Raw genomic sequence first — 120,840 nt, forward strand, 5'->3', positions numbered from 1 at the left:
ATGTCCATGCAATGAAATGAGCAGTCAAACATTTAATCTCGCTATTGCTTTTTTCTGCACTATTTACAGGGTTCACACAAGGTCCTTGAAGTGCTTATAGAGCTTGAATCTAGCTTTTAGAAATGTAAGGATTTTTTTTTTATTATTATTATTTACAGGAATATCCAGTAAATCAGCAAATTTTTAAGAAAAGTGCTTGAAATTAAAGTGTCCATCAAAGTTGAGATCAATGCTGTCCACTTTCACAGAATGTGTGTGTGTGTGTGTGTGTGTGTATATATATATATATATATATATCTCCCCCCCATTCAGGGATATTAACCATTTCATAATATCCATCCAAGTGTTGTTATATTGAATCAACATTATATCCAATTCTGAACCTAATATCATACATCGTAACAAATCTTGAGATAACAATATTGTCCCACCCATAGGAGCAATATATAAATTTACTGTTAACTGTTAATTTCACTTAAACAATTAATTTGACTCCTGTTTTATGTTTTCAAGTTTTGCATCTCTAGTTAAATTAGTTGTCTTCTGCCTTTTGAATAAACATACTTAGAAAAAATGTCTCTTTCAGAAATGTACAATTTGTGGACTCGCCATTTCTGCCAGATCTAATTTATTAAAACATCACTTTTTGAAATTGAAATTGAAAAACAATGTCATCTACATTACATTTTAGATTGCCATTATGGACCAAGACTTCAACAACAAATTCATGAATCTCATGTCCACATCAGAAATCCAAGACAAAATTACTCTGAAAGTGGTATTTTTTGACAACATCTGTGCATTTAAGGGAAAGTGACTAACGTGACACCTCACCCCTGCCACATGTGGACATATCAGGCAGCTGAGGCACTAACTTGGGAACTATAGAACAAAATTAAGAAATATTGGCTGTTCTGTAGTTATAGTAAATTCGCTCGAGCACAAACCAGATGGAATATCTAGTCCTGCATACCATGCAAAAAATCCCTGCATGGCTGAGGTGGACTTCCAATCCACAAGGTGAAACAGCCGAAACTCTCGATGCAGTCAGAGTAACACTTCTGTCTGAAATAAGAAAGAAAGACTATGAAAAAAATGTGAGAGTGCTGATGGACCAGAGTTTTTCAATTAGGAGCCATGAGGTGGTCAAGTAATCACCACTTTTTTGCAGACTTGAAAACCAGATGACCTGCTGTTTTCAGAACTGAAGTGGTATGTGAACATTTTTAAGTGAATAATCAGTTTTCCCCATTAAACTAAGCTATTTGGGCTTCATGATTTGAAAGAATTACAACAGTCCCACTGCTATCAAAAAAAGATGCATTCATGCAAAACATATGAAGATGTTTGTAAAGCAAAAATTCCATGGACAAAACATTTAAAACCTCTTGGTATGATCAACTGCACTCAACAAAACTTTGTATTAAAGCTGAAGTGTGTAATTTCTGCACCACTGCATGGAATTGCAAAAATAAACAGATTTGTTGAAAACAACTTTCCCTATACATCCATCTTCTGTTGATCAAACAAACAGATAGTTCCACACCCAACTCATTACAACATTGGTCAAGTCAATGTTATATTGTCTAATTAGACGGGTCGCCCAAAACAAGGGTCATTTAAATGAACATATGAATGGCTTACTTGTCACTGCATATTAAAGGAACAGTTCACCCCAAAAGTTGAATTCTCTCATTTATTTACCCTTATGCTGTCTTAAACTTGAAAGACTTGAAAGAGGTTTGGTTGGACATAGTTATGTTCCACAAGGTTGGGGGATTATTCTGGTAGCAGAGATGTCTTGTACTTGTTGTGCAAGGTCATGTTTGAGTGGGGAAGGAGGATTCTGTTTCAGTAGCCTTGGACACACAGTACTGGGAAATGCTGAACTCCTGGCACGCAATGAGGGTCATTGTAGTCTGTAACATCAAGCACAAGGAAGGATGGTAAGGTTTCCTCACGAGAGGGTGTACCTTTTCAGGTTGTGTCTGTAGATGTCTCCTACTTTGTGGGGTGGGAACTCCAAGCAAGGTGTGTCTACTGAGAGGTTTTTAATCACTCTCTGATGAGAAAGCATGGTACTGGTGTCTCCATTTGTCCCCAGAAAGAGTTGACTGGTGTGGCCTTATCAGCCTTATCTGATGGCAATAACTATTGCCATCATATAAGGCAATTGCCATCAGATAAGGCAATATTAAGTAAGGCAGGCATACACAGTGCAGTTTTATCCTGTTGTGCGAGCTCCCGACCAATTCTTTCCTGTCGGGAGAGATCGCGTGGAAATCATATTATGAGTGGAGCCGAGTGGCTTATGAACAGCTAACAACCTCCCAATAATTTTTAAACATGTCTAAAAAAACGTTTGCTCTGTCGGTTTGAATTCATGAGGTGTGTGCGGTTGAACGAGCTGATTTGCTGAACTACCTGAAGTTGACCAATCAGAAGAAGGGGTTACAGCTCACATGATCTATGTATGTTCATGAAGCTTTTACACATTTGGGGAAAAAAACAGGCGTGTTTTCCTATATTATTCATGATCACGTCACTGAGAAGGATTCTACAGAAAGGCCATGCTGGTCTCTTCTCTTCAAACCAAGCCATACCTAGAGGTTGTGCTAGAAAAAAAAAAATCTTTATCACTGGATGGACAGAGTTGTAAAATTTCCATCATGGTTTATTTTTATCCATCATACTTATATTCACTTTAGTTCTAGGGCAACATTCAGGGGCATGTAGCATCCATTATAATAGTATATACATGATAGTAGATACATGATACATTTTTTCGACTCCCAAAGCGTGAGTCTGGTGAAACCATTGACTTATAGTGTGAAAGTTGTACCTGTCAATCAACTGCAGTGCGGAAACAAGATTTTTAAACTTAACCGGCTGCGTGCAGCATTAAAGCACATTCACATGGACTAGACTTCACGGATCTTAAGTATGTCTGATTTCAACATGCACAGATGAGAAACAAGCACATCTGAAGCACAATTATACAGTCACTCCACTTAACTCAGAATTCAGCACTTAACATCATGTTTGCGCTGAGAATAAATCCATATTTGGCAGAAACGGTGTGCCGATTTTGCATCTTTTTTTTAATCTTGTACTTTTTGTACACACTGATGTAATGATTGGTGTATGCATTCATGAAATCATACAGCACTAAATCCTAATCTGTCAAATGTGGGACAGCGTTTGGTATAATATCCATATATTTTTTTAAATCAGTAAATGATGAAGAGTTTTAAATTAACACAGCCCCTGGCCATGCCAGTCTTTTTTATTTATAAATCTTAAGCAAGTAATGCAAGGAATTAAACCATTCTCCTGTGGCTTTATGTTTTATAATGATAAATGGCATGAAAATCATTATTGCAAGGCAGCTTTACAGAAAATCAGCTGTAATGTCTGTAACGTCTCTTAAACATGAATAACCAACACTCCTGAAAATCTAGTAAATAATTTGACTAAAAGAATTTGACTTTCTATAGCTCGGTATTATTTAAAATTTCACAACTTAGTCCCACTGTCCCCATATGAGGACATACATTTTTAGGAAAACTATTTGGTCTTCAAAAAAAAAAAAACAAACAAAAAAAAACATTTCTTGCATGTTTATTAAAGCTACTAGTTACAAATCAAAAAGGGAAATAGAAAATGCACGCAGCAGTCGCGCTCGGGTCTCAGGAGTTTAATTCAAAAGTGAATAAATTTCCCTCTAGCGTTACTGATAATGCTTTTTTTTTACTCCCTGACGGTTAGGTTTAGGGTTGGTGTTTGGGTTAGGGGTATAGTAAATGAAATAAGCATTCCTGTTGACTGTATTCCTGAAAAGTTAAACTCACGCATGCCCTTATGTTGAACATCAATTCCAGCTTCGACCACTGATTCGATTTTCAGTAAGCACTGAATGATGTCAATAGCAAAATGTTTGATGTTAGGGTTAGGGTTAGGTAAACCCTTTTTTTAGGTAAAAATCCAACGTCTAACTGAATCCCAACCCCTACCCCCAACCCTCTTCCTAATCCAAACTCTCAATCCCAATCCAGATTTTATAGAGGAGAACCACAAACATTGGCATTGCTAATCTGTTGATTAGGACCCACAGTTCAGTAACTTAACACTAACAATAAAATACCCTTAAAACAGGGGGAAATTAGAGAATATTGCATATGCCCTAAACACTAGCTGTAAGCATATCCTAGCCCTTTCTCCATCTCTAAAATGTGATTGGTTGATAGGAATGTTGATGCAGGTTGATACATAAGTGCTCAAAATAGTGTGTTAAACTGCTACAGATGATGGAGTTCCCTAGATAAAATTAAACTGATTGATAAAAGTCAGCCAGTTCACTCATGTGTTTTGATGTTGTTATTCTGAATCCACCCACCCACCGTCCTACACCACACTCATTCTCTCCTCTGGAAAAAAGGCTTGCTGGCCTCCAAATGGCTGGAAACAGTTGCCATGGCAATACTATGACAACGCCCTAGTCCATCTCATTAGTGATGGGATGACCACAGCAAAACATGATACTCTTCTAGCAGAATAATATCCTACCAAGACAAAATGTATCTGCAGTCTGTACATGCCCAGCCATGCAAATGTCACAATTTTTTATAATGTCTTTGGCAGCTAAGATACAGCATATACAATTTACTTCTCATATGTCTGTGAATTTGCCTTCATTTTATCATCTCAAATTTGTGCCTTGTGATATGACAACATATTTCCCTTGCACTTCAGCACCTACAACAATCCTTTCAAAATGTGTAGTTTGTTTGTTAATGCCTAGGTAATGATGGCCACTTCATAAAGAAAACAATGCAAGTGATAACTGTGAGTAGTGTGGGTAGGATAAGCATTAGCAGCATATATTTATTGTGGTACACATATTAATATGTTACTATACTCTTTAATGCCCAAGTACTGCCACGATGCTGCATAGCAGAAGCATACCTGCAACTATTTCAGCGCTGAGCCTAATTTTTCTGCACGTTGTGTGCTGCACTCAACTGCAGCTGCAGCAGAAAATACAGAAAATGCTTTGTAAACCTACTTTTTACCAAAAAATTTGCAATACAAACTATTATTGAGCAACATTAAATAATCAAGCTAAATACTCGCCCCTTGTTTAAAAAATACATCTGTTGGCTGCTCACGGGTGTAGAAGCCATTTTAAAAGTGAGAGGGACACAGCCGTCAGTAGGCATGGCTCTCACAGATCCAACACTTACAGTACAATATTAATACTTATTTTACTTGTCTGACAAAGTTGAATAAGTCAGCTATTTACATAGTTCTTCCAAACATTTCGTATAATTTTTATTTTGAACTTTTTTTTTTTTTAACTTAAACATACAGTATTAAACATCTTAATCAAACTCAGGGATGCAAACTCATGAAGGGCAAAAAAGGTGAGAAAATCCACTAGCATGTTATTCAAAAAGAAAGAAAAAGAAAAAGCTGAAAACACCCATTTCAAGCGATTTTTATGATTCAAGTATAGAAAATTAACTGCACAATTTTGCAGAATTAGCTGCAAAAATAAAGGGCATCTTGTTGTGGAGCACTTGCTTCTTTTTTACACATGAAAAAAAAGACTGAGGCTTTGCATAAAGAAACAATCAATTACAATAATGACAATAGTGCACAATTTTATTTTATGTTCTGCTTGTGCATACAGTATCTATAGTGGATTCATTGAGTTGCATTTACTGATTTGTTCAGTGACCATATCTGGAGATGCCAGTATGCATCAACAAATGAGCATCTTATGTTCTATGAGTTAGTCACTGAATCATTTTAACTCAACTGATTCATTAAAACACAGTCATTACTTTAAAAGGTGTGCATCACTTTGCGTGTCTAGAAATCTACTAAGAGACTTTAGTAAAGTGTTCAAGCATTATAAGTACAAAGCAGATCTTTTATTTTCCCTTCAGTTTGTGAATTGCTGAGCATGACTTTTATATAAAAAAAAGACAACACAGTTTTGAAAATATATAAATTATGAGTTATAATAACGTCAGTTTGTTTTTCTGTATTAAAATGTGTGTTAACAAATCTATTGACCAATAGAATGTTTAAGTATTATAAGAACAAAGCAGATAGATCTATTATTTTTCCTCATTTGTCGACTGCTGACTGTGACAGTCTGATTTTCCTACACCAACATAGCAGTTATAAAGCAGGAGCTGATATTAAAAACAGATTTTATACATATGGGGCTTTATACATAGGCTTGATGTGAGCTATTATTCAGTAAATCTGATAAACTGAACCCAGACATTTTAAACAGTTTGTCGATACACTATGGGGTTTGAGTTCCGTTCTGTGACTTTGCAGTACAGGGACTAGCGACATTAAACGATAAAGTCGCTGTATGTGTGAATGGGGATTAACTAAATTTGTTCACTTATGCTTCCTTTCTTAAAATGAAGTGTTGGCTAGGAGGCTAGCTAAAATGTGATGCCTGTATTGTATGGATTTAAACAACACACTCTCACGATGACCAAATGTTGCTGGTGGGGGGTCTTTCTGCCAGCACCACTAAAATATTGCCCGTGCTAACTGTTTTGTTTGCTGTGGCTACAACAGATGGTATGGCCCCCACAGAGCCTGGATCTCAACATCACTGAATCAGTCTGGGATTACATGAAGAGACAGAAGCAATTGAGATGGCCTAAGAAAAACTGTGTCCCGGTGTACCTAGGAGAATTGGTGATATTTTGAAGGCAAAGTTTGTCACATTAAATTGATTTAGCTTTTTAAGTTTACTGGACTTTGTGATGTTAATGAAAAAATGAAAACTATTTATGGCATACTTTTTTTTAATTTATTCTTTTATTATTAACATTTTTATTGATTCCTACATTGAACACAGAAAAGCAAAACATAAATACACAGAATCAACATTTAACTCCCACTACCATGCAATCACCTCTCCCAGGGTATCTGCTGCTTTAGGGGGGGTGTATGCTATTCCCAAAAACAATACAGAGCAGGTGGCGCAGCTGTAAATACCAACAGAACTGAGATTTAGGAATCCCAAAATGTTGAAACAAATTTTCAAAAAATCTCAACACTCCACTCTCAAATAGGTCACTGAGTGTAGTAACCCCCCTAACAATCCACTCTGACCATCAGAAAGGGGACTTATTAATACATCATTTAGGGTTCAGCCATATGTTTGAGGCAACATTGAAATAAATGTTCGAATTAAACACTCTGGACACCTTTGTCCATACCGAGTGCAAATGCGAGATAACGGGGTGTAACTTAACTTCTCAGATTAGTTTGATAGAAAGGCTTTGCAATGGCGAAAAATGGGCAAGAAATTCCTGTTCAATACAAAACCAGGGAGGGACTCTCTCAGGTGGAAGCGTCCAATGAGCCAAATGCCTGAGACCGAATGCATAATAATAAAACAAAATCTTGGGTAGACCAAGCCCACCTTTGTCAATTGGCCTATGTAACTTATTAAAATGTAAGCTAGGACATTTACCATTCCAAATGAAGGACTTCGCTATGCTATCAAATTGCTTAAAATAAGAGCGGGGGACATCTACCGGGAGAGATTGTAGCAGGTAGTTAAATTTTGGAATAAAATTCATTTTAATAACATTAACCTTCCCAATCATATATAAATGTAATAACGCCCACCTGCCCACATTGCTCGAAAACCTTTTATTAAGGGATCAAAATTAACTCTAACTAAATCAGACAAATTAGCTGGGAATGAAATGCCCAAGTACTTAATGCCCTGTTTGGGCCACTGGAAGGCGCCTGGCTGGAAAGCCGTTCCTGGGCAGTATGCTGTCAGAGCCAAAGCTTCAATTTAGACCAATTGACTCTGTATCCTGAGAACTTAGAAAAGGAATTAATAATTCTGTGGAGGCAAGGCATAGATCTAATGGGGTCGGAGATGAATAATAAAATATAATCTGTGTAAAGCAAAAGCTTATGCGCCATACCTCTTATCGTGGCTGCTAATGGTTTCAGGGCAAGACAGAACAATAATGGGGAAAGAGGGCAACCCTGCCGGGTGCCCCTATCCAGAGTAAAATAATCTGAAATTAATCCATTTGTTTGTACCAGGTGTCTATAAAGTAACTTAATACATCCAATAAAAGTATTTTATTCATCCAATAAAAGTATTTTATTGGATGGATGCTCGCTGCTTTATAGAAAGCAGCAAGCAGTGAGGGGCAGTGGTGGCTCAGCAGTTAAGGCTCTGAGTTACTGACCATAAGGTTAGGGGTTCAAGCCCCAGCACCACCAAAATGCCACTGTTGGGCCCTTGAGCAAGGCCCTTCGACCCTATCTACTCCAGGGGTGCTGTATCATGGCTGACACTGCACTCTGACCCCAGCTTAGCTGGGATATGTGAAAACAAATAAATTTCACTGTATATATGCAAAAAATGTATGTATAGTGTGTGACCAAAATAAAGGCTTCTGTTCTATTCTGCTTTATATATCTAGCCAGAAGTTTTCCTGCTTTGTCCTCCAACTCAAAATAGTGTTATATCTGTATTTCAATTGGGTCAATTCTCTGAGGCCATCAGATGATATTCGGAGCTTCAGCTCTGCCTCGGCACTTTTAATATTTCCTTCCAAATCTACAAGTTCTCGTGCTTTGAATTTTTTGATGAATGAGGCATACTGCATGATCCGACCCCTAAGAACCGCTTTAAGTGCCTCCCAAGCCATGCCCACAGAGAATACTGAGGACCAGTTGGTCTCCATATTAACATTGATTTCGGCCTTTAACATTTGTTGAAATTCAGGATTTTGCAAAAGGGATACATTAAAGCGCCAACTATATGATTTATTTTTCTCCATATGTGGCAACACCTCTAATCTCACCAGGGCCTGTTGCTCAGGGGCTTCAGCTTGAGCATGTAAGTGTCTTTTAATGTCTCCAGAACCCAAGAATTTTGAATTCTTTGACATATTGTCTTCCTAGAACAGTTGGAACAGGGTGTATTGAATCTCACCGGTTTATGACACAAAAAGCATTAAAAACTAGCAAAGTGCACAGAGCTCGCCGTTCACACGTCCGAACCTCACATGGTGCCACGCAACTCCTATGGCATTATTATTGAATACCTCCTCACTATGCAACATTTTTCGCAAGTGCCTAAAACTTTTTCACAGTACTGTAGATAACCACTGGTCACGGCCATGAAATGACCACGTAGAAGTATACTGTTTAGTACAGCAGTGGAAATCAAAGGCTAACCCTCCTTCACAGTAAGCACTTGGAAGGAGAGAGAGGTGACAGATGTCCTCTAGAGAAACACCATTAGACCATGCCCAAAAAGAGGCCATGCCTCTAGTGGAGTGAGCTTTAACCCCAATAGGGCACTGCATGCCTTGCGATTCATATACAGTGGCATCCACGATTTAATGGGAAAGCCTTTGTTTGGAAACAGCCAAACCCTTTGAGCAACCTGCGACATAGACAAAGAGCTTATTCGTCAGTCTCTCATCAGTCCCATACGATCGACATAAGCATGCAGCGCCCTTATGGAGCCTAGAGTGTGCAGCTTCTTTGCCTCGTCCAAAGCGAATGGAGCAAGAGAGAAAGCTTGAAGGGTAATAACCTGAGCCCTTAAGGGAGTGGTCAAAATCTTGGGCATGTAGCCTTTCTTGGGTTTGAGAACAGCTTTCGACAAATCCAGTCCAAACTCTAAACAAGAGTCATCGACCGCCAATGCTTTAAGGTCCCCTATAAGCTTTACTGATGCCAAAGCGAGGAGCAGCACAGTCTTAAATGAGCGTATGCATAAGCTCACTGTAGCCAATGAGTCGGACGGGGGCCCATGAGCGCTTTTAAAACAAGCAAATCCCAGACCGGGACAATGCCGACAATGCCACTCCCCCTGTATAAAGCCCTGATGCAAAAGCATATCTGTGCCTCAGTTCAGGTGACCAAGGATGTATGTTGCACGAATTGACAGAAGATGTCTCTCACACTAGAGAAGTTCAACATTGGACATTATCGAATTCCCCCTTGCGGTTTATGTATACTACAACTGCTGTGTTGTCTGATCGAACCAGGACGACTAGCCGAAAGGCTCTCATGGCTAGAAATACAGCAAGTAGTTGTAGACAGTATACTGTATTTTCCAGACATCGGCATGATACCACAAGGCATAAATGGCCATGTCACCAAGAGTGATGAGGTAACTTTTATTTGAGCCAGCACTGGAGAGGTCTCATATGTAATAGCCCACTGCAGCGGTGGCAATAAGACCCAGGGACCATTGAAAGAGTTTACACGTAAACGCCTTCCTGAGCTTGATAGTGTTCAAACAACGGAGAATGGACTGAGTGCGCTTCTCTGTCACGCACGCTAGCATAGTCATCGAGTCAAGTTTCATTCCTAAGAATGATACCTGATGACTGGGCATCAGTACACTCTTCAACCAGTTGTCTCAGATGCTCCAAATGCACAAGCAAAAGGACCCTGTGTTTGCAAGCCTAAAAGTGCTAAAAGCAAACCATCGTCAAGGTAATTCAAGACATAAACACTGTTCAGCCTCAGCAGAGCAAGCGCCACATCGACACATTCCGTGAATGTGCGAGAAGATAGGGATAGCTTGAACTTGTAAGCAGTCCACTCAAATGCAAATCTCTAAAATGGCCTGTGGCAAGTGGCTATGTATACATGAAAGTATAGGACTTTCAGGTTGACTGACACAAGCCAGTCCAGAAGACGTATGTTAGACAAAATCTGCTTCTTAGTAACCATCTTGAATGGAACGGAGTGTCCAGTTCTCAATTCCAAAATTGGGCATAACCTGCCGTCCTTTTTGGGGACTAGGAAATAGTGGCTGTAAAATCTGCTATTAAGCATTGTTTGCCAGTATCGCCTCTATTGCATCTTTCGCGAGGAGACTTAATACTTCTGAGTGGAGAAACGGCACATCCTGCACCGTTCTGGGGGAGGAAATAACGGTGTTGAAATGTGGCGGCCGCCTCGCGGACTGTAGCACAAAGCCAATTTCGATTGTTCTCAGCATCCATCTAGAGATGCCCGGATGGACCGCAAGGATTTCTCTCACTAGTGAGCATGCAGTTGGAAATGGAAATCCTGGAGTAGAGCTGAAGCTCAGTGATTATAGAAAAAATGGAAATTGCTGCTGCTCCACTTCGCTCATGTGCTGTTCTAGACTGGCTTTTAGTCTTTATGTTACTTCAGGAGAAGCAAAGCTTGATGCTTTGGTTTCTTTTGGAAGATTTTTAATGGCGGAGAAGAAAAAAAAAGAAGAAATAACTGGCTAATTATTGCCTGTAATGCAAGTTAATCAATGTTATTTATTTGTTCATAGAACTGTTGGATGGCAATATAGCAATAATCCACTCGTAATAAAGTGCAACAATCCAGTTAAAATCCAAGTAAACATCCCATTAATTTTTTCATAAACAAATTGCTTTTTAACAATAATTTATAAAACAAAGGTTGTTAACAGATGATATATGCTTCTGTTGAAGTCATCACCCATACAAAAAAATCTAGAGTTGCCACAAACTTTCTGCAAACTTGCCGCAAATTCGACACCCACTATTCTCACATGCAAATGAGATTTGTGAATTTTTCATTGTTACCAAAGGTTAGCTGCAGGTTCACCACTACCGGTGAAGAGATGCAAATTTCTGGCAAACATCTACGGCGAGCAGCAAGCATATTTGCATGTGAAAATAATGAGTAGCTGATTAGCGGGAAGTTTGCCAGTACCTTAGATTTTTTGTATGGCCAGTCCACGTTATATCAGAATCAGAATGAGCTTTATTGCCAAGTATGCTTACACAAACAAGGAATTTGTCATGGTGACATATGGTTGCATTCTCTTTGCACTGGAAGCTTCTATACATACATACAAACATATACATTTAAACATATATACATATAGTGACACAAAAATAAGATATAACAGATAAATAAAAAGAGAAATATACAATAGAGCAATAATGCTGTTTGAATATTTTATATACAGATATACAGTTATGTGCAGGTGTATGCAATGTATTTCAACTTCATTGTTTCAAAATCGTGTTTAATAGCATTCGTGTATTGCATTACTAAGTAATTAATTACTGTAATTAAATGACTTTTTCATTGAAAAAAGTAAAGTAAGGATAACTTTTAATTTTTCATTAATTGAATACAGTTACTTCTGATGTAATTGTGTTAAATGCTGTATGGACTCTAGAACAATTATATAAAACAATAGTGAATTTAAAATCGGAATTTAACTTCTAATGTTAAAATGTATGTTTTGTAATTTAATGCAGCCCCTTTAAATTCTCTGGCCAGTTCATGAATTATTTATTTGATTTTATATGATTTATTTGAAAGAATTAAAAGAACAGTTTCACGTCTATCCTTGTATTTTTCATCTGGTCGAGGTTGATCAGGGTTTTAGAAAGTAATTAGTAATTAGTTATAAGTAATGTGATTACTTTTCAGAAAGAGTAATTAGTGCAGTAATCTAATTACACTGTAGAACATCTAATTAGTAGTTAGTAATTCATTACTTTTTTAGAGTAACTTACCCAACATTGGTGAACAACTACACTACCAGTGATCATGATGACAAAGATCCACCAATTATAGAACTACGGTCAACAAAGCCCACCAAACGAGTCCGACAGTGACCACCCACTCCCATGATGCCCTTTGAAAGATGCAATCGACTCAGTCTCCCTTCACCCTCAGATTAATATATTTGTATATATCGAAATATTTCACAATAAGCATAAATGATATTGTTTCTATACTTATAATCAACAATGTTGAATCAACAGTTTTATATATTTCCATTGTTTTTAATTTGATTATGTTATTGGCGATGCTTCATGGGATTGTTGTACATTACCTTATGACACATTCCCATATACATATACCAATGTTACCAGAGCCTGCCAGATTCAGCTCTGGTCCTTCTTGATGTCCTACTCCAACCGCTGTGCGTCACTGAGTGATGACTACTAACTGTAGGCTATGCCGGCCATTCATGACTTCAGTGTACTATCATGGACTTCACAGAGGATAAACTGCTGCCAACTGCAACCGTAAAACATGGGATACTTCACTGGCCACTGCGAACCATTCTCGTTCACCTACATACACTAACTAATATTTTTCGTTCGCTGACGTCTCTCCCTTTCGAAGACAATGAGCTCTACTGCTTTTCATGCCCAAAAAGACTGACTTCAGCGTGAGCCAATAGCATGTGAGTGCGGGCTATTAAGGAGAATATCATTGGCTTCACCCACTGAACGAACACGCCCCTTCACTGAACTAGTCAGTCATTTGAGTCTGAATGACATGAGACATCGTTCGTGAACGAACTGAATGGTAAACTCGTTCGCAAATGACTCGTGAACGAAGATCTACTGAACAAGATGTAGGCTTGTCGTTTGCTCAGTTCAGCATGTGAGTCAGTGATGTTCAACAAGGAGAGAAAGGGTTTATAGTTATACACAAAACATGATCCCCAATTTATGAATGTGTAAAAATGACTGAAGACCATACAGTTAAAATAACATGAATTACAGATGAAAATGTTGTGCTTTGATGCATAGTGTACATGTTTAGGCTTTTCTTTAACTTCACAGCAGAAGGGAAGGAGAACAGAGGGAAGCGGGTTTTCCAGGCTCAGGTAAGACTTTTAATCGGCCACTTCAGTGCTTTACAACTTCATAAACACATCAGCTTCACAGGCACGTAGTCACTTAAACACATCAGCTTCACAAACACAACAGATTAAACGCAACAGCTTAAGGAGCACCGTGGCCTTCCTTGTGCCAGACTCTCTCTCTCTCCCCACTGCTGGTGGAGTGACTGCTTATATGCCACTCTCCCCATGCTTACTGGAATCAGAGACAGGTGTTAAACATAATCTAGCTCAGATGCAAGCGCCCTTACCGCTTTCTCTCCGGACGGACGCTTGACCACGCCCCCGCTACCACACTTTTTCTTTGTTTTGGTGAAAATTAAGCACAGCATTAGACAAACTATAGGGAAAATAAGACATGCCATTTGTGGTGAAAACGGTTATGGTGTTTAAACTCAATTAAGTGTCTTCATACATTTGTAAACATGCAAATTTCATTTGTCTTCCTTTGTGTTGCTTTTAAAGACTGACTTTAGCATGAGCCAATAACAATAGCGAGCTGTGAAGGAGTATATCATTGATTGGACCCACTGAACGAATACACCCCTCACTGAACTAGTCGGTCTTTTAGTTTGTGTCGTGAACGAACTGAATGTACTGGTAAACTCATTTGCAACCAACATGAACGAATCACTCATCATGAATGATGATCTGCTGACCGAGAGGAGGATCTGCATGTCATTCGTTCATATCCTCAATCTCGTTCAACAATAAAAGGGGCTGGATAAATTGTGAATAAAAGTGAGTGATGACCACACATTACAATGACATACGGACGTTATTGAAACTCATGATTATTATTAATTTAGTATTGCTGTCCTTTTTTTATTAGCTTGATTAAAAAAGTCATGCTTAGCAGTTCACAGTATGATAGATATGTTTTGTTGTCATTTGTGGGGAAAGACTAATGATGCTTTAACAACCTGCAGTGCTGAAGGATAATTAGACTTGTTGATTGCTTTAGATTCAATGCAATTTCTTAAAAAAAAGCGTAAAAAAAAAAAGCGTAACTTGAAGATCTGGTCAGTGAACGAATCAATGAACGAATCTGAACGAATCATTTGGTGAATGGAATCAAAAGAATCGAGTCACTAAAATGAATCAAAATCACCACCACTATTGTGAAGTAAGGAGTGGAAAGGAAAGTATATTGCAGCTGCAATAGTTTTGTCTTTCTTTCTGTTCCCCTTAAATCATCTCTCCCAGACACCCACTTATTCATGCATGTCTCTCTTGGTCCCCTGCTCAATTATGCTTTTGTCTTGGCCACCAAAAGAATTTTGTTCCTCTCCTCCCTCTCTTTATTTTAGAAGGTCAAAGTTTGCTATTGGGTGAAGTGTGCAAACTCATCATGTGGCCTTGTTAGACATGTGCATGTGGATGTGATGGACAGACACAAGGTTTATTGCATTGCACCCTTGGTTCCATTCCTCATTACCTTTGTTCCTCAAGAAATATTGCCTCTTTGAAACAGTTCTTTCATTTGTTGGAATGTTTACTATACCACGTGATTAGGTGGATGAATAAAATGATCCTGCTGTCTTCTTTGAATTCCACATTCACGTCCATTAAGAAATTGGAACTTTGTAGTTTCAGGGCTTACCATATTCCTACTATAGGGACAGCTACCAAGAGCAACGTGGGGTTCAGTGCCTTCCTCATAGGCACAGTGGTGCCTGTTACCCAGCAACTCTCCAGTTCATTGGTTACCCCTTCTAGGGATTAACCCTAAAAGCTTTGGGTGGTTAGATGCACAGATCTTCAATTTAAACCCTACCATCACCTGTTGCACTATTCCCTCCCCTGACGTTAGTTTATTGTTAAATAACCAATGGTTTAACCATTGCGTGTAGTTCTTGTCTAATTGTCTGACCATAACCTTATCAGGTGTGTCGTAATAAAGCATCCAAAAATTCTAAAATAGTTATCCAACATACTGTAGCCTCATGACAACTCGTAATAATTTGCAAGTGACAGCAATTTGTAAGATATTGTATGACTTGGTTCGTACAAAAAGGTACAACTTTTAGACCAATCAATCAACAAAAAGGATTTCAAATCAGGTCAGTCTCATGAAGAAAACATTGCCGTAGCTCCTTTTTTCTGCATCATCAATATGTCATTGTCATGCTGTTCTTACCTTAGTTCAGATGATTCCGTCACAGGCTCTGCAATCTTAAGATTTATTATGCATGTTTACCACAATATGTTTCATTATACTTATAAATATGAGTTTAGTTACATTATACTATCATTTTGATATTTTAGATCCCCTGACCCAACCCCACCCCTTAAACTAACCACATATCAACATAATAAAACATGAAACAGGCAGGTAAATTTATTCACAATATTTTTTCATCACATTACAGTACGTATATTTTTGAACATTTAACCCTACACCTATGCCTGAACCTAACCAATAATATAACAACAATATAACAAACCAATAATATAAAAGACATAACAAGCAGATACAAGTACAGTCACAATAAAAAAAATGTAAAAAAATAAATAAAAAAATAGCACCATAAAAGTATTCCAAAGGACTCGTACTGCTTTTGAAGTCTTCTGAAAGCATACGACAGCTCCATGTGAGTAACAGCATACAATTGAAGGTTTTAAATGCTCTCCTCAAAGGCAGTTGCATCTCATTTTAAAATATTCATCCAAACATTAGAATGTCGCAGTCAGTCTATTTCTCAAACTAGAGACTCTGATGTACTTATCCTCTTGTTTAGTTGTACATCTGGCCTTCCACATCTCATTCTGTCCTTGTTAGAGCCAGTTGTCCTTCGTCTTTGAAGACTGTATTGTACACATTTGTATGAAATCTTCAAGCATCGTATAGTCTTCATTCCTCAAAACAATGATTGACTGATGAGTTTCTAGAAAAAGCTGTTTCTTTTTTGCCATTTTTGACCTAATATTGACCTTAAGACATGCCAGTCTATTGCATAATGTGGCAACTCAAAAACAAACACAGACAATGTTAAGCTTCATTTAACGAACCAAATAGCTTTCAACTGTGTTTGATATAATGGCAAGTGATTTTCTAGAACCAAATTAGCAATTTAGCATGATTACTCAAGGATAAGGTGTCGGAGTGATGGCTGCTGGAAATGGGGCCTGTCTAGATTTGATCAAAAATTACTTTTTTGAAATAGTGATGGTGCTGTTTTTTACATCATTAATGTCCTGATTATACTTTGTGATCAGTCGAATGCCACTTTGATGAATTAATGTACGAATTTCCTTCCGAAACAGCAAAATATGTACATTATTCCAAACCTTTGGCCACCAGTGTACTTTGTGCAGTATGTCCAGATTGGCTAGCATGGATTGTGATGCGCCTGCTGGTATATGTTGGAGTGCCGGTATTTGTCACGGGCAATATGCGCCCGTGATCCCCGGTGGGCGATCTCAGGACGTCATAGCACTATTGTGGGTGTTGATCTATCTCTCTTGGGCCCCGCTCAGTGGCTGGGCCCCTGAAAGCTGTCCCCTTTTTACCCCCTTATGGGCGGGCCTTTGTCCCGCTGTATATATGTGTGATAACACGCGTGAAAGAAGGTGGAGCATGAAGCACTAGCTGCCAATTAAAATTTTTGTGATTTTAAAAAAGCTCAGAGACAGTTTACTCATAGCGTTTACTCAATCCCATAGCGACATCTACTCACAGCATCTCATTCCCTCCTTTCAGGGAACCAAGGTTACAGTCATAACCTTACCATTTTCTGGGGATCTCTTACTTTAAGTGACTGATAAATTAAGAAAGCAGAAGAACAGTTTTAAATCTTTTTCTCACTGAAGCTGCTGATAAACATGCTTTTTAAAGTAAGCCTTATACAGTCCATTTATTTACATGGTGCCTGTGTTCTCATTCTGACCATCTATGACAGGGTATCGAGGAGAAATGAAAGAGTAAGTGATTTAGTCTGTCACCCTTCCTGCATTCTTTATCCGTGAGTATGACAGACCTCCAACAGAAGAGGGCGACCTGTCAAGAAAAACAGTTGGTATGTGTGACAACTCCTACCAAAATTGAGTTGTTTCATGTTGGCTAGTGGGAGAAACTGTGAACTGCAGTGTGTCTTTGAAACTGAAATTAATATATGATAGATTATATAACTGAGATTAAATCACATTTGCACTAATAAGAAATGAATTAGCAAGGAACAAACAAACTGCAGATACACTGAAAGAAAGACCGTGCAGTTGCATCAGATTAACCAGTGTTCCTGGCAGGCCTTGATTGTGCTCAAGGTAAGAGATGAGGATGGCATTTGTGCAGTGACCTTGCTTTCCCATCTGGCGAAAGTGAGAGTGAATACAGGAACTGAGTGTTAAGTTATGCATGGAGGCATAAAAGTTACTGCTTTCAGCTATTGATCACAGAGTGCATTGAAATTAAGCTGTGTGTTTTAAATAAAAATTCTTCAGTGTCGCTGATACTCTTTGATTAGAGCAAAGCCGCTAGTTTATATCAAGGTAAATACGTTTTCAAATATATAAAGCCACTTGTTACCAAATATACTGTGGTGACCAAAAGTCTGAGACCACATTGAAATTGACATTTATTTTATTATTATTATTATTATTTTTACCTGGAAATAAAGAGAAAGTTTTGGTATTTTGAAAAATGCTAAACAAAGAAAAGTTATCAAGTGAAATTATGAAAAACATAAATTATGCTGTATCTGTAGGCCACTAATCAAATTGAACAAATTTGTGACATCGACCATGTTAACTCCAATGAGGCACACAAGGTGCTCTTTAGAACATTCTCAGATCTTACTGAGATAACATGGATCATCAGGTTTTGTAAAAACACATGGAGTGCGTTGCGTCAATAAAGCTAAAGGTGGACATGATAAGAAACTCTGAAATTAATGTTCAATTTTCAATTCAACTTCTCATTCAAATTGTTATGCTGATCATATAATTTGTAATTAAAAGTGTAGTATTAAATCAGAAAAATGCAAAATAGAAGCATTTTCACTAGTGGTGACCTTGGAACCCACAAATTTATGGAGCCCAGGCTCCCCTTACCCTGGGTACAGAATGTGTACTCTACACCATAGAGGACCTTATATGGCACTATGATCCTGGTTGTCCCCTCTAACGACAACCATGATATTAAGAGAAAAAAGAGGTTCAGATGATGATAATGTTCGGAATTGCATAGAACCATACTACTCTTAAGGCGCCAATAGACTTCTAGGGAAATCTAAGAAAGAATGGGTGTGAGGTAATTTTCAAAAAATCTGGCCAAATAGTAGGTGTTTCTGAGTATGTTGCGGTGGTTCGAAACAGTTTGTCAGTGCAAACTTTTAGGAAACTTCGTACCAGCTGTTCAACACCATCTTACTTCCACTGGTCAATGTAATCAGTGGATGTGACCCAGTGCTCCATCTACTTTGACGGCAAAACATTTTCCAAGTTCCTTTCATCAATCAGTCGAGATCAGTCAACACTGAACACAATGGAGTGCTGAGTTGCCAAGCTGGTGCAAACTTTCAAATGCACGTGATGTGTTGCTGCAAGCTTTAGTGCGATAGCCAAACTCAGTTTAACTCTTATATTTCAAATAATGTACATATTTACACAGCGTGGGTGATGGTAAAGCATTAAAATCACATTTGTAATGTGCTGTCTTCACAAGAGTTTCCCTAGTTGCCACATTCACCAATAATTACAACTGTTTTTCAGACCAGTGTTGCATTTAGGTAACCCTGTTCCCTTCCACTACGTAGGCAAACAGTGAACGCTAAGTGCATGAAGTGTCCAACATTCCACACTTTTCTTGTGTTTTCAGTTGAAGAAGTTCATCATCTGGGTACTCGTAATACTCTTCTTTTCACTGCATTTTGAGTATGAATACACTACTTGAACTACTAACACTTCAAATGGCGTAAAATAGTGCAGAAGTATGCCATATGGGAAGCAGCTTTTGTCTACAGTCTGCAAGCCATTTAAATGTCTGCCACCCTTTTATACACCCATCTTTGCAGTAGTATCAATGTCTTTCTTAAAACAAGTATAGAAGTTATATTTTAAACAAACATAAAAACCTTTTTCATGATCTTATGTATGTGGATTCTTTTCACAAAGTTAATCATAAAAAAGTAGTGATAACCAGTGCATATTATGGCCATGTTAGCAATTGTGCCATGAATGCAGAATGTAAACATGACAAATGACACATTATCTACTGCATATACAGTAGTGGTCGACCAATATGGGTTTTTTAATGGCTGATGACGATATCCACAAAGCAGGGTGGCCGATAGGCCGATACAGTGCCGATATATCACACAATTTAATATAGTAAATAACATAAAGATAAAATTTCTAAAAAAACTTTAATGTGGATTTAATGCACAGAATGAGGTATGTAGTTAGTGATAACACATTTTAATGTCACGCTTATAAATGTATTACATGTAGTCTGTTGACAGGACAGCATGCGTCTCATTTTTAGATGCTCCTTCTAAAGGTCAGCCCCAGCGGCGTGGGCATTGTCTGAATGTTCGCAAACAGTATACTACTGCTCGACTTTTTTTTACTTTTTTTCTAGCAATGAAAAAAAACAAACCAAAAAAAAGAACTAAACAAATAAAAGAACTTTGCCATGAGTTTATCAGAGCCTTTATGATTTCTGTAGTATTTAGTATTTATTGTGGATGTTGTATACAGTTTCAGTATGCACAGAATACTTGATGACCCTGATGAAAGAAGTAACATCAACCGCTATTTTAAACATTTCTCCTTTTCTTAAGTCATTGTTTAATTGGACAACCAAACTTTAGGACATTACACAAAACTGGATGAAATGCAAAATTACTGTTGTCATTTACACATAATGTATTTATACAGATAAATGGACTCCATTTGCAAAATTAAACATTCAACATGGTGAGGTCATGTGACAACAATATAGCATGTTACTATTTGAAACATATATTGTTGCATAGTGCATATTTCAGATACTATTTTCAAAAAGTAGTAGGCAGTAAACAACATATACTGTGCAGTATTCCATTCTGAACATCCAGACAAGGAAGACCTTTTGAAATAAAGTCAGTTTGTAGGTACACTCGAAAAATTTCAAGTCCAATCAGTGTATCTTTTTCTTGGGTACAAGCCAATGAGTGCAATCTAGTTTCTGATGTTGGGCCAGCTCTTAACTGCAGCTGCCATTTCATTTAAAAGTTGCAGGGGCTGGGTGGGGTCCAAGATATGGAGATATTAGCCCAGTGTTTACGTTCATTCCCAGACACACAGAGAGAAACAGTGAGAGAGAGAGAGCGAGAGCAGCTTAAATCTGTTGCATAACCATATCCAGGCTTAAGTCATGTAAAACATATGTTTTCAGTCAGCTGTGAGATTCAATGTCAAGCTGTGCCAGTTCCTTTATGTGGGAACCTATTGATCAGGATCTCATAAAATAATTTTCATTATGCTCTTAAAAATAAAGGTTCCAATTAGAAACAAAAAAGGGTTTGCCTGATACAACAGGAGAACCTTTTAAAGTTTCATAAGGACACTTTTATTCTCTTGTTCTTTTAAAAATGCTATGCAGGCCTACTGGCAGGGTTGCCAACTGTCCCGTATTAGCTGGGACATCCTGTATTTTGGCTGAAATTAGGACGACGTGTTGGGAACACTTCTTGTCATATGTTTCAGTAGCGAAAAGCTTGAGGTGGTGCCACCCCCCAACATCCTCCCACACGTTAGATGGTGAACACTCGAGGGATCCCCCACATCCCGAATTGAAGTGCTTAAAATGCTCAATCATCCCGTATTTGTGTGGCGAAAAGTTGGCAAACCTATTACTGGTGCTTTAAAGCTTGGTTTAAAGTGGTTCACAACTGGTTTTGCTTCGGGACCCAGATTTTACATTAGACACCAAGTGGCAATCCAGCAATTGTTTATCATACACATAGTAAGCAAAAATGTACCAGAACTGCATAGTGCCAAACATATGCAGAATTATTCATATGGCATTGACCGAATAGGAAAATTAACAGTTTTGGTTTCGTAATGTTTCTTGAATTTCGATGCTTTCATGCCTTTAGCAGCCAATAAGTTAAAATTGCAAGAAATATTGATCCTTAGAACCAATGAAGAACCTTTGTTTTTATTTTGAACTTTTCATTTTAGTTAATGAAAAGGGTATTAACGCTCATCCCACTTGATGCTTACTGTACCTATGTTATGACAGCCTCACCCCACACAGCGGAAAGAGTTCGAGAGGGCGTATGAGAGCGAAGGGGCGGGGGAAAGCGAGAGAGAGAGAGAATATACATGCTGATCTATATCTACCTCCCACTGACATCTTTCTATGTTGCAATACTCAAAGCAGAGGACTTGCTGGTCATTTGGCAGTGCCACATCAACCCATCATGCGCGCCGTCTTCTTCTGAAAACGTTCAGCGATCGGGTCAGTCTCTCTTTTCAGCATTTGTACATGTCAAAATGCGTCTGCCAATAGATTGATGCTTTTAACTAGAATCGATCATGTTTGTTTCAGGCGTGAGGGATGGCTTAGTCCCGTGCGGAGCGCCGATGCTGCACGATGAGTGTAGCGCTGCAAGATTTACGAAACAACGTGAGTCGCACTGATGCCTTTTTATAACATGAACCACATTTGCTACCCATTTCAGTGGCTAAACATATTGTGATCTGTGTGGGACTGCCTGTTCTGCTTTAAATGGATTCCTGGCACGTCAAAAAAAAAAAAAAAAAAAACAGGGAAAAGCTTAGTTGTAAGGAAATAATTCTGCAGATTTCAGGATAAACTACACCAATGCTCACTGCGCGCTTGTTTTTCCTGTTTAGCCTACTGGTTGCGCGTCTGTCTCGTGTTTCACGAGGATTGATGCAGCGTTACTCAAGACATTTGTTTACGCAAATATATCACGGCTGTTGTTATTTCTACGGTCTGCGTTTCCGTGAGCACTAAGCAGCTTTTTTAGAGAACTCTACTAGAAAAATAAACAGTCCATCATCAAATTGTGCGCTGAGCTTCACTGTGTCATTACGCTCGAACGAAGCCGAATCATTATCGGTGTCTTTTCCCGAAACAATTTATTGTGCCTTAAACATGCTTAGGTTGACACACGACATACAGAACCCGTTCGGGATAGCTTTCTGTAGAAGCCTTCGCCAGTCCTATTTCCAACGCAAGACAAACTGTTTTTTTTTTTTTTTAATTTTTTAAAAATTTCTTTATTTGACTCTTTGTTCGCGACATGTCGCGCGATTATTTACAGGGAGTGGCTTCGAGAGCATCTTGAGTGGCAAAACGGTTTATGTACTGGCGTACGTTTCCATAGCAACTAGAGCGCTGGTGGGTGCGCGAGGAGAGTACTACTGTAACAGGTACTGCACATCATCCTGCCGCAAGCGCATCTTTAAAACCACATATCGCTGTGAAACGTGCGATGTTTTTTTAACACTATTTGTTTGGGGATTTTCCATTAGAGCATATATATATATACATATATATATATATATATATATATATATATATATATATATATATATATATATATACAGTGCATCCGGAAAGTATTCACAGCGCTTCAATTTTTCCACATTTTGTTATGTTACCGCCTTATTCCAAAATGGATTAAATTCATTATTTTCCTCAAAATTCTACAAACAATACCCCATAATGACAACGTGAAAGAAGTTTGTTTGAAATCTTTGCAAATTTATTAAAAATAAAAAACGAAAAAAAAAAAAGAAAAGAAAAAAAAATACTTTGTTGAAGCACCTTTGGCACCAATTACAGCCTCAAGTCTTTTTGAGTATGATGCTACAAGCTTGGCACACCTATTTTTGGGCAGTTTCTCCCGTTCTTCTTTGCAGGACCTCTCAAGCTCCATCAGGTTGGATGGGGAGCGTTGGTGCACAGCCATTTTCAGATCTCTCCGGAGATGTTCAATCGGATTCAAGTCTGGGCTCTGGCTGGGCCACTCAAGGACATTCACAGAGTTGTCCCGGAGCCACTCCTTTGTTATCTTGGCGGTGTGCTTAGGGTCGTTGTCCTGTTGGAAGATGAACCTTCGCCCCAGTCTGAGGTCCAGAGCGCTCTGGAGCAGGTTTTCATCAAGGATGTCTCTGTACATTGCTGCATTCATCTTTCCCTCGGTCCTGAATAGTCTCCCAGTTCCTGCCTCTGAAAAACATCCCCACAGCATGATGCTGCCACCACCATGCTTCACTGTAGGGATGGTATTGGCCAGGTGATGAGCGGTGCCTGGTTTCCTCCAGACATGACGCTTGCCATTCAGGCCAAAGAGTTCAATCTTTGTTTCATCAGACCAGAGAATTTTGTTTCTCATGGTCTGAGAGTCCTTCAGGTGCCTTTTGGTGAACTCCAGGTGGGCTGTCATGTACCTTTTACTGAGGAGTGGCTTCCGTCTGGCCACTCTACCATACAGGCCTGATTGGTGGAGTGCTGCAGAGATGGTTGTTCTTCTGGAAGTTTCTCCTCTCTCCACAGAGAAATGCTGGCGCTCTGTCAGAGTGACCATCGGATTCTTGGTCACCTCCCTGACTAAGGCCCTTCTCCCCTGATTGCTCAGTTTGGCCAGGCGTCCAGCTCTAGGAAGAGTCCTGGTGGTTCCAAACTTCTTCCATTTACGGATGATGGAGGCCACTGTGCTCATTGGGACCTTCAATGCTGCAGAAATTTTTCTGTACCCTTCCCCAGATCTGTGCCTCGATACAATCCTGTCTCGGAGGTCTACAGACAATTCTTTGGACTTCATGACTTGGTTTGTGCTCTGATATGCACTGTTAACTGTGGGACCTTATATAGACAGGTGTGTGCTTTTCCAAATCATGTCCAATCAACTGAATTTACCACAGGTGGACTCCAATCAAGTTGTAGAAACATCTCAAGGATGATCAGTGGAAACAGGATACACCTAAGCTCAATTTTGAGTGTCATGGCAAAGGCTGTGAATACTTATGTACATGTGATTTTTATTTTTTTCCCCCCGTTTTTTATTTTTAATAAATTTGCAAAGATTTCAAACAAACTTCTTTCACGTTGTCATTATGGGGTATTGTTTGTAGAATTTTGAGGAAAATAATGAATTTAATCCATTTTGGAATAAGGCTGTAACATAACAAAATGTGGAAAAAGTGAAGCGCTGTGAATACTTTCCGGACGCACTGTATATATATATATACACACACACACACACACACCGATCAGCCACAACATTAAAACCACCTGCCTAATATTGTGTAGGTCCCCCTGCTGCCGCCAAAACAGCGCCAATCCACATCTCAGAACAGCATTCTGAGATGATATTCTCCTCATCACAATTGTACAGAGCGGTTATGTGAGATACCGTAGACTTTGTCAGCTTGAACCAGTCTGGCCATTCTCCGTTGACCTCTTATCAACAAGGCATTTCCATCCACAGAACTGGCGCTCACTGGATGTTTTTTTTTTTGGCACCATTCGGAGTAAATTCTAGAGACTGTTGTGCGAGAAAATCCCAAGAGATTAGCAGTTACAGAAATACTCAAACCAGCCCGTCAGCACCAACAATCATCCATGCGATTATCTAATCAGCCAATCGTGTGGCAGCAGTGCAGTGCATAAAATAATGCAGTTACGGGTCAGGAGCTTCAGTTAATGTTCACATCAACCATCAGAATGGGGAAAAAATGTGATCTCAGTGATTTGGACAGTGGCATGATTGTTGGTGCCAGATGGGCTAGTTTGAATATTTCTGTAACTGCTGATCTCCTGGGATTATCACACACAACAGTTTCTAAAATGTATTCCGAATGGTGCCAAAAACAAAAAACATCCAGTGAGCGGCAGTTCTGTGGATGGAAACGCATTGTTGATGAGAGAGGTCAACAGAGAATGGCCACAACAAGTGATGTCTTTCATAAAATCAATGGACTGAGGAAACGTGTTCCAAGTCTATCTTGGTCGCTAGCGGCCTGATGAGAGAGGTCCACAGAGAATGGCCAGACTGGTTCAGAAATTGGTACTGTTATTTACCAAAGTGGCATTCAACTGATCACAATGTATAGTCAGGACATTAATAATGTGAAAAATTACGATTACAATTTGAAAAAAAAAATTCTGAACTTAAACTACTTCAAAGAGTTCTCATCAAAAAATCCTCCACATGCAGCAATGACAGCTTTGCAGATCCAGCTGTCAGCTGTCCAGATACTCAGGTGACATTTCACCCCATGCTTCCTGTAGCACTTGCCATAGATGTGGCAGTCTTGTCGGGAACTTCTCACACACCATACAGTCTAGCTGATCCCACAAAAGCTCAATGGGGTTATGATCCATAACACTCTTTTCCAATTATCTGTTGTCCAATGTCTGTGTTTCTTTGCCCACTCTAACCTTTTCTTTTTGTTTTTCTGTTTCAAAAGTGGCTTTTTCTTTGCAATTCTTCCCATAAGGCCTGCACCCCTGAGTCTTCTCTTTACTGTTGCACATGAAACTGGTGTTGAGTGGGTAGAATTCAATGAAGCTGTCAGCTGAGGATATGTGAGGTGTGTATTTCTCCAGCTAGAGACTCTGATGTACTTATCCTCTTGTTTAGTTGTTCATCTGGCCTTCCACATCTCTTTCTGTCCTTGTTAGATCCAGTTGTCCTTTGTCTTTAAAGATTGAAGTGTACACCTTTGTATGGAATCTTCATTTTTTGGGGCAATTTCAAGCATGTTATAGCCTTCATTCCTCAAAACAATGATTGACTGACGAGTTTCTAGAGAAAGCTCTTTCTTTTTTGCCATTTTTGACCTAATATTGACCTTTAGACATGCCAGTCTATTGCATACTGTGGCAACTCAAAAACAAACACAAAGACAATAATAAGCTTCATTTAATGAGCCAAACAGCTTTCAACTGTGTTTGATATAATGGCAAGTGATTTTCTAGTACCAAATTAGCAATTTAGCATGATTACTCAAGGATAAGGTGTTGGAGTGATGGCTGCTGGAAATTTGATAAAACATGACTTTTTTTCAAATAGTGATGGTGCTGTTTTTTGTATCAGTAATGTCCTGACTATACTTTGTGATCAGTCGAATGCCACTTTGGTGAATTAAAGTACCAATTTCCTTCCGAAACAGCAAAATCTGTACATTATTCCGGACTTTGGCCGCCAGTGTGTGTGTGTGTGTGTGTGTGTGTGTGTGTGTGTGTGTGTATATATATATATATATATATATATATATATATATATATATATATATATATATATATATTTATATTATTATTATTTTTAAAGTGACATTTTCCCGTGCTTCTTTTGATTAATGTGCTAAATAATTTAACGACCTTTTAGTTACATTTGCTAATTAACTTTGAGACATAAAAGGATCGAAATGTTGACATTTTGGAAGAAAAATGTACATTTTATAAAGAAAATGTAAGTGGTGTTTGCCTGTGCAAAAATCGGCAGCACGATGCTGGGGTGTTGGGTGGTTGCCAGGGAGCTGCTTTCTTGTTGCTAAGGTGTTCTTTGTGGTTGCTAGGTAGTTGCTAAGGTGTTTTGTGTCATTGCTAGGTTTCCGCTTATTGGCTCAAATCAAAAGAGCCCACCCCCAAGTCTCTGTGATATTCTGGTCTCTATTGTATTCTCGCCTTGGCAAGCACCGCTCATAAGGAGTAAAGTTTCGTCCCAAATGGAACACTTAGTTTCGCTAGCTGCTACATTCTCCATTATTTACAATTGTTTTGTCAGACCAGCAATACAGCCAGGTAACCTGCCCATTCCACTTTGTATGGCAACTGCGAGCATTGAGTGCATGAAGTTTCCAACATGGGGACACACCTTATTTCTTTTTTGCACACTTAATTTACTCCGAGCAGCTATGAGCACGCTTATGTGAACGTGCACTTTGTTTCATGCATTTACAAGTAGTGCTCAGAGTTCACGATAGAGCTGCTCTAATTAGCCACCGTCCAATGTGCTGTAAATCAATTAGTGCTTGCAGAGCGAGAGCCATTTCCCCAATTTCGCTATCTTCATTAGCAAGATAATTTATATGCGGACTGAAGCATTTCGTACATGGTGTTCCAAGTTGTTGTACTAATGATATATGTATGTTCACCATAAAATGACATCACCACAGTTCTTGTGAAGTGAAGCAACTGCTCCAATACTACTGCCAAATACGCATTTTAGTGAATGTTTTGCCATTTTTGATAAAGCTTACAGATTGAGAAAATAATTTGAAACCGAAATACAGTTTTCCAGTAGCAACTGAGTGCAAACTAGGGCTGTAATCACCATAGACATTAAGTCATTGAGTTAATGACTGATTCTTAAGCTTTTATACTTGGTCCCCTTACCCTGCACCCTTGGTGCAAACAGTTGCTGAACAGGATTGCAACCATTATACTGTAGGTCCTGATATGCCTTCACCCTCCATCGGCCCTGAGATTTCAGAGAGGGTGCTTGCAAACTAGATAAAGCACAGAATGAGCATTGAAAAAGGAGTGATCCCTTTTAACCTTGTGGAAAGTGTCAGGTCAACGAATTTAATTTCTGAAAGCACAACTGAACCCACATTTCTGAAATTCATATTGGTCAATGTATGCAGAGTGCATTGCAGTAAAAACGTTTAGTTGGCCGAGCGTTGCTTTCTCAAAACCTTAAATTGTTCTTCTACGTCCTTGTGACACACTATCGCTATTGAAATCAATGGATTAGCAGTTTTCTCTGATGTAGCATAAACTTTAAGCCCAAAGTATACTTCGGTTTTGATGCGAATGCTTAGCGTCTGCATACAGATGAATGCTAGCCTTTCAAATTATACTTCATTTGACTGTGCGCATATACACAGCGCTACGACTGCAGTGAGATACTGGATTATTTCACTTCAGGAGTTTAGACTCATAATAATGTCTTTATATTCCTTCAGACTAGAGGTCGTCCGATTGTGGATTTTGCCAATACAGATAACTAAGGTGATGGGAAAGCCTGAGAACCAATTAATCGGCCGATTGATTTTAAAAATCAATTCATAGAATGTCAGATTTGTTTTATTTTTCCATACTATGACGGGCACAGACAAAGAGTCCAAAATGAAGAAAACACCAGATGCAGTTTATTTTTCAAACAAAATCCAAATAATAAATACATACAAATGAAGATTTGGTGAATAACTCGGGACTTTTAAGAATAAACAAGCCCGAAATACACCAGGGACTCATATTTTGAAATGACAAAATTATGAAAAAATTATTATCAACTACTTGCATATATTTTTGCAGATAACGATAGTTCCAAAAAGCAACTATCAGAACCGATTAATTGGTAAAACCGATATATCGGTCAAACTCTACTTCAGACTCGAGTTATACAAATGCAGATATCTCCTGACCTCCTCATATACGTGCTCCACCTTCATCTCCTGTTGTTTAGTGGCGATTACATCATCTTCTACCGCTTGGTCATGATGGCTCAACTGTGAGTGTTACCACCTTGTGGTCCGTCTAATTACTGCAAATAATTCCAGGTGCATGTGCATTCTGAGCTTTTATAGTACGCACAGTTAGAAAAATAAAAATCTATCTGCGTGCGCTAAGTGCTCGAGCACTCTGGTGCTGATGACGAAATTTGAGTCACGCGTCCTGTACGAGCATCTGCGTCTGACCGAGGTAAACTTTGTGCTTTAGTGTGTAAGGGCGCTGATAGCTCAGTAAATCTATTCTGTTCTGTGGGGATCATCCAAATTTTGCAGTAGTAGCTAGCAATGCAATTGACCCTTCGCTAAGCTCCGCCTGCTACGGTTGTGCACTCTGACAAGCACTGTGTAACTCCCCATAGGAATGAATGGGAGATTGCCGTGAATGGCACGGTATTTGGCAATATATAATCATAAATGCAATAGATAATATTATTGCGTGGGCTGGAATGAAGAGTGACATTGTAAAGTGTCTTACAACACACTCATTTTGATGCAGTGAACTCTCTATTTACTATCACCTGTACTAAGACCTGAATCAATACTTAAATTAACTAGGTTGTTAGCTTGAATTTACCTTAGAGGAAATGTATGTGTCCTCACTTATGTTATACATGCTCATTTGGGAATGAGGAATGACACTTTAATCCATAGCATGCTCTTCTCAACATTTATTTAAATTATTATTATTAATTTTATTTTTATTTTTTTTAAACACTGCGTATATCCTCTCTAGGTAACTCATGTCACTGTTACAAGTGATCCAGCAACAACGTTATTTTTTTGTTTTGTTGATCATTTCAATAAAATCCCACTTAAAACTACTTAAACACACATTACTCCCATAGGCTCTCGTTGTAAAAAGGCAAAGCTTGTCAGAGTAATTGCAGCGGGGCAACAGTTGCTAAGACAGGATTGGTCAGAAACGCTTTTAAGGCAGGGCTTAGCGAAGGGTACATTTTCCTGGTTTTCCAGGTTTCACACATTTAAAAACAGTGCTGTTTTGTTTAGTCATTTTAGGAGCTTACCATGAACTTTTGGGAGAGCTTTGCTGATGTTTGATGTGGCCGGAGATGTACTGGCTTGTGCTGACAGTTATTGGATTATGTAGCCATGAAGATAAAGATTTTACATAACCAGCATAGTCCTGTTTGCATGTTTATGCTCCAGGCGCAGCATCTCCATTAACACTTATTGAGGGCAATATTAACCCATAAAACATAGAAACCCAAGAAGTGTTTTCTTTAGCCATTCTTGATACCATTTTAGGCTTAGCAGTGCATATTGTGGTGTGGTAGTAGCACTGGGTGATCTAAAAAAAACAAATTCAGCCTTTTGGGGTCATTGTCACAAAACCAAAATCTGTAACCCCAAATAAAAAAAAAAATTATCATATTTTGCATAAAGAAAATTACATTTTACCCCCCAATTCTCTTTACCATAATGCATCTGGACGTTTTACTTTTACTATTCCCATAGTTTGGAATGATGATTCTTATTACCGTAACAGTCATTTTTTATTTGACTGCATTACAATAAATGATGAGAGAATTATCATTTTTGGGTGAACTATTCCTTTAACATTCTCATTCTTGCGAGACAAGGAGCAATCATAAAATCATGAATTATGAATTTTAAATATATTTCCCAGTTCTGTGTGGTAGTAATAATAACAATATTTTGTCAGTAGCAGTTTTCCTTTCTCAAATCCCGATCCAAACCATTACCACTATAGGAGTGATCGCAACTCTGGCTCTTGATCAGAAGGACAGGGAGACTCCAGGGTGTGGTTTGCTGTGGGAAAGGCCAGTTGTTAAGCTCTCTAGAGGTGGAGTGCACTCTCTCCTCATCCCCTGCGTGACCCCTGAAGCACTGCTCAGGGCTTGGGAGCACTGGTATATCCTGCCATTGGGTGTGTGAGAGCAGGGAGATGGCCACAATTTCCCGTCTACGCCAAGACTTCATCTGTATGTGCAGATTTGTCTGTGTGTGCAGGGATCAAGCTAAGGCCAGCAATATAGCAGTCCACCATCTCAGTCAACATCTGATGCTCCTTAAAGAAGATCTTTTGTGAATGACATCTCCTGGGATTAGAGGCTTTTGATGATCGATCATAAAGATCAATCCATCATTCCATCTTTTCCAACCAGCTATGTTGTATCCAAATACTTCTTCCTTCAACAATGCCCTTTTGTTATTTTTACGCTCTGTTTACTCATTCATACATTCTCTAAACTCTCTCTTTTTTATCTCTCCTTTATTTTAATGTGTTTCCATCGTTTGTTTGCTTAACATTGTTCCAGCTCTGCACTGCAGTACCTGAGAGCTGGCATGGAAATGAGAGAGAGAGAGAGAGAGAGATGAGATGAGAGGGAGAGAGATGAGATGAGATTAGCTTTGCACGCTGTCTTGCACCTTTTTTTGTAAGAAGCTTCTCGGCTGTGAAGCTTTCAATTCCTCATTCTTTTAATCACATCCTCCCCCAACAACATGAGGGATTGTTTGATTACTCTTATTCGATTTTAACGATATTGCTTTGATCTGTTGCTTTTTTCTTCTTTTTTTAACATACCCAGCAAAAAATCATTTTCTTATTCAGTATTTTGTATTGTTTTCCACTAAAAATATCCTTAAACGAATAGTTCACCTAAAAAAATGTTTAATTCTATTTTCATTGGAACACAAAAGGAGAACAAATGAATAATTTTTTCTCAAAAGAGAAAAGAAAGAAAGAAAGAGAGAGAGATTACAACGGTCGAATGAGAGAAAGAAGACAAATTTGCTTACACTCTCACAACAGCTGTACTAGAAACCCCATCACAGCTGTGGTAACTATTTTTTGTTTTGTAATTAAAGCCAGGGTAATATAATACAAAGTATAATGTTATTAATTTGCACTAAATAATTCAAAAAATGAAAATGTAATAAAAGTTTGCTAGAAATAAGGTGGAAATGTGTCATCACAGTCTGCGAAAAGGGTCCGTAGGGGTGTTCATGAGGGAAGTAGCAATGTCTGATTTGCAAACAAGTCGTTCTTTAGTGTCAGATCATTTCATGAATCAGTTGATTCAGTTTACAAAACCTGTCTCAATGATTCGTTAACTAATAAGGACCATTTTTATGGTGCTGTTGCATCCTTTTTGAAGCTTGAAAGCTTTAGTCCCCATTCACTGTAATTGCATGGAAAAGAGCGGCCAGCACAATCTTCAGAATTTCTTCTTTTGTGTTTCACATAATAAAGGAAGTCATACAGGTTTAGAACAACATGAGAGTAAGTAAATGCAGACAACATTTTAATTTTGGGTGAACTGTTCCTTTAAAACATGATGCATTTACCTAAGAAGCTAAATTGAATGAGATATTGAGATTTGTTTTCAGAGAATGTATGTTGTTTTGTTGTTGTTTTTTTTCCACCCTATTGGCAATTTTTGTTGTTTTAAGCATAAATCAGTGTTAAAAGTTAGTGAGGTTTATGCTTAAATCAGAAAAAAAGAAATAGTTTGCCAGTGGGTTGAGGAAAAAAACAAACATTAATTGTGTTCCAAACCGCACACTTCTGCACTATTGAACGTCATTTTGAAGTGTAAGTAGTGCTAGTAGTACAGTATATTAACACTGAAAATGAAACAGAAAGAAGTGTACTATGAGTGCCTTTCTTCAACCGTAAAAATGGAGTGTGGAATGTTGGACACTCCATGCAATGAGCGCTCGCGGCTTGCCATAAGTTGCGGAATGTGCGGAATTGCTGGTCTGACAAAACAATTGTAAATAATGGAGAATGTAACGAACAGCAAAACTCAGTGAAGACAGCACTATACAAATGTAAGTTAAATGCTTTACGATCACCCCATGCTGTGTGAATATGGACATTATTTGAGATACAAGTGTTGAACTGAGGATGGCTAAAGTGCTAAAGCTAGCGGCAACACATTGCATGAATTTAAAACGTCACTTTCGTCAGCTGTTATACAGCGAATGCCGTTGTTCCATTTGGGACGACACTACACTTCGAAAATTCATACACTACATGGCTGAGTGCATAGTGTATAGTGCGTCATTTGGGACACGGAAGTTTTTTTATGTGTGAAGCACTTTGAGTTGCATTGGATGTATGAAAGTGCTATACAAATATTTTTTTTTAAATAAAATAGTATTTCTATTATTCTTTGAAAAGACTTATTATTTTGGTAAATTTATCATGTTTAAAGTATGTTTAGATATGTTTTACTTGAAAAGACAAAAAGTACTGATCAAGAAAATTTTGTTATTGCAGTGTAAGCTTTCTGTGTGTGTGTGCACCTTTGTTGAAGCATATTAGACAGCAGGAGGGAAGCTATTTGAAGTTTGTCAGGATTGCACAAGCTAAAATTCACAGGAAGACAGGAAGTAAGCAGTTAATAGATGACGACAGGCTGTGAGGAACAGCTCCCCAGCAGAGTATGACGTTATGCGACTCCCTCCCATGACTCTACTGGTGCACTTCCAGCGTAGCTCTGAGTTCATGTATTCTGAGCATGAACTCAAAATCAAATCAAATCACTTTTATTGTCACACAACCATATACACAAATGCAATAGTGTGTGAAATTCTTGGGTGCAGTTCCGAGCAACATAGCAGTCGTGAAATTGATGAGACATATACCAATTTACAGTAAACAACAGATTAACAACACAATTAAAGTCTAATATACACATAATTACACACAACACAATATACAAATAATAACATACACTGTACAGTATACAATACACACAATACAATAAAAAAGTATATATAGTATATATAGAATGTACAGTATTGTACTGTATTGACATTCAGGCTGTCGGTTGATAGTCAGTTGTTAAGAGAGAATATAATATAATAATAATATAATTTATGACAGTCCGGTGTGAGATGATAAGATTAATAAAGTGCAGTGCTGATGTATTTTGGTCGTGGGAGATCAAGAGTTCAAAAGACTGATTGCTTGGGGGAAGAAGCTATCATGAATTTGGCTGGTGCGGGTCCTGATGCTGCGATACCGCCTGCCTGATGGTAGTAGTGAGAACTGCCCATAGCTCGGGTGGCTGGAGTCTCTGATGATCCTCCGAGCTTTTTTCACACACCGTCTGGTATATATGTCCTGGAGGGAGGGAAGCTCGTCTCCGATGATGTGTCTGGCAGTTCGCACCACCCTTTGCAGTGCTTTGCGGTTGTGGGTGGTGCTATTGCCGTACCAGGCGGAGATGCAGCCAGTCAGGATGCTCTCTACATTGCAGGTGTAGAACCGTGTGAAGATGTGGCAGTTCATTCCAAACTTCCTCAGCCGTCTCAGGAAGAAGAGGCACTGATGAGCTTCTTCTTCATGATGGCTTCAGTGTGGATGGACCATGTGAGTTCCTCAGTGATGTGGACACCCAGGAACTTGACTCTGACTTGACTGCTGACTCTCTCCACTGGTGCTCCATTGATGGTGATAGGACTGTGTTCTCTGTCTTTTCTTCTGAAGTCCACCACAAGCTCCTTTGTCTTACTGACGTTGAGGGAGAGGTTGTGCTCCTGACACCAGTGTGTCAGAGTGTGCACCTCCTCTCTGTAGGTTGTTTCATCATTGTCAGTGATCAGACCTACCACCGTTGTGTCATCAGCAAACTTAATGATGGCATTGGAGCTATGTGTTGCCACACAGTCATGTGTGTACAGAGAATACAAGAGTGGGCTGAGAACACAGCCCTGCGGGGCTCCAGGGTTGAGGGTCAGTGATGAGGAGATGTTGCTGCCTATTCTAACAACCTGGCGTCTGCTTGACAGGAAGTCCAGGATCCAGCTGCACAGCGAGCTGTTTAAGCCCAGAGCCCGGAGTTTCTCATCAAGCTTGGAGGGCACTATGGTGTTGAATGCTGAGCTGTAGTCTACAAACAGCATTCTCACATAAGTGTTCTTTTTTTCCAGGTGGGAGAGAGCAGTGTGTATTGTAGATGCAATGGCATCATCAGTGGATTGGTTGTTGCGGTAAGCAAACTGCAATGGGTCAAGTGAGAGAGGCGGCACAGAGCAGATGTAATCTCTGATTAGTTTCTCAAAGCATTTGCTGATGATGGGGTCAGAGCAACAGGACGCCAGTCATTTAAGCAAGTGATTTTGGATTGCTTTGAAAAGGCACAATGGTGGATGAACTGTATGTATTTGCATAATTTGTTTATGTTCTTGGAGTCCTACATTTTCCATTCAAATGTGTGGTCAACAGTTTTGTTGTGTTTAATAGAGAATTGTGATCTGTAGATTAGAATTGCAATCTAGTACTGATTACAAATTACATGACTAAAATTGCAATCATTAACGTCATATCTTGGATTGTATTTTTTAGATAATCTAATCTGAATATTTTTGGATTACCTCTGATTTAACTCTGTTTATTGATGTCACATGCATTTAATCTATAGGCCTACTATTTTGATATAATGTTGATTAAATGCATTGATATGTTTTATGATTTTTTTTCCCCCGGAGTAACTATTTGCACCTCAGTGTAAATAGCATCTGCCACACAGTGCAGCTATTTGCACCCTGATAGTCAGGTGAACCACAGGAATATATGACAAACTAGACAATAGGTGTCGCTGCAGTGGCGCGGGGATGTAAAGACAGTGAGAATGTGTAGTGTCGTCCTAGCGACCCTGGTTCGATTCTGCCTTTTGTCCCTTTTTCTCCCTGTTTCCCTGTCCTTCTGATCTTTTTCCCATCCAATTTCCTGTTTCCACTTTTAATATCTCCTTTAATACTACATAAAATAATAGATAAAATGAATATGAACGTTGATTTCATCACAGTGATTTGGTGAATGTCGGTGAGTGCAGGGAAGGGTTTGATCCGGAGGCGGGGTCTGTCGATCGCACTCGTTCCCGCGGCTCTGCATTGCTTGTGTGTAGACTGAATCACTGTTTTACTATAGTAATATTGTAGTAACCATGGTTTTTGGCAGAAACCATAGTTTTATTGCAATTAACCATGGTGTTAGTGCAATAATATGGGGGTAATATAGTAACCATGGTTAATTTTGTGGTTACTGTAAATTTCCAACAAAATACCTTGATTAAACTATGGTTACTGTAGCAAAAACAAGGTTATTTTTTCTAAGGTTAGGGTTAGGTTTAGGGGTTAATGTAGTGTGTCTGTGGGACTCTAAATATACACAATAAACACACTGCAGTGATGCACATTTACTGTATGTTAGTATTTAAATAAGGGTGCAAATAGTTTCTGCCACTATTTGCACTGGGGTGTAAATAGCATATACCATTTTTGCACCAGGTTGCAAATAGCATCTGCCTTTTGTGTGCGTGTGTGTGTGTGTGTGTTTTACTTGCTATTTTTGGCCAAGATGGCAGTAAAAGATGTTGTGAATTATTCTCATTTAGAAGATTTTTTTTTTTTGTGTGTGTTTGTTTTCATTTTAAACTAGGCCTTTTGTCTTCCAGGTCAATTATTTTTTTGTCCAGACTTAGAGAATCAATAATTAATGAAGGTTAAGTATCTTAGCTTGCATAATTATTTGTCATGAGAAGACACAGCCTTATGTGTATCAGCTGTAGACTCATTCAGAATAAAAAATCTTTTTTTTTTTCCTCCTCTTTTTCACCCAATCTGGAATGCCCAATTCCCAGTGCGCTTTTAAATCTTTGTGGTCATGTAGTGATTCGCCTCAATCTGGGTGGCAGAGGATGAATCCCAGTTGCCTCTGTGTCTGAGACCATCAACCTGCGCATCTTATCATGTGGCTTGTTGAACGTGTTGCCACAGAGACATAGTGCGTGTGGAGGCTTCACACCATTCACTACGGCATCCACGCTCAACTCACCACGCGCCCCTCCGAGAATGAACCACATTATAGTGACCATGAGGAGGTTACCCCATGTGACTCTAACCTCCCTAGCAACCGGGCCAATTGGTTGCTTAGGAGACCTGGCTGGAGTCACTCAGCATGCCCTGGGATTTGAACTAGCGAACTAGCGAACTCCAGGGGTGCTAGCCAGCGTCTTTTACCACTGAGCTACCCAGGCCCTGCCAGAATAAAAAAATCTTAATAGAATTAGGGAGATCAATGAATTATGAACAGTTTACTGCCATTGCCTATGCAATCATGCAATCCACCAAAAATTGGCTGTAATCTGATTATGAGTATTTTAAAATGTAATTTAATCTAATAACAAGTACTTCATTTTTGTAACCTGATTACATAATCCATATTACATGTAATCTGTTACTACACAGCACTGTCTGTAGTCAGGTTAAAGGGATAGTTCACTTAAATATGAAAATTCTGTCATTATTTACTTACCCTCATTTTGTTTCAAACCCATATAACTTGGGTGAACTATCACTTTAAATGGTGAAAACGAGACTAAATCTCTAGGCTATATAATCTCATGTCTTTGTACTGAAAAAAAAAACTGCAAAAACTCTTTGCGTTCCCTCTTTTTCTCTTCCTTCCTTTCCTCTAATGGTCTGCGTGCAGAGAGTGAGGTAACCTTGATGCTTAGATTGGTGACGTCATTCAACCTCCCTGGAGAAGTCACTTCTCTTTTTTCTCTCACACAGAGACACACACATAGTGCTGTTCTGTTTAATCAATGACATGCTCAAACTGATGGTGGCATAGCGAATGGATAAATATACTTGTGCCTTTTAACTCCAATCCTGTGCTAACATTCTGCCAAACATTTCCTGTTGTGTTTCATGCAAGAATAAAAGACACATGGATTTGAGAGTTGACAGAATTTTCATTTTTGGGTGAACTACCCCTTTCAAGCAGCTCTCAGCAGGTCTTCATTGGTTGTGCTTGTTGGCTTACGGCGAGACAGGGACAAGCTCGTGTGAAGTGCGCTCAAGTGTCTAACTGCATCAGGGCATGTTGGGCCACCGGCATGGAACAGAATGGCCTTTTGTACAAAAACAGTAAGGCATTCTGTGTCAGTATCCTTTACACGGCCACAATGGAAGCCCCCTCTAATGGTGCAAGAGTGCTAGCACACTTTGGGCAGGCAGCCTGAATGAAGTCCTTATGAATGAGCGGCCAGGAGACTGTGGGAATGGGGGGTGGTGGGGTGATTGTGAATGGCAGTTACTGTGAAGGGGATATGTACCCAGGAAAGGAAGGGCTGCAGTTTGTGTATATAGAGGATGTCCTGGTGGATACTCTATATAGTTTGACGTAAATGCAAGTTACAGTCTATGTGGCGAGATGATGGAATTGAGTTTGAAATGAAGGGTTTCCTTGAGATTGTAGCTTTCTCTTTTTGTAGTTTAGTTTCTTTGGGATAGTTTGTTCAAATACTGAATGAAAATTCTGTCAACGTTAACTCACCCTCATGTTGCTCAGAAACCTTATTATCTTCTTTATTTTGTGGAACACAAAACTAGATATAACAATGACAATTTCAATATTGTGCTTCTTGCATGAATCAGAGATGTATGTAGCCCCTTAGAGGACAGGGAGGGAATTTATTTTCTAAACTAGTTTTGCATTCTCATTCAAAAACTTTTGTCTTCCCTCAAAATAGGCAGCGTTCATTAACAATACGTTTTGCATTCCCTTAGCAATAGTTTACGTTCCTTTGCAATACATTTTGTTCCCTCACAAAAAGTGTTGTTTCCTCTCGCAATAGTTTGTGTTCCTTGCAATACGTTTTGCAGTCCCTCACAAAAAGTTTTGCATTCCCTCCAATAAGTTTTGCGTTCCCTCCAATAAGTTTTGCGTTCCCTTGCAAAATGTTTTGCGTTCCCTCCAATAAGTTTGCGTTCCCTCACAATAAGTTTTGCGTTCCCTTGCAATAAGTTTGCATTTTCTTGCAGTCATTTTTGTGTTCCCTCACTAAAAGATTGGGAAGTTATGACTTCCCTCTAAGTAGTTTTGTGTTACCTCACAATTATTTTGTGTTCCCTCGCAATACCTTTATCCATCCCTTACAACAATTAACCATAGTTTTAACATAGCAATCATATTTGAACTATGTTATCTGTAGTAAAACCAAAGTAACCACAAAATGTACCATGACTTTACTACAGTAACTATTGTTCAACTACGGTATATGTAGTAAAACCATAGTAACAATGCAGAAAACCAAAACTATCGTAATAAAAGTCATAATCATTCTGCCTAAAAAAACATGTTTACCACTCACCACTAACAAATAAATAAATAAAATGGTTTCATGGCTAATACAGGTTTTTTGGTTGAATTATTCCTTTAACTTGTTTTTTTAGGCATTTTCTCAGTAAAGAGAAAGGGGTTAAAATAAAGCACCACAGCTCAGTTAGTCATATGTGCTAACCACTGAGCCATGGCTCCGACTCATTGCTCTTTGCCTCTCTCAATCCTTCCCTCTCGGGGTGTTACTTCAATTTATTGTCGAACTCTCCTCTAATTTGTCATGTTGTATGAAGCAGAAACCATCCCATCCCAGGACTTCTCGAAGGCAAAACTGTTTACTTTCCCACTATCATCACCCCATCTTAGACCTCCCCTGTTGATTCTCTCTCATCCCCCATTTTCTTCATGTTCCAAACTCCCTCCTTCCCTCACAGACTCTCACGAATGTCTTTCGTCCTTTATTACTCCCCTGCTTGTTGTTTGTCTTTTCGTCTGTCTTCTCTTGCAATCTTCCCTCCCTCTCTGAAAGCATTCTGCATGCTGTTTATGGTCTCTCTGACAAGGCCACCAGAGAGAGAGAGAGAGAGAGAGAGAGAGAGAGATAGAGATAGAGAGAGAAAAGGAAACAAGAGGGGGAAGGCAGTGTCTTTCGTGTACTTGCAGCATGTGAGGCACATTATGTACAGTGCTTGTTCCTGGTTCGGTTTGATGCACTGTGTTGAATGAGGCATTGTTCTATTATTTTGTTTGTCTGCCGTCTAGGTGCAAAACTGTTGACATCTGTTGCTGGTTGACTTAATAGGGACTTGATTTAATAGGAACAATGAGAATATATGCGTAAGTGAAACTTCATGTGTTTACTAGGGGATGAGATCATTGTTTCTATAGGCTTACTGTAGTTTCGCCAAGTAGAACGTGTTCTAGTATCAAAATACTTGTTGGTCCTGGAACAAATTTCCTACGAACCGTTCAGATTTTAAGTTAGGATTAAGGTGGGCTTAAAAAATTCTTGTAAATGTATCATTTACCTCTGATTTAGAGGTAGTTAATCATTAGTAATACAATTAGCAGTTGGTTTAGGAAAATTTTTGGGTAGTAACCTAATGAAAAGTAGTAACACTACTAACTTAACTACATTTTGCTCAGCTGTTTTCAAAACAGAGTAGCTTTTACAGTAGCAAGATACTTTTTCCAGTGATTAGCAGTGCAGCATGGCAGACTGCAACAATGCTATGTTTACCACATTCTATTGCACGCACAGCTTTACAGCCGAGCGAACTGAGCTAATATATCAAATGCGCTGTCATTGCATTTGGGAGTCTGATTCATTTTACATGAATCAGTTTATTTGGACAGTTCATTCTTTTTTGTAGTGGTATACATAAATAATAAAAATATAATATTTATTACAATAATAATTTTTACAAAATAATACTGTATTATGTTAAATCAAGCTGTTCACATTTTCAGTGTCTCGTTATATAGGCTAAATGACAGTGTTTTCTAGTTGTATTGGTGGTACGTGTGTTCCAAAGTCTGATGTGGGATATTCGTACAATCTCTGATCTTCGACCACAGAAGAATTCCATTGCCAGATGCTTGGAAGATGTATAAGACATATAAGGAAGCAAAACTGCAATGCGTTCGTTAGCTTAACAGGTGTTCGGTTGTCACTAGAGATGTCTCCCAATAACCAAATTGTGAACAGTGCTATGCAATGCTAGCATTTGTTCCACAGGTGACAATTGTCAAAAGAGTATAGTTTACCTTATTTTACTCACCTGTCCCTGCAAATGTTTGCTAAACAAGTTTTTATATGATGTACTATAGGAACTCATTGTGTTTTATAGGCCTTACAAGTGAAATATTATTATTAACTTTGTACATCTCTCTCAGTGCCGACATGTTTGTGTGACATCATGCATTAGTATGGGACACAAAGCTATCAATTCTGGACCTTTCACCCATCTGAATGGGTCCCCCGCAATACATTCTTAGTGTAATCTGATTACAAAGTAGTTAGTTACTGTAATCAGTATACTTTTTTGTAAAAAATTATTGTAACACATTACATTTTAAATTCTAATTATCAGATTACAGTTGCGGATTTTCAGTTAAGTTCATTACATTTAAGTTCATTATTCGGATTGCGCATATTTCTAAAAAAATATTATTTATATACTTTATATGGTAACATTTTAGTTTAGGGATCAGTAATTCATGACTAATAATTACACTTGTAAGTGACCAGTTATGGACTTGTTTGGCATTATAAAGTATTTACTAAGCCTTTATTGGCTGATTTCTCATTCTTGCTTTATAGCCCCTTTATATTTGCTTTTGGCATAACAATGAATTTCTTAGCAAAAAACAAAACATATCAATTGCTAGTATGATGCAAAGTACATCCTTTATAGAGTCTCAGTACTCTGTGTGAATGTGCGGCTTATAATATTGAAATACATTTAGAATGCATAACAAAGCAGGGAAGATTAGAGTTAGGTTTAGGGGTAGGGGTTGGTGTAGGGTTTTTGTGGGATTCTAAATAAACACAATAAACATGCTGCAGCGATGCCCCTATACTGTATGGTAGTATCTAACACTATTTGAGGATGCTTTTTGTTGCTATTTACACTAAGCATCAAAGGTCTCTGCCTTCTATATTTATTATTTACTTATAAGTTGCACATTCACAGGCTGTAATGGGAGCCTATAAAGGATGTATTTTGCACCTTACTAGCTATTGGTATCTTTTGTTTTTACCTAATAATTTAATTGTTAGAAAAAAACAAAACAAATGTAAAGAGGCTATTAGGCAAGGGTAAGAAATCAACAAACAAAGGCCTAATAAATACCTTATAATTCCAAACAAGTCTGTAACTAGTCCCTTACAAGTCCAATTATTAGTCATTAATTACTGTCTAATTTCTGATCCCTAAAATAACGTGTTACAGATTACATTTAGAACATTATGTTCATATGCCATCAAGTGTAAGTGTATGACTTGTGTACGACAATGAACAAGAAGGAAATATATAATTTAAATTCTTTGAGTGAAATGTTTTTATATTTTGTGTGAAGTGTTTTAAAAAGTAACTTAAAAGTAAAGTAATTAGTAACGTGATTTGCTTTTTTGATTAAGTAATCAAGTAATCTTATTACAGTTTTAGAGAAGTAATTAGTAATTTGCAGTGGATTAAATTTTTTGAGTAACTTATCCAACACTTCCTGTGAGAGTATCACCACTAAAATATGGGACAATAGGGGTCACGTACAGACAATGTCATTTCGACCAAAAAATTTTACATCCCAGCTTATATGGGACAGTTGGCAACCCTAGACATGCCTGCCCCATTGGTTAAATGTTGCTTCTTTTTGTTAGTAGCTTGTAGTGTAGCTAACAATTTTTTCAGAAGGTTAGCTCGATTGTAGTTGCACTACTTTAAATTATAATATAGCTTGACAGGCTATGCTACAAGCTAGGTTAGGACAATGTTTGTTTGTTTGACAGAAATTTTGTTCCAGGACCAACAACAGAACCCAGAACACGTTCTACTTGGCAAAATCATAGTCACTGTTTGGATACAGTAAAGCATGTGTGTCTGAGAATGAGTCAAAGCGATAATTCGCGGTTTGCTCTGTTAGCATTAACAGGTGTGTGTGTGTTTGTGTGCATGTGCGAGTTACTGAGCAGGTCTCACTGTCGGAGTGTGTAGAGAGGTCATGAATTGAAGAAAAGAGGAAAAGGAGATTGCTGAACCCTGACTTCCGTTTTGTGTCACCACTGAGAGCTCGGGCCAGCAGTCTCTCTCTTTCACCCCCCTCATTCGCCCTCACACCCTTTCTCTTTTGCTTTACGAGAACTAATAAATTGTATTACAATTATTTTACAGTAAGTATATAATATAGAGAAAGACTAATCTAGAACAAAAGCTGATGTTGTAATTTTTTTTTTTAATGATTAAACACTCTTCTATCCCAGTTTAATGTGCAGCGACTATTAGTAAGTAATCCGTAGGTTGACTTTCCAAAGAGTGTCAACACTGTGGCCTTATTACATATCTAGTGTCAGACAATTTATCAGAGCATTCCCAACTAGTCACCATCCACTTTCAGCAAGCCAATATTTTTCTGTATGCAAGTGTGTTTTGCTGGTGTTATCCACACCCTGAAACAATTCCACTTCCTCCAACTATCAGGGAAGGTTCTGACATTTGCTTTTAAGATATTATAGATTGTGTGTGGGACATTGCACCTCAAAAATCCACTTTCAAACTCGAAAATGCCACCCACTCCCTATGATAAACAAAAGTGTGGTTTGTGCTAGAAAATAATCATGCGTATGCTACGTGTGAAAGTAGCAAATGCTTATCTGTCAATTTATTGATGTAAATTTTAGGGTTGCATCCTGCATCCCTGTCATGAAACCTCATAAGTGACTGGTTTGGATTCATATAGCCCTCTGCACTGGACAATGGACATACAATTGATTTCAAAAGAGCTTGATTTTAGCATGCTGCTAAGCTAACATTGCAATACTCTGATAAGCATATAAATACATGCATACACAAATATTGGGTACATTTCTCCATATTTATAATAAGGATGCATCAATAAAAAATGTTGTGCCAATACCGAGAGCAAATTATTTATAACAGGGGTCCCCCCCCCCCCAAAAAAAAAAACAAAAAAACAAAAATGTAGTTGCAAGCAGCGATGACGGGCCCAAGCACAACTGGTCCATTTCCACCTGGTGGCTTTTGGAAAACAATGTAAGGTGGACACATGCATTTGGCATTTGACATTATTCTAAACAATTTTTAAACAATTTGGGTAAATATAAGAGGACTAGTTTAAAGTCTGTTGTAAGAGCCACACTTCCTCATGCCAGATTTTGGTGCTATGACCGTAAACCAAAATAGTCAAATCCATGTGATTAGCCCCCAATTTTGATCTAAATCACACATTGCACACAGAAGATATGAACCACTTCCTGTTTCCCATTTTTCGCCATTAATTTAATGCCTCTCTATGGCAACACCTTTCCATATATCAAAATCTGTTCGCAAATTAGCTTCTTCAATGTCTTGGCATAAAGTTGTCTAAATGTGGTGATAGTCTCATGAATCACCAAGGAGGAGTATTTAAAAGTTCAGAGACTGCAATATAAAAAATTCCAAAACGGCCAACTTCCTGTTGGGCGAAGCTAATAACTATAATTATGAAAGTTGTCCAGCTTGATGAGAACTATATATGTACCAATTTTGGTAACTGTAGGTGAAAATGGGGGTGCTATAGAGGGCGTCTTACACGGCCATTTTAAAAGGGGCACTACAGAGCCCCCCTGCACGCCCCTCCCCCTTCAACTTTTGCCCAGCTCTAATGGCCGACGACTCTGATGTGTGTGCAAAATTCCATGAAAGTTTAAGCATGCCAAGTGCTTCAAAAACACCCAAATATAGGAAGAAAGGAATGATAACAATTAATGCATTGCCATGGCAACAGTATTTAAGATATCAAATATTCCTTTACAATTTTACATCAGCAGTGTCTTGACATTATTCTAAAGCATTTTGAACCAATTCATTTAAACACAAGAGGGCTATTTGAAAGTCTGTTTAAAGTGCCATACTTCCTGCTGCCAGTTGGTGGCACTATGACCGTGACCCATAATAGCCACATCAATGTGATCAGTCCTCATTACCAAACATACAGCTGAATTTACATCAAAATCACACAATGCACACAGAAAATATAAGAAACTTCCTGATTCACATTTTTTGCCATTAAATATATTGCTTTGCCATGGTGACACTGTTCAAAATATCAAAAATCCGGTCGCAATTTAGCATCTACAATGTCTTGGCATGATGTTACACAAATTTAGTGCCAGTCACATGAATCCCCTAGGAGGAGTATTTAAAAGTTCAGAGCTTGCAATTTTCAGAAAATCCAAAATGTCCGACTTCTTGATGGGCGGAGCTAATGACAATAATTATGAAAGTTGTCCGGGTTGATGAGATCTATATGTATATATATGTACAAAGTTTGGTTACTGTAGCTCAAAAGGCATTTTTTTATTTAATTGTTTATTTTTAATTACAAATTATATTATCAGCATAACAGTTTGAGTGAAAAATTTGTGCAAAACCGATGATTATGATATAATCATGATCCTGCATGTGAATTTTCACAGAGCATCTTGTGAAAGTGCTTTAATAAAAGAAAACCTGTTCTTTTGTACAAAATGAGTTATCGTTAATGTCACAAATTTGCTTATTTGATTACTGATCACGAAATTGTGTGGAATCTTAAATATTTCTCATATAATGTCATACATTTTTCAAAATCATGCAGAGGGGTAATCACTAGTATGCAAGCAACAGCGAGAGAGGAGCAGGCTATTTTATTTATATTAAGTTTTTCGCACCTGCATTCCAATCAACATCTTGATCTAATCCTTCCTCATGATCACACAGCGTGTTTTCATTAGCTGAATGGGAGACGAAACACTTTTAAAGTGTGATGAGACTTGTGCAGCGTGTGAAAGCCATTTATGCATTACAAGCAGATCAACTTTTTAGCCCTTTTTGGTGAATCGCACCCGCAAAATCCTAAAACATTATTTCTAGGTTTAATTTACAGTATAGTTTGAATAGACTTGAAAAGATTTTTAAACCACAAGATGTGTGTTTATGTTTTCTCTTTTAATCGTTTAATGTAATTTTGAGTGTGACCATGTTTTAAGGAGGGTGTACTTGTATGCTGGGTTGGAAATCTCAAGGATTAATAGTGGTGTTTTCTTTATTACTTCATGTGTTGTTCTGAAAGCAAAAAGAAACAAATGAAACAGAATGTAGGCTGTCATCGCCGCGCAGCCTGACCTAAGCAAAGCTTTTAAAGTTAAAAGCTTTAACGGTAGTTCCACTTCATGAAATTCAAACTGCAAAGCTTACAATTTGCAACTCTGCTGTCATTGTTACCCAATTCAAAGTAACTCCACACAAGAGACTTTTCTTTCACACTGAGCACGAGTTGTAGGCTGATTGTCAGACATGTTTTGTCACTTTTTGAGTGACAGGAAATAATCAGCCCTGATCAGCGGCTGTTTTTTAAACAATTGGCCGATGTTCGATTGTGCGGATAAATGCTTTATTGGCTGATACCGATGATTGGCCGATACATTGGTGTATCTATATAATTAAATTGCACAGAACTATTTTAATCTTATTTATACACAACTCTCTCTCTTTTTTTCCACCATCATGGATACATTTTTTCACGAAGCCCATTGCAATGCATTCTCCGTGGAGGATACATGCAATGCTCACTTTGAATTTGTTCAAAACGAGATTTCTTAAGAGTACTTAAGATGCCTACCTTTTAGTCTAGATCTCTGTCTGGAGCGTGCCTATGATGATTCTGCAGGCAGCTCAATAGGTTTTGGAACAGAGCATGTGTTTGTGTGATAATGTATGTGTTACGGGTGTAAAAAAATAACGTATCATATTGTATCGTACGATATGTATTGTATGATTACACATTATAGTGTAATTAAAACCAATCAGCACAATATTGAGAGCTGCGGAAGTCCCCTCCCGTGAGAGGCGGTGCTGAGCGCTCACAGGAAAACAGAGCAACACACTTCCAGTACACAGGCGAGAAGATCGATGGCAAACGGCAAGTAGAATGTACTGTAGCGGTACAGCTTGTTGAATTTGCCAAACAATGGTGTCATGTCCTGGTGCTGTCACTGCACAAATCAGTGGATTTGTGAGGCAGAAACATCAGCAGTAAGCTTAACAACTGATCGATTTTTACTTAAGCAGCTAAATGATATTGGATTATGTACATATGTCGTAAAACCAGAGGTCAGGTACCTCTCAAGTATTTTTTTTCACCACTAAATAACATTGAAAGGATTTTTTCCTTTTTTTTCACTTCAGCTTGTTCACAGGGGCTTTCAAACTACAATTCATGATTTTCTATAAAGCTGCTTTTAAACTATGTGTATTGTGAAAGGTGCTATGCAAATATAAATGACTAGTGTGTAGACAAACTTATTTTCTCAGGAAAAACATGAAAATTGTGAGTTCATATTCGTTTTTCTCAACAATCAAACAAAATAAATTTAGAGCTCTGCTTTTTTGTTGCCAATGTCAGACAGTTGTGGCATTTATGATTTAAAAGACATTTATGTTGAATCCTTGAATAAGTTTGAGCGAAACATTTGTGGGTGCTCTTATCATATTGTATCGTACCGTATCGTGAGGCTATGCATTGTATCTTATTGCATTGTGAAAGTTGTGTATCGTTACATGCCTAGAATGTATATGTGATTATTTGTACTGTACTTTGTGACTTGGACCTCATCCACATCTCCTGGCGACATAATGTCTGAGCACCTTCATTTGACTTCATCTGACTTTTGTTTTCTCACACCCATTTTTCTATATTATCACTTGGATAGAGTAATTGCCATGCTGTTTTGCTCAAAGCAGGCATTGTTACCTCATCTCTTCCCTGGATGGTCTCAAAAGTGTGTGGCCCTGTGCATCACCCGCTAGTCTACTCATAACCAGCCAGAGTGTGTATGTGTGTGTTTGGGTGTATTGCCTCACCGTAGCTGGCCTTCACTCCTCTCAAGGTGGCTTTAGGTTGGCTTGGGTGGGATTCTCGGAGCAAGAGTGTAAGGGTATTTCTAGCTGTCAGGGGCAGAGGTTGGGCTATACCATCCTTCCCCCACTGAGCTTTTTCCTTTCAAAAACACTCCTCAGGAAACCACTTCAAACAATCACATTCCGTGCAGAGAAAGGTCCGCACCACTCCTGGAACTTGGGAAAACCTCTCCCTTCCCTTCGCAAGGCTACTCCTTTTCTCTGTCTCGCTCTCCTAAGCGAGTCTTCATCTCTCGCTGTCTGTTTCTGCCTCATCGGCTATCAATTAATGCACACACACACATGCATTTTCTTGCTCATTTAGTGAAACAGATCTCTCTTAGTCATTGTCATCTCACTGTATATTGAGTCTTGTTTAATCTGAAGGAAATGATCATAATGGCTTAATAGGGTCCATATCTTTATTATATTTTTGTTTTCCCCAACTGGTGTGCATGGTGTTGCACTGGTGTTAGTCTATGTTGGTAGTCTATGTTTCTTGCACCCGAAACAACCACAATATAATTTTACATTTGACACTTTCTCTCTGACTCGTATGATTAAACAGGCTCTCTTTGCTAATGCACATTTAAGACATCTAAATGCAAAAGGCCTTTGTTATGATTTGATAACCTCTTTGCATCACTTACTTGGGGATGCAGGTTTGTTTCCAGTTCCAAAATAGTTGGCACTGTCCTATCCTTCAATAACAATGTATTTTCAAAGCCTGCATTATATTGTTGATGTGTGTGTGTATATATATATATATACACAGTGCATTCAGAAATTATTCAGACCCCTTATTTTTTTCCACATTTTGTAATGTTGCAGCCTTATGCTAAAATTCTTTAAATTATCCTTTTTTCACATCAATCTACACTTTATACCCCATAATGACAAAGCAAAAAACAGATTTTTGATAACTTTGCAAATTTATTAAAAAGAAAAAACTGAAATATCACATTGACATAAGTATTCAGACCCTTTGCTATGACACTTGAAATTTAGCTCATGTGCATCCTATTTCTCTGGATCATCTTTGAGATGTTTCTACACTTTGATTGGAGTCCACCTGTGATAAATTCAATTGATTGGACAAACTTTAGAAAGGCACACACCTGTCTATATATGGTCTCACAGCTGAAAATGTATATCAGACCAAAAACCAAGCCATGAGGTCAAAGGAACTTCCTGTAGAGCTCAGAGACAGGATCGTGTCAAGGTACAGATCTGGGGAAGGCTACAAAAAATGTTCGGCTGTATTGAAGGTTCCCAAGAGCATAGTGGTCTCCATAATTCTTAAATGGAAGAAGTTTGGAACAACCAGGACTCTTCTTAGAGCTGGCTGCCCTGCCAAACTGAGCAATCGGGGAAGAATGGCCTTGGTAAGAGAGGTGACCAAGAACCAGAAGTTCACTCTGGTTGAGCTCCAGAGATCATGTGTGGAGATGGGAGAAACTTGCAGAAAGACATCCATCACTGCAACACTCTACCGATGTGGGCTTTATGGCAGTGTGGCCAGACGGAAGCCTCTCCTCAGTGCAAGACACATGAAAAAGCACTGGACTCTCAGACTGTGAGAAACAAGATTCTCTGGTCTAATGAAACAAAGATTGAACTGTTTGGCCTTAATTCTGTGCATCATATCTGGAGGAAACCAGGCACCACTCATTGCAATACCATCCCAACAGTGAAGCATGGTGGAGGTAGTGTCATGCTGTGGGGGTGTTTTTCAGTGGAAGGGACTGGGGGACTGGTCAGGATTGAAGGAAAGCTGAATGCAGCAAAATACAGAGATATCCGTAATGAAAACCTTGTCCAGAGAGTTCAGGACCTCAGACTGGGCCAAAGGTTCATCTTCCAACAGGACAATGACCCTAAGGGTGTGTTCACACTTGGCAGGTTTGGTTTGATTAAAACTAACTCTGGTGTGATTGCTCTGTTAGTGCGGTTCATTTGAACAAGTGTGAACGCTGCCATCCGAACCTTGGCGCGCACCAAACAAGCGGACCGAGACCGCCTGAATAGTGGGTCTCGGTCCACTTCCAAACGAACTCTGGTGTGGTTCGATTGATATATGAACGCAACATGGACCAAAGACATCTAAACAGACCAAAAACAGGAAGTAATTTGCCTAATACTGACCTCAAGCATACTTGGTTCTTCTCACCATAGGAGCTATGTTGCCCATTACAGTTCGTTACAGGCATCGGAACCGCCATCAGCCGTCCTTGCAGCATATCTTCATTTGTGTGTGCAATGGACAAATGAAGATATGCTGTTTTGACTCCTTTACACATTTTATTAGTTCTTCGTTTGTTCTCAGCTGGTAAAAATACCACCATATATACATATATAAATATAACGAGCGCATTTCGCCCAGCAGCTGGCATTGCTTTGGATGATCGGCATGTTCCGTCAAAAAATATACATCATAAAAGCTGTCCAATCAGGTTGTGACTTTTTCCTGATGCCTTGGATTTTGTGTCGTTAGGTTCGGTGTTGAAAATGCCAGTGTGAAAGCTAAGTGAACCAGGACTAAAATGTATCATTTTCTTTTTGGTCCGGACCAAGAGGACCACGAACTACAAGTGTGAATACACCCTGAGCACACAGCCAAGACAACACCAGAGTGGCTTAGGGACAACTCTGTAAATGTCCTTTAGTGGCCCAGCCAAAGCCCGGACTTAAACCCTATCGAACATCTCTGGATAGACCTGAAAATGGCTGTCCACCAGTCCCCATCCAACCTGACTGAGGATCTTGAAAGGACCTGCTGAGAAGAATGGCAGAAAATTCCTAAATCCAAGTGTGCAAAGCTTGTCGCATCATACCTCAAAAGACTTGAGACTCTGCCAAATCCCTGCCAAAGGTGCTTCAACAAAGTAAATTAAGGGTCTGAATACTTATGTCAATGTAATATTTCAGTTTTTTTATTTGTATTTGCTAAGTTATTAAAAATCTGGTTTTTGCTTTGTCATTATGGGGTATGGCGTGTAGATTGATGTGAAAATAATAATTTAAAGCATTTTAGCATTAGGCTGCAACATAACAAAATGTTTAAAAAAAATGAAGGGGTCTGAATACTTTCTGAATACACTGTGTGTGTGTGTGTGTGTGTGTGTGTATATATATGTATATATATATATATATATATATATATATATATATATATATATATATATATATATATAGTGCTGTCAGCGTTAACGCATACGATTTGATTTAAAATGTTTAATGCGTTAATTTTTCTTAATCGCGATTAAGGCATATACCGATTTGACATTAGATTCTGACATTTTATTCAGCTCCATGTGAGTTGTAAACATTGTTAGATGGCGGGGCCTTTGCGATGTTTAGTGGGGACATTACACTCATATACCCACAACAGCGATTCCTTTTTCAGTGAACAAGTGCTGGGAAAAGAACCTCTTATAAAATGAATGGTGAAAGGACTTCGCGGAACTTTTCTGAAGTCCTACATGCGTCTTTTTTAAGTCAGCATTTTACCACAAAAGCATGTCAATTCTTACAATACAACATGTCACTGCGCTCAAATTTCATATAATTTCACCTTTGGACCCGTTGCCGCCGAGCTTTTGAAATGTCAGCTAATGATCACCGGACAGTTCGGATTAATTCTTTATATTGGAAGTGCCATCACTAAAAGCAGAACAAGACACACTTTTCATATAGAGTTTGATGCAGCGCTGGATGCCCTGACACGAATCACGTGCATTCCAAATCTAAAGTGAAAAGACAGCCTGCCGACTGCAGATTAATATTAAATGAGGGTTTAATGCACATTTCAATGAATATTAGTTCTTTCAATCAGTCAACACTAGCCAGTTAGACTTTGTGTCACTTCAGTGAAATGTTTAATGTTACTCAAATTGGAGCTATTTTAGTGAATTTCTGTATTTATACTGTGGAGTTTGGAAAATGTCAATAAAGCATTTTTGTTACATACAGTATTGTTTTGTTCTATTGTGTTATTCTTTCCAAAGAACAAATAAATGCTTTATGACTGGAAATAAGTGTGTTTATGTATAGAGTCAAATTGCACTATTAAAACCTGAGAATATTATTATTCGCGATTAAAAATGTCAATCTACTCACGGCCCTTTATATACTATATATACACACTGGCGGCCAAAAGTTTGGAATAATGTACCGATTTTGCTCTTATGGAAAGAAATTGGTACTTTTATCACTAAAGTGGCATTCAACTGATCACTATGTATAGTCAGGACATTAATAATGTGAAAAATTACTATTACAATTTGAAAAAAAAATTAAACTACTTCAAAGAGTTCTCATCAAAAAATCCTCCATGTGCAGCAATGACAGCTTTGCAGATCCTTGGCATTCTAGCTGTCAGTTATTTCACCCCACGCTTCCTGTAGCACTTGCCATAGATGTGGCTGTCTTGTCGGGCACTTCTCACACACCTTACAGTCTAGCTGATCCCACAAAAGCTCAATGGGGTTATTTATCTGTTGTCCAATGTCTGTTTCTTTGCCCACTCTAACCTTTTCTTTTTGTTTTTCTGTTTCAAAAGTGTCTTTTTCTTTGCAATTCTTCCCATAAAGCCTGCACTCCTGAGTCTTCTCTTTACTGTTGCACATGAAACTGGTGTTGAGCGGGTAGAATTCAATGAAGCTGTCAGCTGAGGACATGTGAGGCATCTATTTCTCGAACTAGAGGCTCTGATGTACCTATCCTCTTGTTCAGTTGTACATCTGGCCTTCCACATCTCTTTCTGTCCTTGTTAGAGCCAGTTGTCCTTTGTCTTTGAAGACTGTAGTGTACACCTTTGTATGTAATCTTCAGTTTTTTTGGCAATTTCAAGCATTGTATAGCCTTCATTCCTCAAAACAATGATTGACTGACGAGTTTCTATTTATTTATTTAATGAACCAAATAGCCTTCAACTGTGTTTGATATAATGGCAAGTGATTTTCTAGTACCAAATTAGTAATTTAGCATGATTACTCAAGGATAAGGTGTCGGAGTGATGGCTGCTGGAAATGGGGCCTGTCTAGATTTTATCAAAAATGACTTTTTTCAAAAAGTGATGGGGCTGTTTTTACATCAGTAATGTCCTGACTATATTTTATGATCAGTTGAATGCCACTTTGGTGAATTAAAGTACCAATTTCCTTCCGAAACAGCAAAATATGTACATTATTCCAAACTTTTGGCCGCCAGTGTGTGTGTGTGTGTGTATGTGTATATATATATATATATATATATATATATATATATATATATGTATATATACTACCAGTCAAAAGTTTTGAAACTTACTCATTCTTTATTATAATTTTTTTCACATTTTAGAATAATAGTAAAGTCATCAAAACTATGGAATAACATAAATGGAACTATGGGAATTATGCTGTGACTAAACAAAATCCAAAATAAATCAAACTGTGTTACATTTTAGCATCTTCAAAGTAGTCACCCTTTGCCTAGAATTTGCAGACATGTACTCTTGACATTTTCTCAACCAACTTCTTGAGGTATCACCCTGGGATGATTTTTAAACAGTATTGAAGAAGTTCCCATCTATGTTGAGCACTTATTGGCTGCTTTTCTTTATTATTTGGTCCAAGTCATCAATTTCAAAAACTTTTTTTTTGTATTATTTGTTTTTTATTACATTTTAGTTTTATAATGAAATAAATTAATATGGTGGCACAATTATATTTTTGTCTACAAAACTAATTTCAAACATTTAAACATACGTCTTCAGATCAAAAGATTTTTAAGATCATGAGAAACATTTCAGTCAAGTGTTTCAAAACTTTTGACCGGTAGTGTGTGTGTGTATATATATATATATATCTGTAGGCATGTAATGCTTATGTCCAATGTAATGGAAGAAAAAATAATAATAATACATACAATAATATATAATAAAAAATATATATATATACAGTACATATTTATTGTATGTATTTTTTTTTTCTTCCATATCATTGGACATAAGCATTACTGGCCTACAGTCCCCAGCAATTCAGATTGTCAATCTGTCCGGAGTAGACTTAAAGGGATAGTTCACCCAAAAATGAAAATTCTCTCATCATTTACTCACCCTCATGCCATGCCAGGTGTTTATGACTTTTTCTTCAGCAGAACACATTTGAAGAAAAATAGAAATATGTCTTGGCTCAGTAGGTCCTTAAAATGCAAGTGGATGGTGATCAGACCTTTGAAGCTACAAAAAGAACAGACAGTCAGTATAGACGTCAACCATACGACTCCAGCGGTTAAATTAATAATCAGTCTGATGGTTGTGTCTCATTGGTAGGGACATTTTTTATGTAACTAATGTGTGTTCATGATTAAATGTAATGATTAATGCATAAAAAATTTAATTATTTTAATTAAAATAATTGTAATTTACAATTAAGTTCAATTAAATGACATTCATTTCAATTGTTCTATAATTTTAAAGCTTTTTTAGATAATTAATATCACTGAATGAACACTTCAAACTGACAGCATTAGTTATAATAAAACTGTTTAGTATATTTAGTTTTCAAAATACATATTTTTTGTACTTTTGTGTTGACTTACTATCTAGACATGTCTAGATAGAACCGCCGCACCCTATACGCATATTACGCAGTCTGCGTAGGGCACCAACTCCCTAGGGGGCACCAGAAACCCCACCGGCTGCCCTCACTTGCATGTAACTCAAGGACCCGGTAGCAGTCGCGGAACACAGGCTATCGTCTCGCACTTGCACTTTCGCCTTATGCTCACCCCTCGCCTCGCAACTTTCGCACCATGTACCCCCCTCCCCAACCCCACCCTTCTGACGATCTCAGAGCTCTGCGTAGGGCATCAATTTGGCCAGCAGCGTCCTTGTGTCCAGAATAGTAATTATAATTCTGTGCTATGTCCACTTTAAAACTACCATGGCTAATTCAAAGAGACCTTCTGTTTTCCTTGACTGTGTCAAGGCCTTCATAAATAACAATTATTGCTCAATCCATGTCCTACATGTGCATGGAAGTCCTCTCTCTCCCTCTCTCTCTATTAACTTCATATTGCTGCAAAATCTGTTTACTGTTTGTGTATCAGTGTTTCAGAAATATTCCACAGCACTGTTGTTGCATTTTCCTCGTAATGGTGAGTTGTCACTCACATTTTCAGTGCCTGTGACCCCACATAACCTCACAGCTGTCCCCCACCTAAAGCTGCTGATTGGGCTGTCCTCTAGCTAATCAAATGACCCATGAAGGCATCTAGAAACACATTGATTGAATTAGTGATAGTTTGCGTGATGGGTGCCTTGTTTCCATGGCGATAGGATGGACAGCAAGAATCTATGGCAGCAGTGACGTATGAAGGCCATACAGAAGAGCTTTGACCTTTTAGCCATACCTATAACACACAGACACAAATGCATGCACACACACACACACACACATAATGCGACTACTAAACAGTCCTGCAGCCTAAGGCAGGATTACATTGTTTCTTTACAAAGGATACTTTTTTCAATCACTGCACAATACAAGGCTGTGACAGAGACATATGTATTTGTTTCACATAAACCATATACTGTAAGTTTGCACTAAAATGTGCACAGACTGGTATTTCACATGAAAAATGTCATAACTTCACAAAAGCCACAAAACAAAAGCTTAAACAACCATAACACTAACTTGATTTTTACACTTTCTGAAGAAAATGTGTGTAGTGCTTGCCTGTGCAAAACTCGCTGCCACAATGCTTTGGTTGCTAGGATATTCTGGATGGTTGCTAGGTGGTTGCTTAATGTCCCAAGTCAGTATCATATTCTGGTCCTTAGATATAGCTTGGGTCCCTCCTTCAATGTAGGTCTATTTGATTTTTCGGCTGTTTTATTATCTGTCATGCAAAATTGTCTGATTGTTGAGAAAAGTAATAGCACACCTCTCCTCAACCATACACACGATTTTAGGTATCATTCATGCCTGAAGCACATATAGTGTAAAAAAAAAAAAAAAATTGTGTTGTTTGCCTTAGCATCATTGCAATGCCTTTTCTGGTGAACTTGTGACAACTGTGGCTTATAACTTATTGTGAGCACATTCATGAGCTATGCATTGGTTTGTCCAAATAAATATTTAACAGCAATATTTAATAAACAAGATCAGATTATAGAGTCACACTGGCTGTTTCTTGAAAAGAAAGGTGTCAGGCTGGAATGAGGATGGTTTACAGTGGAAGAAGGAAGATAAACAGATAAAATTGTTTCAAGACAGCTTGAAGTTCATCTGATCAGACCAGATGGAAATAGAACCGATGAGTTTAGAACTTCATTGTCAAAATGCAAAACTACATTTATGATTGTGAGATATGGGTCAATCCAGGTGGCACAGGACGAATCTCAGTTGCTTCCGCGTCTGAGACCGTCAATCCGCACATCTTATCACGTGGCTTGTTGAGCGCGTTACCGCGGAGACGTAGCGTGTGTAGTGACCTGGGACCTTATTCTACATCCTTTACCCGGTTAGTGACCCGACATATCTAATAGTGTTGCAATATGTATTTGCAATTCTATAAAATAATATTTTTTGTGATCATTTCATATCTACATATATACTGAACCTAAGTTGATTATCACAAGATATCTATTTCTTTGTTTATTACAAGGCAAGTGAGCACTATATTTATACAAATAAATACTCTTTATGTCGATTTTCTGAGCAACAATGGTGAAATATCAGTATCCCATATGTGTGTACAAATACATGCATCACTTAAGGCGCGGTCACATTTAGTCTACTTTTGCACTGCAGGTAAAGAAGAATGTTGAGTTCACCAAACCTAAACTCCACACGAAATTCATGAGAGGAAATTATTCGCCACCAGAAGTCCATAACACGAAATTCACAATCATGTGGATTCCCACTGAGATGACTGTATTTCACTCATGAATTTTGGCTGTGCAAAGGTAAATGTGACCACGCTTTTAAGGTGAAGCTGTTGTGTCAGTGATTGACTTGATATACATTTGACATTTATGAAGAAGCAGCATAGAAGAAAACTTTAGCAAGTTCAACACATGAACAGAATGATTTGGCTATGGCAAGTTGGCGCACTATGGAAATTCTTGTATGTCTATTTAGACTCAATAAGTGCCTGAAAAAACACATACTGAATGTAAAGCTTATGTGATATGTGAAGCTCTGTATGTGTTTGACAGCCTGTTTTCATTTCTTAAAATTTCAGTGTAGATGTAATAAATCCCGTTCTATCATTAATACTGCAAAACATATATTAGAATATCGTCGCTGTCTAATAAAAAGCATGTATATAAATTCTTCGAGAGCATGGAAAAACTCTTTTTCTCATAAACAATCCTACAAAATGAATTGAAAATATCATAATTAGTCACCTTTGCACAGTAAGTAGAATTCTAATATTACACATCTGTTAGTGAACTGTTCGATATGTTAATTGGACTTTTGTTAGCGAACGTGGACATACACGGTTTTCTTATCATGGACTTCAATGGCACATGTTTAGTTACAGACTCAAGTCTAACTGTTCGTGTTCCCAGAACTCAGTTGGTAGGTTATCAATTACTAGAGAATTTATTTTTGGAAATAATATGAGCTTTTACTTACTATTTTAGATCGAAATCAGAAATAACAAGGGTTTCTAGTCCAGTTGTTGAGTGGACAGTTTGGTTTCGAGACGCGTTTTCGGGTCCAATGCACAAGTTGTCTGTCAGAATTAGCTTTCACTCGCACTTTTGCAAAGATGAAAATCTGGCAACTGTATATGGCTAGTAGAGTCTACTTTTTAAAACCATCTGACATTGTGCGTGAATGAATAGCTTTGGCTGTCAGGGAAATCACAGAGCCAGTGTGATGTCGGCAATCTCTTCACTACACTTCAGCCGGACAGCTGAGGTAAATTAGTTGACGCTCTTCAAAACTTAAGGGCAGGATATACACAGTTTTGATGGATACTTGTTAAACAGATAGCCAGATTAAATATCTTTTCATTGGTCATTTCTATGCACAATTCAAACAGTAGGAAGAGGTAATTCAGCACATTCCATCTATGGTAAAAAGTAAAAATTGCCAAAAGTGGAGATGGGTTTTTTACATCGGACAGTGATGATATGTTCCACTCTATTATTTTCTAATGTTCTTGAAAATGCTTTGAAAAGTTGACATTGTCTGAGCATTTTATAGATCCACTTGTGATATAGACACACGTCAGGTTACGAAAGACTCTAGGTATGTAGTAATGTTTGGCGAATTCTAACAAACTATACAGTACAGACTGTAGAGTCAACATTCACAATTAAAATGTATTTATTATGTCCAGTACCGATTTGTATTCTTCATGAATCTTCATTGTGAATTTGGAGCTCAAAGAAAATCCAGATTCCCAATGGTAATTGGGAAAAACAACATGATGGCGTACACGTTGGATCATCTTGTACTGTAAATACTTTCTAACATCACGTAAATCATTCTGACATGATGACAAGAAAGTTTAATCAATCTACAGTGGATGATAGATTCTGTTCCTGGCTTCCCATGGTTAGCATCCCATATCACTGTCCAACACATTTACAATCGCTACAATGGTTCAATAAGCCCATGGCTTCTGACTTTTTTACAACTTCCCCATATGCACATGTTTCACTGCTACCATGTAACCGAGGTAGGAGTCTCCTTTTAGGAAGTGAGGTTTATCTGTTCCTCACTCCCAGCAATCCTCTCCTCTCCCACGGTAACAAATTTCCCTTTCTGGGTCATGCAAATAAAACATTGGCTTTCCACCCCCGTTCTTCAATGGATGGCTTATTCCAGTTACACCACAGCGGTGGCACCAGTTCACTTCTGCTTCTTGGATCACTGGTGTCTTTCTGCGTATAGTGACTGTTGATGTATGGTAAGTCTCGAGAGATCTGTCGTTGGAATTTCTTTTGCCGCTTTGACCTCTGTAGAATTTGTTTGCTAGCTGGTTTCTCTTCATTAATAGTCTGTAATAAGCTCTATATCTGTGGTTGTAAAAGTCATTGGCTATGTTCGGAATAGAAAACTAGTGTACTGACTCTAAACGGTATAAACTGTACCAACTATGCAACAATAAACATTTCAAATAGCAGAATGCTACATTGTATGTCATATGACCTTATATACATTTGTAAAATACTTAATTCTTGGTAAACATCTTACATCATACTGTGCACACAGAATACTCGCTACTGTTTTTTAACCTCTTAAGCTCTGCTGCATATTTTGGCCGCTGCCTGCAATTTGTCACACCCAAATTTAAAAACGTACCTTACACACATACAGTGGACTAATTACAAAAAAATGGTCTCATACATTAACACATACACACACATATATTATGTAAGGAATAATTGACGACGGACCGTTAATTACTGAAAAATAAGTATGTCTTTCCTCATTCCCAAGTGAGCATGTATAACATCAGCAAAGACACTTACATTTGCTCCAAGTTAAAGCTAAAAACGTAACATTAATTCATTTACGTATTGATTCAGGTCTTAGTAAAGGTGATCATAGGTAAAGACTTCATGGCATCAAAATGAGTGTGTTATGAGACATTATAAGCAGTTCTTTACACTAATGTTATGAGGTTTGTAATCACTATCAAATTATGCTTTTCTCTTTTTATCTGACTGATGATCGTTTGCCTCAGTTTACAACTTGTCTGATTCACAGTCTGCACAGTTTTCAATCAAATCACTGTGTAATTTAACAATTTCTTTTACACAAAAACATCAGTTAAATATGTTTACAATGTCACTCTTCATTCCAGCCCACGTAATAATATTATCCATTCCGTTTATGAGAATATTTTGCCAAAAACCGCGCCGTTTACGACAATCTCCCATTCATTCCTATGGGGAGATCTTGTCAGAACAAGCAACCGTAACCAAGGGGGGGCGGAGCTTAGCAAAGGGTCAATTTGGCAAAGTGATATGGAACCGCACTTCCTGCCTCCTCCTCCAACTGACGCGTGACCTTACCAACGAGCTTACGTCTCTCATGAGCACGTGTCACAGAGATGTACGGAAGCAAACATTTGTAGTTAAAAAGTATATAAGTATTGTTTTGTTTCTAAAAATAATCAATCGTTTGCGTTCAGAAGAACTTTATTTGTCGACTGGAGTCGTATGGATAATTTTGATGCACCCTAAATATGCATTTTGGACTGTCAAAAAAATTTAGTATATTCACTTGCATTATTTAAAGGAGGAGGCCAGAAATGAAATCCTAAAAATCTTAAATTCTGTTTTAATGAAGAAAGAAACTCTTGGATGGCCTGAGGTTGAGAAATTATCAGCAAATTTTCATTTTTGGGTGAACTATTCCATTAAGGGGCAAATTCATTTAACAGTTGCGTTACTTTTGCGAGTGGTGTCTTTCAGCACAAAATTCTGCATCTTATTGACAAACCACACCCAATCTAGTTTTAGCAGGCGCAATAAGCTTAAATTGTGCTGCGTCTTGAGTATTTAAATTAAGTAATTGTCAATCCTTTCCATGTAATCACTCCTCCTTTCTGTGAAAATTAGGCTTATTGTAGATTGTGCTTCATTCACAAAAATTGCCTGCCGTATAATTTACATTGTGCCAGATGAAAGGCGGCAAAATACATTTTATTTAAAAGAAATGTTTGTGTAAATTTTTGTCGATCACATCACCAGTAATTAATAAAAAAATAAACAAATGATGGAGAACAGTGTTATAACCCGGCCTATATCCAGATGCCCTGTGTTGTCAAGTGAAATCTTGGCATGTGAAAGAAATGATTCAGGTGTCTGGATCACAGTAGCCAGTGATGCTGTTCAGTCCTGCCAAAATGTGTCAGATAATGGTGGCCTGCTGCATCCTCTGCTAATTAGTGCTCGGAATCGGCCAGCAAGATCGAAATTTTACAAGCAAATTGCATTCAGCAGCGATTTTGTGGGCGTGTTTGCGCTGTTGCCTGATCTGCATAATTCCTTTAGTGAATTGGGCGCAAAACCAGCACAGACAGCGTGTGCTAATAACCGGTGCTTCTGGCAGGCCCAATTTATTCTTAGTGAATTACCCCCTCAGTGATCCCACACACCTTCCCCACTGTTTTGTTGAATATCTCGGCCTCTGAGTGGGCTACAAGCTTAATCTAGGTGTTTTTAAAAAGTTGAGATCCTCAGCTTTGCAATAATTTGTAATATTTCAGCATTGGTAGTTGAGTACATATTTAGCAGATTTTTTTGTGTATTATGCTTTTTCAAATGGTATCACAAATGACTGTTATGCATCCTGGTCTGCAGAGTGTAAGGGGTTAAAATAATATGTGAAATATTATTAACTATGTGTCAACTAATTCTGCGTCCAGTTATCATGAAATCTGAAATAAAATACATTGTTTTTCTTTTTAGTCAAATGTAGTACATTTGGCAGTCCAATCAAATAATGAGTCAAGAAAGCTATTTTAAAGCTGAAATGTGTCATTTTCTTTGTTTAAATATTTTCTCCTACCCCAGTTTTAATATCCAGAGACTATTACTATAAGTAACCAAGTAAGCCCTGTTGTAGTGAATAGTAGGTTACCCGGGTATTTAATACAGTATATTGGTTTACTGTTCAATCAAATTTTCATACTACACACAGAAAACATACTGCATAAGTAGTAGTAATTGTAGTACTCTATTCCAAACATTGCCTTACAGACTAAAAGGACTGAATTTCACACAACAGTATGTCAGGGATGTGTCAGTTAGACATGTAGTAGGAAGTTTGGTGCAAGTATGCATGGGTGGTTTCACATCAAGGTGTCCCACATTGTTTTTCCTTTTCTAAAAAGCTTCCATGAGCAGCCACCCAGGAATCTTGTGAATCTTGTCCAAACGTCTGGAGGGAATTCTTGTGGGTGTATCCTCTTAAAACTACAACCCCCCTCTCAGCCATTGCAATGAAATTTGGAAAATAAGACAAACAACTGAAGTGTCAATTATGAGGAAAATTCAGACTTTGGAAAACAAGTTAATGAAGGGAAAATGTTAAGCCAGTGATTAGCAGTTCTTGAGAATTGTTACTGTGTGGGCGTAACATGTGTGCCACATTTGTTTCAGAACACAATGAGTCAGAGATTTAGTCTTTGTTGTCTCATGTATGGTTTCCTGTAAAAGCCCATAGAGGAACAGTGTACTGAAACTCCATATCTGGCAGTGGAGATTCAACATTTATTAACAAAGACACTAACAGCCGAGATGATTGAGTGTAGCGTTCCGGTTGAACTTTAAAACATCTTCCGTAGGGCACTTGTGGCTTTGTTGGATCTCGCTTTCACTAAACAATCTTGGTGTGTTTAACCTTCAATAGAGTCATCTGTCTTTTAGACAAGGGCTTTTAGCAGACAAAGGTATGTGAAGGACTTTGTGTATAACAGCAATTGCATCGTGTACGTGTGTGAGTGTGCATTAAAATCCAATGAAAGTTGGTGCAAAATTGTACTTTCTCTCAATTTCTTGAGGTGTGAGTGGACAAATTCATGATTTGAAGTGTTTCTGCTTTTTAATGGACATTTGTAACTAGCAATAGACCATTGTATAGGACAGAATTTACTACATGATCACACTGTAAGTTGACATATTGCTACCGAATGTCAGTAACCTGACATCGACACCAGGTTTAAGGACGATTTATACTTCTGTGTCGAACCTACGCCATAGGCTCCGCATATTGGCCAACACGTTGGTTTGCATTTATAGTTCTGCGTTGGTGTGTATATGTCGTTTTTGAGCACACATCCAATTGTTAGTATATTGAGAGAAAATGTTTTCATTTCTGAAATAATTATACATTTCATATTAAACAAAAGCAATGCAATTTGTGGATTCAAAAGTATATTTATTGAATTATTATAGTGTTTGAAACAAGTTTATCGAAGTATATGAACATGTTGAGATTTCGGTACATAATATTTACTATACTTGTCTGCCATGCAGAAAGAAAATAATCAGGTATATATAGAGGTGCACATCTTTTGTGCGTTTAGCCTGCAGTGTAGGTTGGATGCATCGATGCAAATCGGCCTTTACTGACAAGTGCCATCTCCCATCAGACACCTTTGCATCAATTCAAACATGTTTCTCTTCTCCTGTGCTGCGACTGATAGTGTGTTGCGTCACCAGCCTAAAAGGCCAGGCTTCTTGTGCTGCATCAAAACCAGAAAGTAATTACATTTGCATAATTTATGAGAAGCAAGATTCAGAGGTTGCAATTTTTCCCTAAGATTAGATTTTTACTGCACTGACGGTTAGGTTTAGGATTGGGGTTCGGGTTAGGGGGTAGAGTTAATAAAATATGCATTCCTCTTCACCCATACATCATTTAGAACTAAAAACACCTGGCTTTACAACTTGCTTTTGGCACCACTCTGTGGACATTTCTCCAATACGTTCAGCAACACTTACAGCTTTGGCCACTGGAGGCAGTGCTTCAAATTTCTGTAAGCCCAGAATGAGTTTAGCTGAAGAACGTTTAACCTACTGTTGCTGAATTAACAGCAAAATCAGTCTGAAAAATGTAAGCATGTGGTGATTATTGCTTCTGCTAATGTAGTTTCAAATCTACTGACAGCCTTAAGCAATTTATTTTTTGCATTTTTCATAGCAAATTGTGTGTAAATATTGTGTAAAATGTGTTCAATTTTGTGTATGTCTCATTTGTCATTGTATGTGTAAAACAGCATCATAACGGTTATCTATATCTGCATTGGTATCGGCAGCTGAAAAACCAATAAAGGCTAGGAATTGGCTGAAAGGTACCCTTTATTAAATGGAAAGCAAATGGGGACATTTTTCTTCCCAGAAATATCTCACATATGTCTTCACTAGAGTTTCAGAAGAGATCTCAGCAGTGTTTTGCCCTATGCTCAGATTTGCCAAAATATCAAGTCAAATGTCAAAAGTCAGAGATTTTAATATGAATTCGTACTTACATAAGCTGGACATTTCTCCTCAAATTCTTCCAAGACCGAATGATCTGGGCTATGCTATTTCCATTAAAGCACTATTTTTGTATGCAAACAATTACACTTACACAAAGTTGATACTTTAGTGAGATATATATTAGAACTCGAAGTATCCTGAATTATGAAAAAACAAACTCTGAGCAATCATTTTGTATCAAAATTTGACAAAGTTAGCAAAATTTGACAAAACCTGCCTTTGGGGACATCCGGGGTCATCTTCAATTGCAAGGGGAAAAAAATAAAATGTATACGTTAAATAATATATTGTTTTTCATTCTAAAAAGGTAAAAAGTTTAATTTAAGGGGCAGAGTTTTGGAAAGGGTTAGTCAGTTGTATTTATTATAAGCTGTTTACAAAAACAATAAACGTCTATACTAAAAAATAAAATAAAAAATACTCTTTGGCTAAACTTTATTCAGTCATGAATACTCGTTCCACATGTTTAAAATGAGTTTTTCTTAAATTAAAACTACCATATAATCTAATACTTCAAGTGGAGAGAATGTAATTGAATTAAGTTCACCCAACTAAATTATACTAAATTAATTTAATATGAGAATGCTAGCATACTAAATGCATGCTAATAGGAAACACATTGCTATGATTAGTATAGTTGACATAACAGAACCTCTTCTAAATTTGCTATTGAATTAGAAATTCCCTGCCCAGTTTCCGTTAATGAAATAAATAATATTCGTGTTGTCCCAACACCAATAGATTAAGGAAAGCTTGAAAGCATTGGAACAACTCAGTTCATTTAAGTTCACTTGGAATTATTTGAGTAATGTGGGGAAGATTCATGAAAGCTCTTTTTTTTTTGAGTGTATGGTACAGTATGTTCCCATTTATATATATATAAGTTGTTTGTTTGTGTGAATTTGGTCTGTTCTAAAGCAGTCTTGTTTAGTCTGCTCTTGTCGAGTAACCTGGGAGGAAGGCTTTGCCCCAGGCCTGCTCGTCTACGTTTCTACACGGCTGTCAGTGCAGGCAGAGAGATATCAATAGACACTGTAAATAAGGTTAGATTTAACTAACATTTTCAGTTCTTTGTAGGGTAATACTTAAAACACTATGACTCTGACACAGCAAAGAGCTGCCCTGAGGTGTATATTAGCCAGCCACCTCTTCAACTTTGAATGTGTTTGTATAACTCCTCTCTGATGACTGAGAGGGGGTGAGGAAACAAGAAATCCCCCAACCCAACATTCATCTCCATTTCACACGCTCCTGTAAAATCTTGGTTGGATTTGTGTGCTCAGTTGAGCGAGCTCGCCTCAGGGCCGTTAAAATTGTTTTCTGTTCTCTGTAAATTGTTCCAGTTAAGTCTTAATTAGTGTCAAACTGTTTGAAAATGCCAGCCATTTTGCTTCTGTAATGTGACATTTCTCTGAGTGAAACAGAATATTTAATGAGGAAAACAAAATGCAGTGTATACTTTGCAGTGTATAACAGGTGGTTAAAGGGAAGAGGCTGAAAAATTAGAGGGCTTGGGGTCATCAGCTGAAAAGAAGCAAAATTACAAAGAGGTAGTGCAAAAAAAGACTGCAAAGATTACGTGCAATAACGTGCAATGATCTTCACAATACGGTCAGGAGCGTGTATTAAGAAAATAGGAAATAGGGTATATTTTTATTTAATGTTGACTTTAAGGTTCACACCTAAAGCAAAATGGATTGCTGATGAATGATGTTTTTACATCAAGAGCAAAACCAATGTTGTATGGAGTACCTAGTAGTCATACTAAGGAAAGGTAAAGATACCTTTATTGAAATTGACTCAGAGTAAAAGTTATAGGGTTAGTTCACCCAAAAATGAAAATTCTCTCATCATTTACTCACTCTCATGCCATCCCAGTGTATGACTTTCTTTCTTCTTCAGAACACAAATGAAAATTTTTAGAAGAATTTGTCAGCTCTGTAGATCCATAAAATGCAAGTGAATGGGTGCCAAAAAAGCACATAAAGGCATTATAAAAGTAATCCATACGAGTCCAGTGGATTAATTAATGTCTTCTGAAGCGAATCACTAGGTGTGTGTAAGAAACTGTTTTTACTAAAAATTCACAAGGGTCATGGTCATTGGCATGTTCACGAGAAAAAAAAACAGAAGCGCAGTGTTGTTTACAACAGAGGAGCATAGATAAGTTTGGATACGTCAACTGCAGCGCCATCTTGGAACATGAACAAGAAGAGCTCTTTGAATTGGTTTGAATGCAAGTGAATGACTGAGGAAATGCCTCAGACCGCTGCATAAACTCCTTTTGTGGTGGAAAAAGTACCACGGTCCATAGAAACAGCTGCTAATAAGGGATCTACATACACTATATTGCCAAAAGTATTCGCTCATTTGTCTTTAGACGCATATGAACTTAAGTGACATCCCATTCTTAATCCATAGGGTTTAATATGACGTCAGCCCACCCTTTGCAGCTATAACAGCTTCAACTCTTCTGGGAAGGCTTTCCACAAGGTTTAGGAGTGTGTTTATGGGAATTTTTGACCATTCTTCCAGAAGCGCATTTGTGAGGTCAGACACTGATGTTAGACGAGAAGGCCTGGCTCGCAGTCTTCGCTCTAAATCATCCCAAAGGTGCTCTATCGGGTTGAGGTCAGGACTCTGTGCAGGCCAGTCAAGTTCTTCCACACCAAACTCGCTCATCCATGTCTTTATGCACCTTGCTTTGTGCACTGGTGCGCAGTCATGTTGGAACAGGAAGGGGCCATCCCCAAACTGTTCCCACAAAGTTGGGAGCATGGAATTGTCCAAAATCTCTTGGTATGCTGAAGCATTCAGAGTTCCTTTCACTGGAACTAAGGGGCCAAGCCCAGCTCCTGAAAAACAACCCCACACCATAATCCCCCCTCTACCAAACTTCACAGTTGGCACAATGCAGTCAGACAAGTACCGTTCTCCTGGCAACCGCCAAACCCAGACTCGTCCATCAGATTGCCAGGTGGAGAAGCGTGATTCGTCACTCCAGAGAATGCGTCTCCACTGCTCTAGAGTCCAGTGGCGGCGTGCTTTACACCACTGCATCCGACGCTTTGCATTGCACTTGGTGATGTATGGCTTGGATGCAGCTGCTCGGCCATGGAAACCCATTCCATGAAGCTCTCTACACACTGTTCTTGAGCTAATCTGAAGGCCACATGAACTTTGGAGGTCTGTAGCGATTGACTCTGCAGAAAGTTGGCAACCTCTGCGCACTATGCGCCTCAGTATCCGCTGACCCCGCTCTGTCATTTTACGTTGCCTACCACTTCGTGGCTGAGTTGCTGTCATTCCCAATCGCTTCCACTTTGTTATAATACCACTGACAGTTGACTGTGGAATATTTAGTAGCGAGAAAATTTCACGACTGGACTTGTTGCACAGGTGGCATCCTATCACAGTACCACGGCGGAATTCACTGAGCTCCTGAGAGCGGCCCATTCTTTCACAAATGTTTGTAGAAGCAGTCTGCATGCCTAGGTGCTTCATTTTATACACCTGTGGCCATGGAAGTGATTGGAACACCTGAATTCAATTATTTGGATGGGTGAGCGAATACTTTTGGCAATATAGTGTATGAATATCTATGAAGAGGCTTATGCACGTATATCACACGAGAGGCACAAGCATTTTTAGTAAAAAAAAGTTTTAAATATTGATCTATTTCTTACGCACACACCTAGCGTTTCGCTTCAGAAGACATTAATCACCCTTACAAAAATCAGGAGTTCATGGCAAACTTGCCGCAAATTCGCCACAGATAATTTTCACATGCAAATGAGCTTTGTGGTAAACTTGCGGCAAATTGTCCATTGTTGCCAAAGGTTTGCCGAAGGTTCACCACTACCTGCGAAGAGCTGCAAACTTCTGCCAAACATTTGTGGTAATCACAAGCTCATTTGCATGTGAAAATAACAAGCAGCAAATTTGCTAAAGTTAGCGGCTAGTTTAGATTTTTTGTAAGGGTAGTCCACTGGAGTCATATGGATTACTTTTATGATGGCTATATGTGCTTTATTGAGCTTCAAAATTTGGCACCCATTCACTTGCATTTTATGGACCTACAGAGCTGAGATATTCTTCTGAAAATCTTCATTTGTGTTCTGAAGAAGAAAGAAAGTCATACACTTCTGGGATGGCATATGGAGTAAATGATAAGAGAATTTTCATTTTTGAATGAACTATACCTTTAAGTAGCTCATGAGAAATTACTTAAGTAAAAGTAATGATGTTAGTGATAATGTACTTATTAAGCATCAATAGTACAAGTAAATGGCTTTAAGTTAATTGTTAAGTTAATTGTTTCAGGTTAAGTAGGTTTGCAAATGTTATTGTTAGACATTTTCATGAGTGCATCATGTCTACAGTATATTGATTAATACATATGGTACCTGGGTTCAGGGTTTTTTAAACTTTTTTGATGCTGAGGGACCCCCAAATATAATGATTTCATTATATGGGACCCCCTTCCTAAAATACTGTAGTGTATAAAGACACATTTGTGCTGTGTGTGAAAAAAATGAAGTATTAAATTATTTACAGTTTTCCTGAGCAACCACTGGGCAGTGCAATGATTATCGAGATAATTCAAATCGATCCAAATCGAGAACAACAACCATTTAAAATATTAGTTGGATTTAAAATGAACTTGTGCAGTTGCTGGCTGTCATAAAAACTTGAAGAAGTTAATGATATCAACATAACTTCGGGCCATCGCTTCATGTCATCTACCCACTTACAGTAGGTCCCACTTACAGTAGGTGAGGCACTGTCAAGACTCTCATTGCAACTCTGTAAAGTATCGACACTATAGAACCAAATTTTTTTTTTTTTTTTTGCCAATTTTTTAAAATGTAAAAAGCTAAACATCACTTTAGCAATTAAAAACATACGCTAATGCATGTGAAAACACTGGAAACCCGAAAACAGAAACAGGCTTCTGTTATGAATTGTTTAACACTTACGCGTTCAGGAAAAAGAGGATAAAGACAACTTGTTGTTGGCAAAATTAAATAGTTGACTTTTATATTGTATCAGTGCCAAAATAAATTAAAATTATTAAACTATTATCTGGAAAATATTTACTTTGTATTAAGCTGATAGTGTGTATTTATTTTACCCAATATTAAAGTAGTGTTAATGAATTTCATAATTTATGTTTGAAATTTATTTGTAGACTTCAGAAAGCAGAATAAAACTGTAATTATGTCAAAATTTGGAAAACTTCCTATGGACCCCTACCACCCCATTGCAGCCCGCTGAGGTTTCCCAGATCCCAGTTTGAAAACCCCTGCCTTGGTTGATTGTAAATGGTAACCAGCATTACTACAGTATTTCACAACGTTTATAATGTTTAAGACAAAGATGTATAAAATGTATTAATAGCCAAAAACACAGATTAAAACTTACATGAACAGAACAGGGCCTCATGAAATGCAATTTATTTTTTTCCAAATTCCATTTGATTTTTCTCAAATTCTTTTTACATTTTAATGACATTTTATAAAATACTGTCTTATCAAATGAATTCATAGGTTATAATCATATGAAAACAGAACTATTACTTTTCAACATACCATTGTATTGTTTTTTTTAAATCAAAAAGTATTTCTATACAGATCCTTAAAGCACAATCCAAAACACAACATTGGAGTTATTTTTTTGTTAAATACAGTGCTGCACAGCACATCATTACAGTATTAATGAAACATTGATTAAAACTTTTATTCAGTACAACAGCACTCTTGCTTGTAAGATATTGCTTAAATATAATGAAATTATTTTGAATAGATTATTATTATCATTATTATTTATTATTATTATTGCTACATTAATATTACATGTTAATATACAGTAGTAATGTATTCCTGTTGCATTTTTGTTTTTCAGTTTCACGCATCTAGTTAAATTTATTTTATTTTGCTGGAAAACCGAATAATCCCCTCTAAGTTTGTATGCTTGGTGACAGCTTCTCATCTCTAGATAAGCAGTTTGTTATATGTCCTAATGTGCTTATTAAACAGCAAAAGGCTTCAATTTAATTCTATAAATATATAATGTAGTCTGCATATGCTGGGCGCTTCACAGTGAATAAGCGCTCTGCTCTCTGTCATTTATTACACACATAGCATGCATGATGCTCATGATGTGTTTGTGTATGAGCGGGCGTCTTCACACATTCACTCTGAAGCACACAGCACATGCAGGCTGTATATTTATTCCATTAAATTGCAGCCCATTGTGGTTTTATCATCCAATAGGACATACCATGATTTAATTTGTTTAATTCAGACATTGACTTTATCCTAAATATTTCAAATTCTGTGACATTATGCATTTTATAGTTACTTCTGTTTTAATAACTGGATTCTGCGATTCCGTCCGTGTTTTTAGCATTGCAGAAATTATAGGGCCCCAAGCAGTCTCTTTTCTGTATATTCCTCAATAGGAACACACTTTGTTTGGGGTTACCTTCGTGATTTTCATTTTGATTCGCGAATCAATCCGCTAAATAATTCAGTCAGTCTGCTTTTTCGATTAGAGTCTATTTGACCGATTAAAAAGAAACAAATTCAAAAGATTAGACTCAGATGATTCATTTGCGACCCGAACGTCACTGTCACAGATTTGCATGCAGCTTATATTTGCAGTGAAAGTAACAAAAGTGTCTGAAGAAAATGAACAGAAATATTTATGCTTGAGTAAAGTCGAAATAATCAAAAACTTTACTGAAGTACAGTAAAAAAGTATTTGTATATCATTACCACGGTATAAACCTCTGAGTGAAACAAATGTTGGTCAGGCTGAAGGAAAACGAAATGCAATTCAGTACAATAGGTGGCACAGATCGACAACTAAATGTACTCTGGTACAATACGTGGCACAATTTCAGCTAGTTGTTTGCCAACTGCAAAACAAAACTTTGTTAATTTGACAAATGTTTGTCACCATTTTTTCTAAAGAAATGTTTTATATATTCCAAAACATTTTCATCCCAAATATTTGCATTTGGTTCCAAATAAGCCTTTAGTGGTAACAAATAGTAATACTGACACACTATAACATTATTTTCACTTTCTTTCTTTTCAGATGTCTAACTACAAGCGTGCAACGTTTGAGGAGGATGGGACTGACGTCCCCGATGATGGAGCCATCTCTCCTGACAGTGTGGAGGTGAGAGTGTTTCAAGAAGGTCTAAAATACCAAGCAAAATCTATCCATTAGCTTTGACATTCATCTCAAAGGCAGTTGCTTGGCTGGTGCATACAGCCTTGGAAGTCTGCAAATCGCATTCTGCCATTTTTTATTCATGAGCACTGTTTTGGCTTGATTTTTGTTTTGAGCCAATTACTTGAGCCATAAATGTCATTTGACTAATCACTCTATGGCAGCAAGAAAACAATGTCATGAATATGGTTGGGAGGGTTACTTTTTAAATGTACTCCACTACAGATTACAGCATAAATGCTGTAAAATGTAATTTGTAATGTATTCCGTTAGATTACTCAAGCTCAGTAACGTAATCTAAATACTTAGGTTATTTCTTAAGCACAGATTTTTTTCACTGGTTTTGACTATAAACACGTTAATAACAAGTGATAATAATAAAAAGTGACACAAGAAACTGTTTCACTATTGTTCAAATGCTCCTCAGATTGCATCATGTATGTAACCAGCCTGGTGTCTTAGTGAAAACTTGACTCTGTACTTGCTATACATGTCTCCAGGTACAATTCCCTGCAATTTCCAGGTGAAATGAACACTAGAGGTGCTACAACAACTGTGTTTTATTCATTTTCACTCAAATCATGACTTTAATGGCTGATTATGACTTTATAAATACTTATTTTTCTCTCTATTACTTAGACCCTGCTATTTTATGATATCGACCCACTTTTACGCTTTTGAAATACAATACATTTTAATGCTTGTATTACAGACCCACCTACATATACTGGTGGCCAAAAGTTTGGAATAATGTCCAGATTTTGCTGTTTCGGAATGAAGTTGGTACTTTAATTCACCAAAGTGGCATTCAACTGATCACAAAGTATAGTCAGGACATTACTGATGTAAAAACAGCATCATCACTATTTGAAAAAAGTCATTTTTGATCAAATCTAGACAGGCCCCATTTCCAGCAGCCATCACTCCAACACCTTATCCTTGAGTAATCATGCTAAATTGCTAATTTGGTACTAGAAAATCACTTGCCATTATATCAAACACTGCTGAAAGCTATTTGGTTCGTTAAATGAAGCTGAACATTGTCTTTGTGTTTGTCTTTGAGTTGCCACAGTATGCAATAGACTGGCATGTCTTAAGGTAAATATTAGGTCAAAAATGGCAAAAAAGAAAGAGCTTTCTCTTGAAACTCGTCAGTCAATCATTGTTTTGAGGAATGAAGGCTATACAATTCTTGAAATTGCCAAAAAACTGAAGATTTCATACAAAGGTGTACACTACATTCTTCAAAGACAAAGGACAACTGACTCTAACAAGGACAGAAAGAGATGTGGAAGGCCAGTTGTACAACTAAACAAGAGGATAAGTACATCAGTCTCTAGTTTGTGAAATAGATGCCTCACATGTCCTCAGCTGACAGCTTCATTGAATTCTACCCGCTCAACACCAGTTTCATGTGCAACAGTAAAGAGAAGACTCAGGGGTGCAGGCCTTATGAGAAGAATTGCAAAGAAAAAGCCACTTTTGAAACAGAAAAACAAAAACAAAAGGTTAGAGTGGGCAAAAAAACACAGACATTGGACAACAGATAATTGGAAAAGAGTGTTATGGATCTTAATCCGCATTGAGCTTTTGTGGGATCAGCTAGACTGTAAGGTGCATGAGAAGTGCCTGACAAGACAGCCACATCTATGGCAAGTGCTACAGGAAGCGTGGGGTGAAATGTCATCTGAGTATCTAGACAAACTGACAGCAAGAATGCCAAGGATCTGCAAAGCTGTCATTGCTGCATGTGGAGGATTTTTTTATGAGAACTCTTTGAAGTAGTTTAAGAATTACAAATTGTAATAGTAATTTTTCATGTTATTAATGTCCTGACTATACATTGTGATCAGTTGTATGCCACTTTGGTGAATAAAAGTACAAATATCTTTCCATAAGAGTAAAATGTGTAAATTATTCCAAACTTTTGGCCGCCAGTGTATATACACTTATTCCAATATGATTAGCTTGTGCAGTAGCTCACCTGATAGGATGTTGGACTTTTGAGTCGGAGGACTGCGGTTCAACTCCAGCCATGAATGTGCTCTGCACGAAATGATGTGGTTGGTTCAGAAAATTTGATTTTTCAATTTGCTTCTGCATTTAAAACACTAATGGTTAGGTTCAGGCAAAGTTTTATGTTAGGGAGGTATGTTTTAGAAACATCCATCTAAAATTCACCTTAAAACATCATCTGAATACGACACCATTTTACTTGCATTTGGCACCCCCAGCTGGACATTTTAGTGGAAACCTGCAGCCAAATGTGTTATACAGCACGTAAATTCTGAATTGAATTATTATGTTCACATAAATTTCATGAGATCAGGCTGAATATAACTGTATTCCGATTACCAACAGTTTAAATGGAAAATGCAGTGGAATACAGTTACTAATATTTTGTATTTGTAAAGACGTAATCCCATTACATTTGTTCCGTTTCTCTCCAAACCCTTTAATGATAAAGCTGATTGGTTGTTAATGCCACTACAGGATCGCTCACAGTTTCGAGCCCTTCACTAGTGAGTATTCTGAGCTGTGATGTCAAAGGCAGTCCATTTCATGCTTTTAAAAGCCCTTTTCTTGCTTGGGTTTTTATTTAGTATTTATGGAAACCACCTGCAAAAACAGCTTGTTCAGAAATGTTTATGATGCCACAACCTTGAGCACATTACCATTTGACTGCCAACATTTACATATTAATGCCCATTCAGTATTCAGGAGCTTGATCTGCACTGATGACCGACATTGAAAAGTATAGTCTGGAAATGTAGAACCTGTTGTATATTCTGTGTGTTTTTAAATGAGAAAGTGTTAATTTTATAATATTTGATGACTAGACGGGCAAACATATTAGATTAGATTTGGAGCACTTTAATTTTTTCAGTTTTTGAACAATCTCAAAAGTGCAAAAGTCCAGGGTTGAATAATTATCTTTAACTGGGGAAATCTTGTACCTACTTAAACAGTCACCTTTTAATGTTTTGAATTATGTAGAGGCTTTAGGAAATGGGCCATAGACTGCTTTGCCATTTAGTGCAGGTTCTATCACGAGATAAAATTGGAGGGAGAGTCCCAATAACTTCGGGGTTTCATAAAAATTTTCTGTATCCTTTATTCCAGCATTATTTCTGATATTGACACTGGTTTTAGTGATAGTGATGCCTTTTAATTGCATAAAATAGCAGGTCAGATTTCCAAGGATTTACAGCAGTGAATTGTGAGTGACATTTGATATCTGAACATATCGATTCATGTGGCCTCTTTCATTTGCCGTTCACCTTTTTGTCTGAAAGGAATTGTGACACCTCTTCTGTTGTTTTGATGTGCAAGCAGATATGAAGCATGCATTTGATACAGTATCCCTAGGCAACATCTTCTTTATTCTTTGGGTGTTGAATGATTTAGATGTGTAGTATGTTTTGAAATAAAAACCTTACTGTATGTTCCTGCTGTTTCTATAGAGCCAGACATCTGGTATTAGACAGTTTGCATGACTGTTAATATGACTGATTGATTGATTGATTGTATCAATTGATACCATTGTATTTTCGTTCAAAACATGGTACTTTTTAGTACTTTTTTTGTGTACATAGCAAGTTCGGAATGTTAACCAACAATAATAATAGATTGTTCGACTGTTTTTAGGTGGGTTTCCGTAAGGGTGGTATTCAGTTGTTTGGTCCACTGGGCAGAAGAACTCAACTGGAGGTGGTTTTGGCCGGTTTGCTTCTCGGTTCACTTCTAGCACTGTTCGGCTGTGCTATCACACTGGGAGTCTGCTATAATAGAGGTAAAACACACATATACATCCAGAAAAATATGTTTAACATGAACAATAACTGGGGGCCTGGGTAGCTCAGCGAGTACTGACGCTGACTACCACCGCTGGAGTCGCGAGTTTGAATCCAGGGCATGCTGAGTGACTCCAGCCAGGTCTCCTAAACAACCAAATTGGCCTGGTTGCTAGGGAGGGCAGAGTCACATGGGGTAACCTCCTCGTGGTCGCTATTATGTGTGGTTCTTGCTCTCGGTGGGGTGTGTGGTGAGTTGTGCGTGGATGCCGCGGAGAATAGCGTGGGCCTCCACACACGCTAGGTCTCCACGTTAACACGCTCAACAAGCCACGTGATAAGATGGGCGGACTGACGGTCTCAGATACGGAGGCAACTGAGATTCGTCCTCCGCCACCCAGACTGAGGCGAGTCACTATACCACCATGAGGACTTAGAGTGCATTGGGAATTGGGCATGAGTTTTATAATCATTAAAGTATCATTTTTGTATGAACTACTAAATGAGTCCATTACATCTGTAATCATGAATTATGTTCTGTCACATTTTGTAATATAATGACACATTAACTTGAGCTAATGTAGCTACTGTAGAAGCATTTAGGTTCACATACTTGGGAAGAGAATGTTTCAAGCCTTCATTAATATATGATGTTTTACAGAAAGAAAAAGGTTTTCATACATCATTCCTAGCAGCCTAACATCTGCAGTCCACTTATATCCTGATAGATAAAACCAAGTCCCGCCCTACATTATTTCCCACTGTTTATTCAGTGTCACTTGGATATATGTCATGTGGAAGTTAAATGTGTTGTGAATGCCATTTCATGTTGTTTTTAACCCCACAGATCCAGCCCGTAGTATCTGTCTAACAGAGGCATGTGTGAGCGTGGCTAGTAAGATCGTGGAGGCTCTGGACCGCTCTGCCGACCCGTGTCAGGATTTCTACCAGTATGCCTGCGGGGGCTGGGTCCGTAAAAACCCCCTGCCAGATGGCCGTTCTCGCTGGAGCACATTTAACAGCATCTGGGACCAGAACCAAGCTGTGCTCAAACACCTGCTGGGTAAGGACTGGAAATACTCACACACTTATCCTTTTGGGATAAGTGGGATTTGTTCAGTAAATCAGCGTTCACACACATTATCGGTGACAGAAATGAACTGTTTGGTAATTTATTAATTCTCAGGGACACTTATCACATTTAAGAGGACATATTCATCAGTTAAATGAAATAAATCCTAAATCTGAACAGTTGTGATGGTTAGCTATAAAATCAAGATATCATTACACAAACACTCTCCTAGAAAACATTTTGAACAATTGGCCCATCCCATGTTACACATACAACTCTTCTGACTACTGTGATGGTAGACCTTAATTAAGTAATTTTCAGTTTTTAGTGTTTTAAGAAAAAAAAAATCAACAAAAAACACTTCATGTTAGATACACATTCAACAACACTTGCCTCTGAGATAGTAAATACAGACATCTGACAGCTACAGTGTCTGAAAAAGCACTAAACCAATTACTAGAAAGCCTAGAATAGCTTCTAAGTATGTATGAAATGCTAGATAGGAGTTAAAAACAGAGGGGTTCAATATACCTTTTAAATGTCTGGAACATTTTTGTCACTTTTGGCGGCTGGTTGCCCCAACCCTGTTTAATAGAGCGCAACAGTACCCCGCCCACTTATTCAGTGTCTGGGTTCCGGAAGTATTTTTCCCATTCATTTCTTCCATAGACTTTTCGAAAAACCCTCCATTAAAGCATGAATCAAACCAACCAACTCCGAGGTAAATCGCAACATTACAGACTTTATTTTAAGGCAAGAAGTATTTGAAAATCCGACAGAAAGTTAAAGGTACAAGTCTGTGTACTTACCGTCTTTCATGAGGGCACGAATTACAATCCCATGAAGCATTGCGAATGACATGATCGAATATAAAATTATGGACATTTATAAAACCATACATTATAGGTTGTTGATTATAAGTATAGAAACAATATAGTTTATGTTTTTGATTTAATATTCCGATATACACAATTATGTAAGTGCAGGGAGACCGACTCGTTTGCGTCATTCAAAGTGCGTCATTGAGGTGGGTGGTCGCTTCCGGTCTCATATCGTGGGCTTTCATGGACACGGTTCTCTGATTGGTGGATCTTTCACTGCTGTACCATGGGTACTGTAGTTGTTCTCCAGAAATTCCGCCATTAAATGCAATTTTTAAACAGTAAAGTTAAAATAACGCAGGCGGATTGCTTCAACAGAAGCATATACCACGGATTAACAACCTCGGAGCTCACGGTAGGTCTGTCTTTAAAGGTTTATAAGTTATTGTTAAAAATCAGTTCATCAATGGAAAAAATTCATTACATTTTTACTTCTGGAACCCGACTGTTGCACTCTGTTTCTAATCCATAGCCTGTATTTAGGCAGACTTCTAAATTATTTTGTTGATTTTCCAATAGAAAACTGCTGCATTAGTGTTGTTTTTGGATAGCCTTGCACTTCATTTCTCGGTAGCCACTTGTTTTTGTGGTTCTGATGAGAACTTTAATTGATTCCAGCTCTGAGTGACCTGATTACTTGCAGTACCTGTTTTCTGTGTACATCCGTCCCTGTCTATCTGTTCGATAGGGCACAGTGACTTTCAGCACCTGTTCTCTATTTCTTTAACCTTTAATCCATCAGTCGTTCATCCACATATAGATTTTTATTGTGCTTGCAAGGCTTGTTTTTTTTTCTTCAAGTTACACTTTTTAAGAAATAAAAAAAAAAAATCAAGTTTTAGAAATTTCCATCGACTTAACTGTACAACTCTAACCATGTTCCAACAATGATGTCGTAGAAATAATTGCCTAGTGAATTGTAACTGTTTTTTAAGTCACATGGCTAATTAAAGGAACATTCTGTCATCATTTAATCACCCTGTTATCATGTCGTTATAAACTCATAGGACCTTATTCTTCTTTAGAACACAAAAGGAAATCATTTAATGAATGTCCCATTGGTTCAATTCAATATAATGGCCCTTTGGTAATTGTTTTGCCTGTAACACTTTACAATAAGTTTCCATTCGTTAACATTAGTTACTGTATTAGATATCATGAACAAACAATTATCAATATATTTTTAACAGCATTTATTAATCTTTGTTAATGTTACGAATACATTTGTTCATTTTTATTTCATGTTAGTTCATAGTGCATTAACTGATGTTAACAAATGCAACTTTTGATTTAAAAAATGTATTCATGTATGTTAAAATTAACATTAACTAAGATTAATAAATGTTGTAAAGTATTGTTCATTGTATGTTCATGTTAAAAAATGGAACCTTATTGTAAATTGTTTTGTTTGAATTGTTTTGACTTGTACCGGGATTGGAGAGTCTCTCAATCTCTCTTTCCATCTTTCAATATTGAAAAAAAATCAGTTTTCCTAAAACTTTTTCCTGCCATGCAAGCTCTCGTATTTCCTTCAGGAATGCAAACCTATTTTATTTTTGTTTTTCAAAACATTTCTCCATTCTTCTCTCTAATTATTGGCCTATTTGGCTCTGTTTATTTAATAACTCATTGTAATGTGGTGACTTTGATCACAAGTTCCCTCTCTGTCTAATGTATGTGCTCTCACACTGGGGCCCCTGTGGGCGTTATGCCCCGATGATGACAGTCAATTACATTGACTCTGTGTGCTGCACCCTGTGTGATCCCCCCTTAGCCAGTTACAGCCAATCACACGGCACCAATCTCTCAACGCTTGCACCTCATTTAATATCTCTCGCCTTACATGAATATATACAGTGTCTGATCTCATACTTCTCTCGGATATATGATACGTCTTTTGTGGTTTTTATTTGATCAAGAATGTGTTTGGGGAAGGAAGTGTTTGTGTGTGTGTGTGTGTGTGTGTGTGTGTGTGTGAACAGCTCAGTGGATGTGCAGCATGCTGAGGTGAACACAACGCTTGAGCGAACAGTAAATAAAGAGTATTCCCTAATGACTTGTGTCAGAAAAGCTGCGCAACCCTCTGCAAAGAGAGAGAGAATAGGAGAATAGAAATTGAATTAATATGAAGTTACACTAGCTTTTACAGTCAACATTAAATCAAAACTTGACCCTATTTACTTTCATGTTCTTGGTGGTGCGTGTTATCCAAAGATGTAATCTTTGTAATCTTTTATGTAAAAACTTGCTCTGCCTCAAAAATGACTTTCCTTTTCGGTTGACGTCACAATCCCTTTATTATTATTCTTTTTATTATATCCCCTCCAACTACATGTCGTATAGAGACAACTTTTCATGTTGACTTGAAAACAACTTAATTTTAAAACAACCACATAAAATAGCTAATTGGGTGTTGTTTTATTTTACTGTGTTCTACTGAAACAGGAAGTTAAATAACCATTAGACATTTTCACTCTAGAATGGATTTTTGAACAAAATATGTGCAAGAGAAGTCCTTACTATTTTTGGTCCATTTTCTAAAAGGAGAGTACAGAGCCCCTTAGAGGACAGGGAGGGAATTTATTTTCTGAAATAATTTTGTGTTCCCTCGCAATTATTTTGGATCCCCTCACAATACCTTTATCAGTCCCTTGGTCCAATGAACCATGGTTAAAATAGTTTCTATAGGAACCATCGTTCAACTATGGTATTTGTGGTAAAACCATACCAATGAAATTTACCATGGTTTTACTACAGTAATTATATTTTAACCATAATATTCATAACAAAGCCATAGTAATAATGTAGAAAAACATAAACTATGGTAATAAAAATCATTCTGCCAAAAAAAAAAAAAAAAAAAAAAATAAACATGACTACAATTTTAATATAGTTACACAATAGTTTATTTTTGGTACAAGTATGGTTTTTAAAACCATATTTTCAACCATGTCCTCATGAACCATGGTTTCGCTATCATAAACCTGCAGTAACCATGTAACAATTTTAAAACCATGGCACATGTACCAAGAGTAAATGATGGTGTATAATGAATCTAACAATGTTTTATTTTATTTTGATTATGATTTATTTTGGTTTTATTCATGAATAACATGGTTAAATTATGGTTACTGTTGTAAAACCATGGCAAATTTTGTGGTTACTATGGTTTTACTACAAATACCATTGTTTAAATACAGTTAATGTAATTAAACTATGGTTAATCTTCGTTAGAGATGGATAAAACGTATTGTGTGGGAACGCAAACAATTGCAAAGGAATGGCAAAATACTGCAAGGTAATGTAGAACTTATTGCGATAGAACACAAACTGTTGTGAAGGAACGCAAAACTATAATGAGGGAACACAAAACTTTTCGAGAGGGAATCCAAACTGTTGTGAGGAAATGAAAAACTCATTGCGAGGGAACACAAAACTATTACAAGGGAATGCAATACTTTTTGTGAGGGAACGTAAAACTTATTGCAAGGGAATGCAAACTATTGCAAAGGAATGAAAAACTATTACATGGGAACACAACTATTACAAGGGAATGCAAAACTTTTTGGAAGGGAAAGCAAACTATTGCGAAGGAATGCAAAACTTTTAAGAGGAAACGTAAAACTTATTACGAGGGAACGCATACTATTGCGAAGGAATGAAAGACGAATACATGGTAACAACTATTACAAGGGAACGCAAAACTTTTTAGAAGGGAAAGCAAACTATTGCAAAGGAACGCAAAACTGTTAAGAGGAAACGTAAAACTTAACACAAGGGAACGCAAACTATTGCGAAGGAATGAAAAACTAATTGCGAGGGAACACAAACTATTGCAAATGAATGCAAAAATACAACAAGATAACGTAAAACTTATTGCGATAGAACACAAACTACTGTGAAGGAATGCAAAACTATTACAAGGGAATGCAATACTTATTGCGAGGGAACGTAAACTATTGCGAAGGAACGAAAAACTATTACATGGGGACGCAAAACTATTGCGAAGTAATGCAAAACTATTAAGAGGAAACGTAAAACTTATAATGAGGGAACACAAACTATTGCGAAGGAACGAAAAACTATTATAAGGGGATGCAAAACTATTAAGAGGGAATGCAAAACTTTTTACGAGGGAATGCAAATATTTAGAGGGAATGTAAAACTTATTGCGACAGAATGCAATCTTTTGCGGATGAACGCAAAACTATTACAAGGGAATGCAAACTATTATCAGGGAACACAAAACCTTTTGCTCGGGGAACGTAAAACGTTTTGCGAGGGAATGCAAAAATATTATGAGGGAACGTGAAACTTTCTGCGAGGGAATGCAAACTATTGTGAAGGAATGTAAAACTATTACAAGGGAACGCAACACTTTTTGTAAGGGAACGCAAAACTAGTTAAGAAAATAAATTCCCTCTCTGTCATCTCAGGAGCTCCGCGTTGGAGAGAGAGACTCTAAATCTGCTAAGTTATTTTGTCAACTTTTAGGAGTACACTTACTTATAGATGGCACAAAAATGCTGCCTATCTTTTGAAACAGCCTTCATGTTGGGACCATACTTATGATACCTTAAAATGCTGCCTGTATAGGCATCTCATTACGTTTTGAAACAAAGCCAGTGACTAGAAATATAGAAAAAAGAAAGGATAGGTGATACAACAGAAAGAAATGGAACAAGGTCAAGTCAAATGTATTTGTATAGCGCTTTTCACAACAGGTGTTGTTTCAAAACAGCTGTACATAATCAAGGAAATAAAAGAAACAGAAAAAAGGAAAAGGAAAAGGAAATATGATACAACAGATTGAGCATGCTAGAAAACGGAAATATTTGTTTAAACAAAACAAAGCGGAGACTACAGTTAGATTGTGTTTTTAGAGAATAAGAATAAAATGTACTTAGTGTACCTTACACTCACAAAGAGAGGTACTGAAAAAGACAAATGACTTCGTTGTGCCGATGCACTGTTCAATTGTCACCTTTTGCCCAGCAAACTCAAACAAACACAAGCATACGCTGGTAATGGGGAGAGATCAGTGCTGTATTCCGCTTGACAGGCAGCGAGTCATGCCAAAGCTCATTCCATTCTCACTGTGAGTCCTCTCTCAAGACCAGACCTGCTGACCAGTAATTGGACTGCCACTGGGTCCCTGAGAATTTATTACCTGAATATTCTTGATGAGATGGCACTGTTAGGTGGAGAATAGACTACGGAAAAGAAAACCAGGCAAATAGGTATGTCAAAAGTACTGGTACTTCGAAAACTAAAATATCTCAAGTTGTTCTAAACCTACCTGACCAATACTAATGTGGAACAAAAAAGGAGATGATAGGCAGAATGACAGCCTCTTTCATTGTATGGAAACAAGTGACTCAGGCTAACAGTATAGAGAAGAGTAAAATTGAGGTTGGTATAGAATACTGCAATTTTGGTGTCAACCCTACAAGCAAGAAAAAGGGAGCACATGAAATGAAGAAGCAGTTAAGCGATTTGCAGATTGCAGCACAGTTATTTCCATTTATAATCATATTGTAGATTATTAATCATGACATTAATCATGTCTTTTGCACGAAACAGACTTGCATAAGAACAGAGACTGTAGAGTATATTATTCTTGCTTCCTTCAAAGAAGAGTCAGGTGCATTACCATGACAACAACTAAGAGCACCAGTCAAAGGTCACGGTGACAGCGTGAATGAGTGTAATTGTGTGTCTGAGTGTGGGTGGCTGCGTGTATTTGCAACTCATCATTTGTGCGCCTTTATTTCTTACCTTCTTTCTTGGTTTAGATGTTTAAAGAGAAGCCTGTAAAATAAAATAAAAATATTATTTTAAAAATAATAAAAATAAAAGTGGTGCTTGCCCAAAACTTGCTGTCATGATGTTGTGAATGGTTGTCAGGGCGTTGCTATGTGGTTGCTAGGGTGTTCTGGGTGATTACGAAACTTTTACTATTTACCATTCACTATTGTTCTGTTATACTATTGACAAACTGGTAGTCAACCCTAAACTCACGCCAAGTTGACATGTCAGCCACTAAAACAAATAGAGCAATGCTTTGATGACTCCATACAGCCATGGTGTGGTTTACATGGTTTACAATCTTCAGGAAGTAAACCTATGAATGGCAAGTTTTTACATTAACAATAATTTACACACTTAACCCCATGAAATGAACTGACATGAACTGACTTTTTATTTTCTTTCATTATCATTCTAGAGAGCATTTTATTTGACAGAATGAGTGAGTGCAAGATGAGTCATCAAGATTAGTCCATATTCCTGGAAGAGAAAGACTGTACATTTTAAATACATATTTGTGATAAAAGTTAATTTGGTCAACTTTTTGGAGTGCACTAGCATATAAAAGGCCTAGAGACATGGACTAAAAGCCACAAATTTCAAATGTTGATGTGATGGAGTCTTTAATCCTCAGACACCCAAACATTCTCCTCTTTGAAAGTGTTTGTAGGAATCCACTGGCCTTCCTTCCATTAAAAAAATAAATAAATAAAAATTTTTTTTATGCATATTTTGTTTAGGGGTGTATTTTAGAAAAATGTTGCCAAATTGCAATGCTGGCCATTTAGGGTTGCAATTTTTTATTTTTTATTTATTTTTTGGACAGTAAGTGAGAGTTTTGAATTAAATACGCTATCACTGATGTGAATGACTTTCTTTTGCTGAACCCAAACAAAGATTTTTAGAAGAATATTTCAGCTTTGTTGGTCCATTAAGTGTAAGTGAATGGTTGCCAGAACTTTGAAGCTATATTAAAGGTTTGTGTGAGATACAGATCAATATTTAAGAGTGTGTTTTACTATAAATTCTCCTCCCTGCCCACTAGGTGGCGATATGCATTTATACATTTATAGTAAAAAATGACTTAAATATGGATCTGTTTCTCACCCACACCTATTATAATGCTTCTGAAGACATGGATTTAACCACTGGAGTCGTATGGATTACTTTAATGCTGCCCGTTTGTTTTGTTTTTTGGAGCTTCAAATTTCTGGCCACCATTCACTTGCATTGTATGGACCTACAGAGCTAAGACATTCTTCTAATAGTCTTCATTTGTGTACAGCAGAAGAAATAAATCATACATATCTGGGATGGCCTGAGGGTGAGTAAATGATGAGAGAATAAAAATTGTGGGGTGAACTATTACTTTAATATACCATAAATACCAAGAAGTTTTTTTTAAATGATAAAACAGAAAACAGCTGAAAATCATTTGTAATAGTTTATCTATGATTTATTGTATAGGCTTCATTGTATGAATATAGAAACATTTTGACAACTTATGCCCAGTGTTGCATTATTTTTAGAAAAATGGTCTCTGATTCATGAAAGTTTATATTTGGGGTATATTATTTATATTTAAATCAGTAAATGTTGCGATTTAAGAACAAATGTAACATCAAATATTGCTAAATTTGTTCCAACAGTGTTAGCGATTTTGTCATGTAACTGTTACCTTTTAGTGTGACTTTAGCCAGCTCTGACAGTTAAAAAGATAAAATGGAAAAATCTTTCCCACCAAAGCTGTTGTTGTGATACAGTTCAGTGTCAGCTATTGTTATGTGTAGGTTTTACCTGTATTTCATGGATATTTGAAATGATTTAATTTTTTTAAACAAATGTTGCAGATCTGTTACACTGGGTCTCTGAGGGTTAAAGCCCATGGAAAAAGTTCTAATCCACACAGGATACATATATTGGCTCAAATGGTTTGTTTGTTTCTGTGTTGAATCCAATTTGCACTCAGCACTGCCAGTTACCTGTTCTGGTTCCTTCTGCTCAACTGCACCATTTCTCAAGTGAATGAAGTTAGCATGACAGTTGTGATGCTTTCCCCTTCCACCCCTGTCGTCCCAATGGCATCTGCGTCACACGATTTTTAAGTGCAACTGCTGGCAGGAGATTATCGAGGATGAAAACCACCCATGCTCATTTCAGCTCTCTCGCGGCATCTGCGTTTTGTCATGTTTTGTCGCTGCCATAGAGATGACATTAGAAAGATGGATGGCAGGGCTTTCTCTGTTCACCTCCACTGCATTGCTTCTGCTTGCGTCCTAGTATTCTGTGCGATGTGGCAAGAGCCAGTCATAGGGCAGCGTGAAGTCTGTTTTCCACACAGTTGGAGAAACTCAGCTGGCTGTTCTATGACCTGTGTGCTAACCCTTTGCAAGTGGTTCTCCCTGCTGTCATGTTTGTTTACCCTTATGACGATGCTCTGCGCTGCCCATCATCTACCCCCACCCCCCCGTTCCTCTTTAGCAAACAACAACTTTTCAGCTGTGGGAACCAAGCCTTTCTGCAATATTCTCCTGTACTCCAAAGCATTAATTGACTTTTCACAGTGAAGCAGCTCACCAGTACCAGCAGCTGAAAAGGCTCCCCACACCATGACACCTCTTCCTCCATGCTTCACTATGGTAGAGATGCAGTCACTATTGTATTTCTCACCAGATCTTCAAAGACACCTCTCTGGAGCATCACGATGCAAATCAAATTGTGAGTCATTACTCCACACAACTCTGCTGAACCACCCATATTCTGCCAAAAACCTAATTCTGTCTTTGATGTTTTTCTGAGACAGCAATGGCTTTTTAACACAACTTCTAGACACAAAACCTGCATTAGATAACCTTCTGAATATTTTCTTCCTGAAGGAGTCTTGTTTTCTGAGGTCTTGAATTCTGCTGACAGTTTTTGTTGGCTTTTTTTCCTGTCTTTGAAAACTGTACATTTCTGTACAGCAGGTCATCCCTGTATGAAGAGGCTTTGAGCCTTCCAGATCCTTTCTTTCTGGCAACATCACCTGTGGTTTCAAAGCGTTGACATATTCTCTTAATTGCTGACAGAGAAATGGGGATTTTCTCTGCCTTTAGGGTCTTGTAAACTTCAGAATAGCTAAAGTTGACCTAATGCAGACCAGCTGTGTGGTTTCTGACAGCAACCCCTGCATGATATTTTGCTTTTTTGGAGCAGATTTTCTCACTCCATTACCTTGGAACTCAGTACACTGCATATTGTAGATCTCTCCCTGCTCTATCACTTCTGGTTCCATTTATGAGCATAAATGAGGTTTATTATCAGGCCTTTGAACTAATGACTAATCTTTTAAGAAAAAAAGAAAAAAATTCTGCTCATTACAATTGTACAGGGGTGCGTTTCCCGTACAATGACATAACTCACTGCTTAACCACCATAGTATAATGCATCGTTAGAGAAACTAACTAGCTAGTCACAAGTGTTTTCCGAAACCCTAGTAACTATGTTGCACATCCATTGTTCAAACCACATTGGTTCAACAATGTAGAGCTGTCATTAATAACATTACTCAGGGGTGGAGTAATAATTTCTGCAGAGATCGAATTATAACAGCTCATTTACATGGACAGAAAGCCGTTTATTTTGAAAAAAACTGCTTAAGGCACTAAATAGACATTTACGTTATTATGCACTTTGTAAGTGGCGTACTCTTTACTACAGTATACAAGCGGTTTAGTCAGTAAGCAGCTCCACAGCAATGTTATTTCCACACGACGCTGCTGTAAATAAAGATCATGGCATCTGAGGACTACTTCTGTTATTTTCTGTTCTCCGCTGTTTTGCTTTATTTTCACATGCCCCTCTGTTGCTGGCGTGTTTGTTTTCATTGCGACCTCTTGCAGCGTTGAGCTGCAATAGTGGGTTTTCCTCTTACCTCACTTTACCGCACTTGAGCACATACATATGCACACTTTTCAAAAACCAGTAAGAATGGCACTTTTATTCTTGACACAATGAAAGATATAGAATTAAATATATATGGAGTGAAAGATACAGATGGGGTCTGGCAAATGGGGCTCTAGTGAAGCTGTGTAGTGCTGCATGGCAACAAACTTGCATTTCAGTGACAGGGAAGTTAAAACCCTTCACCATCTGAATTTAAATACAAAATATAATATCCCATTTGATGACCAAAAATACTATAAAAAATTAAAAATCATTTTTTAACATGTGTTTTGAGTTAGTATTTTTCTATTACACTGGGAATTCATCCAGTAGTTTAACATGTAGAAATGAGCACATAAAAGGTGATACTTGTGATTTGGTGTGCATCACAGTATTATTGGAATGCCAGATCAAATGTAAGCAATTATTGTGTGAATCATGTCATGCAATGTCATTACTTCATTATCAACTAACAGAATAATAACTTTTTATATCAGTGAAAACCATTAACTTGCAAATTGTGTTTTACATATATAGCCATATGTGAAATTCTCTTTGGAAAATGTTGTAACAAAGATATTCGCTTGTTAATAATAAAGTAACTCACCTTTTCTACGCAAAAACGAAGCCAATTCTTTGTTCCAAACGTCATAAATAATGCTTTCGTAGGGCACTTCGAAAGGAGAACAATTGTGACAGTCACACTGGAAGATCGTGTCAAACAGAATTTCCAATAAAAATAACTTTGAGCACCACAACTTCAAGCCTTTCAAAGATCTCAGAGTGGATGGTGAAGTCTTTGAAAGCAATAGGGCATAGGGGTGATAAGTCTGAATAGAATACACCCCAGCTGCGGTGAAATTAATGACGTCAACAGCGTAAACTAACAAGGAACTATGCTTCTAACCACAGGTGGAGAGCTGTAGTTCCAACTACACAACTTTGTGACACTGTTTGCGAATGTTCGTTGGAACTACGGTTTCGGGAAACTCCAAATCGTTGAACTATGTTGGTAACGATGAAACTTGCAACCATAGTTTGCAAACGATGCTTTTGGGAAACACACCCCAGAGTGGTTATCTGAGTTACCATGTACTTTGTCAGTTCGAACCAGTCTGGCCATTCTCCGTTGACCTCTCTCATCAACAAGGGTTTTCCATCCGCAGAACTGCCGCTCACTTGATGTTTTTTTGTTTTTGGCACCATTCTGAGTAAACTCTAGAGACTGTTGTGCGTGAAAATCCCAGGAGGTCAGCAGTTACAGAAATACTCAAACCAGCCTGTCTGGCACCAAAAATCATACCACGGTCAAAATCACTAAGATCACATTTTATTCCCCATTCTGATGGTTGATGTGAACATTAACTGAAGCTCCTGACTTTTTTGCAGTTCAACAAGAGCTCACTTAAAGGTGCAATATGTAACATTTTTCATGTAATATTCGCCTTTTTTGCCAATGTGTGAACGGCTTGTAATGCAACTTAAAAAATGAGCCCTTTCCGGACTTCCTAGGTTGCCTATTAAAGCCTGTAGACTGATTTTCATGCAAAGGGAGCGGGTCGCTTTTGCCGGGAAAATCCAAAGGATGTGACGTTTATGCGCGCTCCCGAGAGCCTTGCCTCAGACAGTAGCTTCTCTTCCGCTATTCAACAGCGTCAACAGACAGTCTGCAACACTAGGTAACGTTATCTTAGAGATGGAATCCAGCAAACGACTGGCTCCCAGCACAACACCGACTCCTACACAAACTCAGAGTAAGCCAAAAAAAAAAAAAATATTTATCTACTAAATCCCGTCTGGCTAAGCAGGAACGTGATCATATTTGAGCGAAAACTAGAGTGAACATCGGCAGGGCATTTGATTCCTGGAGGGAACTTCGTTCGGTTTTGGGGATCAAAACCGACACTGAATTGGCGTTCTCCTTATTGGACAGGTAAGCTTACATAACTGCAAAGCATGTGAAATATAGTGCCATAAGCATTGATTTGTGTAATTTTAGCTAACTTGATCTTGCCTGCTAACGCTTACGAATTGCAAGCTACCTTGCTTCGTAACTTTCAAATAATTTCAACGATCTCTTTATACTAAAAGTCAGGTTAATGTCAATGTTAATCTGTAATTATTCAGCAAGGTAAACTACAATAACACATGAAATGAATGCTAGACAATGTTCAAGATAATGCAAAAAGCTCCATTCATTAGTGTAACGTAACTTGGTTATACAGAAAATATATACAATCTATTATTATAAAACAATAGTGCATTGATATATCAAAATAAAAGTTGTGATGGAATTCAATACTGAATTGTGTCAACATATTTATAATGTACAGACTATTTTATAAACAGTTACTGTCATCATCCACCAAATTTAGCTAACAGCTATTGATAAAGCTGGCTAGATAGCTAATGCCGACATAGGCTATCGTATAAATGCAGTCAATGTATCATGCAAAGAAAAGTGATTACTTTAAACTACAGTCTCGTATAGTCAGACCTATATCCACACTTTGTTTTAGCCCTGTTCCAGCACTGGAGAGTCAAATATAATATACAGTCTCCAAGTTTGTAGTAAAACAATCATAACTGTGTAATTTTAATTATGCTACCTCATCTGTCAGCATGATGTCGGTGAATCACATTCAGCCTCTTTGTACGTTACATCATTGTTTTGGTCGATGCTCGCTCGCGTCACAATGGAGTGTGTGCACGAGCGTGAGCAACAGGTAGCTGGCTGCAGTTCACTTAATGGTCACAGGTGTCATTAATAACAAGGGTTTCTGAATCTTACATACTGCACCTTTACATATTCTGTGGTAGGTTTTTCAAAATTTCCTCAATGAATGTAGACTGACACAGCCATTGCTCCCTCTCAAGAAAATCTAAAATATTTTTATCTTCGGTTGTAGCTACTGTGTGCGAACACCCATGAGAGGAACTGCCCTCGATGTGCCGCTTTCCGCGCATGAACTAGACACTTGCGACTGTCATGTATGATAATGTTAGCAGTGGGCTTTTCCAGTGTTTTGGATGTAGCATTTGCAGTCAAATCAGATGTAAAGTCTCAGTGAGTGCCAATTACTACTCTGTTGACTCATTTGTATGTATTTTCTTAAACCTCGGCAGATCAATATAGAGAATTTTTTTTAGACAGGGATAATTTTAGATAAAACTAAGATCTAAATTGAAATGACGAAGCTTTTCTCTTTTCTACAGTATGTAGTCACTTTCTTTAATCTACAGGTGCATCTCAATAAATTAGAATGTCGTGGAAAAGTTCATTTATTTCAGTAATTCAACTCAAATTGTGAAACTCGTGTATTAAATAAATTCAGTGCACACAGACTGAAGTAGTTCAAGTCTGGTTCTTTTAATTGTGATGATTTTGGCTCACATTTAACAAAAACCCACCAATTCACTATCTCAAAAAATTAGAATACATCATAAGACCAATAAAAAAAACATTTTTAGTGAATTGTTGGCCTTCTGGAAAGTATGTTCATTTACTGTATATGTACTCAATACTTGGTAGGGGCTCTTTTTGCTTTAATTACTGCCTCAATTCGGCATGGCATGGAGGTGATCAGTTTGTGGCACTGCTGAGGTGGTATGGAAGCCCAGGTTTCTTTGACAGTGGCCTTCAGCTCATCTGCATTTTTTGGTCTCTTGTTTCTCATTTTCCTCTTGACAATACCCCATAGATTCTCTATGGGGTTCAGGTCTGGTGAGTTTGCTGGCCAGTCAAGCACACCAACACCATGGTCATTTAACCAACTTTTGGTGCTTTTGGCAGTGTGGGCAGGTGCCAAATCCTGCTGGAAAATGAAATCAGCATCTTTAAAAAGCTGGTCAGCAGAAGGAAGCATGAAGTGCTCCAAAATTTCTTGGTAAACGGGTGCAGTGACTTTGGTTTTCAAAAAACACAATGGACCAACACCAGCAGATGACATTGCACCCCAAATCATCACAGACTGTGGAAACTTAACACTGGACTTCAAGCAACTTGGGCTATGAGCTTCTCCACCCTTCCTCCAGACTCTAGGACCTTGGTTTCCAAATGAAATACAAAACTTGCTCTCATCTGAAAAGAGGACTTTGGACCACTGGGCAACAGTCCAGTTCTTCTTCTCCTTAGCCCAGGTAAGACGCCTCTGACGTTGTCTGTGGTTCAGGAGTGGCTTAACAAGAGGAATATGACAACTGTAGCCAAATTCCTTGACATGTCTGTGTCTTGATGCCTTGACCCCAGCCTCAGTCCATTCCTTGTGAAGTCCTTGTGAAGACAATCATAAGGCTGCGGTTCTCTCGGTTGGTTGTGCATCTTTTTCTTCCACACTTTTTCCTTCCACTCATCTTTCTGTTAACATGCTTGGATACAGCACTCTGTGAACAGCCAGCTTCTTTGGCAATGAATGTTTGTGGCTTACCCTCCTTGTGAAGGGTGTCAATGATTGTCTTCTGGACAACTGTCAGATCAGCAGTCTTCCCCATGATTGTGTAGCCTAGTGAACCAAACTGAGAGACCATTTTGAAGGCTCAGGAAACCTTTGAAGGTGTTTTGAGTTGATTAGCTGATTGGCATGTCACCATATTCTAATTATTTGAGATAGTGAATTGGTGGGTTTTTGTTAAATGTGAGCCAAAATCATCACAATTAAAAGAACCAAAGACTTAAACTACTTCAGTCTGTGTGCACTGAATTTATTTAATACACGAGTTTCACAATTTGAGTTGAATTACTGAAATAAATGAACTTTTCCACGACATTCTAATTTATTGAGATGCACCTGTATATTTGAGTGGAGGGGGGAAAGCAACAGATTATTAAAATGCCAACAGAATGCAACAAGAAGTGTGTTGAAGGACATAACTATAAAAAAAGGATTGTTCATTCAGTTTTGTCTTCATACACTTGTAGTATATGATTTTGTTGTGAAACTGCTTTGAAGTTTGTTCAGCAGGATACAAATTATGAGATATTGATATGAAATCCAACAGAGGTATGTTTTTGTGACCGGTACATTTATATTGACACATTGTTTACCTCAGTTGTGGAGGTTGAAATGAGCTTAAAATATTGATGTGACGGCTTAGTGTTGAGTTTACAGTTCAAATTTTAATTAAGATTCACTCGGACTCCGATCCGACTCGGACTCGGACAGTAATGGACTCATTCTTGAGTCAGACCCATTTTGAACTCAGACGCGACTTGGACTCGATTGGTTAAAGACTTAGACACGTCTGAAGGTGAATTCGAACTCAACACTATTGTGATGCAACTCAAATGCAACTCAAAATTCTTCTTATTTTCTGTAGAGAATGGCACCTTTAACTCAAGCAGCGAGGCAGAGAGGAAGACGCAGTCTTACTATCTCTCCTGTCTGAATGAACAGCGAATAGAAGAGCTCGGAGCCCAACCACTCATTGACCTAATTGCAAAGGTGGGTGTTTCTTCAGTGCCCCCTCTGGTGTAGAGGAACTGTGTGAGAAGGAATGGAAGGCAATGTAATACAAAATTAATTTGATGCCTCATTAATTTTATTGATTGGTTTGCTGTGGATCTCCTTAAAATAGAGTTTTAATTGCCTTTGTTTGCATTAAACAGGACAACTTGAAAATGGCTATAATAATATCAATGCAACTCTATTTAAAACCAGCAACCCTTGAAATTATCGAATTTGAAAGACATCCTTGACAAATTAATTATTTTCTGTTCATGTATCATTTCAAGGGCTGAATTTGGATATATAGTTCTCTGCACCTAAAAAATATCAATCTAATTTTTTAGTCCCAATATTTGTCACGAATAATGAGAAAGTTGTCATGCTTTTTGAATAAGAGATCTCAAAAACTAACTCTCAGCACAGACCTGAAAGAGGAGTCCATCTCTCAGAGAGAAAGCAGGGATGTCAAACAGCACTTTTATCTTCTAAATTTAAAGCCCTCTCCACACAAGCAGCTGTCGACTGGAGGGTTAGACAAAAGTATGATAGGAAAGATGGAGGATGAAAAATCTCCATCTTTTTCATCCTTCTTCATGCTACCAAAGAGCTGCCCTTTAACAAAGTTTTACAAATACTAACTCTTCAATCTGTCGCTCTCTATCTCATGTCGTGTCATTGGGATCACAGTGATTGAGTGAATAGTGTTAAAGAGAGCTGAGAATAGTTTTATTCTCTGAGGTGAGACAGATTTAATTGCCTTTGATATTTGGTGTTGCCACAAACCCATCTGAGCCATGCTCCTTTAGCTCTGAGAGCAAGATGTTATTGCTTTCGGCTTTATTTCACACTCCCTTAGAGAAATACCTTCAATCTAAAAGTCAGCATGAAATAGCATTCATAACCCATTTTACTTCCATAATGTTATATATTTTTGAGTGAAACAAAATGGTTAGATTGGTTAGATGGTTTATCTGGTTAGATAAACCCAACAGACTGAAATGGGTTAAATAAACCTGTAGAACTAAACTTGATGAAAAAACCTGTAGGATTTAAAGAGTTAGATAAACCCGTAGGACTCAAAAGAGTTAGATAAGCCTATAGGACTTAAACAGTATGGAAAACCTGTAGGACTTAAAAGAGTTAGATAGACCTGTAGAACTTAAACGAGATGGAAAAACCTGTAGGACTTAAAAGAGTTAGATAAACCTATAGGACTTAAACATGAGGAGACCTGTAGGACTTAAAAGAGTTAGATAAACCTGTAGGACTTAAAAGAGTTAGATAAACCTGTAGGACTCAAAAGAGTTAGATAAAACTGTAAGACTTAAGCATGAGGAAACCTGTAGGACTTAAAAGAGTTAGATAAACCTGTAGGACTTAAACGAGATGGAAAAACCTGTAGGACTTAAAAGAGTTAGATAAACCTGTAGGATTAAAAAGAGTTAGATAAACCTGTAGGTCTTAAAGGGGATGGAAAAACCTTTAGGACTTAAGAGTTAGCCCTGACCCTAGGGGCCTTAACCTTAAAGCCCAAAGTATACTTCGGTCAGATGCGAATGCTGAGCGTCCGTGTACAGAACGCGTGATACAATTCTCACCATCAGCAGGGTGCTTGAGCACTGAACGCGTGCAACCCAATTTTTCTAACTGTGAGTCTTTGAACGCACAGAATGCGCATGGAATTATTTGCACTAATTTATGGGTCCAAAAGGTGGACACTCACATTTGAGCCAAAGTTTTCATGAAGATGCGCTAGAAGAATAAAGAAGACATTTTTATGGGTCTAAACTCCTTAAGAAAGATAGTCCGGTGTTTTGTACAATCATAGCGTGCATGCACCATACCGCCTGTGTATGCACCGTCAGATGGAGTATACTTTGACAGGCTCACGCTTGACTGTACGCAGAAGCTGAGCACTCACGTCAAAAAGGAAGAATACTTTGGGCTTAACCCTAACCTTAACCTGTAGGACTTGAGAGAGTCAGATAAACCCATAGGACTTAAACGAGATAGATTGACCTGCACAAGGGTGTAGCTTTGGCTTGAACATCAATGTTTCCATTGATCATGGTATAAATATTGGGGGGGTTGTACTTGCTTGTTTTGATTATTGGGGGGGTTACCTCCCCCCCATCCCCCTGGAATCTACTCCCCTGGACCTGCAGGACTTAAATGGGACAGGTAAACCTGCAGGATTTTAATAAGTTAGATAAACCTATAAAACTGTAACTGGTATGGTAAACGTGTAGGATTTAAACAACATAGATAAACCTGTAGGACTTAAACAAGTTAGGTAGGACTTCAGAACAAAAAGCCAATGTGTTAGAAACTGATGCTGTTTTTATGTGTGTGTGTGTGTGTGTGTGGATGTGCAGACAGGGGGTTGGAACATCACAGAGTCTTGGGATAAAGAAAACTTAATGGATGTTTTGAAAACAGTGTCTGGACCTTACAGAGCTCAGCCCTTCTTTACTGTTGGTGTCAGTGTGGACCCAAAAAACTCAAACAGCAATATCATTCAGGTGCATATACTCTTTATGTTTATGGCCCAAGATATTTGCCTGTTGTTTTATATTTACTGTTTTTACCACCCGTACAGTATGTCTCTCATGATTGTTCACCTGTGTAAACGTCCTGTTTCCTCAGGTTGACCAATCAGGACTCTTCCTGCCTTCTCGAGATTATTACCTCAATAAGACAAATGAAAAGGTAGAAATTAGCAGAGCTTCAAGTATTGTAACAGTCTGTTAGGGTATGTAACATGATGCATTTGTAAATGTTTTTGTTTGTGTTTGTTGAGGTGTTAAAGGCCTATCTGGACTACATGGTGGAACTGGGTTTGTTGTTGGGAGGAGACAAGAATTCCACTCAGGGTCAGATGCAGCAAATCTTGGACTTCGAGACTGCACTAGCCAACATCACCGTGCCTCAGGATGAACGCAGAGACGAGGAGAAGATCTATCACAAGATAACGATAGCTGAGCTCCAGGTGTGTGTGTGCGCTCAGTAGGTTTTAATTATACAAAATTTTTAATGATTTGTAGTTGCTGTGTTAAATAGATAAAAGTCCAAAAATGTCGATGCAAAATGTGTTCAGTTCCTAGCTGAATTTTTGGGTTCATTAGTTTTCATCATTAAATCAGTATGAGTGTGTGTTTCAGCATATTGCTTGTTAAAGGTGTTCGTGATGAGTGTGTTTTGAGATACGAGAAGGGAGCGTTTATGAATAATGCAAGAAGTGTGTGTGTGAGTGGGTGTATGTACGGCATTTACGAGCTCAGAATCAGAGAACAGGATGAGAAAAACATATTTTTGATCTATCTATCTGTCTGTCTGTCTGTCTGTCTCTTGTCTGTCTTGATTCAATAATAGAATACAACACCACATCCACTCTTTTGTCTTATTTCTCAGGTCATCTTTCTATGCATACTAATATTCATTCCTTTTTGTGTCATGTGGCTTTTTTCCAGCATTGATTTATTAAGAGACTTTTGTCTTTGTGCAGCTGCGTTCAGGGAAATTTTATTTTGTTAAGGCCCCTGTGATTCATGTGGCAACAGTTGCTGAGCAACAATGTCATTTTGTTTCATCTTTTTCCTCCTCTGTAGAGTGGGGTAGCGAGAAGTGGAGGGGTCGACATAACGGATGATCGCTTACTAGTTAAATTACGTGTGTTGTGTCAGTATAAAGGGCATAAGTGTAAGTGTTATAGGAATTATGAGGATTTATGTTTATAATATTAAAGATTTATTTGTAATCTATTTACTTTTAAAGTTACTTTTAAATTACTTCTCTCATATCCTAGTTTATCGGAATGAACAAAGCCAAATACAAGCCATTTGCTTAATAAGTTATTAAGTCAACCTACCAAAGGCTTACTTATAGTTGTCTCTGCAGATTACCCTTTATAACAACAACAAAATTACACACTTTACCTTCAGGGCATTTGTCTGCCTAAAGTAGAGCGATATTACTCTCTTGTTTTCGTCTGCTATGTTTCGTGTCTCACCTCATGTGAGAGTCAATTCATATTTTGCATGTTTATTTGCAAAGCATCCACAAGAGTCCACTTGCTTTTTAATTTTATAAAAAAAAAAAAAAAAAAAAACAGCTTCACTGCAACCTTATGAAACTTCTAACCATAAGAGAGAGAGAAAATAGTCAATTTCTGCCACCTAGTCTTTTCTTCCTCCAGACACCCAAAGTAAGGATAAGGGCTCTGGTATATGGGGGGGCTTTCAACTGAGTGTTTATGATGGTGGTCTTTGCTGTATTGGACCTTAGGGCAGAGCGGCTAGAATTGCATCTGGGTCACAGGAATGAAAACATGCAGATTATTGTCTCTATCCTGCTGCATAGTTGAGTATTTAGCGAAACAGCAAATCCAAACATGCATTCCAGTTCGGTTTCATAGCCATCGAAAAACCATTATGCTTGCAACTAAAAAACAAAAACATGCAAAAGAACAACAAAGATCAGTTATAGAAAAAAGGGAATGAAAGTTGGTCATTAATAAGGATGTAAATAACTTTGATCCCTCTTCATATTAGGTGTCTTCGACTACTATGTACTTACATTAGAAAATTAAGCATTTATTACAATGTGCTTAATGTGTAGATATTAACATGTTGTTCTGCGAAATGTTTTGTGTAGGTTTAGGGGTATGGTTGGGTTTAAGTATAGGTTTAGGGATAGGGGTAGGGTCAGCAGTGTAATTACATATGTAAATACAATCATTAGTGCTGGGTAATAAGCCAATATTGTCATGGCGGCAATATAAAGTGTGAATCGAAAGAGATTTTGCTATGTCGTGTATATCGCAATATGTAAATATTCATGTGCGTGGCATGAGTGTCTATCACTGGACAGGGCTTCATGTGAGACTGAGAGAACTGAAGAGACATGGAGAAAGACATCTCCACAGAATGGGACGACTCCCAAACAAGTCTAGAAAATGCAGAGGAGCTTATTATTAAAACAGGTGCGACATCTGTAGTGTGGGTTCACAAAAGCTGACACAGAGCAGAAAAATTTAAGTGAAGCATGCAAAAGAATATTAATAAAGCTAAATGATGCGCTCCGCATTAATGCAATAAAAAAAAAAAAAAAAAAAGAAAAGAAATAGAAAGAATTGTTTATATAATTTTGGATATTTCTGCAAGAAGGGTATATATATATATATTTTTTTTTTTTTGCTTATGTATTATTTTCTTTGTTGCATTGCTTTGAGAAGATCTTGAGTTTTTTAAGGAAATTAATAATAATAATATTGTTGGTCAACAACATAGACTGAAATGTGGAAATGTGGCATTATATTAAATTTAGGTTGATTTAAAACCAAGTTGTGTGGTTTATTTTTTATTATTATTTTTTTTTTTAAAGTTTACTTTGAATATGTTTGTCAAATAAAGAGAAAAATAAATAAGAGAATATAAAGTATTTAATTCACTGCCAAGATTATCCAAAAATAGGCATTACAATATGGTTATTTATCCTCTTCAATTCTGGTGCACTTTTTTTTTTTTTTTTGGCTACTTCCTGCAATTTTTCACACAAATTTAAAAGCTCACCATTCACACATACTGTGGACTAATTGCACAAAATTGGTCTCATTTTTCAGAACTTTCAACAGGCTTTCATTTGACATGTGACTTGTCTGTTTAAGTGCTATATAAAAGACTTTTATATTCATATTAATATTTCTACCACATTACCTTTGGGTGGGCTTCTTTGCCAGGCGGATGTTTTCAGTCCTTATTTTATCTTATGTAATCATAGTTATGCTGATCTGTGAACAGTTCAGATTCTAAGCTTTCAAACGATCACATATGCCTGACTTATGTATACAGGAACTTTAACATTTTAAGTGTAAACTTAAAGTGTATTTCACAATACAGTGTCCATAGAGTTTAACGGATATATAAACCAAGGTTTATAACTATATTGTGATCTATATCGTTATCGTGACATAAAATAACTCATATCATGATTTAAGATTTTTGGTCAAATCGCCCACCCCTAAAACATATGTTCACAAGTACAATGCATCTGGGCCCATATTCACAAAGATTTTCTCCAAAGAGTTTCTAGCTAAGAGTTTTTGCTTAAATGCTATTCACAAAACTGCTAAGAGCTCATTTGTACCAAGGAAATCTTAATGTAAGAGTAAAGCGGAGTTGACCTCGGTGCTATGGATGATGTCACATTTTATGACTGCGCTCTTTTAAATCACCCAAAGTGATTGGTAGACAGGGAATCGCTATTTGTCAACAAATTCCTCATAGACAGATAGCAGGATATATATAGCAAATATAATATTAGATACCCTCAAATATAATGTTGGATAACACCATCACGACTCAGACGATACCTTTTTTTAAAGGCCAATGTCAATAGTATATTGTTTTTAATATTATAATGTTGTATTATTAAAAAACATAGACTCCGTTGCGATTCAGATGATACCTTTTTAAGGTTTAATATTCGAAAACATTGTTTTTAATGTGGATTGACGACAGCTGACATGCTTCGAATAATTTGTTAGTCACTCTTAGGGGTTTAGAAGTTCTCAGGAGGACTTCTAAACTGTCGTGGGATTAGGAGCTACTTTTAGCGTTAAGATACTTCTAGAATTACTCTTAGATTAAAATTTTACGAGTCCTAAAATTAGGAGTGACGCCCCTAATTTGTAAGAGCTGATCCTAAATTTCCGTGTTAGGAGCTACTTTTAGCCTTAAGATTGTTTGTGAATATGTGCCCAGATGCTTAATTTTTTTAATTTATGTGCATAGTAGTTAAAGACACCTAGTATAGCTTGTCTGTAACTTTTTCCACCAAAACAGTTTACCCAAAAACGACTTCAGTCAGTGGTTACAAAAAACTGTTCTGTTTTACATAAGACAGGTCGCACCTAGTGGTAGCCGCAATATTAACAGTTCTCAGCTTGTTTTGGATGCGCAGCCTACAAAAAGAATATGGCATGCAGATAACTAACACAAAATCAATTTTGTGATGGTGTTCTATTCATTGGACTTCGCTGATTGACGCAGATATGTGTCAGTATATGGTCCAAGACCACTTTCGTCTCATATCCACCAGAGAAACATAAGGAAAAAATTACTTAATGCACCCTTAATTCATGAGAGGCTCAATGTAGACCTTCTGTATATGTCATGATCACTCTCGAAAAACGAAAAATGTATGTGTTTTGTTATTGGATCTCTAAGTAAAACCTTGTAACGGGTAAAGCATGGGCAAGGAGGAGGCGGGAACCGGCAGAACAGTCAACGTAAACTTTAATGACATAAACTCAACTTAAAACAACATAAAACACATAGACGCACACACACACACACACACACACACACACATACACACAGCGGCCGCGTGTGTCTCTCTCTCTCAAACTGGCGCCTCTGGCTCGTCTTTATACCCCTCTCGGCTGATTAGCCCAATTCAGGGCCGAGCATGTGTCCTCACGGCCCGGCCCCGCCCTCCTCCTCATCACAAACCTCTTTATCTCTCTCTCTCTCTCTCTCTCTCTCTCTCTCTCTATGAAATGTATGAGGGAGTATTCTGATGTTTAATGCTGCTAATGTTGCCGTTATGTCGTTTCGGTCATAGATGTTGGCCCCGGCAGTTGATTGGCTAGATTATCTGAACTCCGCCCTCTCGCCGCTGGAGTTGAATGAAACTGAGCCTGTGGTGGTCTACGCAAAAGAATACCTGCAACAGGTTTCAGAGCTCATCAACAAGACCGACCGCAGGTATGGCCGTCTCTAATTACAGCTAATCAGAGTTCAGCAAAAAGGCGGCCCCTCTGAGAATGCCTGATTAGATCATGGATCAGAACATTCAGTTCTTTCTATCTACTGTATCTATCCACCTGTTCAAGGATATTAATACCTTTATTCCTTTTACAACTTCTTTTACACTGTCTCTCTCTTTACATGGATAAGTAAATGAATATACATGCAGGAATGGTCCTTTTTTTAAATGTTCTGACATGTTCTCTGTCTTTCTTCTTCAGTCTTCTGAATAATTACATGATCTGGAACCTGGTGCAGAAAGCAGCCTCCAGTTTAGACCAGCGGTTTGAGAATGCTCAGGATAAGCTACTGGAAAGCCTTTATGGCACCAAGAAGGTGTGTGTAAAGTGAATGTGGGAATTAAAGGGATAGCTCACCCAAAAATGTAACTTTTGTCATTTACTTACCCTGATGTCATTCTGAATCCAAATGACTTTCTTTCTTCAGTGGAACACAAAAGGAGATGTTTAGCAGATTGTCATACAATGAAGAAGTATGTGAAATGGAGCTGTTTAAGTCCAAAATATGTTCCCAAAATAAGCATGTTTCTTCAGAAGACTTGAAATATTGTGCATGAGTAGTATTAGACTACTTCTATGACCCATTTTTGGTGCTTTTTGTCATTTTTGGAGCTCAACAGCCCCAGTCCCCATTCACTTTCATTGTATGGAAAAGAGCACCTGAGGGTGGTTACACAAAGACAGGATATTCATTTTTGGGTGAACTATTTCTTTATGGAGAGATTCTTTCTCTTCTTTTCAAACAATCTGCGATGCAATTAATGTACTGTATATATTGTAAACAACAAACAATTACTGGATATATTGTGTTATTGTGCAATCAGAACATTATTAATATCCAGGCACAAGTCAAATCTAAAATCTGGTCCTCATTTTGTATTTTATGACTACTTGTTTCAGGTTACCTGGGGAGTTCATCTGAATGTAATTTGTGCATTTGTGTGTTCTATATGCAGTCCTGTACCCCGCGGTGGCAGACGTGCATTGGGAACACAGACGACACTCTTGGTTTTGCATTGGGTGCTCTTTTCGTCAAAGCCACCTTTGACAAACAAAGCAAAGAAATAGTAAGTCACTCAAAGCCACTGTGAGTCATTAAAAAGTGAAGTGTGCAATTTCGGCACTATATGGCACCAAAATAGCAAAAATAATGACTGTTTTTAAACAGATTTCCTGAATGCTTCCTTTGTCTGCCAAAGACATTCATGGCCAAATTTACTAAACAGTTGCGCCACTTTTCCGCGTGGTATTTCAATGCAAAAAGCTACGGTGTTTAAGAGGGCTTCAGCCCCCCTAAAATTCAGAGTCCCCCTACAAATCTGTGACTTTTCAATCAGCACACAAGTGTTTTAAACAGCTGCAGCCACAATGCTGCACTTGTTTGAAGTGAAAGATGCTTTGGGAGGTTTTCCCACCTGTAAAGACTGACTGTAGCATGAGCCAATAGCATTGGAGTGTGGGCTGTGAAGGACCATATCATTGGTTTGACCCATTGAAAAAATACACCCCATTTACGAGTGAGCTTCAGCGTCTTTTGACAGAGTGAAGGAGAGGAGGCATGTTGCTCGTTTAGTTTGGTAATCTCGTTTAAGAAGGAGAGAAAGGGGCTGGATTAATTAAGAGTAAAAGTGACCGGGCCTAGGTAGCTCAGCATGTATTGACACTGACTACCACCCCTGGAGTCGTGAGTTCGAATCCAGGGTGTGCTGAGTGACTCCAACCGGGTCTCCTAAGTAACCAAATTGGCCCAGTTGCTAGGGAGGGTAGAGTCACACCTCGTGGTCGCGATTAGTGGTTCTCACTCTCAATGGGGCACGTGGTAAGTTGTGCGTGGATCGCGGAGAGTAGCATGAGCCTCCACATGCTGTGAGTCTCCGCGGTGTCATGCACATCGAGCCACGCGATAAAATGCGCAGATTGGCTGTCTCAGAATCGGAGGCAACTGAGACTTGTCCTCCGCCACCCGGATTTAGGTGAGTAACCGCGCCACCACGAGGACCTAGTAAGTAGTGGGAATTGGGCATGCCAATTTGGGGAGAAAAGGGGATAAAAAAAAAAAAAAAAGAGTAAAAGTGACTAATGACATTACAGTGACATGGGGATGTAATTAAAACCTGTAATTACTTTAGGCTATGTTGTCTTTTTTGTATACCTTGATGGTCATGCACAACAGCAGTTCACAAAATGATGTGCTTTGTTGTCATTTGTGGGGAAAATGCTTATGATATTTAAACACTGATAAAGTCTCTTAGTAGACATGCTAATTTGAATAAAGTATAATTAGATTTGTCTCGGTTGTGAACATCTCTGCTTTATCAATGATTTAATGACCCAAAACACATAAAAGATGTTCATATGTTGCCACCTACAGGTGTAAAAATGTGATTTAAAAAAATGGTTACTAAATGAATGTGAACAAACCTGAACTAATCTTATATATATATATACTGAATATTTATATAAATTACATATTTATGACATACAGAGAAACATCATTTGGAGTTAATTTACTCTATTAAAAAACAACCAAGCTAAATATGACATTTATTGTAATAATAGGTTTTTCTGGTGTTTGGTAGAACTTTTATCTTTAGAAGTTGCGAAATTATTGATTTTCTATAATAAACACAATTTTATTTTCATTTGTTAATAAATCGAAAATAAATAAAAAATCATTTGAATGGTTCTTTAAACAGTTTCAGTTTTTTATAACTTTATAAGTGTTTAATATAGAAAATGACAATATTGTGAATGTATATTAGCTGGCTATCTTGAATGATGTAAACAGTAAAAACATAAAAGCAAAAAAAAACATCTATGCTAAATAGTGAAATACATCAAATGTGCCCATCTAATAGTGTCATTGATGGCTTAGCCCCTCTAAGATCAAAATCCTAGAATCGTGCACGCTCTTTGTTCATAAAATTTGTCCGGCACTATTACCGCTAGATGAAAGCAGGTGGTAAAATGAATTTCATTTCAAAGAGATATTTTAATACGTCGCCTATTTGTCTACAGTAATTCATGAAATAATAATCAAATGATGAAGAGGAGCATTATAACCTAAGATGCGCATATAGTCAAGTGCACTCTCTGTATGTAAAGAGATGATTCAGGTGTCTGGAATCACAATAGTGGGACGATGCTCTACAGTCCTGGCAGGGTGTGCTGTTTTCTTCGCTACATAGCGCTCAGAATCGGCCTGCAAGATCAGAATTGTGCTTGCAAAATTGTGTTCAGCAGCGATTTTGTGGGCGCGTTGGTGCTGTTGCCTGAGCTGCATAATTCCTTTAGAGAATCGGGCACTAAACCAGCACAGACAGTATGTGCAAATAACCTCCAGTTTTACCAGTTCCAATTCTCCTCAGTATTTTAACATAAAGAAATGGCACACTACATCTTTAAGACAAAAAAAAAAAACGCTAGAAACCCAAAAGTTTTCATTTTAACTGTGTTTTAAGTATTTAAAAATGCTTAACGGTTGTGTTTTTGTAAGTTCCTCACATGGTGAATTTAGAAGCTCAGTGATGGTGCGAGTTTGCCACCATATGGCATCAGTGTGCACTGCATCTTGAGCACACAATGCGGTCTCTTTTTTTCCATAATGCAGGCAGAGGGGATGATCAATGAAATCCGCACAGCTTTCAAAGACGCTCTAGACAATTTGAACTGGATGGATGAACAGACCCGACAAGCTGCCAAGGACAAGGTTAGAGCAGATTGAATGATATAGAATGATAGAGTCAACTGCCTGACTGGATATCCAAAACTTGAGGATTTGTCTGGGATTCAAGACAGTGAAAACAGCTTATCGTAAATAGTTTGTGTTGGTTGCCAGAAGATCAGGTTAATGTGTCTTTCCTGGCTCTAGGCGGATGCCATCTACGACATGATCGGATTCCCAGACTTCATTCTGGACTCCAAAGAGCTTGATGATGTGTATGATGGGGTGAGTCAGCAAATACATGAATACGTTGCCCCCAAAACATTTCTGAACATTTAAAAATCACACTAAAAAATGTATTGCATTAGATAAAAGTATGAAACCGTGTGGCATTTATTTTAAAGAAAGATAACACAAGCTCATTTCACTTGTTTTCATTATTAAGTGTGTCCAGATACTTGTTGGGGGGAACTGAATATCAAGAATAGCAGTAAAGTCATGCTTTTTTGGTAAAAAGTAACAAAGATACAAGGTTAATAATGGTTGTGGAGACAGCATGAATAATTCAAATATTTATTACATTATACATTTATGATTATTTAAAATCTACATTATGTTTGTTTTATTAAATATTCAAGAAATACTATGAAATAGTATTACATTTATTAAAAGTTTCAAATATTTGGGTTGACATTTGGTGTGTATGTCCTTGTAGTATGAGGTCACAGAGGACAATTTTTTCCAGAATACGATCAACTTCTACAACTTTTCAGCTCGAGTGATGGCCGACCAGCTCCGCAAGCCACCAAACAGAGACCAGTGAGTTTAAGTGTGTGTGTGTGTGTGTGTGTGTGTGTGTGTGTGTGTGTGTTAGAGAAAAATTTGACATATAATGTTAGATGGTTGCCGACACCTGATTACAGTATCTTTGCATCTATAGATGGAGTATGACTCCACCCACGGTGAACGCATACTACATGCCAACCAAGAATGGAATTGTCTTCCCTGCTGGAATCTTACAGGCCCCGTTCTACGCCCAGGATCACCCTAAGTAAGTTATCCAGGCTGAAATAGTTAGCTGCAGCTAACACACTTTTAAATACATAAAATTTAAAGATACATGGAGGATTTCTCATTTAATTATTCATTAGAAATGAACAAAATATCAATATTGTATACCTTTTAAATGCTTCAATTTTCATCTTGAAGACTTAGAGTGTACATGTTTATGTCTCACAGAGCTTTAAACTTTGGTGGAATTGGAGTGGTCATGGGACATGAGTTAACACATGCTTTTGATGATCAAGGTAAGTACACACCCAAGCAAGGACACTAGCGGTCGTTGTAGTTGACCCTAAAATGAAAACGAGATGACAAGAGATTTTTAGGCAGAATGTTAGCCTTAGTCACCTTTCGCTTTCAATATATGGTAAAAAGGATACACTGAAAGTCAATAGTAACTGAGGCTAACATTCTGCCTAGCATCACCTTTTGTATTCTATGAAAGGAAAAAAAAGTCATACAGGATTTGAGGGTAAATGATGGCAGAATTTGCATTTTGGGTGAGCCATCCTTTTTTTCACAGGCAGAGAGTATGACAAAGATGGGAACCTTCGACCGTGGTGGCAGAACTCCTCGGTGGACGCGTTTAAGAATCGCACAGAGTGTATGGTCGATCAGTACACTCAATACACTATCAATGGAGAACACATAAATGGAAAACAGACGCTGGGAGAAAACATAGCTGACAATGGCGGTTTAAAGGCTGCCTATCATGTAAGTAATTCGCTGAGGGAATTGCTTCTTAAATACATGTTGCAGCATATACTGTACACATAGCTCCGTGTGCTGATGTAGCAGTACGGTAATTCATTTTATTAATAAAACACCATTCTCCACCTATCAAAAACACATAAGGCCAGGTTTGATCTGCGTTTTTGACAAGGCTCCATTTTGTGGTGATGGATATACAGTACATATGAATGTACCTTTATTTATTAAAACAAATAGATAACACTCACTATAAAGCCCATATCTATAATGTCTTCACAATGCATTATAAATATGGGCTTCATAGTGAGTGTTACCTATTTGTTTTGTTTTAATAATGCATTTGTAATGTCTCATAATACATCTTATAGTATGTTATAAATTATCTTAAAATAATTTTCCAGGTTCAATACAAGTTAAGCTCAATCGACAGCATTTGTGGCATAATGTTGATTACCACAAAAATGTATTTCGACTCGTTCCTCCTTTTCTTAAAAAAAAAAAAAAAGCAAAAATCGAGGTTACAGTGAACCATTTACAATGGAAGTGAATGGAGCAGGGGTGTAGATTCTGGGGGGGATGGGGGGGGTAGTTTAAACACAGAAATGTGAAGCTTATAATTTTATAAAAGCACTTGGATTCATTATTCTGTTAAAACTTGTGTATTATTTGAGTTTTAAAGTTGTTGAAATTGTCATTTTTACAGTCGTTTTAGGGTTTGTTGACATTACATTGTCTTGGTAACGAAGTTGTAAAATTGGTTATAACTTTACACAGAAAAGGTTTGCAAGTGATTTTATCGTGCTAAAATAATTTTTACATGCATATCCTTTATGTCTTGTGGCTATACTTTTGAAACAGTGAGTATTTAAATGTTCAAAAATTGGCCCCCATTCCCTTCCATTGCAAGTGTCTCTTAACCTCGATTTTTGCTTTTTTTTTTTTAAAGAAAAGGAGAAACAAGTCAAAATTCATTTTTGTTAATTATGCCACAAATGCTTTCGATTGTGCAACAAAAGCTTTTGATTGAGCTTAACTTGTATTGAACCCAGAATATTCCCTTAAATAATTGTAACCACAGTTCAAAGATAGTGTTACCAGCAAATCCTCTGAGTTGGAGACAAATACAGATTTTCCAAGACCCAGACCAATGCCTGATTGCTTAAGTCCCAGACCAAATACTAGCTTCATCCACTGGCAGGAGTTTAGAATATTCCAGATTTCCAAGAATGATGCACCACGTAAAAAGAATTATGCATATGTAAAAGGACTGGTAAATTGGTTTCAGAGCAAAGATACTTGTCTTATTTACTTATTCTCAGTAAAATGTCCCAAAACAAACCATCATACAAATGAGTAGGGCTGTTGTTGTGCAGTGCGAGTTGCAGCACTGAATTTTTTTAGTGGGCACAGAGATGCGTGAGCTGAGCACACTCTCCCAGAATGACTATGTAGCACTGGGAAGTTTAATTAATTGTAAATGATTAAAATGGTTCGTTTTGATGTTTCATTGATACAAGAAAAATTATTCAATGGCTTCCGAGCGCCACTTGAGCGCTTAATACACTCGTACATCTATGCATGTACTGCGCATGCTCAGCTTGCACATGCGCGTCCACAAAATAAAAGGTAGCACAATAATTTTCATCAAATTAACATTGTATTTGTAAAGCAAGTAAAGAACAGAAACTATAATTGAATTACTGAAAAAGAAAAGTTATTCCTTGCATCACTTCGTAACAGGAAAATTTTGTCTGATTCGAATTATTGTGATGGATCACACCCTCATCTACACTCTTTTCACTATGTGCTTTGAAGTGACTGAATGGATGTCAAAATGATACAATTGTGAGTTAATATAAGTGAGTATAATATTTAGTATCAGACACATCGCTGTTCTATTACAAGTGTTCTTGGTGTGTGAAATAGTTTATCCTTTATTAACGTGTAGGCCCTACATGAGTATACCATAGAGCAGTGGTTCTTAACCAGGAGGCTGGGACCCACAAGGGGGCCTCAGCCCATTTCCAAGAGGGCCTCAAGATGAATTTGCTACACAACATATAAAATGCTAAAACATGCTAAAAATCAAGATATAACATGCAAACTCTAAATTCTTTATTTTAATTCAACAACTCCTGTCAACAACAGTTTTTGTTTTAAAAATGGGGCTTTGAATGTTCTCTTGGGCAATGGGGGTTTTGGAATCAAAAAGGTTGAGAACCACTGCCTTAGAGCACAAAGTGTGATTAAAACTAGCCTAATATTTTTCAGATTCAAACTTTTTATTGATTAAAAACAAAACAGAATAAAACATATCAATGTACAGAATAAACTTTTAACCCCTTTAAACCCCCACTGATTCTTAAACTGATTAAGGCATACCCTTGCATCCCTAAACATAGTTTTAACTTATTTTAAGTTAAACCCTTTAACTTAAAAGGGTTTAACTTAATTGGGCATCCCCAATTTGGAATGCCCAATACCCAATGCGCTCTAAGTCCTCGTGGTGGCGTAGTGACTCAATCCGCATGGCGGAGTATGAATCTCAGTTGCCTCCAAGTCTGAGACAGTCAATCTGTGCATCTTATCACGTGGCTTGTTGAGCGCGTTACCGCAAAGACATAGTGTGTGTGGAGGCTTCACGCTATTCTCCGCTGCATCCACGCACAACTCACCACGTGCCCCACCGAGAGCGAGAACCACATTATAGCGACCACGAGGATGTTACCCCATGTGACTCTACCCTCCCTAGCAAACGGGCCAATTTGGTTGCTTAGGAGACCTGGCTGGAGTCACTAGTTTTAACATTTTTAAGAATTCTTTCCCACTCCCCATCCTCCAATACTAAGTTCAAATCTCTTTCCCATAACCTCTTAACCCTCTGGGGTCTGAACCCTCTTTTTGCTTAAAAACATATTAATGGCTAAAGTCTGATAAAACTGTATTCAGCACAAATTGGGCTACAATAATATGTGAGCAACATGTATGTACATATTTGTATTTTTGAGAAAATAACGTTTATGCGTGTTTTTTGAACTAAGTCACTGAAATAAGGCCATATAACACATACTAAACATTTGTTCACGAGACTTTTGAGAACTGGATCTTGTAGCCTAGAGTTTTTGCTACAAAAATGATGTGAAAACCATCCTGATCACTCATTCAGACAAAACAATATAGTCATTTAACTTTTGTAAGACACTTTTAGTGTTAGAAAGGCCATATGCGAGGAGGCGTGGATGATCATGAATATTGTGAACATTTTTACAATTTAAAATAACTTTTCTATTTGAATATATTGTAAAATGCAATTTATTCCCGTGACCAAAGCTGAATTTTCAGCATCATTACTGCAGTCTTCAGTGTCACATGATCCTTCAGAAATCATTCTAATATGCTGATTTTCTAATATGGGCATATTTACAGCACATTTTACACATTTACACCCGAACAGATATTTGCAAACACAAGCTTCGTTGATGATAATGAGGCAGCGTAAACACTAGTTAAAATATAATCTAAACATTCATATTATTTGATATCAAATGCCTTCTCTGCGTCAAGTGAGATGATCATTCTCTACCAACCACATAATATTTATAAAATGTCTAATATTATCAGAAGTACTACGACCACAAATAATCCCCACTTGATCTATATATGTACAATAGATGAAAATACTCTGCTTAATCGATTAGCCAGAATTTTAGACAATATTTCTACATCTAATTGGATCAGGGAAATTGGATGATAACTTTTACATTCATTTGGGTCCTTATCTTTTTTAAGAATGAGACTGATCAGGGCTTGCGTCATGGTTGCCTGTAGTTCATCTTTCTTTAATGACTGTGGGTAAACTTCTAACATAATTGGAGCCAGTTCTGTGACATGAGATCTAAAAAATTCTATGGCAGAACCATTTGCCCCCGGTGCCTTACCTGTTGGCAAGGCTTTAATTACCTCAACAAGCTCCTCCAAAGTAATATCTGAGTCAAGAAAGTCTTTTTGATCACTCGTCAATTTAGGAAGTTCTAATGGCTCTGCAAAGTTTCTAGGGCTGCAACTAACAATTATTTTGATAATCAGTTAATCTAATGATCATTAGAATGATTATTCGACTATTTGGCGATTATTGCAACGATTAATCATTAGCTCGTAACCGATTATTCAGCTTGTGCCCCGACTTAAATGGTTGTATAAAATGCTTACTAACAATTAAGAGGACAAAATCATCTTTTAAAAATTCTTCTAAATGACATTCACTGAATTAAAGGGAAAATATTTTTTATTAAGTTTAATTCAGTTAAGAAATTCACTGCAAAAAAATCCTATTGTTATTGAGTGTTTTTGTCTTGTTTTCCATTTAAAATTGTCTAAAAATCCTTAAAACAAGATACATTTACTTGAGAAGCAGCACATCATATATTTAGACTTTCTTTAAGAGAATGTATCTTAAATATAAGTGCATTATGTATATAAGTGTATTTTTTCACTTGGTTATACTTCTGCGAGTGCAGTAAAGACAAAATATACTTATATTCAAGATCTATTCTCTAAAAGCAAGTCTTAATATCTTATATGCTGCTTCTCAGGTGAATGCGTCTTTTTTTAAAGGATTTTTAGATATTTTAAAATATTTGTATATTTAATATTATATTCAACATTCTCAGATAAAAAAAATTCTTCTGCAGTATAGCTGCTAAACAAATGCACGTTGTTTTAAAGGAGTTTTAGATATTTATATTTGAAAACAAGCCAATTTTGTTTTGTTTTTTATGAAAAAAAAAATTAAAAACATATTTTGTTGCAGTGTATAATGGGGCGAAGACTACCCTCTCTCTCACATTTTTGTTCACTTCAATCCATCTTTAACTCTCAAAAAAACAAACTCTCTCTTATTAATAAAGCTGCGTATTGCCACTTTTCTTCATGATAAGAAATGCAGTGACACATATTATGATTCAATAAGTCACGAGCCATCATATTATAATCTAGCTGCAGCAAGCGTGTGCGCTCGGGATGAGCATCCCCGCGACAGAGTGTGCGTCAGCCGGATGCAGTTTCAGTCTCTATCCCTTAGATCGGGACATTCATGCAACTCATAGAAGAGGCGCTGACCGCACAGAGAAATGCCAGTTTCGGAGTTTGTAGTTATTTACAGTACATGATCTGCTCCCATATTATTTGAACTTTAATAAAGCTATAACGCATTAAGTATAACTGCATTTAAGATGTAACGGGGTGTTTCCTTTAAAGACGCTCGACACACAAGTTTTGCTTCAGCGGAGCGGTAGCTCCAGCTCCACTTATTCCACAATGAGAGTGCTTCTGTATTTACTTATTTTGTATTTTTGCATTATAATTCCCTCATACTTTGCGATCTGCATCACCTGAAGCTGTTTGGAAAATTTAGAGTGCATCTGGACTGTGAGCTGTGTAATTCTTCCTCTCCTCAGTCAGACACAAACTGCAGTGCTGCTCTCACGCATCATCATTAGAGTTTAATATGATCTCATGTTATGTTAAATGAGATCAAATGACTATTCGACAATGAAAATTTTTGTCTAAATGTTTTATTGTTGACATTGTCGATAACGTTGACTAATCATTTAAGCTCTAGAAATTTCTAATATATTTATCGGTAGAAGAAGACGTGGAGCTATAAAGATCGAAGTAGAATTCTTTAAAGGCCTTATTAATATTTGTGGCAGAAGTAAATACAGGTGCATCTCAATAAATTAGAATGTCGTGGAAAAGTTCATTTATTTCAGTAATTCAACTCAAATTGTGAAACTCGTGTATTAAATAAATTCAATGCACACAGACTGAAGTAGTTTAAGTCTTTGGTTCTTTTAATTGTGATGATTTTGGCTCACATTTAACAAAAACCCACCAATTCACTATCTCAAAAAATTAGAATATGGTGACATGCCTATCAGCTAATCAACTCAAAACACCTGCAAAGGTTTCCTGAGCCTTCAAAATGGTCTCTCAGTTTGGTTCACTAGGCTACACAATCATGGAGAAGACTGCTGATCTGACAGATGTCCAGAAGACAATCATTGACACCCTTCACAAGGAGGGTAAGCCACAAACATTCATTGCCAAAAAGCTGGCTGTTCACAGAGTGCTGTATCCAAGCATGTTAACAGAAATTTGAGTGGAAGGAAAAAGTGTGGAAGAAAAAGATGCACAACCAACCGAGAGAACCGCAGCCTTATGAGGATTGTCAAGCAAAATCGATTCAAGAATTTGGGTGAACTTCACAAGGAATGGACTGAGGCTGGGGTCAAGGCATTAAGAGCCACCACACACAGACGTGTCAAGGAATTTGACTACAGTTGTTGTATTCCTCTTGTTAAGCCACTCCTGAACCACAGACAACGTCAGAGGTGTCTTACCTGGGCTAAGGAGAAGAAGAACTGGACTGTTGCCCAGTGGTCCAAAGTCCTCTTTTCAGATGAGAGCAAGTTTTGTATTTCATTTGGAAACCAAGCTCCTAGAGTCTGGAGGAAGGGTGGAGAAGCTCATAGCCCAAGTTGCTTGAAGTCCAGTGTTAAGTTTCCACAGTCTGTGATGATTTGGGGTGCAATGTCATCTGCTGGTGTTGGTCCATTGTGTTTTTTGAAAACCAAAGTCACTGCACCCATTTACCAAGAAATTTTGGAGCACTTCATGCTTCCTTCTGCTGACCAGATTTTTAAAGATGCTGATTTCATTTTCCAGCAGGATTTGGCACATGCCCACACTGCCAAAAGCACCAAAAGTTGGTTAAATGACCATGGTGTTGGTGTGCTTGACTGGCCAGCAAACTCACCAGACCTGAACCCCATAGAGAATCTATGGGGTATTGTCAAGAGGAAAATGAGAAACAAGAGACCAAAAAAATGCAGATGAGCTGAAGGCCACTGTCAAAGAAACCTGGGCTTCCATACCACCTCAGCAGTGCCACAAACTGATCACCTCCATGCCACGCCGAATTGAGGCAGTAATTAAAGCAAAAGGAGCCCCTACCAAGTATTGAGTACATATACAGTAAATGAACATACTTTCCAGAAGGCCAACAATTCACTAAAAAATTTTTTTTTTTATTGGTCTTATGATGTATTCTAATTTTTTGAGATAGTGAATTGGTGGGTTTTTGTTAAATGTGAGCCAAAATCATCACAATTAAAAGAACCAAAGACTTAAACTACTTCAGTCTGTGTGCACTGAATTTATTTAATACACAAGTTTCACAATTTGAGTTGAATTACTGAAATAAATGAACTTTTCCACGACATTCTAATTTATTGAGATGCACCTGTATATTGCCTCCAGAAGACCACTGAAGGAATGGTGGAAAAAAACTCTCTGTTTTATGTATCTTACAAGAGGTTTCCCTGCTTTGTCCTCCGACTCAAAATATGTCTGTCTTGCCCTGAATAACCAAAACTTTACCTTCTGTCACAAAATAGTATTGTACCTGTACTTTAGCTGAGTCAACCCTCTAAGACCATGGGATGACATTCGGTGCTTCAGCTCTGTTTCAGCACTTTTAATATTCTTTTCCAATTCTATGAATTCCTGTGCTTTGATCTTTTTAATGAATGAGGCATATTGTATGATCTGCCCCCTAAGAACTGCCTTAAGCGCATTCCATGCCACACCCACAGAGGACACTGAGGACCAATTGGTTTCTACATAAACAATGATTTTACATTTGAAATGAAAAGCTGATTCTTGTAGAAGGGATGTATTAAAGCGCCATCTATATGATTTTCTTTTCTCTATATGTGGCAACATCTCTAATCACACCATAGCATGATCTGAAACTAAAATGTTCCCAATTGAGCAGTCAGTGGCAGATGGAATAAGTGACTTAGATATATAAAAAATATATATATATATATATATTTTCTAGAGTAAATCTTATGGACTGCAGAAAAAAGGTGTCCCTCCCAGATGGATTCAGAAGTCTCCAAATATCTGCAAGACCAAGATTTTTACACATCCTCTGTAGTGCTTGAGACATTTAAATTGTAGATGCTTACTTATCAATGTGATGACTTCCCTGCTCTTACTCAAACCAGCACAGCAAAACACATGCCCACCCCATGCCCTACCAAGCTTTTCAGCTTCCTGTGGAGAAAGGTGCATTTCTTGAAGGAACACTATATCATATTTTTCACGCTTAAGGAAAGATACAACCTTCCTTCTTTTAATAGGGTGCCCCGGCCCATTAACATTCCATATGGAGAGAAATATTTTACCTATATTAAATTGTGACATATTGACATGTAAAGACAAATTGTGTACCCAAGGCAAAATTATATAGACCACTTTCCAAGATTGATGTAACCATCAAATCCTGAACAATCCATAGAAGAAACAAAAAAATGCACTTCAACCCACGCACAACAGTCCCAACTGGCATCCATCCCCCATGCATGCTCACGAGATTTTCCGCAACACTATTGCTACCGGATTGCTCAAGTCCGGTGTTTTATATTTATTAATTTTTTCACTTGCTTTATATTTATTTATTTATTTACATAAACCGTGCCATTAAATTACTCAAAAATGTATTCCATAAAATAAGCCCCAATAAATAATCTCATCAAACCCACAAAATGAACAAATTAACTCAATAATAAGTCAACAAAGGGAGAAAGAGAAAAAAGAAAAAAAGAGTAGTGCGAAAGTCAGTGGACAGTCAACAGGATAACAAACCCTCTCAGGCTTCATCAGTAAAATGCATGATGTGTAGTCAGTATTGTTGACCGAGTGCAGGTAAAATTACCCACTCACACCATTAATTTAATGCAGGCCATAGCTTGTCGTGGGCATGTAAAAGTCTTGCAACCATCCTTGGTGTCAATTCTCAGCTTAGCAGGAATATGCAGTGCAAAGCCCACCTTCTGTTGGTGCAGCAATTATTTACACTCTTTGAATCCGGCCCTCTTTGCTTGTGTTGCCTTAGCAAAGTCCGGAAAAACCATGATGATGTGATCCTCCCAGCACAACTTGCCTTTATTCCTCACCGCTCGCAGAACAAAGTCTCTGTCAGCCGACCACAAGAATCTTACCAGGATAGATCGAGGTCTGTCACCCGCCCCGGGAAGCTGACCGAAAACTCTGTGGGTGCACTCAGTTTCGAGCTGGCAGTCTGCTGTTCATGAAATTCAGAATAAGCCCGTTCAAAAAACATCACCATATCTTAACTTTCCTTTCCCTCGGGAATTCCAAAGAAACGAACATTATTATGCCTGCTCCAATTTTCCATATCTTCTAGTTTTTCCCACACGCTTTCCACATCTTGATAGCAGGCGGGTTAGCCTGTAGCTCTCTTTCTGCCAACTCCAGAAACTTGACCCCGTCCATTCTTGTGATCAGGGTGAAAAGTTTCGCTTCCATAGATGTGATCGCTCGTCGTATGTCAGTGAGGCCCTCCAAGTCGGTCGAGATTTTCATCAGCGCTGCATAAATGTTCGAGATATCCTGACCTACTTCACGAAGCTCGCTGCCACTTTTTACTGGACCTCTGCCATCCTGATCCTGCGAGGTGTCTGACACGTGAGAACATAAGTGCTTTTTAATGTCCCCATAGGCCGATGATTTTGAAATGTTTCGACAACCTGCCCTCCCAACACAGTTTAGCAAACAAAACTATTACAGTTCTCACCGGTTAATATTGCTTAAAAGGATAATTGTGGCAAAGTTTAAGCGGAGCTTGCCTTTAAGTGACCAACCCTCGCATAGCATCACGTGGCTCCCAAAACTAGCATAATATTACGTATACAATATGTAGATGATGCATAGAGGCAAACTAGTAGTATGTGGCCCTTTTTTAATTATTACAGAGATGTGGCCTGCAACACCTTTTTTTCTGCATTTGCCCCCCAATAGAAAAGGTTTGGACACCCCTGCCCTAAGAAATAGATGAAAATAAGATCCCCTAAGACCCAGACCAGTGCCAGACCCCCGTACCAAGAGAAGATCCCCTAAGGCCTTGACCAGTGGACCAATCCCTGACCAAACCAAGACTCCCTAAGAACCAGACCAGGACAGGATCGTCTAAGACCCAGACAATTACTAGACCCCTTAGGACCCATACAATACTAGTCCCCCTAAGACAGACCAATGGACAAATATCAGACCTTCTAAGACCCAGACCCATCTCTGACAAGACCCAGACCAAGACAAGATCCTCTAGACCCAGACTTATACTAGATCCCCTTAGGCTTATACAATACTACACCCCTAAGAGACAGACAAGACAAGATCCCTAAAAACCAGACCAATATTAGACCCCCTAAGACCTATACCAATGCTAGTCCCCCTAAGACCCAGACCAAGAAAAATATCTCCTAAGACCCATATCAATACTACACACCCTTAGACACAGAACAAGACAAGATTCCCAAATCCCAGACCAATATTAGACTGCCTAAGACCCATACCAATACTAGCCCCACTAAGACCCAGATGAATGGACAAATAACAGCTAATCTAAGACTCAGACCAATACCAGACCCCCTAAGACACAGACCTAGACAAGATCCCCTTAAAAAAAGACCAAAACTAGACCCCCTAAGACCTACACTAATGGAAAAATACCAGACCCTCTAAGACCCAGACCATTAGTACACCCTCTAAGACTCATATCAATATTAGACCCCTAAGAGACAGACCAAGACAAGATCCCTAAAAACCAGACCAATATTAGACCCACTAAGACCTATACCAATACTAGTCCCCCTAAGACCCAAACCAATGGACAAAAAACAGATCCTCTCAGACCTCTGACCAAACCCACACTCCCTAAGACCCAGACCAAGACAAGATCCCCTAAACCCAGACTGATACTAGATCTCCTAAGACCCATACAATACTAGTCCCTGTAAGACTCAGACCAATAGATAAATACCAGACCCTCTGAGGCCCAGACAAATCCCTTAGCAAACCCAAACTCCTTAAGACCCAGACTAAGACAAGATTCCCTAGACCCAGACCAATAACAGTCCCCCTAAGATTCAGACCAAGATAAGATTCCATAAAATCCAGACTAAGACTAGACAAATTGAGGACAAGATCTTGACCAAGACAAGATCCCCTAAAATCCAGACTAAGACTTGAGCCATTAAGGCTCAGATCAAGAACAAATCTAGACCCCTCAAGACCCAGATCTGGACCAAGACTAGTCTCCACAAGGCCCAGATCCAGATCAAGACAAGATCCTCTTAAATGCAGACCAAGAATAGACCCATTGAAGCCCAGATCCAGACCAAGTCTAGACTCCTCAAGGCCCAGATCCAGACTAAGACCTAAGTCTAAGACACAGACCAAGACACTTGATAATGTGACCCAGAACACTTATGTGGTCTTCAGAGGTCTCAATAGTCAGACCACAAGATCAAAACTCCAACTATTGGCTACTGAGGTCTAACTCTAGACACTACTTCAATTTATAAAGGCAAATAAAAAAATTTATGATATGTTTGTTTGTGCAGGCATATAAGTCATGGGTGAAAAAGAATGGAGAAGAGAAGAGACTCCCAGCTGTGAACCTCACAAACAACCAGCTCTTCTTTGTGGGTTTTGCACAGGTAATGACTTACAACAACACACCTCATTACAAAAAAAGAAACAGCTTCCAACAATAAAAAAACAGTGCTATGATTCTGAAATCATTAGATCTCAGACACACATTCCTTTTGCTTTTTTTGTTCATAGGTGTGGTGTTCTGTTCGAACACCAGAAAGCGCTCATGAGGGACTGATGACGGACCCTCACAGCCCACCCAAATACCGCGTCATCGGCACTCTGTCCAACTCGCCCGACTTTGCAGAGCACTTCCAGTGCCCACTGGGCTCTCCCATGAACTCAGGCCACCGCTGTGAGGTGTGGTAGAACTGTCACCCAGAAGACATCTGGGCCCACCAGCTTGCTTGCACAGATCAGCCTAGCCACAACACTGACAGATTGACAATAAAAAAAATATTTATGTGCTCAAAATTATATAAAGTGTTGGGCTGAAAGTAGGAGAACGTTGAGAGTATCCTCCAATGTTTATGTTCTCCAATGATTGGGTCAACTGATATCTATTTTCCTCTACCACCATACCAGCCCATGCAGGCTCATTTTATTTATTTGTTTGCTGAACTTTGGGAGACGAGGGGCCAATCAGGGCTCATCCAACACTTGTATGTGTTTTTCTGTGCATCATACCCTGTTTACAACAAGCCTGAATTCTCATCTTCTGGGATGGAAGATTTGACCGCTGTGTTGCCACTGGGAGCACCTCTTTGTGACCTCATAGGAAATGTTTGGCTCCATCTGTTATGACTTCACAGGACGTTTTATGTTCTCATAGTGACCTCACAGGAAGTGCTGAATGACATCTTTGACCCCACAGGAAGGAAGTGCTTTCAAGGATGAAAGTGTATTTCCCAATTTTGATTTCATATAAATGCTATCAAACGGCAGTTATGACAGGGAAAGCCCATGTTTGTTCATCCAACCTGTGGATTAGAGTATCATAGACATATTTTTGTCTAGACAAAGTTAATTTTAAACTGCTCTTTGCCAAAGAACAAATTCAGTTTTGTTGCTTGTGAAAGTGTAAATCCACTGCTTTACCTTCACTGTAATTCAATATGATGTGTTTGCCTTTAGACATTAATGTGTTGTGTTTGAGCAATGCATTTCCATGTCTGTGTCACCACATTGTTTGCCATGTTGTGCTGAACTTTGTCAAGTCTGCTTAAGTGATTTATCACATTACGTCCTGAAAACAAAAAATGTATTCTTTCATCTTCTGCTAAATTTCCCAGGAACCCTAAAAAGTGTTTTAGGGAGTTGCATCAGAGGTGGTTGGATGACTTTAGAAGGATCATATTACCCATTTCAGATTTCACAATTCCATTTTCTAAATTTTTACTGGCTCTAATTTGACCCTGAATGTTTGAATCTGATCACCCATCTCCATTGGTAATGCAGACAGAATTTGTTGTATGGTGTATTTTGAATGCTGCTTACTTCACCTTTTGTTGACCTTTAATCAAAGTTGAATTGCACCATTTTCAAAGCTGAAGCTCTCAGTGTCCATCTTATTTTATTAAACTCTTCAACAAAGGAATAGTCCATCTAAAAGTGAAAATTCTGTCATCGTTTACTCACCCCCATGACGTTCTAAAGCAAATGCTTTTCTTTTTTCCTTTGGATCCCCAAAAGAGATGTTATCAAACGTGGATGGTGATTTGCTGTATACTGTCAAGCTTCAAAAAGGACAAAAAAGCACCATAAAAATATAATCAGTCCCTCTTGCTCTTTATGACTTGTGCACTATATTCCAAGTTTTCTGCATATGACAGCTTTGTGTTAGGTAGCAAAACTCCACTGTAGCTCTCTAATTTAATTTGCACTTGCACATATTCAATTGTAAGGATGTCACGATTGGTCTCAAGACTGTGCTGTTTGATGCTGGCAGAATGTCTTTAGTCGCAAAGTTTGCATATGCGCAAGTGTGTATACGATTTGAGAGCTATGGCAAAGGGGAAGGTTTTCCATTTATAAGGACTTATATTTCACTCAGTTCGTCACACGGCGCACAAGTCACTTTTATGATACTTTTAAACAGCTCACCTTCATTATACACTCCTGGTCACCGTCTACCTTACTTGGAGCAGCTTGAACATTCTTCAAAACATCTTTTTTTTTGCATTTCACGGAAGAAAGAAAAACATAGGTTCAAAACGACATGAGGGTGAAAAAAATCATAATTTTCATTTCTTTGTGATTTCCCCTGCAGTCGTAAAACACATTGCAGTTTGATTGTATATAAAGAAAAGAGGCATTAGTTTGTCTACAGCTTTTCCAAGAACAAACAGAAGTTAAAAACTCAAGTTTTACTCTATGCTGAGTTCATATCGTGTCGTGCTTTGTTTTAGGATTGCTTGAATTGTGTACATATGTCTGAATGCTTCTTGGCTATTTTCATTATGTATTTAATATATACCATGAAGATTTTTGTGACGTTAACGTTGATGGGCTCCATGAGGATTGTGGGGCAGTTTTAGATGCCAGTATAATGTTTGTAGAGGAGAGGTTTGGTTTTGGCCTTAATTATTGAAGGTATAGACCTATGAAATAACATGTACATATACTAATTTTAAAATTTTTCAAATTAAAAACAAAAACACAACGAAAACTTGAAACATTTGAAAGCCTTTAAATAACCAGTGCTTGCCATTAAGTGTGATATGTACCTTCTTTAGTTGCAATTTCAATCTGAAATACCAAGTTGCCAATCCAGATATTCCTGTTGAGACATTTAAGAACAAGGTTTTTGACTGATTGTTCTAATGTTATTGTTGATTTTGTTGGATGAAAGCCATTTTTTTAGGTTTGGTTTAATGGAGTGGAGGTACCCAAAACATTCTGACACCAATACTTTGTTTTCAGTGTGTCAAAGTTAAACTTAGGGAAATGATAGATGTGAAACATTATTTCCAGAATGTCATTGATGTGCCACATACTACATTCCGTTCATAATAATGGGACTGAGCAGGGTGATATTGTCTGCCCTGTCACTGTTAATTGTTGTCATTTTTGCTTTTTTCTTCATTTATGAAGATGCCTTAATTTATAGTGTACATTAAACATTTAATCAACTGGTGTATTATTGTCATCTTCCTTTTGTACTGCTGGCATTGATGTTTGAGAGGTTACACTTTCTTTTAATTGTGTTATCTTTTCTTTTTTTATGAGATGGCATTCCCTGAAATATTAGTTGACAGGGGAAGATGCTCTGCCAAGTGTGTAGTGCAACATTTTGCCTAAAGAACTGTCACTGAAATAAAGGATATATATTATAACAAATAATATTGCACTTGGGTTTCTGTTGAAAATAATCATTGTATTAGTGTGGAAAATAAATTTTGTTACATTTTAAAAACATTTGTGTCATTAAAGGAAAGATATTACAGACATACAGTAAGGGATGATTTTGGTTAATTTGAACAAATTTGGCTTTATTTGAAACTTTTAAAAGACATCAAAAAATAAAATGGGGGAGAATTAGTCAGGACACACTGTATTTTGGCTGAAATTACAGTGTGTTTTATGGGATGCCTATTGTCCCATATTTTACAGGTGAGACGGACGCCGCCACGCTCAAATGTGCTACACACATAATATAATCCACAGTGAAATGTGCTGCACATACATATAATCCTGCACTGACACAATCAGGAACTTTGTTTAACTTCAGATGCTCTTTCTTAATGTTGTGATGCTTTCATAGAGGATAAAGCAGAGATGCTGGTCTTCACAGCTGCGACATCTCGCAACTTCCACACACAGAAAGAGACGCTTTCAGCTTTGTTTCAATCATTTTTTGTGTTTTTTGCATTGGGGAGGAAGTTTTGAGTTCTGAAACATACAGTATATTTTTATAGTTCAA

The 120,840-nt window shown here is 37.9% G+C and overlaps 1 protein-coding gene across 3 annotated transcripts; it reads left to right on the forward strand.

Annotated features, from left to right (window-relative positions):
* Nucleotides 1-21,995: 21,995 nt before the first annotated feature.
* Nucleotides 21,996-120,057, forward strand: LOC127430196 (endothelin-converting enzyme 2-like). 3 transcript variants are annotated; one of them, XM_051679771.1, is made up of 20 exons: nucleotides 21,996-22,142; nucleotides 22,233-22,310; nucleotides 71,070-71,153; nucleotides 74,856-75,000; nucleotides 75,849-76,064; nucleotides 92,003-92,127; nucleotides 94,506-94,652; nucleotides 94,777-94,839; nucleotides 94,931-95,119; nucleotides 99,754-99,896; nucleotides 100,160-100,274; nucleotides 100,915-101,025; nucleotides 103,569-103,667; nucleotides 103,830-103,907; nucleotides 104,338-104,441; nucleotides 104,563-104,673; nucleotides 104,862-104,929; nucleotides 105,208-105,398; nucleotides 116,888-116,983; nucleotides 117,111-120,057. In XM_051679771.1, exons 2-20 carry the CDS (start codon nucleotides 22,278-22,280, stop codon nucleotides 117,285-117,287), a joined length of 2,295 nt encoding a protein of 764 aa, XP_051535731.1. In that variant the 5' UTR covers nucleotides 21,996-22,142; nucleotides 22,233-22,277; the 3' UTR covers nucleotides 117,288-120,057. The 3 variants fall into 3 exon arrangements, with proteins under 3 accessions (XP_051535731.1, XP_051535732.1, XP_051535733.1); XM_051679772.1 differs by lacking the exons at nucleotides 21,996-22,142; nucleotides 22,233-22,310 and adding an exon at nucleotides 58,765-58,879; XM_051679773.1 differs by lacking the exons at nucleotides 21,996-22,142; nucleotides 22,233-22,310 and adding an exon at nucleotides 62,156-62,374.
* Nucleotides 120,058-120,840: the final 783 nt, after the last annotated feature.

Source organism: Myxocyprinus asiaticus, chromosome 39 (genome assembly GCF_019703515.2).
Source record: "Myxocyprinus asiaticus isolate MX2 ecotype Aquarium Trade chromosome 39, UBuf_Myxa_2, whole genome shotgun sequence".
In the NCBI taxonomy this organism is placed as follows: domain Eukaryota; kingdom Metazoa; phylum Chordata; class Actinopteri; order Cypriniformes; family Catostomidae; genus Myxocyprinus; species Myxocyprinus asiaticus.

Excerpts from the sequence above, each read along its gene's own strand:
- LOC127430196 (XM_051679771.1), top strand. The coding sequence starts at position 22,278 with ATGAGTGTAGCGCTGCAAGATTTACGAAACAAC. Across the intron at positions 100,275-100,914 it reads GCCTTTATGGCACCAAGAAG|TCCTGTACCCCGCGGTGGCA; the intron begins GTGTGTGTAAAG and ends TTCTATATGCAG. Across the intron at positions 116,984-117,110 it reads TCTTTGTGGGTTTTGCACAG|GTGTGGTGTTCTGTTCGAAC; the intron begins GTAATGACTTAC and ends TTTTGTTCATAG.